The 144,179-nt window shown below is 39.6% G+C and overlaps 4 protein-coding genes and 1 pseudogene across 10 annotated transcripts; 2 read left to right on the forward strand and 3 right to left on the reverse strand.

Annotated features, from left to right (window-relative positions):
- The first annotated feature begins 1,292 nt into the window (after positions 1–1,292).
- Positions 1,293–62,826, forward strand: MAN1A2 (mannosidase alpha class 1A member 2). The gene is made up of 13 exons (XM_007420399.3): positions 1,293–2,160; positions 19,280–19,535; positions 22,300–22,396; positions 36,034–36,152; positions 36,760–36,840; positions 38,846–38,940; positions 39,200–39,323; positions 39,654–39,747; positions 42,245–42,360; positions 51,118–51,337; positions 53,335–53,507; positions 57,777–57,892; positions 58,600–62,826. Exons 1-13 carry the CDS (start codon positions 1,850–1,852, stop codon positions 58,730–58,732), a joined length of 1,935 nt encoding a protein of 644 aa, XP_007420461.1. The 5' UTR covers positions 1,293–1,849; the 3' UTR covers positions 58,733–62,826.
- On the reverse strand, positions 29,248–31,424 carry LOC148216228 (signal peptide peptidase-like 2B pseudogene; annotated as a pseudogene).
- A 4,119-nt stretch (positions 62,827–66,945) lies between the features above and the next one.
- Positions 66,946–82,701, forward strand: ZNF697 (zinc finger protein 697). 7 transcript variants are annotated; one of them, XM_088138602.1, is made up of 4 exons: positions 66,946–67,280; positions 78,834–78,893; positions 79,865–79,966; positions 81,082–82,701. In XM_088138602.1, exons 3-4 carry the CDS (start codon positions 79,891–79,893, stop codon positions 81,885–81,887), a joined length of 882 nt encoding a protein of 293 aa, XP_087994728.1. In that variant the 5' UTR covers positions 66,946–67,280; positions 78,834–78,893; positions 79,865–79,890; the 3' UTR covers positions 81,888–82,701. The 7 variants fall into 7 exon arrangements, with proteins under 7 accessions (XP_087994728.1, XP_087994724.1, XP_087994725.1 ...); XM_088138598.1 differs by having other exon boundaries at positions 66,947–67,280; positions 79,868–79,966; positions 81,082–82,700; XM_088138599.1 differs by lacking the exon at positions 66,946–67,280 and adding an exon at positions 67,335–67,420 and having other exon boundaries at positions 79,868–79,966; positions 81,082–82,700.
- Positions 82,702–82,927: 226 nt separating this feature from the next.
- On the reverse strand, positions 82,928–100,409 carry LOC103067418 (3 beta-hydroxysteroid dehydrogenase/Delta 5-->4-isomerase-like). Its single transcript, XM_007441522.3, has 3 exons — positions 91,274–100,409; positions 88,858–89,022; positions 82,928–86,863 (listed from the first exon to the last, which is right to left on the reverse strand). Exons 1-3 carry the CDS (start codon positions 91,575–91,577, stop codon positions 86,049–86,051), a joined length of 1,284 nt encoding a protein of 427 aa, XP_007441584.2. The 5' UTR covers positions 91,578–100,409; the 3' UTR covers positions 82,928–86,048.
- A 1,687-nt stretch (positions 100,410–102,096) lies between these two features.
- Positions 102,097–120,737, reverse strand: HAO2 (hydroxyacid oxidase 2). The gene is made up of 8 exons (XM_007441521.4): positions 120,522–120,737; positions 118,628–118,780; positions 116,677–116,828; positions 111,770–112,053; positions 108,658–108,873; positions 105,041–105,199; positions 103,124–103,193; positions 102,097–102,249 (listed from the first exon to the last, which is right to left on the reverse strand). The coding sequence occupies exons 2-8, from the start codon at positions 118,756–118,758 to the stop codon at positions 102,194–102,196; spliced, it is 1,068 nt and encodes a 355-aa protein (XP_007441583.1). The 5' UTR covers positions 118,759–118,780; positions 120,522–120,737; the 3' UTR covers positions 102,097–102,193.
- Positions 120,738–144,179: the final 23,442 nt, after the last annotated feature.

The following is a 144,179-nucleotide window of genomic DNA, read 5'->3' on the forward strand; positions in this document are numbered from 1 at the left end:
CTTTGAGATACAAACTTAGTTCCACATTGAAGGTGCTTATTTGGCTCAAGTGGGGATTAGGAACTTCTTAAATGTTCAATTTCATTTTAATGGAAAGGTCTTAATTCTGTCTTGAAGTCTGAATGAAACTAAAATACATACAGTGCCATCTACTTAGTAATTCTGATTTTGAATCACTCTGTAAAACATAGAAATAAGAAAAAAACCCCATACTTTTAATACACATCTGAGTTTATACTGGAGAACCTATTTTTAAAAGTCCCTCAAGTTGATGTGAAAATTGCCTTTTTAATAATGAACAGAGAATGTGCGTATATTTCTTTACCAGCAGTTGGATACTACTATGCATCCTGGAGCAAAATAGCCAGCATACTCCCCGTAAAAGTTCACTTTCACTAATTTTTCCCTGATGAGATCTTCACCTTTTTCTTTGTCTTGGATAAATTCCAAAATAAAAAATAGCCATGATTGCAAATTCAGTCATCAATGCCATCCATTAACTTCATTTTCCATAATCTGAGAGTTTAGTAGTTCCACAACACCCGGAAGTGCTGATATTGTAGGGTTGATTCTAAATTGAGAAAGGTGGGCTGAAACTGGTTTGGATTTTCAGCGAAACTTCCTTCATACAAACCACACCTCGAATTGCAATAAACATGTTACAAGCCAAAGCCAGAATGCAGCTGCCCACAGAATTTTTACACGCCTCTGATCTGCATGTAGTCACGTTGCATTAAAATAAGGGAATGGATTGCGCTGTTTGGGGATGGACAGGCTAATGTCTAAAAAAGCTACATTATAATCTTGGATTTATCAATTGCTTTCGATTATAAGCCCTCATTCTCTTCCAGGAAGAAAAGAAACAAAAAGAGGAAAAACGAGACACCCCCCCCAAAAAAACCGTTTTACAAAACAGCTGTTGGCGTTACATCGTCTTAGTACTGTATGTAACAACCTCGTTCATAGAGAACTGGCCATGTAGGCATCTCACAACCATAGACTTGAAACCTTGGAAATGGTAGACTTGCTTATGCAATTACGAATAAACTCCACACTCCTCACGGTGCAGCCTAGAACAAGATGAGGCGTTTTCGTTATTTTGTTGAACGAAAGCACATTGCAAAGGGCCCCGAGTCCCGCCCGATCTTTGGCGAAGCCGCTCTCCGCCGCTGGCGACGGCAGCTCCCACTTTCGCCTGAGGGAGAGCGCGCGAGCGAACCCGCCGCCGACTTCTACATTGTAACTTCGTGGGCGTGAACGAGAAGGCGTCTTCCGTTTTCCGGTCGCGCGCAGCCGCAAAGGCGGGTTGCCTCTCGCGCAGGATGCCAGAGCGAGTCGTCGCCCGGCCGGGGATTTAGCGGCGGGGCGGAAGAGCGTGTCTGTCGCCGCTGCCCGGCCGGAGGAAGGGAGGCTCCGGCGCCAGTGCCCCGTTCGCTCCCGCTCGTCCCCGCCGCGCTGCCGACCGACGCAAGGGGCCGCGTGGCGCCGGGTTGAAGGGAAAGAGACCGGAGCGACTCCCGGGCCAGGCATGCGGCGGCGGTGATTGAATGAGTCTCTCCTCTCCCACCGCCACCTCCGCGCCGCTCTGGGCCTCGTCGAAGCCCCGTTCCCAGCCGGCGTCTTCACCCGCTGCCCCCCGCGCTGCCCTTGCTGGCCCCGGATGAGCGCGGCCGGGCCGGATCGACCCCAGGCCGCCGGGATTTGGGGTCTGCCGGCCTGGCGGGAGCCGCTGTGATGCCGGCTTCCCCGCGTGGGGCCAGGCTGCCTTCCTGAGGACGGGGAGCCGCTCCCGGGCGTGAGCCAGCGCTGTCATCTCCGCGGCTGCTGTCCCTCCCGCCTTCCCGGCGCGATGACAACCCCGGCTCTGCTGCCTCTTTCTGGGCGCCGGATCCCGCCTCGCAACTTGGGTCCGTCCTCCTCCTTCCCTCACCACAGGGCTACCTTGAGACTGTCCGAGAAGTTCATCCTGCTGCTGATTCTCAGTGCCTTCATCACATTGTGTTTTGGGGCATTCTTCTTTTTGCCGGACTCCTCGAAACACAAACGGTTCGACCTGGGCTTGGAAGATGTCTTGATTCCTCACGTGGATACCAGCGACGGTGGGAAAAACGCAGGTGGCTTCTTGATCCATGGGCAGGGCCACGACCAGCACAGGCACAGGTAACTGTTGCCCTCAGTGTGAGATATGCAGTATATTTCTTTCTGGGGAAATAAATGTCTGTGTGTAGTGAAATGTAGTGTTTTCCTGAAGAATCATGGTGTGCTGCTGGGTTTCTGTCTTGGCCAGAAGGTTGCCTAGGGTTGTCCAGAAGGAGCAGCCCTTGGTTTGTTGTCATAGACTTGATGTTTGAAATACCGCAGTTTTATCCCATTTTCCCACCTCTAACAGTGACTCTTCTCTTTCAAGGTAAGTCACAATTTTGGCATTCTACAGACTGGACACTACTAATCAAGGGCTGCAATACAGGAAAAGCCCACAAAAGAGAAGACAGGTGTCTTCTTTTCTGGGACACGTCTGAAAGTTTGGGAGTGTAAAAGCTTTAGATAGTGGTACAGTAGTCTGTTGCCCTTGCTGATTTGACACGAGGACCCAAGTAGAAAATGATACAGTATCAGTGAACTCTTGCTATATCTGGAGTGTAATTGGGTTTTTGAACAAAGAGTTGAGTCAACCCTGAAATAAATAATACTTAAAGGCATCAACTTGTGTGGCCACAATTTATAAATATTTATCCTGCCTTTCATATAGATTCAAAGCCAGTTATTAGCAGGCTTGTAACATATTAAGAATCTTAGCAAATGGAATTAGGAAGTTTTAAAGCTTCTTTGCAGTGCTCAAAGTGGATGCAGCAGGATGAAAGACTAGCAAAACCAAAACAGCAATATTACCAATGTGATAATAAGATCTGAACTTAGTTTGATTGTTTATGTATACTTTTATCAGTTTCTCTTTTTAAAGATGTATGAAACAGTGGTAAGAATGAAAGATAATTAATTCAGCTTATTTCAGGAAAAAAGGTAAGAGAGCAGGCATAATTGGGAGATTGTGTTTATGTAGTTCAGTTACTTGTTTAATACAAATTAGAACAACATTTGAAAAGAATCATATTCAGTTTTATTCAACATTAAAAGAGCACCTTAATTTTACAAATCTAACTTTAGATAACAAAGAATATTATATGTAAAGCACCTGAACTCTCCAAAAATGAATACATTTTATTTATTTGCATCCTGCTTTTTTGTCTAAGAGTTCATGGAAGCATATGTAGTGTTCCCTCCTCAATTTTTCCAACAACAACAATAACCCTGTGAGGTAGTTTGGGCTGACAGAAAGTGACTTGGCCAAAGTGAACTCCCAAGACTGAGAATGGATTTGAATCTGGGTCTTTCTGGTCTCTGTCCAGCACCTTTACAATTGCATTACATTGGCTCCATTGGAACTCTTAATAGTAAAAGAGCTGGTTGAGACTCTTAGCAACAGAATGGGGAGAAAGATGATGGGCAGCGATTCTCTCTTTCTCTGCCTCCCTCCACCCATTCTGCTCTGAAGAGATGAGGAACAGTTTGGAAGTGGAGGGAAAATGACCATGAAACACCTCCTCCCAATTCCACTGTCAGAAGTCTGGAGGAACAGCAGTTGGATGCAACCTTAGTTTTCAAAGATTTGAATATATAGGCACACTACGTTATAATGTAATAGTTTTATGTTCATAGGAAAAAAAGTGTTGGAAAATGTTTTATCTCATGTTCATAGAGTGTTCTTGTTTACTTTCCTGTTTTCATTTAATTTAACAAAGCAAAATAATGTGGAAATTTTATATATATTTATTATATATATATATATATATTTATTATATATATATATATATTTATTATATATATATATATATATATATATATAATAAATATAATAATAAATTAAAATTCTTGAGTGGAAGTAAAGGCCAAGTGGTCCCAGTGGTGGTAGGAGCACTCAGAGCTGTGACTCCTAAGCTGGGAGAGTGGCTCCAGCAGATCCCAGGAACAACATCAGAGCTCTCTGTCCAGAAGAGTGCAGCGCTAGGAACAGCTAAGATACTGTGCAGAACCCTCAAACTTCCAGGCCTCTGGTAGAAGACTCGAGATTGAGGAAGACACATGCCACCCAAAGGGGTGAGAGGGGATTTTTTAAAAGAAAAATTATTAAGAATTTTGATTATAATAGTAAAATCTAATACAAACTAAACTTAGAATAGAGAGGAGTAAAAAGTGCAAGGAAAAAGAAAGAAAAAAGAAGAAAGAGAAAAGTAAGAATATAATAAAATATATATATAAAGAAGTGACTTCCAGCCTTCATCACAAGTATAAACAAATTTTATAACTCTTCACCCTCTCTAAAATTACAAACTTTTATCTCTTCAACCCATATCCCATCTCTTATCTATAAACAAATCCATAAAACATCACCTTTTCACTCCTGGTGTCAGCAGAAAGTCCACAAAGGGTAGCCAGAAGTAACAACATATTTTAACCTTGATCAAATAAACCAACTTTATATTCCTTCCTTATACTTCTAACAGTCTAAATCTTCAGTTCATTCAAATGTTGCAAGATTTAATTTCTCTTCATTTCTTCTTTGTCCCATCGCAGAGTTCTGCAAGGCTTTAACAAGCCTGTTTTGTAAATCCAGTAGGAAAAAATTATCCAGGTCACTCTCTTGGTTTGTCATTTGTATTTCCCTTTTAAATTTTAAAACCTCAGCCAGTTTCTTTTGTAGATCCAGTGAAACATCCTTTTCTAAGTAATTCTCTTGGCCTGTCAGTTATAAATCCACTTTCAATACCATCTCTATCTTGTCAGATAAAATTTGTTCTGCCTCTGACATTACTTCAATAACATCTTTTGGACATAAACTATCCATAGAAGCAGACATCATTACTGATATTGTTGATATTGGCTACTATTTTCTGATTTCATTCTTCAAAAGTCTCCTTCAGTATTTTTATTATCATAATGTTTTGCACCATCTTGCAGGCCTGTATATCTTTACCTAAAATCTTTAGTCCCCTCTAGTGTCCAGTTTTTGAAATCATGAAATTATTTGTCTATGTTATGTCTTGTAAAAACCAAAACAGGATCAATTTCCCATGAGAAGCTGTTTGTACTTTATAATTAATTCCAAAATCTTATTGTAAAAGTTTCAATATTCCAATTTTATCTGGACCCTTAATCTGTTTATAACTTTCTAAGATCAAAACCTTATTTAGCTTTTTGCTGTTTATTTCAGATTCTTTAAATTCTAAATCTTATAATTGAAATTTCCTTTCATTCAGGATTAAAGGCAGACTCATCTGGCATTTTCAAACCTGTCATTCCAAAGCTCTCTAATGGCTTAGAAGTAGTTAATGAGCAATTTCCGAAAGTGATTAGAAAGTAAGGTTTGCAAACTCAGTGTCCTTTAAAAGTCTCTGCCACGGTTGCGAGCAAGACGGCTAACTCTGTCATCTCCTGGTGCTCAAACCTGTGGAAAATTGCTGTCTTGCAGTCTCCTTGTGGGCAGCAACTATCCAGAGCACATGTGGGTGATCTCTTACCCTCTCTTTATCTGGAGGGGTTGCAAGGTACCTGCCTACTCACCACTTCATTGGTCTTTGTAGCAGTTGTCTGCTCCGCTTTCACAGAGCTGTCTTCAGTTCACCGTACCTCCCTCAGAAGTCCGAAAATCATGTGGGAGTTTGTTCAACATAACAGAGTTCAGTCTAATATTTTGGGCAAACATTGTGTATGCACTTTTCGGTCCTTACGCTGCTTCTTACTCCTTTCTTTATGTCTCTGATTACCTTCCGGGGGGATAATATTGACTGGAATTGGTTGTCAGATATTGGCTTATGTTAGCCATATTTTCTAAAGCAGAGGTAGACATTCTTTTTGTACTGCAGACTTCTCACTTTCAAAACCCTTTTCTTGGCCATTGAGTGGCACATGGGGGTTGGCAGTAATTCAGTAGACTTTGCTGGGGATTGCCCACCTCTTCTCTAAAACTGTATAATTTATATTTTATACAAAAGAAGTCTTTAAAAGGATTAACTGGAGGTCTATTCTGAATATTAATTTTTACATTACTGTTCTCTGATGTATTCATAAAATGTGAAATATATAATTTATTATTTTAATTTTTCTCTAAGAATTTTTTGATAAATGTATTTTAAACAGGAACTAATTTTTTTTCAAAAAGACACCTTTAAATATTGAATTTTGTGAGTTTTCATAAAATCATTTTTCAGTATGGATTATGAAACTTTTTCTCATAATGTCTAGAGACCTACACTGAAATTTTAAGTCAGATTTTACAGGGAGCCAAGATTAATTTAGGATCCTAAGAATGGGAATTTATGATAAATGATTTGAGAAATCCCAGCAGTTACCACTTTGCTCTTAATATGAGTAAAATTTCATACATTTAACAAAACAAACTAATAGAATTGTTAGTACATCCATAAACTGAAAAAAAAATAAGAAATTAGTATAGATCTTTATTCAAATGTCAGATGGAATCTACTTTACCTCAGTTGTAAATACTACCACTTTCAATTCTTCCTAGTTACCTACTTCTTAAGGCTACAACATACAGTCTGGGTATAATTTTATTAAATAATTTGCTGCTTACTCTTGAGTACAAATGGATACCAAACATTTTAAAAAAAGGCGCTTGGGTCATGTGAATCATAGCTATATATAGGAAGGGCAGCAATAGCCCAACTTACTTCACAGGGTTGTTCTTGTGGAGGAGGGAGCACTATATATAATTGAGCTCCTAAAGTGAAAAGTGAGGTATAAACCAAATAAATATTACAGTGATGATATGTCATCACTCAAATGCCATAATTTATATACTTGGATTGGATGGGATGCAAATATGTAATGGCAAGCTAGATGATGTTGTCACACACATGCTGTCATTTTGGCTTCGTTATGGTTTGCTACATATGCCACTTTCTCAAATATAATATTTAGTTTTAATTAAAATCACATGTAATTTTATAAAGTAGCTAAGACTGCTAATCTGAAGTAGAAACCTCTTCAACTGAAAAGGATAATTATCTAGCATATATAAGATTTCTCATTACACTTTTTGCTTTTATGTTTAAGCTGGTCATTTGGAGTACTGTAAAAGTACTTTTCTCTAGTAAAGCTGAATCAGTATCAAGCTCTCTCCTCCACTCTTACATTTAAGGATGCTCCAGTTAATGGCATAGATAAGATAAGCAGTACTGTATTAAAATTTAAAAGCCTCTCTGGGCTTAGGCAATATGTTTTTATTACTTGCCAGAGCAGAGCAAATCTGTTGCTTTAATTACCTTTGCAGTCTGATTTGTTGAAGCCTGAAACTGTGAAGTTGTTTTCTGATTCTATTTTTTCTTGAATCTGATAACCATATTCAGACATACTAGGAAATGATGGTTAATAAATCCAAAAAAATCTTTGATTACTAAACCTAAGCAAAAGATGCTGAGTCCAGAGTACATGGGCACAAGATGCATATATATTTCAGCTTAATAAATCAAGATACGTTATGTCTAAATTGATTCTTTTAGAACTTCTATAGTTACTTTCTGATGAATGAGTACTTTGTAATGAGTTCATGTGCTACCCACTGAAGATGGAAGAGTACGGACCTGCATTTTTAGTTAATGAAGATTGCATACTTCCACCCCAACTTGATTTGCCCTCTGAGGATGAAAGCAAGATTTGGCTTGCAGAAATGTGACATTCTTCCCTATTTGTAATATTAAATTGATATACCTAACTTCTAGAGGTTTGTATGATTTTAGTATAAAATTATATGAAGTAATATAAAGAGCAGTATACTATGTACTAAGGCTGTGCACACTTTGAAAATTATTGATACTTTGGATCTCATGCAAGTGCAAACACCATTCTGCTATTCATTAAAGCAGACTAATCTTTTTCATGCTTCTGTCTGAGTCTGAAAAGAAGGTACTGCTTTTTTAAGAGTAGCATTAAAGTATTACCATACTTTTTCAAGTTCGTTTGGAAGCCTGAAAAAAGTTGGGTTATTTTAATGTAGATAGATATTATAGTAATTGGCAAACCAATGTAAAAGCGCATAGAATAGATGGTAGAGCAATAAGGTAATACATACTCTGACATCAGCTGATTAACCTTTGCCAAATTTTACAAACTATAAAGTAAAATTTTGGAACATTGAGGGAAATGGATGTATTTCTGTTGGAGAATAAGTAATTCAAATAAAACAAATCTGAATGCCCTGAGAATTTTGTTGTTATAGGGGTTAGGTTTAGGGCAACACATGTACCAAAAGTGGAATGATACTATTTTAATGAATACCAGAGAAGCTCTGCTTGCACTCACTGAAAATTTAAAGCACTCCTGAATCATTTTTTAAATGAACACAACTCTACTGTACGTTACAGTACTCGATAGCTCCAAAGGTACTTTTATAAAAATAAATTTGAACTGGATTCTAGAGGTAAAAGAAAACGCATCCTTCCTCAACTTACAGCATTCTAGATACTCTCTCTTCGTTGTGCTTGGTCAACTGGTTTGTAATAAGATTGCTTTTGATGGTGCACTAACTGCTAGGAACACAGGCTTGTTCTACTTCATGTTCATAATTTTCATTCTTATGGAATGGATTTTGCAGTGGCATTTGTTTGAACCAGAAAGTGCAGTGGTTAAAGTACTGTTATCATTTTCAGAAAGGGGAAATAAACAGGATCCAAATCTACTGGCAGTTGGTACTAAGGATAGAACAACAGAAGTTGCCAAGGGTAAAGCTTAATCTAGTTTGGTGTTAACTGCCAATTTGTTGAAAAGAATTGTCTGCTACTAAGCTAGTCTTAAGATGGCTGTTCAAATTCTTTTGCTTTTAAGAACAATAGTTGTAATGAGGCATGAGAAAAAAGTCAAAATTCATAGCTCTATCTTTATGCATGATTCATATTCCAGCCACAAAAATGTGCAACCTATTGAATTATCCAGAATTCTTAATAAATTATAATAAATAGGAGGTTTTCTAAGTAAAGTAGAATGCAGTCAGCACATTTCCCTCAATCAGCACATAGCTATAACAATTTTATAGACAGCATAGCAGAAAAGATGACAATCTTTACCTGGCCTTAAAGATTTTTGTACAGCCTTTAAGCTTACATTTTAAGCTCTTGATTGCAAAAGTTCTGTTTCCTAAATTTATAAAATCCAATGAACATTTTAAATGGTTTGATTTTCATATACAACGCACGAATGGAAATATTATTCCTTGATTTTTTAAAAAAGTAAGATGTTTGAAGTTAGGAAAAACAATGCTCGCTAACATAGCAAACTTAATCAGTATTTCAAGAAAAGACATGATGCTGAGTCAAAGTCTTTTTCACTGACTTCATCTGCAGTGAAAGGAAAACCTGATTCTAATCTTCAAGAATAGGTATATACCCCGTTTTCTTTGAGTTGTACTACAGTTTTTAAAAGGAAGAAACTGTCGATAGTTACAAACTAATACACTTTCTGATTACTATTATGAACATGACATTTTCAACGATTTTGCGCATTCAGTTTTGGTTTTAATACTGGAAAGTCTTTCACTGCATTTTTTAACATTTATATGATAATACAAGGATTTATCATGACAGTTTCCTTGACATAGTTACCTCCTTGAATACTTTGCTCAGGTGCTGACCAGAAAGCATCATAAGCTATGTCCAGAGATACTACAAAGCCCTGGTTATCACAAAAACAATTATAAGTCCACGTGTAGTGATCAGTGTACACTGTAGTTTTAGTCTCTATTTATAAAAGACAAACATGAACTGTTTGTTCTTGCTGAAGGTAAATTTATGCTATTTGTTTTAGCCCTGACATTCATATATTATCCCATAAAATAATCTTAATTGAGTCTGACAGACATGGATAGGAAAAGCTTAAATCTCATAGGGCCTCATATTTTGTAAAATTACTTTCTCTGTGTGGCTTTGGAAAAAAAAATATGCCAGTTGAAGGTAGTGGCTTGTAGGGAAATGTTGGAAGCCCCTGTTTACATTGCTTCCAATCAGGCTTGCTTCCCTTTATGTTTACACCATAAGATTGTTTTTAAAAGCCCAGAAAGGCAGTTACATATTATGTATTGAACATATTCAATAATTTTAATGTTTGGCTTCGTAGCTTTATAGGGGACTATTGATCCTAACTTCAGCTTCTTCAGTATCTCTTAATTCAGACATAATAACAAACTACAGTGTGACCCATTCTTTTCATAATAGCTTTCAACTTTTTTTCTTTTACTTTATATGTTAGCCCCAGTTTGTGTTAGACTTGGTGTCAAACAATAAGAAAATAAATTAGTTTCATTGTGTGTCTGTCCTCAAACATAACTCCTGTATCATTTATCAACTGTAGGTTAATTCTGAAAAAAAACTGATTTATGTTCATGATTCCATGAATTTTGGTAACAATTTCTTTTTTTTTTATCTGCGCTCAGTCATTACTGACTCTGCAGTGACTGCTTGGACGAGTCCTTGCAGTTTTCAAGGCAAGTGTTTCGGAAGTGGTTTGCCAGAGCCTCCTTCCTAGAGCAGAGCCCAGCTGGCGAGCGCAGGAGGTGGGGTTTCCGTTGCTTTGCGCCCTTTTCGGGCGAGCGTGGTTTCGCGCTTACCGGCAACTGGTCCCGACTCCTTTTTGCAAGGCGCCACCAGCATTTTTCCTCCCACCGGAGTGAGAGTCCCCATTTATCTACTCACGTGAGTTTTCGACCTGTTGGGTTGACAGGAACTGGGGAGGAAACAGGAGCTCACCCTGTTTAATTGGCAATTGTGCTTCTGGCTGTGAAATGTACACAACAAGGGACTTACAGTATTTGATTGTATGCTTGTTTGTTGAATATATATCCCATATTACCTCCAGAAGCTGAAAGTAGCTTGCAAAGCTCTTTCTTCTTCAGTTTTTCTCATAAGAACAAGAATGTCAATAGATTAGTCTGAGGTGAACTTTTTTGGGGAAAGTGGAATATAAACCAAATGTAATAAATGTAAAATCCTGTCTCTGTCTTTAATTTTGTTGTTCTTAAGTATGAAATTATGAGCTCTGAGACGTCACCCTTTTGTTTCTCTAGTCTCTCTCATGGGCTTATCTACTTTGGAAGTTCCCTTAGCCCTCTAGAATAGCTTTTGGATATGGGTGGGAAGGGGGCAGAGGAAGACTTTTTCTATTGGTGGATGCCATTGTGCTAGTAAAATACAGCTGGATAGTTTCCTTTATGTACAACGCTCCTTGAGTGATATTGCTTGTTATAATGAAAGTTGAGAACTTGGTTGTGAAAATTGCTTTTCATTATCCTATTCTTTAAATTATGCACGTACCTCAAGAGATGAATACTTACTGATTTGGAGAATGTCTCAAACTAAGTTGATAGCAATAATAGCAATGATGTTGACTCCAAAATTCTTAGTAAATAAGCATGCTTTAAATAATTGTTGCTGTGTTGATTTTGTTTGTATTAGGATTGTTAGCAGAATTGACAGTCCCTTAGAGTTCTTGTGCACAAAGGAGGAATTGTGCTACAGCAATGAATTTTAAAGACACCAAATATCTTATGAATTAAGCACAGTTACATTTAAACTACAACAAATGCTTTCCAGTGCTAGAGCATTAAACAGTTTTAATGCACAGGATTCCAAACATTACTTTGCTTCTTTGCCAGTAGCAGTAACTCCTTTTTCTCTCCCACACATTTAACACAAAGATCCCTTTTCTGCTGGTGGTACCTCCAGCCTAAGAGAGAAAAATCATCCTTTGGACATTCTTCTGTGCATAGTCCAGGGAAGAAAAAGGAAGTAATTTCTGTTTCATGGTATGAAGCAAAAACGGAATGGTATGTCTGCCCTCTATTTGTTTCTTAATTTTAAGTGCCAAAAGAAGTGAATTTCTCCTGTAGTGTCTTCTCCTATAGTACAATTGTTACTATGTTGGTCTCAGCCTGAGCAGACTGTCTGCCTCTGAAGCAAAGTGAAGTCTCAGGAGGGAAAATACAGTATGCAACTTTAGCGGATCTTCCAGGTTGAGTGAATAACATTAATTATTTCACCCCAACCTTACTAGAATCCTAATCTCTTCCCATTTGCAAACTAGAAATACATGAAGAGAAGAAGCACACAAGCAATGGTAAAAAGTTGTTTTTTTCAGTTTGAATGTTTCCTTGGAGAGTGTGTGTATATAATATTATGAGTGTCAAAGCCACTGTCCTGGATGAAACCCAGAGTGTCCACAGTAAGATGGCACCCAAAGATGAGCTGCTGAGAGAATGCCTGAGGCAGCAGCAGACATGGGAGGAAGTTCAAACGGGAAGTGCCATGGCAAGACAAGATCCTGCATGGGATGTACCATTGGCAGATAGCTGAGGTGGCTGACCTTGGGAAATCCTACCAGTGGCTGGAAAGGGCTGGACTAAAAGACAGCACTGAGGCACTGATCATAGCAGCACAAGAACAGGCACTAAGCACCAGAAATATAGAAGCAGAGGTCTACCACACTAGACAGGACCCAAGATGCAGACTCTATAGAGAGGTCTCAGAGACAGTCCAACACATAGTGGCATGGTGTAAGATGCAGGCAGGAACAGCATACACTAAATAGCACAACCAAGTAGCTGGCACTGTGTACAGGAACATCTGCACAGTGTATGGGCTAGAACCTCCCATGTCCAGATGGGAGATTCAACAGAAAGTTGTGGAGAATAATAGGGCTAAGATCCTGTGGGGCTTCCAGATCCAGATGGACAGGCAGGTACTGGCTGATCAACCAGACATCGTGGTAGTAGACAATGACCAGAAGACAGCAGTGGTGATAGATGTAGCGATGCCAAGTGACACAACATCAGGAAGAAGGAGTATGAGAGGCTGGAGAAGTACCAGGACCTGAAGGAGGAACTAGAGAGGATGTGGAAAGTAAATTAAAATTCTTGAGTGGAAGTAAAGGCCAAGTGGTCCCAGTGGTGGTAGGAGCACTCAGGGCTGTGACTCCTAAGCTGGGAGAGTGGCTCCAACAGAACCCAGGAACAACATCAGAGCTCTCTGTCCAGAAGAGTTCAGTACTACGAATAGCTAAGATACTGCACAGAACCCTCAAACTCTTTGGTAGAGGACCCAAGATTGAGGAAGACACATACCACCCATAGGGGTGAGAGGGGATTTTTTTTGTTTGTTAAATATATGTACAGATGGTTATTAATGTTGCTGATAGCTGAACAAACATTTTTTTCTACTTTGACTTCAGATACAGCTTTTAAAAGAGGAATCCTGCAAACATTTTTGGTGATAATGTAAGAAATAAAAGTCTGTACGCTTCAAGTAAATGTGTATGTAAGCTTCACATTTATTTAACTGTCTTTAAGGTTCTCTTTGCATGATATACATTCCTGATCTCCCCCGTTCTCTTTTGTTGGCCATAAAAAAGGTAGTATTTATTTATGACAATGTTTATATTACTCCAACTCAGTGTGGTCTCTTGGCAGTTTATAGTGTTAGAAAACCATAAAACAGTTAAACCTTTGAAAATTCATCATCCTTCTCTGGGTATCCAAGAATCCCAGCAATATTACAAGCTAAAAGCTCTGCAAAATAACTCTGTTTTCACTGCACTCCTAAACACCATCAGAGAGGGCGCCATTCCAATCTCCTGGGTGTGGGCTGTTCACAAGAAATGGAATATTCTCTCTTGGCCTTCTCACCTCACTTGAGGTATGAGGGGAGGAGGACACTTACCATCTGAACTCAGGATGCATTTACTGGATAGATTGGTTCTACTTGAAGGATTATAGAACTTGTAATTGTTCACTCAGTTTTTCTTGTCTAAGCACAACTACTTTGGTCTTTAATTTTCACTTCTCTTCTTTACATCATACAATCTAACATTCATAGCAAAATCATTTGGGTTCTCAGTCAGTATCACCATATCATCTGCATATAAAACTACACATATGTTCATGTCCCAACCAACACATGACATCCCTTATGCATTTATACATATTAAACAACCAAAGGAACATCACAAATCTTTATATTACTTCCTGATCAATGTTGCACCATTTGCTAAGAGTTTCATTCTTATGCAAACTTTAGTTCCCTCATTTACCATACCACTGTTGCCTCCTTTGGCAGTAATCTGGGTAAATGGTGATGGAGTCACAAGGTGACAGTTTTAAAGTTGTCTTGGAGCCACTGAACTTTGTGGAACTTTAGAATAAATATGTAGGATTAGTTTACTCTTTGTTAAGTGCACTGAAAGAAAATGTTTGGGGAAAAAAACTTTATAGGAAAGTAATATATGTATTACTCTTTTAATAATAACAAACATATTATTGGATTATACTGTACATCAAGAAAAAGTAATTTGTCCAAATTATAATGAATTAGTAGACCAGGTCCTCAGCCTTTTTGCCTGAGGGAATGTTTTAAAAATGCCATGGATTAGTCATAAAATAGCTGCTATATGGTTTGGGGTAAATATAAAAACTTGTTATTTGTTAACCTCAAGAGAAAAGGAAATGAGGATGGAAGGAGAAGAAAAATAGGGGGACAAGGAACAAATCAGATTGAGAAGGGGAAGAAAAAAGTGTGCATGGCTTTCAGAAGGGAAGCCTTTATTCTTTCCATCCATCCATCGATCCATCCATCCCTTTCAAAAAGTAAAAACTTAGGAGCAATATATTTCCTTTTCATTTTATCTATTCATTAGGATCTTTATGAAACAGTGTCTTTTTAGAAATGGAAAGTTTTCCACAAAAAAATATAAAAGGAAAATGTTTATTCAGATTGAGTGAACTCCTGATGACTAAATGGATACATCCATGCAGTTTTCTTGGCAACATTATAAATGTGGTTTGCTATTGCCTTTTCCAATATAGTTTTTGATTTTTCAGTCTAATACACAGACCTGGAATCCTCTGGTGGTGTTAGCCTTATAAGACTAAGATTTTCTTGGTCTGGGCTCAAGTCTCGTTTTTCTGATCATTGCCTTGGGAATTAATCTTCCCTCTGTCCTACAAGGCCATCCTCTGTTTTTACTACTGGTGGTCTCTCATCCAAGAATTAACTACATGTGGCCCTTTTTAGCTTTTGAGCCCAGGACAAGTTGACCAGATATTGTTACCTGCTGTTACGCCTTTGGCAAACAAGTTTCTTACCACGTTGTCTATAATCACATTTATTGAAAGAGAGTAAAGATTAGGTTACAGAAATCTCAAGAACTGGATGCTTTTCTTTATCGCCCAGTATACCTGTAAGATCATTAGGGTGAGAAGTTTTTAATTCTCTTGGTAAAAATTACTTGATAAACAGGGGAGAAAATTAGCCAACAGTTTTCCTGATAAGTGAGGAATATACAGATGTACTAAGCTAGTAATGTTTTGTAAACAATTACTGTATCTACTTTTTTAGATTCTGTGAACCCCATAACACATGTAGTGAACTTTCCCCCCCTCATTGTTATGGTGGTAAATGCATAATTATTGTATTTTTCCACTCTTATTGTGTCAGTGGATTGCTGTCCAGTAGCCTTGTTTACAAGTTTGCCCAATCCCAGCTAGGGAAAGACGGGCAGGAAGAGTAACTACATATTTCCTGATTAGTTTCCTGATAGTAATTACATATGCTTGAGTCTTGACTCTTCCCATGTTTGAAGCAGTGCCTGGGTGACATCTTGCTGTGTTATTTAGGATTCCTTCTGGCCTGCAAACTTCAGTGAAGTGAAGAGAAAGCTCTCTGACATGACCTCTGTCATGGGTTAGATCTCTGACTTTCCTGTCTCCTTTGGGTGGCTGGAGTAAATGTGATGAACTTGGTCAGTGAGGTAGTGCCTCTTTGAGGAAGGGGATGATGCCAGTGTCTTGAAGGAGGTGGTGGTGTATTCCCCTCTTCAAGTTGAACAGCACTCACTTTGTGTTCACCTTCCTTTTCGGGGAAGGTTGTTGAGAACAGTGGAGTGCCAGTTACAAAGGGCCGAAAAGGAAGCAGATTATTTAAACCTCTTTCATTTGGAAGTCATGCATAGTTATGGGATGGAAACAGTACTGGTCACTCTGTTAGATGACCTTTGGTGTGACTCAAACAGGGAGGGGAGTATATCCTTTCTGGTCCTATTAGATCCCTCAACTGCATTTGTTGCTATCAACTATGGTGTCCTTTCTGGATAATCTGTGAGGATAGAAAATCACAGGCACAGTGTTAACAATTCCTGAACAGACCATAGAAGAGGAGAGGTTGACCTGGTGGTGCTTTCTTGGGGCATGCTGCAGAGTGTGATTTTCTCCCCTCTCTTTAGTATCTCCATTAAACCATTGGGGGAGATCATCCATTTTGGGGTGAGGCATCATCAGTATGCTGATGATATTCAGGTTTACATCTTTGCCCTGAGCTGATCTGGAGATGTAGTCAGGTCTTGATTTCATATTTGGAAGATGTTGGTGCCTGGATGGGACAAAACAGCAAGATGGAGCTGCTGTTCAGAAAGCTTCCCTGCTGGCTCTGGTTGTAACTCTGAATAGAATGACATTCCCCCAAAGGAACAGATCCATAACTTGGAGATCCTTTTGGACACATAGCTACTGCTGGTTGACAGGAAGAGGCTGTGGCTAGGATGGGCTTTCCCAATTTCAGTTGCAGCCTTATCTGGAACAGAAAGCCTTGGCAAAAACAGCTTATCCTTATTACTTCATGGCTGCAATACTACAGTGCAAAGTACATGGGGCTACCTTTGAAGACCACTCAGAAACTACAGTTGGTACAACATACTACAATCTGCAAGTGAGAGTTGATGTAGACATATGACCTCTGTGTTGCATATGTTACACTGGTTATCATTAAGTTTCAAGGGTAGTTCAAAATGCTGGGTTTAACCTATAAGCTTGGCTCATAGCTACTTTCAGAATTGCTGTCTTCATGTAGAATCAACCCATCTGGTACATGCTCCCCAACAAGACATATATACTGCTTTTATTGAGGTTAACTGCCAGGGGTCAGTGTAGATTGCAGTGGTATACTAAATACATAAATAAATGTTGGAATGTTGCAGTGAAAAATTTCCATCCTGTAATGAGAGATGTTAAAATATAGCTGTAACACTCAATATACCATTGGGATGTTTCAGAAAAATAATGTCAACAAAAGCCATTGCTTTGGACTAGTAAAAATGTTATATAAATAAATGTATTATTACTTCAAGATAAAAAACTGAAGCTGATCAAATATGGAAAATTCATCTTTATAAAAAAGCTGCTGTCTGATTAATAAGCCATTTTAACATTGTTTAGAACTATACTCCTTAACAAGAATGTCAAAATTTAAACATAGGTTCTGATATAAAAAATATGTTACCTTCACCAAGAAGACCAAGTTTTGTTTCTCAAATATTCAGAGTGAGATTTCATGTCAATACATTTGAAATATCTCTACTTTGTATAGTCACTATATCTCCCAGCCAGTTTGAAGGAGAAGTCACTAAATCAGTTTGGGTGAGAAAGCTGTTCTTATAATCTTGAAAGTTAAAAGGCTATCTCATAATAAACTACACATTTTATATTCAGTTGCTAAAGTCAGTTTCTAAATGATGCATGCTAAACAGCAGTTGATTAGCCTGCTGTGTATGGCACAATTAGAGTTCTGCTATCTCCTTACATACCCAATGCACACTCTGTATGTAGACATAATATGTAAGATTAAAGTGCAGATTTATTTATATTTGGGTTTCCAGTGATTGCTCAAAGGAGCTCACAATCACAATAAAACAATCAAATATTTCTCAATCCCAAGGTTGTGAATTTATATTGAGGACATCATGAGAGAGCTCTGGGTACATTTTGTTTAAGGTGGGGGATGCTAGTGTATAGTGCCTCAATATCCATGGTGACTGAAATGGTGGTGTTAGGGAGATTGCCCATGAAGTTTAGTCTTCTTAGGAAGTCTATGGTGTCTCTTATGTAGCTGGGAGTGCTGGTGGCATAGGGTCTAAGTACAGACCCCGTGAAATCTGATCATACGTGGAGATAATGTACCAATGACCCCCACAACATGGACTTCAAGCCATCAAAAACATAATCACTGGTACCATCATAGCATACCTTGCCACCAGACTATATGAATTTGTACTCACCCATAACTAATTCACCATTGGATTGCATGTATTTGCAAATCAGTGGTGCAGCCCTGGGCACATGCATGGCTCCACAATATGCCAAGGCCTTCATGGGTGATCTAGAACATTTTCTCAACTCTTTTTACTTGAAGCCCTTCCTTTACTTAATGAATCTTATTGATGACATTTTCATCATCTGGGCCCATGGAAATGAATATCTCATCAAATTCCATAATGATATAAACAACTTTCACCTCACCATCAGTCTCAGCCTTGACCTATCTACAGAACAAGTCCACTTCCTTGATGTCACAGTAAACCTACACAATGCACATATAAACACCACATTATATAGAAAACCTAAAGGTCACCATTAATTCCTACATACGTACAGCTTTCACCCAGAACACATTACCAAATCTATTTTCTATAGGCAGGTTCTACACTACAACTAAATTTGTTCTGACCCACTTGACAGAGATGAAATTAATCCAGATGTCAGGAGATTGAACTACCTACATAATGAGATTTATAGACAAATCAGCACAGCTGGTTGATTCCCAGGGAGGGCCTATTAAAAGACAGACCATGAAAACAGAACACCGCTGGTTGTCACTTTTGGCTCACAGCTCAAACTACTCAAATGCATTATTGCTATAGTCCACACTGGACTATGATACTGTACTTACTCAGGCACTGGGTAGCAGGCCCATATTGTATACAGACAATCACCCAACTGAAACAAATTCTCATAAGGAGCAAAAAACAACAGGACAATGATGCTAACATGGGAACCAGATCCTGCAACAAACTCAGATTTTTACTTTGCCTCCAAATGTATATCGCAGGCACCACGTACAAGACTACAGGTGCTTTCACATGTTCCTTCCTTAATGTTATAAATGCCATTATCAACTGTTTCTTACAATTTTTTGACACAATTTCCTTAAGTCCTCCAAAACTAGTAGAGTAATAGTTACCTAGCAAATCATCTTCAGTTATACTTGGGATACCTGGTAGATTCTTGGGTAATAGCAAACTAAGTTCAGAATCTAATAATGTGATTTTGTTCACATTTTTCAAAAACAGAATTTGAATTGCCTTTAAAAATTAGTCTTATCATTACTGTTTTTGTATTTAGGGAAGAAGAAGAACGTTTGAGAAATAAAATTCGTGCAGACCATGAAAAAGCACTAGAGGAAGCAAAAGAGAAACTGAAGAAGTCAAGAGATGAAATCCAAGCAGAAATTCAGACAGAGAAAAATAACATTGTAAAGAATTTGAAAAGCAAAAACAACAATCCTCTGCCACCAGTCCCTGTGCCAAATCTTGTAGGAATAAACAGTGGAGATCCAGTGGATCCAAGTATCCGAGAAAAAAGGGATAAAATTAAAGAGGTAATGGGTTATGCCAATGGTTGTTACCTCCTTATCTTTATTGATGTGAGAAGTATTTCTATAAAGCTCTTGGAAACCTTACTGTAAGCTTATCCCTCACCTGATCTCATCCGCTACTTCCAGCTCAGGTATGCTGCCTGTCAAATGAGAATGCTGTGGAGTTTGTTTTGCTTTTGTTTCTTGTAAAAATAAAAATTACACACTTTGTGTTAAGTCATGTTTGATTTTACCATGGCTTATTGAATGAACCAAAGTGGCTGGATTCGCTCAGTGTGTTGAACCACATCCAAATGAATCAGATAGCTTATCAAAATTAAGGCATAATGAAAATAATAAAGGAGAGGAAAATTGTCTGTTGGAGTTATCACCTCTTCTTCATGGCCACAATTGGTTTGTATCTGTAGACTCCATAGAAACCAGATGCTGGCAAGATCTAATGCTTTGCTTATAGCAAAAGGTGAGTTCTTCAGTTCAGGCTAAATGATGTGGCTTTAGAATCCTTCAATATTTTCTTTCCTCTTTACTTTTTGATACCAAATGTTATCAGTACTACAATTAAATGTATTTATTTAATTAATTTATATAGTCCCCTACCTAGTACATGACTCAGAGCAGTGAGCACGCAACTCAGGGTTTGAGTGATTTGAAATGAATATAGTTTTGTAGAGGCCTTTCTCTTTTTTTGGTGCCTTCAAGTCAGTCTTGACTCCTGGTAACTGCCTGAACAAGTTCCCTGCTTTGTTTTGGCAATACTTTCAGAATTAGTTTGCTTGTATAGATTATCTTCTATTATGTAAGTTAAATGTAATCAGACGTGTACTTAAGCTAAGGTTTAATAAGGTAGCTGCCAAAGTTTTCTTATAATTGTCACAAAGAATATTGCCTATTTTCTGAGTTCCAGTGAAATATTCTATTTTTCTTTAAATGTAGTAAATGATTTAGTATCTACTCATGTTTTGGATTTTAAATTTGCCACTGCTTTATGCAGCAAATTATGTAATCATTGATTTACTGTAGAATGAATGCTTATTGACTTTTCACCTGTCTAGTGATTAAGATGAAGTCATAATTTGGCCTTTTCCAACCTGGAGATCTGTAGAACTATTGGACACAACACCCACCATTCAATCCAGCAGCACAGTCATTGTGCTCTTTGGGGTGATGGGAATTGTAGTCCAAGGCTCCTGAAGAATATTCTAACTTGATGAAATCTGTGGAAGAGATCTTGGATACATTATTCCTCATTGGGCACCCTGATCCTTACTAATGAAAACATGCAAGACGGAAGGATGACCATGTGGGCTTTTCTCTCATCTTCATGCTATCCTTCTCAACTCAAGGGTGAACTTCTATATCAGGGAAGTCCTTCATGTCTTTGAGGAATCTCCCCATAATATAGAACTCTACAAAACTGGCTAAAGCTCTGACCAAAAGCACTGCTGTTGAGAATTGGTGATATGGTATAAGATTTTATTGCATTCGTCTCTCCAGTATCATGAATGGTCTAATACGTACATTTAAAAGTGAAATGAGCCATTCAGAAATAAGACTGGGTTCTCCATAGGCCGGAATAACCCATATTAGTTTATAAAATAAATTCAAAAGCTTTTAAAATGGCAAAACAACCCAGCAAAGAACTGTTCTCAGTGATACAGTGGTCTGCCCACTTTGTTACATTTTGATTTTTAACAGGAGAAAAGACAGTAATTACTTCAACTACGTTTAACTTTCTGATAAAGCTTTGCATATAATTATTAACCCCATACAATTTTTCCGTGATGCACTTTTTTCACTCATGAAGCATCCCTCTGGATCTGTTCTTTGAATCCTTTGCTTGAGGGTCAGGGTGCTGCTTTGATACCCTTAATGGTTACTTAATCTCTTGTTTGCTGGAGGAAGTATTATTAGAATAATGCTAACACTGGAATCATGCTAATTCTAATTGATCCCAGTTAAGATAGAAAATGTAAGTGAACAGATAAGGTAAATTATGTATATGTGTGTTCAGAAAATGATTATAAAAGTAGCTGTATCTATATTTAGGATATTTCAAGAGTGGTTGCAATCCTCACATTTTTCTGCTTTTGCAAATTGATTAAAGACTTGGCTTTATTAAATCAGTCTCTTCTTAGGTTAATTACTGCAACTCATATTTTTTTCTCCAGGAATTACTTTAACATTCCAATGAGTTGGATTCAGAATTTGCCTGGAAGCAGGCAATTTTTGCTTACCCCTCTTTGCAGCCACCAGCTCCTCAAAAATCTCCTTAAAGAGTAGAAAAATACTCCTGAACAGTGTGTGAGATAGCACTGGAAATAGCAGGAGGAAGGAAGGAATATTGCCATCCTCCTGTTCAGTAGGGATCATCTCCCTCTGTCAGTCAGGAGTCCTTCCATGCAAAGGATCTGGATTAGATCCAAACTATTAAAATTTGAAATACATCATACCCTTGTATTTGACATTCTTTCAGATTTTTAAGATCTATTTCAGGTTTATTTATTTTATTGAATCAATTTATTAGCTATCACAATCACCAAAGCAACTTTAGGTACCATACAAAGATAAGAATCAGTTTAAAACAGACATAAAGATAGCCAACAATAAGAAAATATAAAATGAGAGGAAAGTTGTAATCAGTTGATTTCCAGCATTAATAGAAAATCTGTGCATTTAAGATGAATGCATAAAGTAATATTTTTTTGTTAAAACTTTGGCAGATGATACATAGTGTTGCTATGCTAACATTTGTATTTGTTTTTCTTAGATGATGAAACATGCCTGGGATAATTATCGGCAATATGGATGGGGGCATAATGAATTGAAACCTATTGCTAGGAAAGGACATTCCACAAACATATTTGGTAGGTTATTCATGTTGAAAGTTCTACATTACCTTTTCTTGTTTATATCATTGTGTCATCAAAATTGATACATTTTTTATTATGTAAGTGACCACCAGAAATTAAAGTAAAATGGTAAAATCTATAGGAGGTTACAAAATGGAATAGAAATAATATCAATATTAAGATTTTATGCAAGATAATATGATTAAGTCATAGTTAATACATAAGAATGGCTATATGTTTGTTTGTTTATTTATTTATTTATTTATTCAATTTATATAGCAGTCCATCTCAGACCAGTGACTCTGGGATGTTGGATTAAGAGTAATAAAAGATATTAAAGCTTTGTCCTTTTATCATAACATTTATGATAATATAACAGAAAAACTAAATAGTTTATTGGTTTTCTATAAACAATGATATAAATGTATGCCTATGACTTTTTTCTGATCTAATTAATCAAATTTTATTTATGGCCACAGACCAAAACAAGATATGAAATAGCCATGTAACAATGATGATGATGTTAATACAGGATGAATTATAGTGAAGAAGTAAATCTTATCTAAACCTTAAACAGTCTATGGCTTGACTAATTTCTCATGAGTTGTGTATACTAATAATGCAAATTTAGCCACAGTGTTATTTTAGGATCTTTATCCAAGAAGTGATATTGAATATAAAATTCATCAGGAAGCCCTAGGAATGTCTTAAGTAGAAGTTTTAAGAGAGAGTTTTGTAAGTATATGTTTACTGTTACAACCACAGGTCATAACAAAATAGCATAATGTAAAATACGGTAAAATGATAATAGAATAATAAGAGTATAAAATAAAGTTATAAAAAAGAGTGTTAGAAGGTTAAAACAAGATAAAGCCAGAGCTACAACTGAGAACTTAAATATTTCTTTCTAAGATTAAATGATAGCTTAACAAAAGTAAGCAACCTGACTTATGTCCTCCATTTGACCCACACCACAAGGACAAAGATGTTGTTCAACAGGGTGGTTACAAAATCTCCCTTTGAAATATGCTGAGGGATGGTCTGCAGGCAAAGAGATGTAAAAGTCCTTCTCAGTGAGGCACTGGTTATATTAACCAGCTACTAGGAGAGGCTTCTGTCTGTTTTATAGTGATGCTACCAAGATGAAAATTTGGATGACTGTACTGCAATGGCATCTTTATTGGCATCCTTTTTCAAAGAGCCTATCTCTAATTTTTCCTCTGTTGCAGGAGCTAAGTTCCTGCAAAGGTGGTAGGACATACATTTGTAGCATGGATGACAAAAGTTTGTTCCATTGATTCCCAGCTGTGTAATGGAGAAAACAGAGTATGGCAAGGTGGGATTCTTGAAGGCTTTCTAGTTTCTTATAGTGCCCCAACAATGCAAGATGTTTATCCTTATCCTGATCTCTACCCCATAAAGAACCACAGTGCTCTGGAAAGAAGTAGAACTTATTAAAGTTCTACTTCTTTCCAGAGCACTGTGGTTCTTTATGGGGCTCAATTAAGCCTTGGTGCTCCTGAAACAGTTTCCTTAAAAAAAATAGATCGAACCCTCTCCAATTTAATGGGACTGGCACCAAAGTTTAATTGAGCCCCATAAAGAACCTTTGGATTCCAGTAGATTTAATGTTGCTGGAATATACCATGTTCCTCTGATGTGGAAGAAGTGAATTATGAGAAATTATTCATTGATTTTCAACTGCTAACCTGCAGTTTAACAAGTACTGGGGCATGCTTTATACACCCTGATCTAAATCAGGATTCTTTTTGTGGTTCTGTGTGGTCTCTCATATTCATGATGGGTCGTTCTAGAAAGGCCTGGAAGATTAGGAGAAGTGAAGCCATTTTTAAAACAGTAATAACAAAACTTTATTTTTCTATGATTTATAACAAAACGCCTGAAAAAAAAAGTTTCCCAAGCCACCTCGCTTGCCAGAGTAATACAAAGAGCAGAAACTTTATCCCCAGCAAGTTCTTTGACTCAGTTCTGATGCCACTCAGGGAGAAGTACACTTTGTAACATGGTTCCTGTGAACTATGTATCTTGGCATAGCCTTTGCTGGCAGAATCATCAGGCAACTCTCCATAGTCAGCCCTCCATAGTCAGCCCTCCATAGTCAGCCCTATGGATTTCAGGATTTGACCAAGGTGTTTAGATCAGGTTTCCACCCAAGTGGGAAAAAAATCTTGCAAGAATCGTTTTGGATTTTCTAGAGCTTCGGTGGCCGAGGTGAGAAGATGAGTGCCTGATATAACACTGAACTTCATTGGTGTGGCACATTTCTGAGCATATTGTGACAAGAGTGATAATATCTATTCCCCTGTTCAGCTCTGAGGGGCTTGGTAGTACCGCTAGGTCTAGCACCATGTTATCACTGGGAGGATCCTGCCAGGATTGGCAGGATATTAGATTGGTCCGTCCTTGGCGTCTGATGAACCCAGATGATTTTCAGAGGGAACTGGGGTTTGTACCTCCTGGTCTGCTGCATGGTCCATCTGAGGCCTTGGTTGCCACCTGGAACAGGAGGGCTGCTGAGGCCTTGGATCAGATCACGCCTATGCAAATTCTCCTCTCTTGTGGATCCCGCCATTCTCCATAGTTTACGGAGGAACTGAGGGAGGTGAAACAGTAGAAGAGACATCTAGAGTGTTGCTGGCATATGATGAGGAACATTCTCAACTGAAGATGGGTTAGAGCTGCTATTAAGGCCTACCTCATTGTGGTAAGGGCAGCAAAGCATCAATACTTTTCTGCCCTTATTGCATCTGCAGATAGTCATCCTGTGGCCCTGTTTCAGATGACATGCACTCTCTTAGGTAGAGGAGGTGTGGAGACCCCACTGCAGGGCCATGTGAAAGAATTTGCTCAGCATCTGTCAGATAAAATTGCTCAGATTTGTTCTCAGCTGGATGCTGGCCTTGTTGCAGGTCCCAAGGAGGTGCCTGGAGCACAGTCTTGCTCTGTTATCTGGGAACAGTTTGAACCTGTTGGGCCTGAGGAAGTGGACTGGGTCCTTATGATGGTGAGCTTGGCCACTTGCTGTTTAGATCCATGCCCCTCCTGGCTAATTAAAGCTGCCTGGGGGTGTTCATGTGAGTGAGTTCTGGCGGTGGTGATTTCTTCCTTGGGTGAGGGAGTTGTTCCTCCGCCTCTTAAGCAGGGGGAAGTTTGCCCTCTCCTCAAGAAACCATTGCTGGACCCCACTATACTGGACAATTTTCATTCAATATCTAGCCTCCCCTTTTTGGGGAAGGTGGTGGAAAAGGTGGTTACCCAGCAGTTTCAGAAGACCCTGGATGGAGCAGATTATCTGGATCCCTTTCAGTCAGGATTCAGGCCTGGGTATGGGATGGAAACAGCATTGGTTATGCTTTTGGATGATCTCTGGCAGGAGTGGGATGGGGGTTGTGCATCCATCCTTGCTCTGCTTGACCTCTCAGTGGCCTTCAATACCATCGACCGTGGTATCCTTCTGGACCAGCTCTGGGGATTGGGGGTGGGCGGCATGGTACTGTACTGGTTCTCTTCCGTTCTTCAGGGTCGATACCAGTCAGTGGTGATTTGGGGGGGGGGAGAGATCACACCTTCAGCCCTACTTTGTGGTGTGCCGCAGGATTCAGTGCTCTCTTGATAGGTGGATAAAAGTGCCAAATCCAGTCTAAACATCTGGCTGACTGTGTGACCAACAATGTTTTAATTTTAGAGTATTTTTGTAATTATTGTTTTTTTATATTTGTTTTTATGTTTTTATTTTATGCCAGCCAGGGTCACATTTCTGTGAGATGGGTGGCATAGAAATAAGATAGGCAGGCAGGCAGGCAGGCAACACAAATCTAACCAATCAAAATCTGGATTCCCAGATCATTGTGGTCTTTGTTCTTTCTGTACTTTGTGTAGTCCCATATTGTTTCCCATTTTTTTACATATGTAGCTGTGAAAGGATATTCTACCTTCCCATACTCCCCTGTCTTCTTTCAGTTGCTACCCATGTGATATATCTAACCACAGTTTCTCTCTTTCATCTTACTCTTTGTAATAGGGCTAGAGGATGAAGGAGGAAACTTAATGCCTAAAGTTCATGATTTGTTCTCAAAATGTTAAACCATGATTTAGTAGAATTTACAATCTGCAATCTTCCTCAAAAAGGGAATGATGGAGACAACTGATACATGGGATTAGGGTATTTGAAAGAAAACACATCCTTATAATACTATAAGCAACTGACAGCTCAAGCTAAAGTAGCTGCAGAGTGTCTTTTGACTGGTAATGCTATGTGGCATATATCTGGAAGCACCCTAGATTCCACCTGTATCTTGAGAGCAGGATGATGGTTAAAATACACAATTTGCTTTTGAGCTACATCTCCATCAGAACATGATGGTAGGAGTATGTTGGGCAACATTCTGTCAGATTCTTCAGGGGCTAATTTGTTCTGTGTTTTGTAATATCGATATGAAGCTACTGAAAGATATTCAAAACTCCAACTCATACTCCTAGTCTTGAACTGTTGTCTGGATGTAGTGATGGGTTGAATGTGAGCTAGAAATCTGAGGGTTGGTCCATAGAAAACGGAGGTTCTGTTGATCAGCAGACAGGCTAATCTGGGATAGGTGCATAGCTGGGTGGCACTCCTTCTAGAGGATCAGGTTCATCACTTGTATTTGGACTTCACAGTTGTATTTGGACTTCACATTCCTCCTGGAGGGTGAGATAGCAGCTTTGGTTAGGATCTGCACATAGTTATTTATGATCAACCATCAATTTAGATTATTGCAACTTGGTGTGGAGTCACTCTTGAAGAATATTTGGAAAGTGCTGCTAGTACTAAATGTGGCAGCTAGATTGAGTTTTGGTGCAGGACTTGTGAATTTTATAGATTTGTGAACTACTTTTGAATAAAAAAAAGTTGGCCTTCAGTTTGTTTGTAGGCTCAGTTCACGGTGTTTATATAAGCTAATTGGGTTTAAGGTCAGGATATCTGAAACTTGGTATTAACCTTGCTGTCTCTTAAAATCTGCTTCAGAAGCCTAACATCAAAAGGTTAAATTGATGGAGATACACATCAAGATTTTATTTAGACCAATATACTGGCTTTGGAATTCCCTTTCTAAAGAGATAAGTTTTGACCCATCTTTGCTATTTCTTAGATTGGCAGTAAAATCTGTTCTACATGTGTTGGATTTTGATGGGCTTTAAATTATTTTGTTCTGGTTGCTTTAAAGATTATTTGTTCTGTTTAATTTTGAATTGTTTCATGACTTTGTTCATTGCTTTGGGCTGTTTTGGGTGAAGAAATAATTCATAAATATTTTAATAAATAGTGGAACAAGCTGTCAAGCTGATTAATAATTAGGATGCTGAAGAAAAAAAAATTATTTTCTCGTATGGCTGGTGTAAAGACAGGAATTCTTTCAGCTTGTGGCCCGGAAGAGCTAGGGTATGCAGAAAGGATTATAGGATTGAAAAGAAGTTTTTGGGCTAAAGTCCAAATTATTGTAAAGTGACACCAAAGTTGTCAAGATAAAGGAGAACACAAGTCCTTCATTTATAAGTAGATATAAATAGGGTGGGATTTTGTAACATATTGGTACTGTATATAATTTTATAAGGAATTCTGAGTTAAACAAGGTAAATTTTTTGATAATGTTTTCAATTTTCAGTTTTCATTAAAAATACCCAAACAGTGTTCTGCGAAAGATTGACTGACAGAATTAAAGTTAGAATAAAGAGGACAAGCATGTATTGTAAGCAAACCCAGATATATACTCCAGAACAAGATGAGGGATCTTCATTGTGTTGAAAGCTGTTTTGTTTTTTTTTTTTAAACTAGGGAGGGTAGTTCTAGTTACAGAGGTACTGCATGTTACAACCAGCTTGCAGACTGGCGATTCCCCATCACTATTCTAACTTATAGCATGGTACAAAAATTTTTCTGTTTTATTTTTCATAGAAAAATTCTTATATTGATTTCCATTCTAATTCTACAAAATATATTCTTTCATGAAATAATTAATAGTGTATTGAATTACACTGTAGTTCAAATAGGGAGGTTTAAAAGTTGTAATTAATCTTTTCAGATGACTATGCAAATCTTTGAGTATGCTAAATTTAGCAATTTTCATGTCCTTTCCCCTCCATTGTTAACAGTAACTTAGCCCTGTCTCACTGTCTAATTGACAGGCACTCAGCCGCCTATGTTAAGAGATTGAATAAAGCTTGACAGAATGTATAGTATTATATGTGGAAATAGAGTTAACAGCAATATTTTAGCTGAAGATAAGATATAACTTGCACCTCTTTGTGTAATTTCTGTCCATGCAGACTAGAGAACACAATATCATGAATAGAGAACAGATTTTGCAATAGTATTCGATTGAAAGCTGAGGTGCTCATGCAACCTTGATGTGGCTTCCAGAGAGCTCTAAAAACAATTTACCAGATTGTAATTTTTGATATGAGGAGAAAATTATTAAATATATGCCTGGATAATATTATTAACTACACTTAATTTAAAATTTAAACATGTTAAATGTAATTTACATTTTGTCTTGGAGTTTGGCTCTGACATGTCACTCAGAAGCCAAGCATACTTGTTTCAGGAAAAATCATGCATCCCTAAGCATTATTTTGGTTCCTGGTAACCCCAGATAATAAAAATCAAGCCTGTTTGTTATCCAACTATCTATGTAGCTTTGCCTTTTAGCCATAGACTTATCCTAAGTTCTTTTTCTTGGTCATGTTAGTGACATTGGTAGGAAGTGGCTTCAATAGAAGTGTGATGATCCAAAATTACTGATTTTCACAATAAAAGTGACAATGTAGTTGTTTTCCCCCCAAAGGAAGTTTAATGGACTTGCGTTTAATCAATCTGAATCATCCAGATTGTTGCAAATTTTTATAGTTGTGAGGTGGCTTTTTCCAATCAAACATTGCTGCTCAGCATCTCCAACCTCCTCCTGGTAGTCCAGATGTTGACTGAGAAGTGCTGCATGACTTAAAGTACAGTTCATCTTCCCTGTGTGTTTCTTTTGGTCAGATAATTCCTTTGTGAGTATGCTGTCTCTGTTAAGCTCTTCCAGGTGGAATGTGATGGTGATAATATCTTTTTCCTCCTCTGGTCCATGGGGCTCTTCCTCTGACTTTTTCAGTGTAATTGAATGCTTGCTGACTTTTTGTGAAGAAGAGCGAGTAAGGTCATTTTCAGAGCCTATGCCTGTCCAAAAAATTACTGTTTCTTTGCGAAAAGCAGCAACAGTCAATGTAGTGATGAATATACAAGGCACCAAATATAGAAGAGTTGACTGACTTGCCTGTAGGAATGTTGCTACCACAAAAGTCACCAACAGACCATAGCTGTATGCCAGAATAGAAGCTAGAAAATAGATCCCTGGGGACTCAACTTGAACATCAAATCTGTGGCAGTAGGCTACCAAGAAACCAGGAAGTACAATATCCCCAAGGCCTATAGCAGTAAATGAACTATCATCCAGAAAGGATGTTGAGGGTAATATTGGTACTTTCAACAGAAAGGGGATCTCTTCTGAGTTAGATGACCCAAAAATTGTCATATCTGTAACACTTCTACCTGTTTTGGTTAGAAAAGGTGTGACTAACAGGTAAAGTATATCATAAAACAAATGAGTGAACAGAAACAAGCTGCAGTTCTTTAAAGTAGGCATGTGAACTGTTCTCAGGATGTAAATGCCAATTGAAATTCCTAAAACATCTTGCAAAACCCAGCTCCACCCATTTTCATTTCGGAAAATAATCCAGATTGCATTGACAGACAAACACAGCATTGCTAGAAGCAGTGTTCTGATTTCTAGACCTTTATGAAAATATGGAAAATGGATTAAATGTTCTCCAAATGGGAGTTTGCTCACAAATGGAGTCAAACACCAGTATAGGCTAAAAGATGCATAAATACAGAAAATGCCAATCATTGCATGCATCAAATAATCATAGAAGCAGTAGAGAGAAAGAAGCATGAAGGTGGCCATTACTGTACAGGTACACGTGAAGTAGATATTGGTATCAATTGTTATCTCATCAAAGTCTTCTGTTTGGCCCTGATTTTTGATATTATTTTGTTTTTTTTTCTCTGTGCTTCCTGCCCAGTAGCTTCCTACGGTGACTATGCCCATTGACATCAGGTAGATGATCCCAGTTTTGTATAGCAAATCTCTGATCAGATTTTTGAGTACTAAATAAAGGATGTCCACCTCACTGAGCATAAATCCTGGGAGAGTAATCTCTTCACAGCGGCCCCAGTTGTATCCAGATCTCCAGCTTCTTGTTGGATATGGAGCGTCTCCACCAAGAATCAGAAGCCCCTCTGTACTGTTAATCTGATGGAGTCTTGCATTCTGAAAGAGATTGCAATTGCCCTGTCTGATAGATGCAATTCTTGTACTAAATCCACCACCGTCATTGTCATCCTCCCCAAAGAATGAAGGCAAGCAACACATGGCTGAATAGGTGAAGTTCTGAGTAAATAACTCAAGGTCAAACCAGTGATTCTTGTTATCTTGATATGATTTTATCCAGTGTGAAGGGAAAAGGAAGCAGTAATCACCTCCTTTTTCTGGTCTGATGTGAATGACTCCAGGGTTCTGAGCTAGCACAGATGGAATAAAAGAAAGGAATAGTCTGATTAGCAGTAGCACCATTCTCCTTGGCATTCTATCATGTACCTTCATCTTTGCTACAAACAGTAACTGTGTGGCTTCATTCCCTTCTTCTAGAAGAGGTTGGTTTCTTTTTAGTCTTCAGTAGAAAGCCTAGGTCCCTATGCTTGCTACATGATAAGCTCTTTCCTCATAACCTTATCCCTTCACCATGGCTATAACCCCCAACCTTGTTTGTTACATAATAAGCCCAGTTTTCTTACCATGGAGACAATCTCTACCTTTGTCTGCTGCATTGCAGCCTTCATCTTTTTTCATAGATATTTGGCTCTGCCTTTCATACAAACAAGCTGCTTCTGCTTCTCAATGAGATTGTTACATATTGAATATGGAAGCAGAATTACAAATTGGCAGTGGGATTTTATTACTGCTTAATTTGGTTATTCCTTATGAAACAACTGTAATGTGAATCTTTCAGTTTAGAGAGCGTCCTCGAAGGCTATCTGGTGTGATGTCAAATATTTCTTGTATGATGTCTAAATATTGTTTAAAGAATTGTAAGAGATTATATTAGAGCATATGCCTTACATGGCTTTGGAGCCATGCAGTAGGTAATAAGATTGATGAGCTTTCAGGCTGAATTTTCTTCATAACTGGTAAAGTTATTTACCAGTTTGCTACTCAGATTACTGCTGGTGAGCAAGTCTTTTCTCCTGGCTACCAGTCAAGATTCCATTCTCCCATCATATCTGAACAAGTTGCATCTAAAAACTACCTTTAAGGTTATATTAGATCCAGGTAGCTTGCATGCAGTCTGGGTTGCCTTTTGATTCAGAAAAGGCCTCAAGGAGACTTACAATTAGAACTCAAGAATAGCGCTTACAGGAATACTTCCCCCTGCCCTTGTTCAGAAGTTTTTGCTTATCAGTGTCATAATGTTAGTTACATAGCTAAGATGTAAGTACTATATCACTGACAATAAATGTTACTATACATTTTGTTTATAGTAAAGTATCATGCAAACAGTTGCATGGGGACATGCAAGCAGTTATGGGGGGAAAAGACCGCCTTGTAGTCTTGCATATTTTTGACATTTGACATTGTAGTTGTTCCCCCTGCCGTGTGTGTGTGTGTGTGTAGAAGAGACATCTGGACTGATGTTCTACACCTTGAGTGCATGACACATGCGTGGAAAGACTTCCATATTTATATATGGAATATTTTCCTATTAGTATTTCTAAATCAGAGGTGCAGAACTGTATGAGCTCTACATTGCTTCCAGCATTCTGTTTGTGGCCTTCACAGTCCCAACCTTTTCCCCGAATTTGGATTAGTGTTCCCATTTTGAGTTGAAGCCCCCAAATCCACCAAAATGACTCAAACTTTTGACCTTACCTACTGCCAATAATATGATGTGATGACATCACTACAGTCTTCCAGCCTTCAGAGGCCAAAAATGCTTCATTGAAAAAGGACTGGCCAGCCATAAGAAAGTTGTCTCCTCCCCCAATCCTAAATGCACTATTCTGCTTTTCTTTCAGTAGAACATTCATTTGGATGTGCATTCTAACACAAGAACAGATTGATCTACAAATTGTTATTTAGTTGCAGGAGTGTGTAACTTTTTCCAGACTAGAGTTGTGTTCTATTTTGTTCGAGATGTAATAGGGATAATGCTTACTTAAAACACATGCTTTTACAACGTCCTATACTTACTAAGTTTTGGGAGAAAGTAGAATCTATGTGACTACGCAACAAAAGCTAAAATTTTCAGAGGATAATATTCTCTTGAATTGCATACATAGCACATGGAATTTCACAACTGAACAATGTAAATGGATTCTCTGCCCTTACTATGGCCAAAAGCCTGATATTGCAGCATTGGAAAGATAAATGTATGGGCCCATTTATTCAATGGATCAAAGACCTGATTACATTTGCCACCTATGAACGGATTGCCTATAGACATAGACCTTGTATGGGCAAGTATAATGAAATATGGGACAGTAGGTTAAAAAAAACAAGAGTTATATAAGTGTATTAGAAATAAATATATTTATACTTGCATATTTGAATTAGATAAGTATATATAGAATTGAAACTTACTGTTATAACAATATATTATACTTTGTTTCTTTTTCTTTTTTCTCTTTTTTTCTTTCACTTTTTTTTAAAAGCACTTGTTATATGGTTTTTTTTCTTTGACAACGTAAGTATTTCTATCATGATTATCTTTGCATTTTGTTCCTTTTTTTCTTTTTCTGTTATTCTAAAAGCAATAAAAAGATGAATGCTTGCAGGCTTGGGAAGGAACTGATAACATGTGTTAGCAAGCAGCTTGTTCATGAATAATAGGATTCCTTTGAAACCAGGCTTACATGAATGTGGCCAGTATTGATAATGGATTTATTCATAATAAACTAGAATGGTTGGAAATATAACAAAGTATAGTCCAAAAGGGCAACATTAAAGAATTGCATTAATTAACATTGGAATGGAAAATATGTACCTATATTCCATCAAGAAAGAAATCAAAATGAGAAGAAATGGAGTAATTCCTTAAATGAAACAGTGAAAAGTCCAAAATAATAATGTTCTAGAAGACAGTTTGATACATAATAAGCAAAAATAGAAAAAGCAAATAGAAACAACTAAAGGGATCAGGAAGGAAAATAGGAAAAAAAACCCAATAATTAATAAAGAAAAAAGACACAAATTTAAATTTTGAATATCTTAGTACAAATCAAATAAATGGAGGAAACATTTAAGGTGGGGGATTTTTTTGCAGCCTGAGGTCCAGGTTCAAATTTGGTAAATTCTCAGGATTATATTCCAGTGCTGGGTTGGAGCAGATGGATTATGTTCCAGTGCTGGGTTGGAGCAAACCCTGAATACGCTCAGAGATTATGCTATTTCTTTCTATGAGTTCTATATCACCTTTGATTCTCTCCCCAGGTTTCCCATTCCCTAGTTCTGATGCATCTTCTAGAATGTTGGCTGTATATACTTCCTCTCTGTTAGCTCTCCAAATTGTTTTCTGTTAATCTGGCCTAAAGATGGCTCTTGGTAAAACAAAGGTTTGAGAATTGCTTCAACTGCTAAGCAGTTGAAAGAGACATTTATTTTTGGAATTCTAAAAATTCTTCATGATTTATACGTAATCCTCATTCTAGCATTATACAAACCATAATACTCATCAGATGAATCTTTTTATTTAAACCCCTCTGTCAACGATATTGCTCAGATGATATCAGTTGCATTGTCAGCCTGCAGCAGAAAGAGCTGTGCACGTATTGAATGTGAGCTAAGACCCTGTACAGAAAGGACTTGAGTAATATGAACAGAAGAGCCAATTTGGTGTAGTGGTTGAGGCATCAGGCTGGAAGCCAGGAGACCCTGAATTCTAATCCCACCTTAGACACAAAACCAGCTGGGTGACCTCGGGCCAGTCACTCTCTCTCTCAAGCCCTAGGAAGTGGCAAACCACTTCTGAAAAGCCTTGCCAAGAAAACTGCAGGGACTAATCCAGGCAGTTATGAGGAGTCAAAACTGACTCAAAGGCACCAAATATGCATGCATGCATGCATACATACGTGCATACATACATACATACATACATACATATTCATGTATTTATTTTAACAGGGTGTGGGCCATAATCAGAGTATTCACCTTGTGAACTCTCTAGTTTCTCTAATGCCTGAATGGATTTTAGATTGCAGAACTCCAGCATTATCATAAAAGGGGCACAAGTTTCAGTAAACTCGCTTCTTCCAGAGTGATGTTGCTGAGAGTTTCTCAATTAGCCACTGATCACTAGCTGGAGAAGTGGTATTCCATGTAACTACTTGTTTTGTTGGCTTTTGGCCATAAACATTTGAATTGAATTCAAAGGCTCCCCAGGCATTTCTGATCAGCACTGGTCAACCTATCACATTTATTAACTTTTCTATCAGGAAAGGCTGTAAAAGTCATAGAAGGTACAAGTAGTCCTTGTTTAACGACCTTAATTGGGACTGGAATTTCCATCAATAAGTGAAGCGGTCATTAGGCGAAACATTATGTGATTGGACCGCTTAGCAATGGCAGTTCCGTTGCAGTCGTTAGGCCAGGACCGCGCCGTTGTTAGGCCAAGATTTCACATTTCTCCTGCCTGCTGCACTTGCCTCTGCTTCAGCTCCCCCCCCCCTCGTCTATCTCCCCCCCCATCTCTGCCCTTTTGGCTGCCCCTGTACTCTGCTACCCCCAGCTGACCTTTACCTTCTTCCTCCTGCTGCTGACAAGGCACAGCTGGTCTGGCCACATGAGCCTCATGAAGGGCTGGGCTGGGTGCACCTTGTCAGCAATGGGAAAAGAAGATGGCAAAGATTAGGTGGGGATGATGCAGGGCAGCAGGAATGGTGGAGGGCAGGGTGGCAGGGGCAGTGGAGTGCAGGGCAGTCAAAAGCGCAGAGATGGGGAGATAGATGGGTGGGGGGAGTTGAAGTGCACCCTGTGGTCATAAATGCAGGCAGGCTGCCAAGTGCCCAAATTTTGATCATGTGACCAAGGTTACTGCAGCAGCTGTAACTTCAAGGACCAGTCATAAATACCATTTGTTCAGCACCGTCATAACTTTGGTTGCTGAACAAATGGTTGTTAAGTGAGGACTACCTGTAGTAATTATTTGGTAACAGTAGTTTGGGTTACCATATCTGGCCTACAAAAAATCTGGACTCCACTGGATGGCAGCAGATAGTTATCCAAAACACCTCTTTGCCATGTAGTAGTCATCCAGATTTTTGCAATCCAGATTTGGTAGCCTTGAGACCAGCCCCAAATTGTAAATTCTGGTGAATGACTATTTCTATAAAAGTGGTCTTTTAATGATTTCTGTATTCTTATTCTGATCTTTATTTGATTTCTACAGAAAGACATTAAGTGTTTATGGAGTATAGTTTCAATTGATAAGTGGATAGTGGCACTGGAAAGGATGTCTGTAAATGATACATTTATCATAGAAATACTGGATTTTGGTTGTAGGCAATTCCCAGCTGGGAGCAACTATAGTAGATGCGTTGGATACCCTCTATATAATGGGCCTTCATGATGAATTCAGAGAAGGACAGGAATGGATTGACAATCACCTTGATTTTAGCGTGGTAAGAAAATGTATCTTAGAACATTATTTTCTGGAGAAACTTACATTTTTGTTCCTTCTACCAATGTTTAAAATGATTTGTGATGATGGACATGAAAGCCTTGTCAAACTTCAAGCACACTTTTTATTGCAGTCTTTTAAGAGTGAATTTGTGTTCCTGCTGAATTATAAGCACTTCTTAGTGCTGTGCTAGTACTTTTTTCTTTTGCACTCATTTTCATGAGACATGCTTTTGATATGCCCTGTGATATTTTGCATAATTTGGGTAGCACTGTTTCAATCATATCAAGTATTAAAAAATTAAAAGTTAGTTAGCTTGTACTAACTTTTTGTCTCAGTTACTTCCATGTTTTTCAGAAATCATATTTTTTTAAACCCAGAAATCACATAAGAGCTTTCTTAGTCTTCAGTCTTTGTATCTGAACCATTGTAAGAGTGGTACTAGAAGCTGTCACTTCCAGTTTTAGTTAACCACAGTTTAGCATTGCATCCAAACCACAAACTAGTTAATTTTCACTTTCTAGTTGTAAGGATGCACGTGAAATATAAATGCAGTATATCACTACTTAGTTTATACTTAAAGAATCTACCTTCTTATCTATTTCAAGAATTCAGAGGTATCTGTCTTTGAAGTCAACATTCGTTTCATTGGTGGCTTGCTTACAGCCTATTACCTCTCAGGACAGGAGGTAAGGGAGTTTCTGTAAAAGTTTGTAGCTTGTTACTAATTTTTTTAAGGAGGCAAATACTTGTTTTCTTCCCATTTCATAGGCTGTTTGGTAGGTAACCAGAACGGAAGGAGCCTGAGCCTCAATGTATGTCTAAATGAAGAAAAAACACAGCACTTGGTATTGGTCTCAAAAAATAGTATACCAAAAAAGTCTCTTAATTTTACAGAAATTTCCATAGCCAAAGGAAAGTCCTTTGGTTCCCTAATGAACTTACTGATCTTTCCTTTGCATACTAAGAAAAATAATTGTGAACTAGCTTATAGATTGCAATGGTTGCAGAATTTAGATTTTTTCCCCCCACCAAATTTGAGTTATATGTTTGAGGTGTGGAGGAAGTGGTCAGATTCAGGTATAGAAAGAGAATCACTACTGACTTGATGTAACCATATATAAATCCTGAAGATTCGTTTTACTCCTAATATGAGAGCTGATGGGGTGAAATGTTAATCAGGCAGTCAATTTTGTAACATTATTTGTTTTGTTTAAGTTCCCAAATTTCAATTTATTGTTATTATTTAATATATTGCACTTTAGCTTAAAATAACACTTAAAGCAGTTCTCAAACAGAAGTACAGGAAAGCCTTTGCCTCTTTATAACTTTTAGACTTTGAAGTATAATGGAAGGGGAAGGGAGGAGATAAAGAGCCATCTCAGCCATGATTTTTTAAAGTTATATGATTAGCTGATCACAAAATCGTTGGATAAAAAACCTGAAGATAGTTAAAAGAATGAGCTTTGAGTTGCTGGACGACTGATTAAGGCAAATAATCTTTTAGGGACTGGTGGCTGCTGTGTGAAAAAATGCTTTACCTAATGAATGCAGGACAGAGGACAATTACATCATAGTAAAATTGGAGGGGGGAGTTCACAGCATGCAGGGTTGAGTGGGTTAAGTTTTCCATTGTTACACATGCAACTATTCCTATTCATTTTTTGCTGAAAATTGGAAAGCATTGTATACCTTCTGGGGAGTTTTCAACCAGATTTTACCAATGAAATTTTGATGGTCTCTAAAAATAGTGGTTTGGAGACTAAAATGCAGCAGGTTGCCATTTTCTGCACTAGGGTACTTATGGGCAATCTAGTCATTACATAATGATTTCCAGATGCTTTTGTTTGTTTTTGGAAAAGCACTGTATGAGGCTATGCATTTATATGAAAGAGACAGCACCAGAGCCCACTTTTTATATCTCCTTCTCTGAGCTGCTTTTTCGTTAGCTGATCCAGCACTCCCTTCACTTCTTTTGAATGATCACCCAGTATTTATGAACATCCCAACTTTAATAGGCTTCCTTTTAAAGGTATGCCCCTCTTTTTCTAGGCAGCAGAGGATTGGAAAGTGTGTATCCCTCACTGGACAAAAAACAAATGAACAAACCAACCCCAAAGCCCAATTTACTTTGCCTTTTGTGCCTCAAAAAGGAGTACTTGTCCATCAAAATATATGATACTAGGCTGGCTCCAGTTCTGCATTAATAATAGTGTTAAATAATTACTTTAATAACATCTTACTGCTGAAGCCTGCAGTTGTATACAAAGGTTGTATAGCATTTACATGGAGAAACTAGAGAATCTCTTAGGATTTTTGTCTCTAGTTTATGCTAATGCAGATGTTGTTCAGTATAACTGTATGTGCTCAAGGAACTATCCAGAAGACCTCTGCCATTCATGAAATAGATGATCAAGTTGAAATAATTCCAGACAAGATGTAGAAACCACTGATATTGTTCCATAGCATTTTTCTTTCCACCACTATGCCAATAGGGAGGAATAGCGGTGGAAAGAAAAATGCTATGGAAGACTATCTCTGTGGATGTGTACCAGGTGGGATGCTTTGAGCTTAAACATACTTAGAGGAGGGAATCGTATGGAACTCAGTGAGGTTTCCTTCTGAGTGGACATGTTTGGGTTTGGACTGAAAGTAACAGAAGGTGTTGCAGCTGTCTTCCTTCATCTGTTGCAGGTATTCAAGGTGAAAGCTGTGCAACTAGCAGGAAGGCTCCTCCCTGCCTTCAATACACCCACAGGGATTCCTTGGGCAATGGTGAATTTGAAAAGGTATGAGTGTGGGCAGAGAAGCCTGGCACAGTGAAGAATAATGTAAAACCTCTGATTGGCTTCTCCTGCTGCTGCTGAAGACCTGCAAGTTTACACAGTGTGGTGTTTTCTCTTTTTTGACTGCTTTTAATTGTGCTTATGTTAAGCACATAACTTCAAGCTGTGCTAAACTTTTATTAGTTAACTGTCATTTTCTTTCATTGCTTGTTGTTTATTGTAAACGCATTTTCTTAGCCTTTTCCTATCATTTTCTAATTAGTGGTGTAGGTCGCAACTGGGGCTGGGCTTCTGCTGGCAGCAGCATCCTCTCAGAGTTCGGTACGCTCCATATGGAATTTGTACACCTCAGCTATCTGACTGGCAACCCTGTCTACTATGAAAAGGTTTGTTCTGTGCCTCTTTCTGATGCACTCATTCAGTTCAAGGCTTGTGAAACTGTAGATGACATGGAAAAATGCATGTGTTTCTGTGTGTATGTGCATACATACACCCACTTATGTGTACACATATGCATGCATATACACATATATCTTTCTTGTCCCAATATTTCTTTAAATGTAGTTTTAAGACAGGTTATTAGTTCAATTATAACATGTCTAATCCTTCAGAATACATTAAGAAACCTATTTGGTCTTGTAATTGATAAAAGAAAATCTGATTTTAAAAAGAGGAATGTTGAGAGGAAACTCTGGTAACTTTTTTTTCCCATTAAGGTCATGCATATTCGTAAATTGCTCCAGAAAATGGACCGCCCTAATGGGCTTTATCCAAACTACTTGAATCCAAGGACTGGGCGCTGGGGTCAGCGTAAGTATTTCTTTCACATAAATTGCAAACTAAATCTGGGTGTCCTGTATGAATGTTCATGTGTGTCTGTCCATAAATTCACTTCAGCCTTCTTCAGAAACTCAGTTTAATGTCATGATTTTAGTTAACGAATAGTCTTTGGTGGGTTGTAGGCTCCAAGATCAATACTCTGCATGCTCTAATTTTTTCCTTCATGGCTGATGATGTTTATGATTTGACATGGATATCTGAACTGGGCCTCCTGTGGATGCATTAAATCAAAATTTGCTTCTAAAAAAGAGTGGGAAACCTTGTTCCAGTTACGATTTCTAGGATTGTGTGGCTGCAGCAGAAGTTACTCCGCAAAAGCCAAGTGATCCTGAAAAAAGATTACTGCTGATTAGAGTTTAGCTAATTGCCAAGGTGTTGTTATGCCTATATGAGTCTGTGAATGTTCTCATTCATGTGACTTACGTAAGGTGGAGAAAGGTGCCAGTTTTTCAACCATGCTGTGTGTGTTCTGTACATGATATTAAAACAGGTTGTAGAGTTGTCCGTCCAGAATATCTTGACCAAAATAAAGATAGCTTTAAGGTGACTTCAGTATTCTTAGTTAACATATTACAGCAGAGCTCCTTCAGAGAATAAGGGCAAAAAATAATCAACTGAATGCAGCCAGGGGTACCCATAACCATTTTTCTGATGTACAGAGCTTGTCAGGTGATATTTAAAAGCTGTCACCCACTGCCTGGGGTGGGGTGGGAGTTCCTGCTCATGATGACTCATCACTTTGCCTCTTGATCAGGGGTTCTGGGGAAAAAAATTAACAGGTTCAACCTCCTGAAAAGGTTTGAAAATGCCTGTCTTAAAGGTCAAAATAACAATTCAAAATTACTTTGGCAGTCTTGACCATTAGGTCCAGTAAGAGAAGTGGCAAGTATAACATTGTCCATCTGGATAGGAGGAATCAAATGCACATATGCAGGATTGGGGAGACCTGCTTGGTGGTAGTGTGCACTAGAAGTACTAGTGGGTCACCAGCTGAACATGAGTAAACAGTATGGTGCAGCAGCTAAAAAGAGCAATGTGACCTTGGACAGCATTAATGGGAAGTAGTAATTCCTTTATACTTTGCAATGGTTAGACAAGTAGAAGCTGAAGCCTGTTCAAAAGAGAGTTGTCAGGATGATAAGCAGCCTGAAAATCAAGTTGTTTGAGGAATGTTTAAAGTTGCTGAGTATCTTCAGCTTGCAAAAGTGAGGACTGAGGGGAGATAAGATAATGGTCTACAAACATCTAAAGGGCTCTTACATGAAAGAGGGGAAAACATTTTTCTCTGTTGAAACTGAGAGCAAGAGAAGAATCTACAGGTTAAATTTAAAAGAAAGATTCAGGCTGAATATCAAGAGGAATTTCTTGCCAGTAAGAGCTGTAAAGCAGCGGGGTACTATCTCTAGAAAGATAGTGGATTTCTCACTGGATGTTTTCAAATGGGCTTTGAATAGCAACCTGTTTGGGGCAGTTTAGTGGATTTCTGCCCTGTACAGGGGATTGGACTAAATGACCTATGAGGTCACTTCCTTCTCAATTTTATAATTGTACGTGTTCTAACAAAACTCATCAAGCAAATCAATACATTTCGTAATTATTTTAGGAAATGATGGCGGAAACCGATGGTTGTGGAAATAGTGTACAATAATACAGTGGGAATGAGATAAGTATGTGCCTATTAGAACAGATGTTTTATGCACATGCACACATATTTTCTTGCAATCCTATGTCATATGTTTTAAGGATTTGAGACAGAAAACATTCTCTCTCTGAGAAATAAATATTATCCTGATATTGATAATTTAGAATATTTCAAACATTATTGAACTTTCAGTAAACTTACTTTCCATTATTTGATGTTCTGTAAATTGTTTTAATGAAATGTTGTATTTCATTTTCTGTTCAGATACCAATGGAGCAGCACCTTTTTACTAATGTAGAATTGTAACAACTTTCCATTTTCAACTGAGAGCCAGCATGGGGTAGTGGTTAAAATGTTGGAATAAGGTCAGGGGAAACTCAGATTCAAGTCCATGGAAACTTCCCGGGAGACTTTGGGCCTGTTGCTCTATCTCAGAGGGTGCTTGGGTATCCCCAAGGAAGGCATCTTTAACTTAAGATGCCTTGATGATTTGACTCAAAGGTTTTGCCCAGAATGGTGGGTTATAAAAAGTTATTCTCTGTGTGAGTTGCAGTTTATTCAATTACACAGTCCTGACTGTGACATTTCTGATCAGTTTATTAAAAATCTGGGAAATGCTTTAACGCTTATGCAAATAGGTTCCAAGGAAATTATAACAAGGAGAGCTTCATTCCTTACATTGCTAGATGAAATATGAAAATATTTCTACAACATTAGCTTTTTTCATCCAGGTTTGTGGATTTTGTATTTGCAAATCACAGCAATCTTGCATACGCTGTTTTATATTTATGCATACTCCCTGTCTCTGTCTCTTTCTCTTAACAGATCACACATCCATGGGTGGTTTGGGAGACAGTTTTTATGAATACTTGCTGAAAGCTTGGTTGATGTCAGATAAGATGGACGTGGAGGCAAGGAAAATGTATGATGATGCTATTGAGGTGATTATAGTGCATTGATTCCCCCTTTCCCCAAGCAATTATTGGTTGTTTTTTTTAAGAATAAGAATGAAAACAAAAATACATCCTTAGCTTAGCTCATTTTGTTCTATTACTTGAAAATGTTGTTTGGGGATTGAGTACACCATGAGCAAAAGAACTGGATATAAATGATGAAGTAGTCCTAAGCAATAGCATTTAAAAACTCCTATTGGGGTACTTACTATAACTCTGGAAAGATGAACAGTGTATCAAATTTCTGAAAAATGTTGTTTAAAAATGGGCACATATTTTTGAAGTATTTAATATTAATAAAACAGCAACAAAATAGTTTAGTCAACAGGTATGCTGATTACTTACTTAACTGTTACTGTAAGCAGTGAAATTTATTTGAAAACATGGGACTCACTTTGTATATTTTTACAATATAATGTAGAATTTCTGTTGATGGAAACAATTTGTGTTTCTTTTTAGGGATTCTTCTAGTTTTAATTTATTCAATTTGCTATGTTTATTCTTCCTTTCTGTATAGGGCAGCATCTGCAGCTTTCCATCCCATCTTTTTCTAACAAATCCCTTTGCTGTAAGTTACTGGAGAAAGTATGTGGCCCACGGTCATCTAGCTGAGTGTAGATTTGAGTTTCTCCTAGTCCATCGTCCAAGCTGCTGCTTGGTTATTTGGTTTGTTCCTGGCTGCTACAGGCAAACAAGTTCTCACTCTTACCTTGCTTTATTTTATTATAATAGCATAGAATCATAGAATGTAAGAGGGGAAATTGGAATCCATCTATTCAAATAACCTGCCCACTGCAGGAATCTACTGCTTCAGCCTCCCCGAGAGATGGCCATACAGCCTCTGTTTAAACATCTCCACTGAAGGAAAATCTACCACTTTGTGAGGCAGTCAGTTCCATTGTTAAACAGCTCTTAATGTTAGGATTTTTTTCCTATGTCCAACTAAAGTTTAATTCTCTGTAATTTAAACAGATTTAAATCCTGAAATAATTCTACATGGTAGCTCTTCAGGTATCAGTTATCTGGATATTCAGTTATCCTATCTCGCTGCAAACTTGCTCTTCAAATTAAAAATGTCCAGGGTCTCCAACTGTTTCTCAGAGGATTTTCCTTCTAGGCCCCTTGTCATTCCTAACCATCTCTTTACTTACCTGGGGTTGCCACTCCTGCTTGTATCAGTTGTTCTACTCAGATACATTTGAACATAGTTCCCTTTTGGAGAAAAGATTGTACAGTAGCATTTGAACTCTGCTCTTTCCCCATCACCAGCAGTGGGCCCACCCCCTTGTTTTTCTTCCTTTTACGACTGACATAACCAAAAAAGCCCTTTTAGTTGCTTTTAGCTTCTCTTGTCAATATAAGGTCCTTTTATGTGTTAACATTTCTGACCTTTTCCTGCAGTTGCTAGCTATTTGTTAGTATACCTTCTTTTTTCCCCCTCTGATACATTTTTTAATTAACTAAATACACAAAACAAAGAGAAAGAATATACAAAATTATAAAAGAAGAAAAAAAATAGAAAAAACCCAAAACATACAAAATATATATTTACAGACATACATATATCAATAACTTGAGGCCATGATTAATTTTAGTCATCCACAGTGGACCTATATTAATTCTGCAAACTGCTGAATAGTTGGAGCCATATGTTTGTGTTTCCAATGCAGAACAATAAGTCTTTTGATTGTATGTCCATTTTCTTTGTCCAGAAATCCATTGATATAAACATCTGAAAATATTAAATCTCAAGGTTGAGTTGATACATGTAGGCTTCTTACTGAGATGGAACAATATATTTAAATAAAACATTGATTTCACTGCATCTCCTACAACATAAGGGCAATTAGGTCATTTCTAAAACATTTCCTGTTGAAAAGGATGTAATCTAAAATATATTGACATGTTTATTTTTTTAAGCTCTCTTATTATTATTCTCTCTGAAGTGAAACATACAAAGAAAAAAGAGAAAATATATATACAGTTTACACACACACACACACACACACACACACTTACACTTAAAGGGTTTTGAGAAAAATTAGAAAAACGAAACAAAAGTTATAAACAAGCATTCTGGTAGCCCCCCTCTCTTTCTTTCTCCCTCTCCCCCCCCCCCCCCATTAATTGCTGCATGGATATTTTTATACTTTACTTTGAACATTATTACTCACTTCTGTTTGGATCATTTTAATTGTTGTTATTTTTATGATTAAAACAGTTTCTCTTTTTCTTCAAAAACCGTATTCTAAGTGTCTTAGCTTGCCTTGCTATTCAAGCATTCCTGCTTGAATTTGGTTAGATTTCTGCTGTGAATTTACAGTGGGGCAAAAAAGTATTTAGTCAGCCACCAATTGTGCAAGTTCTCCCACTTAAAAAGATGAGAGAGGCCTGTAATTTTCATGATAGGTATACCTCAACTATGAGAGACAAAATGAGAAAAAAAATCCAGAAAATCACATTGTCTGATTTTTAAAGAATTTATTTGCAAATCTTGGTGGAAAATAAGTATTTGGTCACCTACAAACAAGCAAGATGTCTGGCTCTCACAGACCTGTAACTACTTCTTTAAGAGGCTCCTCTGTCCTCCACTCGTTACCTGTAATAATGGCACCTGTTTGACCTTGTTATCAGTATAAATGACACCTGTCCACAACCTCAAACAGTCATACTCCAAACTCCACTATGGTCAAGACCAAAGAGTTGTTGAAGGACACCAGAAACAAAATTGTAGACCTGCACCAGGCTGGGAAGACTGAATCTGCAATAGGCAGGCAGCTTGGTGTGAAGAAATCAACTGTGGAAGCAATAATTAGAAAATGGAAGACATACAAGACCACTGATAATCTCCCTCAATCTGGGGCTCCATGCAAGATCTCACCCCGTGGGGTCAAAATGATCACAAGAATGGTGAGCAAAAATCCCAGAACCACACGGGGGGCCTAGTGAATGACCTGCAGAGAGCTGGGACCAAAGTAACAAAGGCTACCATCAGTAACACACTATGCTGCCAGGGACTCAAATCCTGCAGTGCCAGATGTGTTCCCCTGCTTAAGCCAGTACATGTCCGGGCCCATCTGAAGTTTGCTAGAGAGCATTTGGATGATCCAGAAAAGGACTGGGAGAATGTCATATGGTCAGATGAAACCAAAGTAGAATGTTTTGGTCTAAACTCAACTCGTCGTGTTTGGAGAAGAGAGAATGCCGAGTTGCACCCAAAGAACACCATACCTACTGTGAAGCATGGGGGTGGAAACATCATGCTTTGGGGCTGTTTTTCTGCAAAGGGACCAGGACGACTGATCCGTGTAAAGGAAAGAATGAATGGGGCCATGTATCATGAGATTTTGAGTGAACGCCTCCTTCCATCAGCAAGGGCATTGAAGATGAAACGTGGCTGGGTCTTTCAGCAGGACAATGATTCCAAACACACCACCCGGGCAACGAAGGAGTGGCTTCCTAAGAAGCATTTCAAGGTCCTGGAGTGGCCTAGCCAGTCTCCAGATCTCAACCCCATGGAAAACCTTTGGAGGGAGTTGAAAGTCCGTGTTGCCCAGCGACAGCCCCAAAACATCACTGCTCTAGAGGAGATCTGCATGGAGGAATGGGCCAAAATACCAGCAACAGTGTGTGAAAACCTTGTGAAGACTTACAGAAAACGTTTGACCTCTGTCATTGCCAACAAAGGATATATAACAAAGTATTGAGATGAACTTTTGATATTGACCAAATACTTATTTTCCACCATGATTTGCAAATAAATTCTTTAAAAATCAGACAATGTGATTTTCTGGATTTTTCCCCCCATTTTGTCTCTTATAGTTGAGGTATACCTATGATGAAAATTACAGGCCTCTCTCATCTTTTTAAGTGGGAGAACTTGCACAATTGGTGGCTGACTAAATACTTTTTTGCCCCACTGTATACCAACGCTTTTTCCATTGCTGCATATTTTTCAATTTTAGTTTCCCAATGCTGCAATGACAGCAAGGTTTCTCTTTTCCAGCGTTGTGCTAGATTGATTCTTGCTGCTGTCACCATGTCTCTTAATAAATCATTATGCTTTTCATTTATGTTCTCTGGAGTCATAGATAATAAAAATATTTGTGGCTTTAATTTGAGTTTTATTTTCAGAATTTTCTGCATGTTTTGGTGGTTTGGTATATTTCTTTCCAGTACTTTTCTTTTCTTTTCTTTTCTTTTTTACATAAGTACCACATATGATAAAACATTTTGTACCAATTTTTGCTTTTTATTGTTCCAGTTATTTGCAAATACATTAACCATGGTAGAGTTCTTCTTTCATTAAGAAATTCTTGTTGTGTCTGTAGTCTGTTTTTTGTGTCCAGATGTATCATACTGGCACATGCAATCAGATCTTTCTTACTATAATTACCTTTGAAATAGAAAGCATTTGATGGTGATGTTAGTGGTGAAATTGTTAGGCTTATCCTTGCTTTTTGGGAATTCCAAAATTTTTAACAGACTTTCTCTTATATGATCCTTCAGATTCTTGTCTTCTTTTGTTTCCTTATACCATAAATATCTGTGAAGCCCATTGGCTAAATCTGCTCCTTCTGTAGTTGATATTCTGTTATTTGGAAATATTGTCCATTCTGCTATCCATGATAGAAGCTTGCTCTGTAATGGAATCTGAGATTGGAAAAAGCTAATTCATCTTTCTTTTACGACTTGCAAAATTTTGAATTTTGCTCTTGTTTTTCCCATTCCGTATAAATCTATTAATTGTTCTTTGCCAATCCTGCAATGTTTTCTCTGAGATTTGAATTGCTGCCATTTGAAATAAGAAGTTTATCTTAGGTAATACATCCATTTTTTATTGGTGCCATAAGCCCCAGCTAGGAAAGTTTTGAACTTTTTCACCTTTCTGTGAAAAGTGTTTTATTTTTATCCATTGTTTATTGTATTTGTTTTGAAATATCTTAAAAAGTCTTTGAAAGTCTTAACTATTTACCTGAATCTTTTGTTATCTCATAGCCAGTTTCTTTTTTCACAAAATTTTCTTTCTCAGAAGTTAAGTGCCTTACTGTTCCTTTTCATTGATTTTGTATCTGGAAAAGTAATCAAAATCTTTGATTACTTGTATCGACTGCTATATGGAGTTTTGTGGTTACATGATTGTTAATACTACATCATCTGCACAACATTTCATCTTCTGTTTCTCTCCTTGAATTTTGATACCTATTATCTGTTTATTTTTTCAGATCTTGTTGGCCAAGACTTCCAGAGCAGTTACAAATAGTAAAGGGCAGAGTGGACACCCTTGCCTTGTGCCTTTGCTAATTGAAAAGCTTGCAGAGAATGTTCCATTCACTGTAATCTTTGCTGTTTGCCACTGACATTATTCTCTCCACCCAAGTTTTGAATTCTTCTCCAGGGTTCATTTTGTTATCATTCTAATAGAAAAAAAGTCCATTCCAAATTGTCAAAGGCTTTTTCCGCATTTAGAAATATTATTGCTGCCTTCTTTTACTTAATATTGATACATTCTAGTGCATTTATGATAAATCTGCTGTTATCTTTCATTTTCCATTTTGGAATGTGATCTGTATGTATCATTTCTCAAATGCGCTACCTCAGCTAGGATAGTAGTAAATATCAAATATGTAATTGACATTTAGTAAAAAAATTGGTCTATATTACTGAGGTTCTTCAGATTATTCCCTTTGTGTATTCATGTTAAATATGCCTCTTCCCACATCTTTAGAATTGTTTTTGTTATTTGAATTTCATTCATTGTCTTTAACAGTGGTTCTACTAGTTCTTCTACTTTTTTATAGTATAGAGCTTTACTAATTTTAATGTTCTTTATTGCTTCTTTAATCTCTTGGATTGTTATTAATTTGCTTAAAATTTCTCTGTTTTTTAGTAAATTTTTAAGCACTGAGTTTTCAATATATGCTTCTAAATTTCTTTTGTCCTTAAAAATTTTTGCAAGTTCTTCTGCTGTTTCTGATCTTGTATGTAATAGTTTATTATCTTTCTCTATCACTCTTATCATCCTTTTTTCTTTCTCTTTCCAAATTTTATATACCCGATGTTTCCCTGATTTACTTGCATTTTCAAAATAATTTTGTTTGGTGCATTTTGTCTTCTTTTGGAGTTTTGCTGTTTACAATAAATCTAATTGTTGTTTAAATGTATTTAATTCTTCCAATGTTTGTCGATTTGGTTTGGGTTTATGAATCTGTTCTGATTCCTTTATTTTCTCTTCCAATTGTGATTTCCACCTGCTGTGTTCTTTTTCTGGTGTGCTGCAAGCCTTATTGAGGTTCCTCTCATATAAGCTTTAGATTGACTTCCATATAGTTGTCTCTGTCATCCCTGTAGTATTTATTTTAAAAAAAAATTAAATTATTGTTTGCATTTTCGCAAGATACTTTCATGAAGTAACAACTTTTCCTTCATCTTCTATCTACTAAATATTTTTTCTCCCTGAAACCAAGGTATTAAAATTGGAGCATGTTCTGTATATATCACTGAGCAGATTTGCACTTCTTTGATAGATGGCGTGAAAGCCTTAGCTGGTATACTTTCTTGATGATTATCTATTTCCTGTACATGTTAGTTTTAACTCATAGTCAAAAACCTTTCTGTAGTATCTTGAACTCCAGGTTAATGTGATTACTTCTTCCCACAGTTCCCATTACATTTACCTGTTCAACCAGCTCTTCCTTCTTTGTTAAGATCAGTCCTAGAGAGCCATTATTTTGTCTTTTCTTTAATCTTCTGAAATATGCAACAGGCAGCAAGACCACTGAGGAATGTTTGGAACCTTACAGTCTTGGCTGTACATCCAACAGATGCCCAGGCAGTGGAAGCGTCCCATTATTACTATGCCTCTTATCCCTGAAAGTTCTGCAGTGTGGTCCAGGAAGGCATTATCCAGATCTTCTGCCTGGCTTCGCAGTCTGTAATTCACTCCCACAATAAAACCTTTATTGTTTTCCCTTCTTCATAGTTTTACCTGAACATTCTTACCTGGACTCTCATGCTAAAATTCCTAGAACTCAAATGCATATGTGCATATCCATCTCATATAATGCCACCCCTCCACTTCTTTCATCTGGCCTATTCCTTTAGAATAAGTTACAGGTAGTCCTCGCTTAATGACCTTAATTGGGACTGGCAACTCTGCCGCTAAGCAAGGTGGTCGCTAAGTGGGAAATCACATTACCTCAACTGGGCTTTCCAGCTGGAAAGAGCCAAAACTACTCAGTTTTACACCTTCAGCTTCTGTTTGCCTCTTAACCATTCTCCTGCTCTTTGGAATATTCAAGTGCCTGCTTGTGCACACTGAACGCAATGCAATCACACCGCAGCCTGGAGCTGGGAGTTGCAGGTGCACTACGCAAACAGCTTACTCTCTTGAAATCTCTTTGTCTCCAGTCTCTCCACTCTGCAGTGGGGGGGGGGGAGGCAGGGAGCAAGTGATTTCTGTAGATATTCTCTCCTTTGCCTGATCCTTTCCTGCTGCTGGCACAGTCGCATTGCTTTCAATGTGTAGAGAGCAAACGGCTTACTCTCTTGAAGTCTCTTCCTCTCCAATCTCTCTGCTCTGTGGGGGGGTGGGGAGAAGGGTCAGGCAAAGGAGAGATTATCTACCAAAATCACTTGCTCTCTGCCTGTCTTTTTTTAATCTTCTGAGAGGCGCTTTGGTGCTGTTCACTGTCCTCATACATCTGGGTCTATTCTAAGAATTCCACATCTTCCGTGATTAGGGACAATTGGTTTGTAGCTCCTTTACCTTCTCTTCCAAGAGGGCAATTAGTCTTCATTTGCAGCCATATATAATTCCTGTTATCTTCAGGGAGAAAACCAAACATGACATGTCCCCCTCCAGCTTACAAGAGCAGTTTTATCGTTTGTTCCCTTGTGTTGAAATCCATTGCAAAACTCCTGTTTGCTCTCCCTTCTCACTTGCTCAGAGAGCATAATATAAAAGCGTGTCACTTTTTTTTATGGGTTATTTGATCATAGCCAAGGAATAGCAGATAGTCTGACAGTAATTTGTGCAGTAATTATGTTTCATAACAGGGAAATGGTCAGAAACCCAGGAGGCTTGCTAAACTGTTGCAAAAACACACACCTTTGCAGAAATTTGAGGAAGAAATGGAAACAACTTCAGATTTCTTTCTGGCTGTTGGCTAAGTGCTATAATATAACTGAACTCTTAACTTCAAGCTCCACAACTCACTTTGATTGCATAAGTATCCATTATTGGTACAAAAGTCTGTGTCTTTCAGTAAAACAAAGATTCAGAGAAGTAGGCAAATTAGGCCAAGGTATGAATTGCCTGATCTAAATGGATCTGTTCAGTCTGTTGCCACCTGAAGAAAAGTTGTATCCAAAGTTATGCCAACTGGCCTTAGACACACAGGGCACATACATATGGTTCAAAAAAAAAAGTCATTATGAGAAAAAGTGGAGAAAGGAGTGGAGGAATAAAGTTAACACTTCCTAAATTGTGCTCACCACCCCTGTAATCTGGAAAGTATAAAAGGAACTCAGTACTTAACTCCACTCTCCTGTGAAAGTGTATTACGGTTCCTTTTTTTCCCCTATTTTTCTTTCAGTGGAGAGAGGGAAAATGGAGTAACTATATAGCTTTTGTCCTGTTCTGTAACTACATGACTTCTTGTGTCTTGGAGGAGTGAGATTAAAAAAGAATGAAAAGATGCTTTGACCAGTCATGGTAATTAAGCTTGTATATTTCCACTGCAGGCTATAGAGAAGCATCTTATCAGAAAGTCTAATGGGGGCCTAACTTTTATTGGGGAATGGAAGAATGGGCACCTCGAGAGAAAGATGGGCCATCTCACATGCTTTGCTGGGGGAATGTTTGCCCTTGGAGCTGATGGTTCCCGAGATGATAAGGCCGGACATTACCTACAGCTTGGAGCAGAAATTGCACATACATGCCATGAATCCTATGATAGGACAAGTAAGTATCCTTGCTTACTTTAAGTTTTGGATTGTTTTCCTGAGAGTTGCTTTTGCAGTTGTAGCAAGGTTGAATTGAAGCAGCTTGAATGTATAAGCAGAATTCTGTGAAGAGGAGGTTTCAACTCCTGAATCAGGTATTTTAGTTTAAATAAGAATATGCTGCTGGATGTATTGAATATAACTTTGTCCCCACCCCCACCCCAAAATACTTCACCATTTCTATTTGCACCTAACTGTGGGAAAGCTAACAGATGCTGTGATTATATTCAATAATAACTTCCTGTAATAGGAGAAACCAGAATAGTAGGAAGTTCTTCCTGTTAGTTTCAGATCATTTCTCTGGGCCATGCTACTTCTTCTTGCACCCACTGAACAACTGCTCTGCCTGTTTCCTACACTCTCCCACAGGAGGAAAGGCAGACTGTAAATCTTACTAATCTATAAGCTGCTACAACAGTCAAACATACATGGTTTTGCAATGAAATAACATTGTTAAACAATTTGGGAGCAAACTCATACTCTGGCCAAGCAGTCCCCTTAAACACTAGAGACCCCTCCCCTTTTTTTTTTTGGACTTCGCAAGGTATTTTTTAATAATATAATATAATATAATATAATATAATATAATATAATATAATATATAATATTTGGTGACAGTAGTTTTAATTGCAGTGGAATACACACTATATATTTTTATATATATAACTCATATATATTATTTTTCAAAAAATATTTTAATATATGCTTAATACATAAATTTATTTGCACAAAAATCTTACATAAATATTGGTAGATGTTCTTTAATTATTCCTTTCTCTTACATGAAAGACTTATAGAATTTTTCTGTTCCATCTGAGAATAGCGTGGATTTATCAAGTTAAGGAAGGAAATAACTTCATGGTAGTTGTATCGTACATCTTGCATACAAAAGGCATGATGGAGTTGCATTACTATTTCATGTAGGTATTCTGTCTCCTATAGAAGCTATTTGGGTAGGCGGAAAAGCCTATAGTGCAAAAGGAACAGGAAAGCTTCACTGCAGCTATCTGTCTGTGTCAGTTTATCTCTCTAGCATTAAAAAACAAGCCCCCAGCTAGTGCTGTTAGACCTACCACCCCACCAGGAGGAAAAGCCTGACTTTAGGACAAGGTAGGCAGTAGAAGTTGCTCCAACAGTATGACAGTAAGGATCTGGTTGGCTCTCCCCTCCATTTCCCCCCATCGCTCTTTCCAAGATGAAAAGAGCTGTCGCTAGCTTTGATACCATGGCATCTCCTCATGGGAGTTGAACTATGATAATTGCCAGGAAAACGTACTGATGAAGAGAGAGAGTGGAAGCTGTATTTCAGTTCCCAAGATTTCACACAGGAGAAGTTGGCAGCATCTCCTTTCACAGTTAAATTCTAGGCAGAGAAGGTGGGGAAAGTCCATGGTGGGTCTCTCCAACCCAGACAACTAAGGTAAGATTTTGCTTTTTGAAGGAGATAAAAGGGGGAAATTTAGGGCTCCACCCAGGGGCCCCAAATCCAAGTTACAGATTTCAGAGTTTGAAAGGAGTTGTATGGTGACCATTTTGGGATAAGCAGTCTCTGCTCCTTCCTCCATAAAAGTTCTGTAGATAGAAATTCACTTTTTGTTTCAATATTTTCATACACAGAGCCAAAATCCTTCAAGGTTAGAGCTAAAAAACAGAGAAAATATGGATATAAAACATCAATGAGTTCTCTGTTCACTTATTGTTCCCTAAGTATATGAATCTTAGAGTATGTTAAATGCTTCTTAATTATTCTACAACCATGCATACACTCAAAATGCTGAAGTGAATTTAGATTTCTGTCAAGCTGTAAAAGACCTGACCAGATCCACAAGAACTATCACAACTATTTCTGTGACCATTAAAAGCAAAATCTATTAACGTTTCCTTTAGAGTAGCACTGTTGAACTTAGAAGTTATATAAGAGTATGCTGGATTAATTTTCTTCGTTTTCCTTTGCAGCTTTAAAACTGGGCCCTGAAGCTTTCAAATTTGATGGTGGTGTGGAGGCAGTAGCAGTGCGGCAAAATGAAAAATACTACATATTGAGGCCGGAGGTGATTGAGACCTATTGGTATATGTGGCGATTCACACATGATCCTAAGTACAGACAGTGGGGCTGGGAGGCAGCACAGGTAACTATTAACTAATCTTCTAAAAGAAACCCACAAAGTTTACCTGCCAGCCTCATATTGCTCATAGTAAGAAATCTAAACCATGATGCATGTTGTTTTTTCTAGATAGTTTCCTGTGTTATCTTAAAGACCTAAGGAAAAATGGCTTAGGGACATCCGATGAGTGAGAATACTGGGACAAAAGACTTCCAGTGTCTCTTTCGTATTGCCCACAAAATGTTTTTTATCTTACATTAAGATTAAAAAAAGAATTCAAAATTTTCTTTAGAATAATCCATTGAATTATAAAATGAGCATTGCAATTAAAAATTAGGCCTTTTTTTGCCATGGAGGCTTGTTCCAGACGTAGCTTAGCAGCTGAGCAGCACAAGAGAAGAGTCTGTTTCAGGCTGCTTCCGAGAAGGGGAGCCAGGATTAGATTTCCCTCACAATAAGAAGAAGTAGTATGCCAAATAGAGGCTGCTTTGTAGAAAAAAGGTTTGCATGGGGTGCTGCAGGGTTTGGTACTCTCCACTCCTTTTTAACGTGTACATTGAAACCACTGGGTGAGATCATCTGCCACCGTGGGATGAGGTATGATCAATATACAGATGTTACCCAGTTATACATCTCCATCCCAGGTGATGTGAGTGATGCTGTGACCACTCTTTCATGGTGCCTGGAGGCTGTGGGGGTCTGGATGGGGTGCAACAGGCTTCAGCTGAACTCTGGTAAGACAGAGTGGCTCTGGATTGGAGGCCTCTCGGTAACTGGGGATTTACCATCTTTGGTTTTGGACAGGGTTGCACTGCCCCAGACAGACCCGGTGTGTAATCTGGGGGTCCTCCTGGACTTACAACTCCTGCTAATGGAGGAGGCAGTTGTGGCCAGGAGGGCCTTTGCCCAACGTGTGGGGTGCCAGTTACTCCCTTTTCTGTATCAGGAGGCTCTCTGGTCATCTCTCGGTTAGACTATTGCAATGCGCTGTACATGGGGCTACCCTTGAAAGTATCTGGAAGCTACATCTGGTTCAAAAGGTGACTGCACGGACAATCTTAGGTGCTTCGAGAATGGCACAATAAACACCTTTACTGCGGGGGCTGCATTGGGTGCCAGTTTGCTTCCGGGTCCAATTCAAGGTGTTGATTATTACCTTTAAAGCCCTACATGGCATGGGTCCAGGTTACCTGAGGGACCGTCTCACCCCCATTACATCAACCTGTCCCATCTGGTCAGGCAGAGAGGGCATGTTGCATACCCCGTCAGCGAGAGAATGTTGGCTGGTGGAGCCCAGGAAGAGAGCCTTCTCTGCCATTGCTCCCGCCCTTTGGAATATTCTCCCCCCCAGAGGTGCGGCAAGCCCCTACCTGGCTTTCCAGAAAGGATTAAAGACCTGGCTCTGCCATCTTGCGTGGGGTGACAAGAATCTTACCCAGTCCTGGGGGTGGCTGGTGCCTTGATGATGTTCCCTGAGCTACTGCCAGTTTAACATCTATTCTTGGATTATATTTATTTTCTACTTATTCAGGATCATTTTTATTGTATTTTTAATTGATTTTAACTGCTTTGTAAAGCTCCCAGAGTCATTTTTAATGAGATGGGCAGTGACAAATGTGATAAAAAAATACATACATACATACATGTACTTTTGAAACTTTTTAAAAAGGAATATTCAGATAACCTCAGTGCATTCTAATAGAGGGACCATGGACCTCTCCTTATTATTGAAGAAGCTCCTCTATTTCTAAAAGGGCTGTTTTGGATTCCAGTTAATCTTGAGTTCATCTGCGTCTAATAACTTTGGAAGGGAAATGCTTCAAGAAATTTTGAAATATGAAATAATCGAGTTAGGGAAAGCATGCAAGGCATAGCACCTGGCATTTTTTCCAGTTCCAACGCCTTTTAAAATAGCTCTGCTCTAGGCCACGCGGATGGAAAGAAAGAGGGAGGGGGCTTGGAATGGAACAGTAGGCAGCATTCCAGGCCATTATTTGTCTCCCAGGGGGATGCACTGGGGGACTTTTTCTTGGATTTTTTTCCTCTGCAGCTCATACATAGCTGGATTCAAACATTTTCAGACATGATCATCTTCTCCCTACGTATCAAATTTAATCTAATTCTGTTCTGTTTTCAGAGAGTTATTCTGCTGATGGACAAACTCTCAAGCCACTTTATTTCATTTCTTTCCAGCATTCTTAGTGTGTCTCATATAAAGAATCAAACATACAAATATGAGAAAACAGAAATATTAATGCTTACTGATCTGCTACGCTCATTTTATGAAGGAATAGTTATCTATTTTATCCTTCCAGCTATGGATCATTCTATTTCCATTTTTTTCTTAAACTATACTGCTCTCAATATTTCTTCTCATATCTTTGTTCTGGATGCTTATATTCTTTTTGAGCAAGAACAAGAGAGAAGGACAGCTGATGCAAAGTTACAAGACCACCTTACAGCTATTTTTCACACAATTCAATTGCAGAAATGTTAATTTTGTATGGCACAGTTGTTCATACTTTAAGAGTACTCTACAGGTAGTCCTTGCTTAATGAACATTCATTCAGTGACTGTTCAAAGTTACAGTAGCGCTGAAAAAAGGGACTTATGACTGGTCCCCAAAGTTACGGCTGTTGCAGCGCCCCCGCGATCACATGTTCAAAATTTGGGTGCTTGGCAGCCTGCCTGCACTTAAGACTACAGGGGTGCTTCAACTACCCCCACCAACCTGTCTTCCCCCATCTATGCTCTTTTGGCCTCCTGCATGCGGCCCCTGCTGCCCTAGCTGACCTTCACTGTCTTCTTGCTCCTGCTGGTAACCAACCATGCCCAGCCTGGCCCTTCATGAGACAGCTGCTTGCCGCACAAGGCTTTCTTCTTTGTGCACAGTGGTTTCCTTGTGAGAGCTGGGGAAGATGGCCTCACATGGCCAGCAGCTGCCTTGCAAAGGGCCAGGCCAGGCACGCCTTGTCAGCAGCAGGAGCAAGAAGACAGTGAAGGTCAGCTGGGGCGGTGGAGCACAGGGTGGCAGGGGCCGCAGAGTGCAGGGTGGCGAGGGTGACTGTGGCTGGGTTGGGCTGAGTCGGCTGAGACTTCCTGGGGTGGTTGCAGCTTTGCACCGCACTGCTGGGGGAGCTGGAGCTTCCCAGGGCGGTTGCAGCTTTGCACTGCACTGCTGAGGCAGTTGGGGCTTCCTGGGGCGGCTGCGGCTTGCACAATTCTGAGCCATGCAGTTCTGGGGCTGCTTGCCACCCTGCAAGGCAGGATGTAGGGCAGCCAAAAGGGCAGAGATGGAGGGGGGATAAGCAGTTGCAGGGAGTAGAAGGGGAGACAGTCCCTGACCTTGGAAGAACTGAGGCTCAGGGCTGGGAGGGACCAAGCCCAGAATGGCTTGGATTGGGGTGGGTCCTCGGCTAACGACCAGTGGAATTTGGTTAACAGTGGCAATGGGGAGTGTCAGGATTGCCTTCGCTAAGTGATGCAGTCATGTGACGTCACACTTTACGACTGCTTAGTGATGGAAATTCCGGTCCCAATTACCATCGTAACTCGAGGACTACCTGTATTTCTATATAGTCATAGCAGAGATTGTTAATTTTGTCTTTACTTTTGTCATTGCCATAATACATGGAGTCATGCCATTCTGCTGAAATTGAAATTTAGGATTGAGTTGAGAAGTACCACTTGTAGATTTCTCAGCTCTCCTGAGACAGCATAAACCAGGAATTCTGATATTCGCCATCTCCCCAAAGCCAAACTGGTTTGCCCTTGCATAAACCAGTCAAAGAGATTCATTGCTAAATGCCATTGGCTGTTAGATTTGCTATATAATGAATATTTTTATCTCAAACAGTGACATAAAGTAGATAGAGGAATATCATTTCCCTTTTAGACATACTTCATATAACAAACCTTTCAGCAGTATTGTGGAGGCAATCAAACGCAAATATAATTGAAATGCTGATAAAATGATTCTAAGAGCAAGAAGCCTTTCATGCCTTGAGGCAGACACTTAATGCATTGTTTCTGATCTCAGTACTGTATCTATTGCTTGAAAATACAAAAATAGCCCTGTACAAAACTTGAGAGTTGGGTTCCAAGGTCCTATTGCTTTGCAGATAGACTGTTGTTTTATCATGTAGTTAAAACTATCCAGTGTAAATTCTGCTCTGTTGCTTTCCTTTCATTTCTGGCTGTATCATATCTGTATTGTTTGAATATGCACCAGCTATATCCAATTTTGAACTGCTGGCTAATAAAGCATTCATTCTGTTTGTTCCACTTAAACAGGCCATTGACAAATACTGCCGAGTGAGTGGTGGATTTTCTGGAGTCAAGGATGTCTATTCCTCAGCTCCTACATATGATGATGTGCAGCAAAGCTTCTTTCTTGCTGAAACTCTAAAGTAAGTTGATTTTTCTCCATATTTGTTTCAGCAAGCTTGAAAATTCAAGTTCTTGGAAGAAATATCCAGCACTTATATTTTAATATAAGTATTATAGAAAATAGATTTTTATATTTATGAAATATATAATAAACATATATTTTATATGCATATTCAGGTGGTTTAACTATGGTAGTTAAGAATTGTGAATGGAAATGCTGAGCTATAGAGATATAGAGAATAAAAATAGTTGGATAGGAAAATTACTTCATAAAATGGCTGTAAACTGGTTGATATATCACTGCTGGACATTTTATCCCACCAGGCTACTAATGTATATGACTACAGTCTCCTTTTTATTTTTACTTTTCCCCCTTCCCAAATAAAAGGAATTATAATTTATTCTGCAACACCTACACAAGGAAAAGATGCCCTTTATCCTGTGTAATTTCTGCAAGAATGCCATCCGCTCTTATGGATAGTATTTTGGGGTAAGAATGGGGATGGTATGAAACATATTGGCTGTATCTCATAATATTACACATTGAAATCTTGCCTGGATGAATATAGTGAAAACCCAGATATTACAATTGTGCCAGAAGAGGTTGGAGTAGGAATTGTACAAGTGTACAGAATTTAGGATTTCTTGACACATTAGTCTGAATAGTCTCACTGGTATCTTGTGTGTATCATCTATAGTGACAGATCTTGTTTCTCTTACTTTGTAGGTATTTATATCTGCTCTTCTCCAACGATGATCTCTTACCTTTGGATCACTGGGTTTTTAACACAGAAGCTCACCCCCTGCCAGTTTTACATCTAGCCAATACCACACTTTCAGGAAATAATGCATATCGATAAAAACTATTCCAGGAAAAGGACAGAACAATCTATTTTAGCTGTGTTTTGTTTACATGGACCACTTCAGATTTCAGGCTTGAGAGAAGACTTACATGTGTTCAAATGATACCTTCTGAATGATGAGAAAGGATCAGTACTGCACTCTTAAGCATGTAGATAATTTAAAAATTCCATTTTATACGACCAAAACAATTTGTGCAGTGTATGTCAGAAAAAGACCTTGTATATTTGCAACCGAGAAGGTGGCGCATGATGTTTGAAGGATTCAAAGGCTGTGTTAATATCTCAGCGACAGGAGCAAGCTGCAACTATTGTGATGGAACTTTGTAGCAAACGTTCTTCTGCCCAGATGACATGGATTCCTGATAGATGGTCATTTGCTTTTTTTTCCCCTCGTGGTGGCATGAGCAAAACAACGCAAGGCAACAAAAGTGCACTAATAGCACCCAGATTTCAAGTTCTTTGACTGCTGTTTTGAAATTTCTAAACATCTTCATCAGTCTATTCAGACTGTCAACCATTCCCAGTGCCTCTGAGACCCTTGCCTCTTTTTATTACCAATAATGCTATGGATCAACCATGTGTTCTTGTTGTTCATGAGTAAATGGGTTAGGGAAAGGATCAGCACCTTTTTTCAATCTGTCACTTTAGGGTTTGGAAATCTTCATTCAGTGCAGAATTGTTTTTTGCACCATCATGACAAAATTGCCCAGTGATGTTTATCATTTGGCCAAGATTCCTTTCAGCTAAGTTGCAATAATTAACATTTGTCTGTGCATCCTGGAATTTCACAAGGATCTCACTCTTTTTATTTGTACGGTATTCCAAAAGTGTAGATCAACCCTGTAAAGAGACATTCTTTACCCATTTTAATTCCTTTGATTAAGACTTCACCTGGGTATAATGGTGCTTCTTTTGGGATCTTTTGTAAAAGCTGGAGTCTGCAGAGGAGTTTTTCAGCCTTCACACAGATAGTAGAAATCCTGTCATTTGATCTTCAAGTAGCTGGAAACAATAGCACCAATGGCAACAGAGAACAGATCAATATGAATTTGAAAGTAAAATTTATTTTGCAATACATTTTTGTCATTACTAGATGTCACAGACAACACTTTGGGATAGAAATAGCTTTTTCAAAACTTAAAAATGGATCTTTCAGTGAGCTCCCCACTTCTGTTAAAGAAAAATCTTGGGCATACTTTTTTTCTGGGCAGGATATATAAAATATTGTGTGAATATTGTTTATGTATATTGGAATCAAAATTCTTGATGAATACAGATAACACGCCTTTATTATTATTTTTGTTGGTATGCTTCCTTTTAAAAAAATGCTGAAATTTAAAAGGCTGGTTGGAATAGCCTGTGCTGATCAAGTTATCTTATTGGCACTTTGCCATATCTTAAGGACATTACAAATCTTCAGATCATTGAACCAATCCAATTACTGCAAAAGATAATTTAATGCATGTTGCATATTGCAGTCCCAGTGAGAAGATCAGTACTTTCAATGAGCACTGCATACAGCAAGTGTGGTGCGGGGGGGGGGGGGTGTCTGGGAATCTACCCAGCCAAAATTGTGTTGAATTCCACTGTGAAATCCAGTATATTCTACATGTTTCTGGCCCACATAGTTGCACAGATAAATCTAAAACAGTATTGGAATCTTTGTGGACCAATTATGGTGAAATAGTCCAAGTTGAATTCCAAATATCAGGGCATTGAAATTGGCTAACTCAGCCTATCCTGGGTCCTGGCATTCATTTTACTACTCTCCATAACCACTTTTCACATGTTCATATCCAGGCCTTTCTCCCCACTCCCCTCTCCTCCCCTCCCCTCCCTCCCCTTCACAAAATCAGTGTTCCACTGATACTACTTCTATTTATCCATATTAGACAATTGATAGTATTCTTAATGAAACCTGCAGCAAATTTATACATGATACCAAAAATATTTGTCTGCTGAAAAGTAATATACCATAAGTGACTAAAAGTTCACAACTCTGATAGAATGAAATTTGGCTTGAAATTAAATGAAAATGTTTCCAGCTACGTCCTCCATATGGAAACAGTGAACAAAACATACTATCATTGTGTTTGGAATATAAAATCATTGTATTTTTTTTTTCTTTAGATACAAACTAAACAATATTTTTCCATTTTAGATAGAACTGTATGTTGTAAGCAGTGCAATATTTTCTTAGGAATTGTTACATAGTTCTTAAACTTCTTTGCATAATAGCATCATTAGCAACCCCAGTATTGGGTTGATGATCAGTCATCTTTCTTTTCCTTTGCTTCCAAAGTTATTTTTACAGACCACTTTGCATCTAGTGTACCAGTTTTCATGTTTCTTTTCTCCTTCCCTGGCTGGTTACTACTCCGCAAGAGTGCAATGATGATAAAATGTGCGATTAAAAAGTGAATGTTATCCTTCTGGGCTACTTGCAGGAGAATGATAATCTTAGATTTGTATTATATTTCTACGTTCTGTGTTTAGTTTTTACACTTTCTTCTGAAGTCTCTTCAGTCTAAAAAAGTCTTAGAAATTAATAAATAAATCTGCAAGATGTCATGGCTCCTGATAACCAGAAATAATAACCACAACAGGTTCAAGAAGCAGACACTTACTTTCTCATTTTTTAAAGAAATTGCCTTAAGGAAAGACAGGAAGCCAAAAATGGATTATTGTTCACAGTATGCTTTCATCAGCAGGAAAGGTCACAAATTCCTAGTTCAACCTGCATCCTTGGAGATATGTTGTTCCTTAATTATAAGTAAATGGCCACTTTTCGCACTTTCTTTCCAACCCAAACAAATGCGGGACAGAAATTCTGTAAAGGGGCTTGGGCTTCCATCAACAGGATAACTCTCCAAAAACAGAATAGAACAATGACTCTAAACAGTGAATAGAATGGGAGCAAATTTGGTGTTGGGGGAGAATAGAAACTTTGGTCAAAAATGGGCCAAATCTGGCTGGCCAGGAGCTGTGAAGACAGAAATTCAAGAGGAAAAAAAGGCCTCCACTTTGGGAGAGGCAGTTGGGCAGTTGCTTGAAATGTGGTTAACTCCTCCATTCTAAGCTCCCCCCCCCCCACTGGGGCAGAGTTTAGAGGGTTGGAAAGAATTCTAGAAGCCACGCTTTCCCTACCTTGGTTAATTCTAGGAGCCTGGTATATCCATCCCTTGTGCAGTCAGGTTTGTTGATCTGATTTCAAGATATGTACAGTATAATTAAGTCATAGTCAGAAGGGAATCCTGGAAAGATAATTTGAACACTTCAGGGTGTCCTTTTGCTTAATTAATCATTGTATTCAGGTGCAAACACAGTATGCAAGGAAGGGAAAAAAGATCCACACTGAAAACTCTAGCTAAGCATTCATCCACATCTTCCAAAATTCAGTGTTCTTCAAGTTAAATCAGTTGTCAGCATCATATGGGACTCACCATCCCACAAAGCAAAACCAAAAAGACTTGGACATCTACTCAGGGTTGGCATTGTTGGCCATTTACCAAAACTCACAGATATTCAGGGGATCCTCTGTCAGTTTCCAGAACAAGGGGCTTTACTGCAGCCCCTTGTTTCTGCCAATTCTACTACCCTCTCCACCTGAAAGAGCGATGACAGAAGAAGAATGGACCATTGTGGATTGGGTCTAAAGGGGAGTGCAAGTGAACGAGGAGCAGCAGAAGTAATAAGTGTCTACTCCAAGGGCGGGGGGTTGGTGCCCAAGAGCTCACCAGGTAGATGCTACATTTGCTTATGCTTATGTTTACTCATGGTTTCCCCACCCCATGAATAGAGACAGGCAATGGGGAAAGAAAACAGCTTATGGCATGATGGAGCACTGTATAAGCAGAATGTGGGCTGGCTGCAAGAGAACAGTGCTACTTTCAGCAGCATTCCAACATCTGTTATATATTCCATCAGAAAATTATCTCCTGGGCTAAATAAAAATAAGCCTTTTGAGAGCTGGAGATGAAGAGTCTAACACCTATGAGGACTTTCCTATGGAAAAGGTGAATAATTCACTTGTTCATAAAAAGAAAAGGTCAAAATGATTAAGACTCATTAATACCCCTGAAGTGAATTGTAATTTGCATGGCTATTTGCTAAAAATCAGAAGTTGGATGAAATTATTACAATTTCTGAGTGTTATTAAAATACATTTAATTAGTATTTAATTTTAAGGAAATATTTTTGTTACATTGTGAAAAAAAATTAAAATGAATTTACTGTTTTTAACTATAATTGCTAGTAAGTTGAGCTTTGCTCTGGTTACTCTGCTACCATTTGTCATTTTTTTAATCAGGATTGTGGAGAAATATTACCACATTCTTGTTCCTCTTTTGCTGTGTTCAGAAGAATATGAAAGAACCTGGAGGAGAGAGAGATCACATGTCATAATTCTGCAAATATCTAAAAATAGATGTATTTGGAGAAAGGTTGAATGATTCAACCTCACTGATCTTTTCCTTTAATGTAATTTGAGTTACTACCCCAGTTAGGTATATTTCTTTAGGTAAGTGTAATGCACTGCCATGAAATGGTTTAACTCTATATCCTGGGCTATTTCAGAGTAAATATAATGCTATTTCTCTTTGGCCATGGAATATTGCAAATATTTGCGAATTCTGCAGTTTGCTATAGTACTTGACTAGCTATAATGCCATCCCTGCTCTAGCTATAGATGTATAGTAAAATGAAGATAACTCTCAGGATGTTTCTTAATAAAATGGTAAAATATCTGCTACATGATACTACTGTTAGATGTATACACAGTTGGCTGAATGGCTGCACCAAGGAGTGCTAACTGGCTCCATTTCAGCTTGGAAGGAAGTATCAAGTGGAGTGCCAGCAGGCTCTGTGCTGGACCTCATGCAGTTCAGCGTTTTGTTGAATAACATGGGTGAGGGAATGGAGGGGCTACTTCCTTGGCTTGCAGGTGGCACAAAACTGGGTGAGGTTGCTAATATTTTAGATGAAAGAGAAACTTCAAAAAGACCTAGACCATGGACTAAATGAATAGGATGGAATTGAATGAGGAGAAATACAAAGTTCTGCATCAGGATAGGAAAAATGTAGGGCACAAGTACAGGATGGAGGAAACCTGGGCGGGCAGTAGAACGTATGAAAGGAATCTGAGTGTCCTTGTTGATCACGAGTTAAATATGAGCCAGACGTGATACAGCTGCTAAAAAGGCAGATGCTATCTTGAGGTGCATTAACAGGAGTATAGAGTCCAGGTTACCAGCAGTAATTGTTCCTTTCTACTTGGCCCTGGTCAGGTCTCATTTAGAGAACTGTGCCCAATATAGAGATTCCATGTTTTTTACTAAATAGAGTTTGTATCCTTCATGGCTACAGCTTCTTTGATCCTGGCTTTGGTGGGCTCATTTCTCACACCGTTTCAGAAATTAGGAGAGGTGAAGAAATTGAATTAACACACTGATTGAAGTTGTACTTGCCCCTCAATAATGTAAAGATACAAAATTATTAGCAAAGATTGGATTTGAGGCCATATATAAAATGAGAATAATATACTTTTAATAGCTTACCATGTATTGATATGTTTGCTGCAGTCTAATTCCTGTAAGGATAGGCTACTGTTAAATTTTTGTTTTCAGAAAGAAAAAGTATGTGTTAGAGGAAACAATTAAGGCCCAGTGCCATGCCCTTAAATGTCTGAAAATTGATGGTTTTTTAAGTTGATCTACCATAAAATGTACCCAGAAAGCATAGCTTGTTCATGTAGGTCCCCTCTTTCTTCCTGCATGAAATTATTGTTGACTGGCAGCTGATTGTTTGACTTATTGGAAAGAATATTCTTTGGGGCCTCGGGTCTATGGCAGTCCTTCACAGCTGCAGTCCCCAAGGGTTGAATGTGCTAATGTGAATCAAATCTTAGAGGTCAATCCTATATGGATTTGCTTGGATTTGCTTTGCATTTAGGATTGGTGTCTTGTGTACCGTATCGGCACTGAGAACTGGTGGGCAGCCTTTTTTTCAGTAGTACCCCCAGATCACAGTGACGTTAATACTTTTTTAAATTGTGTATTTTAAGGTTTCAGTTTCTGAAAGGCTAAGAGCATCAAGTCAGTTCAGTCAAGCTTATTCCCAGGTAAGGGTGAGTAGGCTTGCAAGCTGTTAATAGTTCTCTTCATTGAAGTCAAATCCTTCTGTCCTTTTAAAATTGTTTTAAAAATAATTATGGTAACAAACAAAGTAAGAACATAGCCAGAGTGTTTCTTAAAAAAGAAACTTCACTCATCTCCTGAGAGTATAGGTGGTTACATATTTAACAGAAGCATGAGGCTCATTTTAATATATAGAGACGAGCAATTTCTACATGTTTACAAGTCATATGTTGGACACAATCCTTTTAAAGAGAACAAAGACCCAAGAAATCTACTGTTTTGAAATACTGCAGCTGGGCTCTTAATGTGTACTCAATATAAATACCCTTAGAATTTCTTGTCCGGTTATTTTTCATACCCCAAAACATGAGACAACCCAACAGTCAAAAGGCTCCCCTTTTCGGTAGTGTGAATATTTTAGTATTGTGTATTGGACATTCAACAGCATGCTACAAAACCAGGAAGCCTGGCTCGCTCTTGAGACTGAGGTATAAAGCAGCCGCGGAACTGTTGTTGACCAGTATCCTGTGCAATCCTCTAACTGTCTACTCCCTTGAGTTCGATGGAGCTTATGCCCTCCTGATAAATAGATTTAAAATTGTCACCTTCAGTGGTGGAATTCATAATGGAAGCTGGCTGGTTAGCCTGTCTATTTCTCTTTCCCAAAGTCCCTATTTTTCTTCTGAACTAGTAAAAGATATGAGAGTCAGCTTTGTCACCTGGGAAACCTTGGGCTGTTTCGAAGCTGGCGTTCTACATGTATAATGTGTAAGGATTTAAACAAAAGATGTACATTAAAATATTGGTTTTAGAAGAAAGTGTTTGATATGGCCTTATTTTGTTTGGCAGAAGAGATGGCATGGGAAATGTAGGGGATGGGCTTCATTTGATTAGTGAAAGAATCATCGGCCTCTTTTTCTACTAAGCCCGAATTCCTCAAAAAGAGGTATTATCAAGAAAGTCTCAAATTTCCTTCGACCTAAGTTTTCTCCTGGCTGCTTTTTGATAACCCTAAACTAGTCACTACTGTACCTCTTACCACAGAATAGTCAGTATTTCATTAATGAAATAGACGACCCTAATTTAATTTAGGCTTGAATGATCTGAAAAAAGAAACTCAGAAAAAAAAAATTCTCCGTCTAGTGCTTCCCCTCCCAATGCCTTTATTAAATTGGGGGTTTGTGTTTTTAAAAAAATTGAAAAGCACTGAAAAAACTCTAAAGTATTTTCTGTGACATGTTCTAAATAGTAAGACTTTTCTACTTTTCTAAAAAATGTGGATTGAATATTTTTAGGTAAACAGGCATTGGTAAAATGGTATTTCCTTCCCATACTGTGCATGTGTGGTGTAGAAAATTTAATGTTATAAAACTCTAAATATGCTACTAATCTCATATTGTGCATGCATTTTGTTTTGCTAATAAGTGACTTTAGTCAGCTTTTTACTTTTTTACCACTTTTCATGTGGCAACAGTTAATACAGAGGGCATGTTTGCATAGGAAGATCCAGTAGTTTGTACTACAAAGTCATTTGTAGTGTGACTTGGGTAAAAGGGAGACTATAATCTTATAAAAACTTGGGAAATAAAGCCAACTGAACACAACGGGTTTTATTTCTAGTCAGGAAAGATCGGATTTCACTGTTAACAGTGTAGCCAAGAGTGCTCAAGCATGACTCCTCTTTTCTGAATAAATTCTAAAATAATACCTTTTTTTATAATATCAGGCATTTTTTTAAAAAAAGTGGAAAATAGGCATCTTAGGCAAGGTGGGGTTTGTTTGCGGGGTGTGTGTGTGTGTGTGTTAAATTTAACGCTCAGCAAACTTCCCTCGGGTTCGCAGGCGCATTTTCCTCTACGGAAATTCTGTAGAGGGTTAAAAAAAAAAAGTTTTAATAAAGAGATGAAGTAAGGGAAACTATCCGTAGGTCTTAAGAAACAAGCAAGCTTGCGTCCCTTCTTCTCTTCCGCGCGCGCGGCCAGGACTGCGTCGATAGGGGTTAAACGGAGCGCTCAAAACTTCTGAGGACAGCAAGCGGGCTGGGGGGAGAAAAAGACGCCGAAAAGGGGGGAAGAGCGCGTCCGCTTCCCCGCCGATCTCCGACCCAATAAATCTCGTCCTTTTCTCCGTTGCAAGCCAACCCAGGAGCCCTCAGCTTCTCCGGAGCTGCTGCGGCTGAATCAGGCTTCGAAGCCGCTTGCCAGGGAGCCGTCGGTCGAAGACCGAAGAGCCGCCGGGCGCTCGGGCCAGGGCGCGCGGCTCGAGGGGCCCGCCCGCAGCTCCTCGGGTTTCCTCGGCGGGGGACCTCTGCTGCCGCGGAGGGCGAAGGGGGCGCGGGGCGTTGGGGGCGGGCCCCCTCTTTTGTCCCTCCCTGGGGCCTGCTGCGGCGGGGCGGAGCCGAGGAGCGAGAGGTAGGAGGAGGGTGGCGGGGCTCGCTCGCCGCCTGAGGCCTCTTTGGCCGTGCAGGAGACTCGAGGGGCTCCGCTTTGGGGCGCGGAAAAGCCGCAGCGCGACTGCCCCGGGCGGGCCCAGGCGGTGGGAGGGCTGGCAGGTGCGACCTGGCGGCCGCGAATTCCCTGCGCTGGCCGGAGGTGCGCAGAGCGAGGCTGGCGCGCGAGCGTCCGGAGTGGGGAGAGGGGCCTCTCCGCCGCTCGCCAGCAGTCCCGTCCAAGTGCCTCGTAAAGACTCCGCGTTTCTGGGGGCTCGCTCGCCTTGTCACTGTGGGCTGGGGAGTGGGCGACGTGCCGGAGAGAGGAGACACAGCCGGTGGGGCTGGGTGGGGGCACTATTGCTTCACTTGCGAGGTTCAGCTCCTCTCCTTCCGCCGGGCACCCCCTTTTTGCTTCCCCGCTTTGTCTTGGGGGCCTCAGATTCAGACAGCCCTGATGGTTTAGAGGCCTGACAATCCCCTTTCTTCCCTGACACGAATTCTGCAATGCCAGTTGGCATCTTTCCTGTTGGGAAAACTCTGCCTAGCTCAGGACAGTCTCTGATGATTAATCGCTTGTCTAATAAGCAAACCAGAGCTACAGCTTTCCGAATAGTTTGTATGGGCCTTTCCGCACCTGAAAGGGCAAGGCCAAGACATTGGTTTGCACAATTCTGCCAGTTCAGTTATGGACTGGCTCGTTTGTTACAGCCTAAGCTTTGTGAACCAGAATCCATTTAACCAGGGATGGGGGCTGTTATCCAACATTGGAAGGTGTACATGATGGTGTGCAGAAGAGCAAAATACAAACACTGCAGTCAGGAGAGTGTATTGCTTGTGATTGTAAATATATGTAAAATAAGCTCATGATCTTTCGTAGATGAGTGTCGATGTAACATCGGCATCTTGGCATGAAGACAAAAATATGAGTAAAGCTTCAAAGCCAATTAGTTGGATTCAGGTTGCATTCTGCCATACTTTTTCCTTATAAATTTACTGTATTCAGAATGGACAAATGACAGAATCAAAATGTATCAATAGGGGCTGAAAATGAATAGGTCATTTTCTTAACAGATTAACAAGTGGATGTTCACACTGGCATACTTTGTTTTTAAGATTCTGGAAGAAAGTTTATTTTTTATTTAAACATTTTTGAGAAAAACAAGAAAAGGAAAAATAGAAGAGGAAAAATAAAATACAAAGTATAAAAAAGTAATTTACAAGCATTGTAGTATTAAATAGAACCAAATTGGTTAGATTAAAATGTTCAGTATTTCATTTGTTAGTTTCACAAATAGAATATTTTATGGTGTTTTAAAAACTGCAGGTCATTGTTAAAATCCAAATAGTATACAAATATCAACAGCAATAAGAGTATAAATCATGATATACAATAAACAGTTACAGTAATTTCTCTCTGAACAGTGAAAGATTTATCCTTTTTTAAAGATAATTGAACATTAGAATATTAAGATGTTAAGAAAAACACATGTTTTTAAACACAACGTTATTTAGAGGATGTCATAGTAACAGAAGAAGATCACAACAAAGGATGATTCTAATTTCAATACAATAAGAGTTTGCATAACAGAAGCAGGAATTTGGGCACAAATATTAATACTGACTGCACTAACTTTAAAGTATCAAGAGTGTTAATTATAGAAGGCCTGACTGGCAGCTGTGCTTTGGGCCAATCACTCTCAGCCCAGCCCACCTGATAGGGTTGTGGTGGTGGAGAAAATAGGTAGTGTTATACTGTCTGGAATTGTACAAAAATAAAGCTGTGATATAAATCTAATAAAATAAATTGTAGTCTTTAAAACAGCTAGTGGATGCTTTCTGTCTTGCAGAACCATTGCTGAAGATTTCTATGTAATATCCAATTTAACTAACAATCTGGAATATTAAACTTTCTTTTTGTCCAAGTAAATCCCACAACATGATCCTGGTTGCCTTGGAATAAGCAAAAAAATGCCAGACTGGAGGAGAAAGACAAGGCAGTCTCTGAGAGCACACCCACTGTCAAATTCAGAGCAATAAAAAATCAGCTTGTAATAAAGCTTTTGAGCTGTATCTGGCATCATAGTACAATATTAAAACATTGGCATTTCATATTAAGGATGTGTAAGCGATTGTTTGAGGATCTTGTGAACAGAAGGAGCAGATGAAATCATACAGTATTATCCTTAGTCAGCTGGTTCATTGGAATCTGCCCTGTTCTTTAAGTGACTAACAGTATATACATAACAGCCCCGGGATATATAATTAAGCATGACTGACTGGCTGTGGGTTATAGAGCCACCTGGATCCTGAGAACTTCCATAGGTAATTCTGGACAAGATAATACTTCCCCAGACCAAGTTGGTGCACAATCGGGGGGTCCTCATAGACTTACAGCTCCTATTCAAAAGCAGGTGGCAGGCATGGCCAAGAGGGCCTTTGCACAAATTCATCTTGTGTGCCAATTGGGCTCATTCTTGGATCAGGAGGCTCTGCTCATGGTCACTCATGTCTCAGTCACTTCCACATTGGACTGTTGGACTCAACATGGAGCTGCCATTCAGGAGCATTTGGAAACACCAGCTGGTCCTGAATGGGGTGGCATGGGCAGTTTTGGGTGCTGCACAATTCAGCCATGTAATACAACTGCTGTGTGAGCTGCAGTGGCTCCCAGTAGGTTTCCTGGTGCAATTCAAGGTGCTGGTTATCATCTATAAAGCCCTGTATGGCATGGGGCCAAGATACTTGAGGGACTGCTGCCTCCCATGGTTTTTACCCAGTCCCACTGAATCTAGCATGATAACCTTGGCCTGGTCCCTTTTGTGAAGTGGTGTTGTGTTATGGTACTTCGGAGGCATGCCTTTTCCTTTGCGGTGCCTGCCTTGTGTAACAGGCTCCTCAGAGGGTCAGATGGCCCCAACACTCTTGGCCTTTCAGCTCTTCCCTCAGAATTGAGGGCCCGGGTGTTAGTGGAGCCCAGGTTGTGTTTTTGTCCTGTGCTGATTGAGAAATTAGTTGTATCTAGTGTCTTTTATTGCCTTTTCTATTGTTTTTATAGGCATGTTTCTACTAACCACCCAGAGTTCTTTGATTAAGATGTATTGCTATTTTTTCATATGGTGTTCTTAACTTTTCCAAAGAAAATTTATAAAGGATCAACAGAAATTTAAGATAGCAATAAAAATAAATCTTATATTGCCATTTGCAATACCAAACTATTCTTTACAGCTCTCTAATTTAAACACCTAGCTTTCCTCTTGGTCTCCGTGGAGTTCCCAAATCTCTCTCGCTGGTCAATGTCATTTCTTCTACTCTCCAGAATATTACTGAGTGTGACTCAGAATTTCTTGTGTGAGGCCAGTGTAAAGTTTTAAGACCTAGTCTAAAACTGTAGTCCTCCTTAGTTTGTCTCCTCTCCATTTTGTTTTCATTTCTCCCATTTTTATAATATTCTTAATCATCAAGTTGGAGAGAGGTGAGCACTTGTAAAAGATTCTTTGATGCTTTCAAAATATTTTTCCAAAATAAGCATTTTCATTGGCTATAAAATAGACCTTGGCCTTTACCTTACATTCAGTGGATGATAAGGAAGTTACCAGCTTAGTCACTGTTTTTGAGAACTGAAGATAATATTATTAAGTTTCTTTCATATGCAGCAGATTCTTAGATGGTCTCCATCTGGCATGAAATTGTCTTGAGAAATGGATTTAAACACCCTTCTTTACTAACATCCAGTGGCAGAGAAGCTGATGTTACCCATGACCTTCCATTCTCTCAGATCGGTAACGCAAATAAAATGCACCTGCTTGTTGTTTGCAAACTTGGCAAAATTGTATGTTATGAACGGTACAACTTTGCCAAAATGTTGTAGCGAAACTGTTGGCTTCATTCCTGTAGTATTTGTTTTTTGGAGACTAGTCCTATAAATATATTGCTACTATATCAAATCAAATTGGAAAATGGTATGGTTGGTGGTTCTTATTGTCAGTATTTTAAGAAGACGACATCAAATTATACACAAACATGCTTTTTATAGCTGTACACTTTGTGATGTGAGCATGCTAGAGGCTTCTTCAGTTGTTCCTTGACAAGGTAGACTGATCATATATGTAAAATGACTTTGCATGGGAAAATATATATACATGCACTGAATGTGGCCAAAAGTAATGAAATTTTTTTTTGCAGTCATTAAGTATCACGTGTGCAAATGGAAGATTTTTGTTACTTAGTTTACCTCTCTTCCAGCTAAAGTGTGTAGAATTGTTTTTTAGTGTATACTCCTCTTTGGTTTGATACGTCCTCTTTTGCATGTCTTTATAATCATGTATCAGTGTTGTTTCTTTAATGTTCTTGTTTTTTTTTCCTTTTGTTTAACATTATATTGTGTTCCTTTCTTTTACTGCAACTGAACGACAACAATATAGTTGAAAAAAGCCAATGCAAATTACACTCCTTTAGAGATTAGAATATTGAAGCAGAAAGTAAATATTATTGGAGGTTAGTACAGAATTATAACTTTATATAACCTTATCTAGACGTGGTAGTGGACACTTTCTGTGCCGCCGGATAAGCTGTGTACGCCACCAGATTCTTGTTTTTTAGTACTCATTCAATTAATTAAAATACTCTAAACTCTTTTAATTAATTTTTAAGACATGTAGATTAATATGCTGTGAAGCAAATCCCCATAGCCTGCCATAATCTTTATTGATAAGAAGAAAGAGCGAAGAGTGGTTTTTCTTGTTTCTTAGAAAATAAACATGGTGGAGGCCCCTGCTTTATCTGGGAATGTTGGCTTGAATCTTGACATGTTGACACAAGTCATTTCTCTCTCTAGAGTTAAAAGGTCAAGATTATTTATCTTAACTCATGTGTTACATTCCATGATAATTTAGATACATTTTCTTAAAGATGTGTTTATGAAAATTATTCCTAGGAAGGTACACCCTCTATACTTATCTTTGATATTCAGTCATTCAAAGAATATGTTTATTATCATAAATTCATTCATGCTTCAGAAAATCAGTGGCAAAAGCTGTCAAAATGAGCAACAGTAGAATGCTGAATATAAAGTGACAAAATATTAATATGGGGAAAGAGTAGATGATTATCACATAGGGAAATAAGTTCTAGACTAAATACATACCTTTATTTCAAACAACTAAGCTAATATAGTCATTGCCTTTAGACTATTGGAGATATTTCTCCATGATCTATCCACACCATGCTAATTGGAATTATTTATTAAGTATATGTTCCAACCCCTTCATGGATCACTGCCTTGTCGTGGCGAAGGGGCTTGCGTAACTCAGTGAAGCCATGAGCTATACCGTGCAGGGCCACCCAAGACGGACAGGTCATGACAGAGAGTTCTGACAAAATGTGGTCCACTGGAGAAGGAAATGGCAACCCACTCCAGTATCCTTGCCAAGAAAACCCCATGGACAATGTTAAAAGGCTAAAAGATATGATGCCGGAAGATGAGCCCCTCAGGTCGGAAGGTGTCCAATATGCTACTGGGGAAGAGCGGAGGGCATTTCCAAGTAGCTCCAGAAAGAGTGAAGCGGCTGGGCCAAAGCCGAAAGGACGTTCAGCTGTGGATGTATCTGGAAGCGAAAAGAAGGTCCGATGCTGTAAAGAACAATATTGTATAGGTACCTGGAATGTAAGATCTATGAACCAAGGCAAGCTGGATGTGGTCAAACATGAGATGACAAGATTGAACATCGACATCTTGGGAATCAGCGAACTGAAATGGACGGGAATGGGTGAATTTAATTCGGGTGACCATTATATCTACTACTGTGGGCAAGAAACCCTTAGAAGAAATGGAGTTGCACTCATAGTGAATAAGAGAGTGGGAAAGGCAGTAATGGGGTACAACCTCAAAAACGACAGAATGATCTCAGTGCGTATCCAAGGCAAACCATTCAATATCACAGTCATCCAAGTCTATGCCCCAACCACTGATGCTGAAGAAGCTGAAGTTGACCACTTCTATGAAGACCTACAACACCTTCTAGAACTGGCACCAAAAAAAGATGTCCTTTTCATCATAGGGGATTGGAATGCTAAAGTAGGAAGTCAAGGAGTAATCGGAATAACAGGCAAATTTGGCCTTGGAGTACAAAATGAAGCAGGGCAAAGGCTAATAGAGTTCTGTCAAGAGAACAAGCTATTCATAGCAAACACTATTTTCCAACAACACAAGAGACAACTCTACACATGGACATCACCAGATGGTCAATACCGAAACCAGATTGATTATATACTTTGCAGCCAAAGATGGAGAAGCTCTATACAGACAGCAAAAACAAGACCAGGAGCTGACTGTGGCTCAGATCATGAGCTTCTTACTGCAAAATTTAGGCTTAAATTGAAGAATGTAGGGAAAACCACTAGACCACTCAGGTATGACTTAGATCATATTCCTTGTGAGTACACAGTGAAGGTGATGAATAGATTTAGAGGATTAGATTTGGTAGACAGAGTGCCTGAAGAACTATGGACGGAGGTCCGTAACATTGTACAGGAGGCAGCAACTAAAACCATCCCAAAGAAAAAGAAATGCAAGAAAGCAAAATGGCTGTCTGATGAGGCTTTACAAATAGCTGTGGAAAGAAGGAATGCGAAAAGCAAGGGTGAAAGGGAAAGATATAAGCAACTGAATGCAGATTTCCAGAGAATAGCCAGGAGAGATAAGAAGGCCTTCTTAAATGAACAGTGCAAAGAAATTGAGGAAAACAATAGAATGGGGAAGACTAGAGATCTCTTCAAGAAAATTGGAGATATGAAAGGAACGTTTAGTGCAAAGATGGGCATGATAAAGGACAAAAAAGGCAGGGACCTAACAGAAGCAGAAGAGATTAAGAAGAGGTGGCAAGAATACACAGAAGAACTATACAAGAAAGATCTTAATGTCCCTGATGTCCACGCTGGTGTGATCACTGACCTTGAGCCAGACATCCTAGAGAGTGAAGTCAAGTGGGCCTTAGGAAGCATTGCTAACAACAAAGCTAGTGGAGATGACAGTATTCCAGCTGAGTTATTTAAAATACTAAAAGATGATGGTGTTAAAGTGCTGCACTCAATATGCCAGCAAGTTTGGAAAACGCAACAGTGGCCACGGGATTGGAAAAGGTCAGTTTACGTTCCAATTCCAAAGAAGGGCAACGCCAAAGAATGCTCAAACTATCGCACAATTGCACTCATTTCACATGCTAGCAAGGTTATGCTCAAAATCCTACAAGCTAGGCTTCAGCAATACATGAACCGAGAACTACCGGATGTACAAGCTGGGTTTCGAAGAGGCAGAGGAACTAGAGATCAAATCGCCAACATTCGCTGGATCATGGAGAAAGCACGAGAGTTCCAGAAAAATATCTACTTCTGCTTCATTGACTATGCAAAAGCCTTTGATTGTGTGGATCACAACAAACTGTGGCAAATTCTTAAAGAGATGGGAATACCAGACCACCTTACCTGTCTCCTGAGAAATCTGTATGCGGGCCAAGAAGCAATAGTTAGAACCGGTCATGGAACAACCGATTGGTTCAAAATAGGGAAAGGTGTACGACAAGGCTGTATACTGTCACCCTGCTTATTTAACCTATATGCAGAGTACATCATGAGAAATGCCAGGCTGGAAGAATCACAAGCCGGAATTAAGATTGCAGGGAGAATCATCAACAACCTCAGATATGCGGACGATACCACCCTAATGGCAGAAAGTGAAGAAGAACTAAAGAGCCTCTTGATGAGGGTGAAAGAGGAGAGTGCAAAAGCTGGCTTGAAACTCAACATTAAAAAAACTAAGATCATGGCATCTGGACCCATCAATTCCTGGCAAATAGAAGGGGTAGAAATGGAAGCAGTAACAGACTTCATTTATTTGGGCTCCAAGATCACCGCAGATGGAGACTGCAGCCATGAAATTAAAAGACGCTTGCTCCTTGGGAGGAAAGCTATGGCAAGCCTAGATAGCATATTAAAAAGCAGAGACGTCACCTTGCCGACAAAGATCCGCATAGTCAAAGCTATGGTTTTTCCAGTAGTAATGTATGGCTGTGAGAGCTGGACCATAAAAAAGGCTGAGCGCCGAAGAATTGATGCCTTTGAACTGTGGTGCTGGAGAAGACTCTTGAGAGTCCCCTGGACTGCTAGGAGGTCAAACCAGTCAATCTTAAAGGAAATCAACCCTGATTGCTCATTGGAAGGATCGATAATGAAGCTCAAGCTCAGATATTTTGGCCACCTAATGCGAAGAGAGATCTCTTTGGAGAAGACCCTGATGCTGGGAAAGATTGAAGGCAAAAGGAGAAGAGGACGGCAGAGGATGAGATGGTTAGATAGCATCACTGAAGCAATGAGCATGAAACTGAGCAAACTCAGGGAGGCAGTGAAGGACAGGAAGGCCTGGCGCAATATGGTTCATGGGGTCACGAAGAGTCGGACACGACTTAACGACTAAACAACAACAATATGTTCCAATCTGTCCAATAAGCTCAGATCTCTAGAACTAAGTATTTCAGCCAAAGAGAATTCAATGAGGATAACTTAGTTTAAACTTTAACCATTTTAACATTTGGAGGCCAGGCAGATCTTGTATTGGGTTCAATTGTTGTGTACAGTATGCTGACTTGCAGGAGGAGGTTGGTGCTAAGATAGAAAAATAAATTATGATTTTCCCAACTTTGCAGACAGATGCAGCCTAGCCATTTCTCTCATATCCTTAACATTAAAAATTATTTTCCTTGTAAAATGGTGTGTTCATTACTTTCTTATGCCATGCTCCTACTGCACTGTAAACTTCTGGGGAATACCAGTATTAAATTGTTGTTGTTACTGCTTCCCATGCAGCCTGGTCTAGGAATCCCAGAGTAGAGAGGTGGTGTAGTAGCAGGTCATCCTGATTATCACCTTGTTTGGTCTTCAGTGCACAATAAGTAAAGCGGTATATTAACAAATATTAATTACATGCTCAGCCAAGGAGCACAGAGCAATGTATAAAGGTTTGCCAACCTTCATTTTTACCCTCAGGTAAGTGTTATCTTAGATAATATAATTGGCCTGCATAGTGAGCCTAATGCATGAGTAGCAATGAACAGTCCAAGTCCTTCTGCTTGTCCTGCATAATGTAGTATGGCACTATAGTAGTTAGATCACAAACATGGCTGTATTTCTTAATGAGTAGCTTTTTCCTATCCGCTGTAGGAAAAACTAGCTGTAATTCAGCCGGTAACTCTTTGTCTTTGGGAAGGAATGAATATAACCTTACTCAAATAATAGGGTAAGGGAATACACACTTGGTTCAAAAATCCAAATTTCCATGCAGTTCAGGGGAAACAATTCTCTGTGCTGGTAGTAGAAGTTCAAATTCCTCTACCAAAACTTGTTTTCAGCTGATTGATTTGACTTTAAAAATACAGAGGTGTGAGAAGGAATAGGGGAGAAAAAAAACCTGGTCAGTGGTGTTTTATTTATGTGGGTGGGTTGCTCACCAGCTCAGTAATACCAGAGCTGCTGATTCCACCTGCTGGCTGGAAAATTAATTCTCTTTACTAACTTCACTACCTACCACCTATTCTAAGACGGAGTGATCAAATACCCTATTTCTAACATCATACATTATTCAGAGTGGTGTTTCATGCTCATTGCTTTTGAACTTGGCAATTGAATGGTAATGATATGGAAGGAGGAAACACAACACTTTAATTTGCTGGCCAAGAATGAAATGGATTGGTTAGCAACTTGGACAGAGAGGTTTCTGCTATTTTTTTTTTTTAATCTGCGCTCAGCCGTTACCAACTCTGCAGTGACTGCTTGGACGAGTCCTTGCAGTTTTCAAGGCAATTGTTTCGGAAGTGGTTTGCCAGAGCCTCCTTCCTAGAGCAGAGCCCAGCTGGCGAGCGCAGGAGGCGGGGTTTCCATTGCTTCGCGCCCTTTTTGGGCGTGCGGGGTTTTTCGCGCTTACCCGCAACTGCTCCTGACTCCTTTTTTGCAAGGCGCCGCCAGCATTTTTCCTCCCACCGGAGTGAGAGTCCCCATTTATCTACTCACGTGAGTTTTCGACCTGTTGGGTTGACAGGAACTGGGGAGGAAACAGGAGCTCACCCTGCTAACGCGAAGGCTGGACTCGAACCGCTGAAGCGTCGACCATTTCTGGCCGGCAACTTTCAGCGTCATTAAGCCGCTGTGCCACTGCGTCCCCCTTTCTGCTATTCAGTTGTATAATAACAGATTGAGAACAAGCATCAGAAATGATTTGATTTCCTCTGTATCAAAGTACATATATGAATCTCCCATTTTTTTTATATGTGCTTAAAGAGCAGGGAGTTCAATATCAAGAATTTAATTGACTTCCCATGCTGAAGTGATGCTTCCAAATAGCTCTAGTGACAGACAAAATGCCATGCTGGGCACAAGAAAAATTCCAAAGTCCACATTAACTCAAAAGCTACATTAGACCAACCATTATCACAACAGTGTGCAAGATGGTGAGATGTCAGCATCTCTTCATTAAGCAAAATACTATAGAAAGTAGATGGGCAGAGATTGGGGAGAAAGGTGACTGGATGCTAAAGTCTATGTAGCCAGAGTTTTAGATGGAACATGAGAAGAAAGTGCAGATTTTGAATAAGGTTCCTTGTGGACTGTCTGCCCATCAGACTGTGAGGATGAGAAAACAATAGATAATCCAACACAGCTATAGTAGAAGTCTCATTAGATTATTATGTTTTTATTTTATTAGATTTACTCCCTGTATTATTTTTCCCACAGCAACCCATAGGGTATGTTGAGCAGAGAGACATCAAGTCACCCAGAGAACTTCCAAGGCTGAAAGAGCATTTGAAGCTAGGCCTTCCTGCTCCTAGTCCTAAACCTTTACACCAGACTAGTGTTTCTCAATCTCTGCAACTTTAAGATGTGTCAGCTGGGGAATTCTGGGAGTTGAAGTCCACACATCTTAAAGTTGTTGAGTTGAGAAACTCTGCACTAGACCATACCTTCTGTTTACAGTACTTAAATTTAACTCCATCCATGAATGAAAACCACTGATTCTTTTACTGATTGAAAGTAGAAACAGAAATTGAAGAACTTTTTAAAATTAAAAGTGCAAATAATTTTTGTACAATGCAATTTACCTAGTTTTTCCTCTATTCATTTTATCCCGTTTTACTTTTATAATCCTATTTTGATGGAGGAAGGATGTCTAATGGCGTTAGGATGTAAGTTAGCACATTTTTTATTTGAAGGGTTAAAAAAAAAGTCATAACAATTAGCAAAGTTGAGGAAACTGCTTGGATTAAACTAGCAGAGCATTCTGGTTACGTTTTGATATGTTATTTAGGGTAACGATTGATACTTCAGTTAGATATAAATAAAATATGTATTTAATTTGAATGGCTCCATTTCTGCACCATTCTTTCCAAGTGATCAATGTGAAGATAAATATTTTAAAAGCATTGTCTTGTTCTGTGCCCATGTATTGTTCTATGCCTAGGAAAGGACTAAAATCTTGCTGCTCCTTTTGCAGATGGCAAAGCCTGATGGTACAATAAAGGAAAACATTATGGGAGCTCTTTGGTACTACTCGGTAAGCCGAACCTGCCCTAAAATCTATTTTTAGTTTCTGTCCTTTCACGTTATATGTTTGTAATTGATCAGTAAATACAGAAAGCAACTCCCTTTGGAGCTGAAACACTGCAAATGGCCTTGGCGTCATGTAGCAAACAAAGGGACCAGGATATTACATAGCGATCTAATGGGGATTGGACAATTGTATTGATGGACCTCAAAAATCATTTAGTCCGATCCTCTGCTGAAGCTGAAAATCCCCTGTTAGAGCTTTTTCCGGTAGCTATTACTTCTGGTTAAAACCTCTTAACAACTTCTATCCACTGTTAAAAAAAAAATGCTCATTCTCTCAGGTAGTTTTCCTTTTTCTTTTTTTTTTGGTAACATTGGTTTTGATCCTTTCCTCTGGATGAACTGAACATACATTAACTCCATTGTTGATGACACTGATAAATATCCTTTGTTGTTGTTGTTCAGTCGTTAAGTCGTGTCCGACTCTTCGTGACCCCATGAACCCTATTGCGCCAGGCCTTCCTGTCCTTCACTGCCTCCCTGAGTTGGCTCAGTTTCATGCTCATTGCTATCCTAAGAGAGCTTCTTACCATTTCTGGGCCCTTATCTTAACACATTATAAATTCTCTGTATGTTTTCAATTAAAGAGTAAAATTAAGGGAATGGGGAAAGTAAATTGTGATCTCCCAGATCCCAGTAATGGGAATCTAGTTCTCCAGAGGTTGTGGAATAATTATTTCTATGGATCATTAACAATGATCTATCAATACCTAATAGTGAAGGATGCTGGAAGTTGCACTTCAGGAACTCTGTAGGGCCAGAGGTTGCCCAACCTTGCATATATAGTTGCACAAACCATTATTTTAATATGGAAAGATTGTGTGTGTGTGTGTGTGTGTGTGCGTGTGCATGTTATTTGAAAGCTGTTTTAAGTTGTTGCAATAGCAATCTACATGACCACATCTGTCTTGCTATAAGTAGGATTGCTGAGCTGACATCTGTGGATGGAACCAGAAGAGGGGTTGTGCCCCTCTGCGCTCCCAGACTCTTCAGAGAGAGAAATCTCCTATGAGATCATAGGTGAGAGATTCATTTATCCATTTTTTTCAAAAAAGTGATTTCCACCTAATACAGTACTGCTGTTCCTACCTTATGTATGGTGGGGGGTCTGTTCATCCTTAAGGGCAAGTTTACTGACCACCCTACTGTAACCATTTTCTCTTACTTCCCCTTTCTATGCTTTTGGGAGTGGGTTGTCTGGCAACTGCAGTTTCCTTTGGAGAATATGGTAGGATGGTATGGTGGTAGATCTTAGTGAACCTTTGGTGGAGGCACCAGCAACACATCCTTCCCCCCTAGCTTTTCTGGTAGGAAAGGTAGGAGGGGTTGAATGGAAAGGAGTCCAATTTTTGCCTTGTTGTGAAAGCTGAGTAGAAATTATGACCCTTGTTGCAAGGACAACAAGAGCAAATGACATGCAAAAGATACAAGATCTCCTTTTCTCTTCCATCTTTCCTTCTCTGTCAATTAATTCGATATGTGGCATATTGGTGGGGGGTGGCGGGTGGGATAGAAGCTACTTAGGGAAGGAGTTAAAAGCAGAGGCAGGGAAAGGATAGGACCCCCCCTTCTATCCTTGGCTCTGTACTTTAAGATGAGCCCTGCCTTCCCCTCCTTAGTTTGCAAATATTTGGCAGAGACTTTATTGGTGAAAATAAATAATGTCTTTACACATAGGAGAAAACAGATAAGGTAGTGGCGCAGGATTATTTTTTTATACACCACTATTCATTAAGTCCCCCAATGTAGATTCCAGTCTGTTTTGAGCTGCAACAGTTCTTCATTTGGGGTCGTTTATTGTGCCTGGGAATTTCCCTTTATATGCTTCAAAAGGAGCAGTGTGCCTGCCTTTAGGGCAGTGGGTCCCTTTCTCATACAGCTATTTAATATATGCTCAACTTGAGGGTGCTGGAACAGTTGCTGGAACAGTTGTTTATCTGGAGTAAAATTCAAAGGAGGAGCTAAATTGACTTCATTCCTTCAAGCTTTTCTATCATTGTTTATACATTAATTGTGTACGTGTTTTCAAAGTAAAAGAAACGAATTGTAGTCAACTAAGAAAACATTTCTTTTGGACACTTGAAGGACATCATGTTATTTTCTTAACCTTCCTATCTGGTGTTTCTCTCTTCAAGGGAATTATGCAATCCCAAGTGACTATGAGCAGGATATTCTTGAAGGGGATGATTCAGAGAATGTGCAGGAAGAGATTTTATCCGGGCAAGCCTCTGAGAAACAGGACAGGCCAGGCTGTTGCTTTGATCAACCACAAGTTGAAACAGCTGACCCATCAGAAGGCTTTGAGATCCTCCAAGATCTCATCCCCACAACTGGAACTCCTTTGGGATTAGAACCATCGAATTACACTAAAAGTGGAGAGACCGCCCAAGAAAACACAACCCTTAGTACCCAAGCTGAGATCTCGTCTATAGGAGAGAAGCCTCATAAATGCACTGAATGTAGCAAGAGTTTTAGCTGGCATTCTGACCTAATAAAACATCAGCGAATTCACACAGGAGAGAAGCCCTATATCTGTAGCGAATGTGGGGAAAATTTCACTGTGAGCTCTCACCTTTTTATGCACAAGAGAATCCATTCAGGAGAGAAGCCATTCCTTTGTCCTGAGTGTGGGAAATGCTTCAGTCGAAACACTCATCTTGTCAGTCACCAGAGAACTCACATAGGAGAGAAGCCCTTTGAATGCAGAGAGTGTGGGAAAAGTTTCAGGGATTGTTCAACCTTGACACAGCACCAGAGAACCCACACCGGTGAGAAGCCTTATATATGCTTTGAGTGTGGGAAAGGCTTTGTACAGAGTTTGCACCTCATAAGGCACCGGAAAACCCATGTTGGGGAGAAACTCTATAAGTGTGCTGAGTGTGGGAAAGACTTCCATTACAAGACTCACCTTGTGCAACACCACAGGCTTCACGTAGCATAACAGGGCAAGGAGAGGACTGGCTTCTTGGTCATGGAAGTTGCTAGGCCAAATGGATACTTCTTCCCTGTAGTTAACAGGGACTAGCACTTAGGTGGTTGCATGTTTGTCAGTGCAAATAGCAAATCGGATTTTGGATGGTAGATCATTGTTTTCCAAAGCACATTTTAGCAGATGAATGATATAAACCCATGTACATGTGGTGGAGAACCTTGGTCTTTCTAATTCCTAGATGCACATACATGTTTTTTAAAACATACATGTAGATCAGTGTTGTCCAAACTTGGCCACTTTAAGATGAGTGGACTTCAACTCCCAGAATTCCCCATTCCACTCATCTTAAAGTGGCCAAGTTTGGACAGCACTGATGTAGACATTTGTAGGTGGTCCAAACAGGATGGACCTGCTGGTAGCAGGAGTTGTAGAAGTGAGGTACACACAGAAAGATATGGAGCTTCCCTGGGGAGCAAGGAAGCAGGGCTGGATGGTAGAGGTCTGATCATCTAAGAAAGGCAGGGTACAGGTTGCTAAGACCCATTGACTGAAGAGCAGACAGGGAAAGAAACATGTTTTGTATTCTTTTGTGGTAACAGAAACTCTGCAGTGTTACGTAGTTGATTTCAAATGGTGCTTTTGAAAACTCTCCCTTTTCATCTCCAGGTGGAAAAATTCCCCTTTCATATCCATACTGTATGCCAAAGTCAGTGGGTGGGTTGGAGGAGAGTGAGAAGCAGTTTTGGAGGGCTTTTTTTTGGCTTTTTTTTTTTTTAAACCCTCATTAAAATAACTTGTCATCCCAACTTTAATTTCTTTACTGTTTTCTTGGTTGAAATTCAGTGTGGATGTCTGGAATTTTTTTTCACAAGCCTTCAGCAGAAAATTAAAATTTGGCTATGTCCTAAATAATCAAGAGTAGAGTGATACAAGTAGCTAATTTACATACTAGGTGGTGTGATGCTTTTTGATCTGTCATGTTGGAAGCTCTTCATGTGAAAACCAAAATGTCCTAAGCGCTCACAGCAGTAAGGACTGACTTCTTTGCAGAGGTGGCTTCTCGTTTGTAGCGCTTCCCGTAGAACCATGTGGTTCTACAAAGCATTTCGAGTAAAAAGAAAGAAAAAGCCAAGAGCCGTGATTTCGTCATTCCTCTTAATTGTAAGCACAACCCATAAACGGTTGTACTTCTGCCCATAAAGAGTTGAGGGAATTTTTGCTGGGATAGTCGATTACATCTAAAAATCTTCACCTATTTTCAATGATCTACAACATATCTCAAGAACTTGGAAGGGGAACCCTCCTGTGCCTTATGCTGAATACAGTAATAGCATCTTGAATACCATTGTAATTGAAAGAATTGTATACTTAGCTTTATTAGAATCACTAGGAAGCTGTTGAGAAAGGGCTAATTGATTTCCATCAAATCAATATAAGATGTCTTGCTAAGAAATGCCAAGTGAAAAACAACGTGAAGCATATGCTGAAAGGTTTTTTTGAGGGAAGGGCCAATCTAAGAGTAATCTTATAAGAATTAAGATTGTGGCAATTCATAGGGCAATAATTAATATGGAACTCTGCTTTTCTTTTAGAAAGTTCCAAGTCAAGTTCTTTGCTAAAATATTAACTGAGTTACTAACCTTTGATCTGATTTTGTAGTAGGAATGTGCAGTTACTCAAAATTCTGCTTCATTATTCTATCCAGTTTGGCAGGACAGTTTTTGTACCCAGCACAGTTTTGTAAGTATTTTAAAATGAAAAATCTAAAAATATTCATCAGCCCCTCAGGCAAAAATTGAGTATGTGCCGCCAAGCTGGTGTCGACTCTTAGCAAGCACATTGATAGATTTTCTCCATGACAATCTCTCCCCAACTTTCAGGTCTTCAGGCAAAAATAGATCAGGCATATTTTTTAAAAGGTACAAAGTGTAGAGAGCTATTTCCCAGTTTACTTTCACTTTTAAAAAGGTTGGGCACTTATAGCAACTCTGGGCTGCCCTTCTTTCAGGGCTTCAGGGCTTTAGTGAAGAAGTCTCTCTCCGAGGGGTCCAGGGCTGCTCTGAGTATGCTTTAGTTCATTTACTGAAAACGTTCTGTCCAACTCAGCTCAGCAGCTTATAGGAAATTCAGCAGAACCTAACAACAATAACAAAAAATGTAAACCCCCCAAAACATAAACCAATAAATAATAAAATGGTGATCCAAACAGAAATGACACCATTGATAGGGGCTCCAACACATCATGACTCAAAGGCCTGGGGAAACAGCCAGGTCTTAACAGTCTTTCTAAAGGACAGCAGGATTGGGGCTGATTGTATGGCAAGTTGAAGATATCCCACAGAATAGGATCTCTTTTCCAAAAGAGCAGGGCATTTCCTCAAGCATGCCTCCTGCATCCTGTATCTCAAAGGAAACCTCTGCAGAAGGGCAATAGAAGTCCTGGGGATAACCTGAGCCCAAACAGAAAGATGTCAGGCCCAGCCCAGGAACAACAGGGAAGCAATCCAGCCAAGTTCAGTTCTTTATTGTTTACACCATATGGACAGAATCTTGTCAGACTAAATCTGTACTATGCTAACCTAATAGATATACCCTGGGAGAATCTAGGGAGTGGCTATCTTAAGTCTCTTCTTCCCACACTCCTGCTCTGGATTATGTTGCCTCTTGTCTCCCCCCTTTCCCTCCTAGAATGCGCCCCCTCCTTCCTGAGAACCTGGGTCTCTCCTGCATTCCATCACACCAGCTCCCCTTCGTAGACACATCCCATCCCAGAAGAGCAGGTCTCTGATGCCCCTGAGATCCTTGGAGCTGGGGACAGGCCTGCTGCATGGTGGCCAGAGGAAGGGAGAGGAGTTATCATAGTGGTCACCACAACTGGCCAGACTGGGTACTCCCCAAATTGCACTTGATCCTGATCCCCCAAGAAAGCAACTACTCCTCTTCTTTGCCTCCTGTCAGCTGCAGGAGATAGCTTGGCTCTGCTAGCTGGGCAGCTTACAAGAGGGAAAGGAGGTCTCTCATAGAGGGGGAGCACCAGGGACTACACCACCCCACCTCCTCCAAAGTGGGTATTGCCACAGGTGGGTGGGCATGTGGGTGCCCTATTACTTTTTCTTGCTTCAGCCTGAATTGCTGCTCAGACAGGCAATGGCTGCTCCCTTAGCAGCTGAGTCCAGAGGGACCCCCCGTACCCCCAACCCCCCAAAGCAGGCTCAGAATTGCAATGATTCCTGGGTGAGGAGCTGTCATTGGCAAGTAAGACTCTTCTCAGCATGGAGAAAGATGAAGGCACTTTCCTGCTCTACCTGTGTCCTTGTTCTCTTGCATAGCTCAAGAGAGCACTATAATAGTCCTATTTTTTAAAGAGAGGCCTAGTGGTGTTTCACAAGACAACAGTTTGGAAAATGCTGGTCAAATATTACACAGGCAGCTGCCTCTGAAGAAAGCAGGTATTCAATGTCTTCTACAACTATGAAAGAGACTGTGCAGTGACTGGACGAGAGGGAACATTCCCACAACCAGCTAAGTGGGGATTCAGAGCTGGGCTGACCCATGGCCAGCCACGTCATCACAAACATTGTACTAGATTGTGTCCCTGGCAAATATTGCCTCAGGAGAAGAGGAAAAACACTGCTTTAAAACTGGAAGAGATAAAAATGACTTCAAGCTGCCTCAGCCGTGGCCTGGGGATGAGATAAAGGCAACGTCATGTGGATGAGTCATATAAAAACAGTTACCGTAACATGTTCAGGCCAGGTTTAGAGGGATGTGAGCATAAGCCCTTGGACGGTTGTCCATGATGTCTGGTGTGTGTAGAACTAATTCAGCCTGAGTGCAAAACTCTATGGGCTTAAAGGTGCTCCACAAACTGGGCCTGTCAGCTCCTCTGTTCATTCCCATAGGAGAATGAATGTTCTCACAACTCACTACAGTTTGGGCACTCTGGAGTTGGGATTTTGAATGCTGACAGGAACTGAAAGTGGCCCATGAGAAATGGCGAACAGTCAGGAGGGAGGCTCATTTGATATTTTAATGGGGCAAATGTATATACAACACAGAGGAATTTTTCTCTTTCGTTTACTCAGGTACTTCAATGTTTTCCCATTTTAGTCATTTTGATACTCTGATGCCCCCCTCCCATTCCCTTTGTTTTAGCTCCTGTTCTGGCGTTTAGGTAGCCTTGCTTTTCAAGTGTGCTGCCCTCAGTGGGGTTATCTCAGCAATCCATTGGCATGTATGATGCTTGGCTTCCTCCCATGTGTAGCGGGGACTATAGTTAAAATCCCTTTGTGCTTTCCTGTAAGAAAAACTGAATGGGGTGTTGAGCAACAGTACAAGGGAACGAGTGATACTAGGAACATATCTGAAGAAAGGCTTGAGCAAGAAGCTCACGATCTCTAGGAACAGAGCATAGTAATAGAAAAGTGTGACGGGCATCACAGGTTTGGGTTCAACGCCAAACCCCAACTCCTTAGTCAGCTCATAATTGAAGTCTGAGTAGCTTGCATGGGGAGTATCATCTGAGATGTAGTAGAACCGCCCTCGGACCTGCTTTACTTTTGTTGGGTCTCTCATGGCTTTAGCCACTTGAATATGAGCCCAAGCAATATTTCCCACATAGACAGGATTTACAAGCGCCTCTTTCCTAGACAGCCTCAAAAATACATTGTTGTTTAAGATGCTTTCGTCAAGGTGACGCAGCAGGAAAGGACTGCCTTCTCCATAGATGTACATGGACCTCAGAGCACATGTCACAAAACTATTGCCCCCCTTGAGTGGCAAGCTGTCCAACTCCAATGCACATTTCTCTGCCTCTTTTTTAGTTTCAGCATAGGGTGGTCCTTGGGTCATCCAATATATGGTGTCCTCATCACCATCATAGATGGGATCTCCTCTGTTGTTTGGACCTGCCACCTCAAGGCTGCTGGTATAAATAAAATACTGGACATCATTGCGGAGGCAGGTCTCCAGCAGCAGCTGTGTACCTTCAGAAAAAGGAAAATGTTAGCAACATTACAAAGGGCTGAGGTGGTTGCTATTCCCTGCAGGAGAACATCATCTTATATGTTGATGCCACAAAGGCCTCTGAGCCTGTTGATTTTGCAAGTATAGCTAGAAAAGCCTTCATATTGTAGATTAATCTGAGCTGAGACTCACCAGAATAACTTTCACAGCCCCAGAACTACAGTGAAATATTTAAAGGAAGCTCTTATATTTTCCCTCTGTTTTCTTAGTGTCATCCTCCTTTCTAGTTCTGATGTCTGAAAGACCTCACTGAACAGCATCTTTCTCTCCCCCACCCCTACCTCCCAGTCAAACATACTTTGGAAGCTTTACAACCTAACAGGATCTTTTTAATGAAGACTGAAGTATATCCCAAGAACAGTGCTGTTTCAGATAGGAAAAACAGATTGCCTGTAACTTAATCTAGTCATTTTCCATTGTTATTTCCCTCTAACCTAGCAAGGATTACCATCTTTTTTTTAAATCTGCATTTATGATTTTGTTTCAGCTGAAATACTTAGTGTTTTTTACATTATTTTACTGCTCTGATTTTACTGATGTAACCACGTTGATGGCAACCTGCTTCAGAATAAACCAATGAAGAAAGAGAAGAAAGCTGATTTTCTTCTTCACTCATTACAAGCAGCTATGGATGTACACATTTCCAGGATGTGTCAATTGTGGCTTATCTCTGTGAGAAGAGGGGCCTTGGCATTTATAGCACATTATTCTGGACTGGGCACAGATACCAAGACTGGACCTCAACACTGTGGACCATCTCATATGCCCTTGCCTGCTTCCTAGGGCTGAGAGAGAGAGACTGGCCCAAGGTCACCCAGCTGGCTTTGTGCCTAAGGCAAAAGTATAACTCATGGTCTCCCAGTTTCTAGTCTGGTGATATAAGATAGCTGAGTTTTAAAAAGGAAATCACATGTAAAATATAGAAATATAAACATGTAGATAAAACTTTTCAGGGGGAAAATAATCAAGATTCTCACTAGTATTATTGGCAAGTGAATGAATTTCAGAAGAGAAGCTACTTAAAATGGAGAAAATGTTCTCTGGGTAAATATTCTTCAGCTATCAGAAAACAATCTCACATTAATGAGAAGTCTAAGAAATATTTGGGCCTCCCTTAAATCAAAGGTATTAATGTATAGTTATTAAAACAAATGTAAAATCTGAGCAAGATTCTCTTTTTCATTTGGTTTACAGGACTGGTAAATAGAAACATTGATTTCAGCATTAGTAGTTCAGAAGACCCAGGAGTTAAATGTATATCTAACTATATGGACTCTCACCATCATCATCATCATCATCATCATCATCATCATCATCATCATCAAAGCAATAGCAACCATTACTAAAGCTGGCGCCGCCTGCTTTATGAGGGTTATGTGGGATCTGTTTAAAATTGCTGGTTTTGTGTTCTCTCTAGAACAGGGTTCCTCAACCTTGGCAACTTTAAGGCGGGTGGACTTCTGGACTTGCTGACTAGGGAATTCTGGGAGTTGAAGTCACCCGTCTTAAAGTTGCCAAGGTTGAGGAACCCTGCTCTAGAATAAAGGATGTGCATGGGGTTATGTTGTCCCTGTCTTTTTGCCACATGAGACATTAAGAAGGACATTTTCCTCCCAGACATCTTTGTGGGGCTGGTGCAAGTGCGTATCCATATGTGCAAGTAATGTCTTGCAGAACTTCTCTTCTTAAACACACACTTACCCACACAGACATAGTGATCTCAGCTGGAGGGGGATCTTTGGAGCAGGGGAGGTTAAACCCTCTTCCCAGTCTGCCAACCCAGACATTCTCAAAGAGAGGCACCTCATGAGTAACTCTGAGTAACAAAGACAGGAACAGCCCTTTCATCACCTGCCAGTGAGTGGCTGACCTGTTTCTGCACTATCTGGAGAGAATTTAAAATCTCTTGGCAAGTGTGCCTCCCTGGCTTGGCCTCAAAACCATCCCATCTTACCCCTGACATTGACATCCCAGAGGGTCTGTTGATCTACGAGCCCTCGGGTGTCAATGATGGAAGCTGCATGGATGACAAGTGAGACCCCTTGGACTGCTGTTTGAAGAAGTGCCACATCCCGGATATCCCCTTGTATGACTGTCAAGAGAGTGTTCGTCTTCACTTCTGGAAGAAAAAAACACCAAATAAAGTAATGACTTGTATTGACCTTCCTTATGTTCATCATAAAGCAAGCAGTGCAGACCATCCTTAGAGTAGCGGAGAGATGTAAGCCCCTCTGGATGTTGCTGAGCTTTAATTCCCAACAGCCATCTAGTCAGATAACACAGAAGAATACAGGGCAGGGTGGCAATGGAGACCAGTTCAGCTGCCATGTCTCTGTCATTGTCCTGAAAAACAATTTTCTTCAATGCCATTGAAAGAGAAACCCTGACTCGGGTCAAGACTGCAGTGAACTGTGGCTCTCCATCTTATCTGAAGATAAGTTGGTGCATGAAGATATCTTTTGCTACATGCACAAGGACAGGCTCAGTCAGCAACAGATTGTCTTAAGGGCAGAGGAGGTATGTCCCCAAAGAAGGTGTCTCTTTACCTTAGCACATTGTACTGGAGATTGGACCAAGCCCTGGGGATCCTAGGAAGAGCATAGCCTCTTTCCTTGCTACCAAAGGTCAGAGGAAGAGAGCCTGGGCCCAGCTAAGACTTATGGAAACTCATTTATGGCAGTGCCTGAGGCTTTTGCACCAGAACTACCATGGCTGCACCCTGAGGGACAAAATCAGCTGGACTCAGTCAGCAAACAAGCTGAGGTTCCTTTCTTACAACTCAGGCAGTTGATCGTCTTGAATATCTTTACCAGCCCTCTGAGGAAACATGCATAAAACGGAGCTGTTCAGTTAATAGCATAATACATGCAATGCATATTCCATACCTTTAAAAACACTATTACATTTGTCACATTGCAATCTATTACATAAATGATTGTGCTGACAGTAATCATGCTTTGAACATACTGCATTAACATTTGCTGAAGTAATTTCTTAGAAATGAACAAGAATAAATAAGGAATGTGTCTTATTTGACAACATTTATAAAAGTCTTAAGTACTGTAAAGCCCCAATGGGTTTCACATTACATCTATATTTTCCCAGCGTCAATAATAGATTGGAGTAAATATATTCAGTATTCTGTTTAGGAAATACATTCCAAAAATATAAATATTCTTGCGTTTCACTTTAGACATGATTTTTGATGCCTGTATTTCTATTTCCTATCCTATGAAACAAACGTTGAAACTACCTGTCACTACTGATTTAGACAGCTGCTTGCCCCTGCAGTGACTTGTTTCTGAATGAGAGGAGGGGTGGAAGTTTGTCAAGATCCCTTCAGGTTCTGGCCCTGGAAAGTGGCAGTTTTCTACCAAACTATGGGCAGTTGCTGAAGAAGGTCCTCTTGCTTGGTCAGAAATGCTGATGAGACTCTTTTGAACGTTTGCTAATGAACTAATGGACAAGGGTGTTTTCCCCAGATCTCTTTCACCAAAAGGACAGGCCACTCTCTTCTGGCTTTGCGGTGAGAGGAAAAAAGGCAGGCAGTTGGAAAGCAAACCCATTTACAGCAGCTAGCAAGGAAGTCCCTTCAGGAACATGAAGGCTTGGCAGGAACTGTGCAAATCCATATAGCCAAATAAATTCCTATTTTCAGTTGTCACTTACTAGTTTAAGTGCATGCCTGCTAAAGCTTACTTTTAAGCTTTTCTCTATTAACAATCCAAACAATATCTGATTTTCATTTTTTGTTAATCTGGATTTGCACACAAGTTTACAGGCACCACTGCTTTGGACATTGTGGAGATGACGTCTGTTCTTTCTTTAAAGCTAATCTTCTAATCCAGTTTGCACATACACACGCGTACGATGTACACTTCCTTTCAGTTAAAATTAAAATGTCAAGAAACATATCATAGATATTGTGAGGATAGGCTTCCTGGCAGAAAAGTTATGAAGAAATATGAATAATAAATATGAATTATCTAATTCAAAAAAAGTTTAATTTGGCCCAGGCTGCAGGGGTGGCTGGGTGGGCTCAGCTAACACTTCTTCAGACTTGAGGCTGAGACTCCGCTGATGGAATGCTCCTCCATAGAAGAAACATTTCTTATCATAGGAAACTAACATGTTAAAGAAACCTAATCTGGTTTGTTGTTAGTTGTTCTAGGTATTAAAAACAAAAACAAAAACAAAAAAAAACTGGAGAGGAGGTTTCCATCATGTGAACCTTCATCTGGCTTGGTTGAGAGACTGATTTTCCACCTGAGCAAAATGGGATGTTCCAGATGAGAAGCTTCTACAATATGGATTTGGATATTTCTTCCTGAGCATCCAAATTACCCTCTCCTTTCAACAAACTTACTTACTTCTAAAATCCTGGAGTGCTTCAGCGCTGATTGTTTTGTCCAAGACTCTGACTTCAGTCAAACTCTCATCTTCTGCCAGCAGCTGGCAAACAATCCTTTGACCCAGGAATCCACCCGCACCAGTCACCAGACACCTAATTCCTCCCAAGGACATGGTGCTGAGCAAGGAAATGGTGCAAGGGCAGCTGTTCCTCCAGAAACAAAAGTGAAAAAGAGACAGAGAGGGAAAAGTGCAGCAGAAACTTATGAGGGATAAGGGGGAGTTTTCAACAGGCAGACCTTGGACAAGTGGGAGTGTCTTCATAATCAAGGCTGTCTGCCTCTCTCTCTTCTTTTCCTCCTGCCCACTTCTGCTGAGTTACTACAAGCTTTTGAGATGAAACACAGGAACATTCTAATCTTTAGGAGTTACTAAACTGTACGATCTTTGGCCTCTGGCTGTGATCTATGGCTTGAGATAACAGTTGAAAGCTCTTGGCATTTGCAGGTTGTCTTCTCCTCCTGACCACTTCTACCTTGTTTCCAGCGAAGCCGTTCCTTCCATAGATAGTCCTCTCTTCTCTGCCAATTTGGATCATGTATTTTAATGGGCAGGTTTCTGAAAACCTGTATATAAATAAATAGCATCTTTGTTGGGTCTAGTTTTCAAAGACCAAGACTTTAGTGCTTTATCTATGGATTATTGGGTCCATGGGAAAACAGCTGTATTCTTCTGAGGGATGTTGTGCCCTGAGAGGTTTATTCCAGATTTTGAGCTGAAGAGAAAAATAATGCTGTTTCTCTTTTAAATTAAGTCAGAACTATCCATATAACCCACTGAACATCTTCCTGTTGAATGAACAAACAACTCTGACTTTATTCCTTGACATTTTTTACTCTCTCTTTGAGAGTACTATCCTTAAATATGGACCTGTCTACTTTCTTGGCCATAGTTGCTGCTTGAAATGGTGCAGGACTGGAAAAACCTGTTATCCCTTGATCTTGCAGAATATCTAAACTGATCCAATACTAGTAATGTAAGGATTGTCATGAAGGGGAAAGCTGGAAAGTTTCCTGGACAGGACAAACTCTCCCACACAAACATTATAAATGAAACCCTGCAGGATCAAACCAGAGATTTGGAACAACCAGCATCTTATTTCTCACCTGGCCAGCTAGTGGACTCTGGAAAATTGGCATTTATTCTCTCCCCCGCTTTTTTGCTGCCCTTAGGAACTAGTAATCACTGCTGTGACAATATATAACTCCTGGCTTCAACAAAACAAAACTGACTGTGTAAACTAGGCCTTTAGCTAATTCCCTTTATAGCTATCTAACTGATTAGCTAACTACTGTATGCTATAGCTTTGTGGCAGTGATTTTTTTTTTACCTTCGAGTCAGTCTTGACTCTTAGTGACTGCCTGACCAGTCCCTGCAGTTTTCTTGGCAAGATTTCAGGAGTGGTTTGCCCTTGCCTCCTTCCTAGGGCTGAGAGAGAGGGACTGGCCCAAAGTCATCCAGCTGGTTTCATGCCTAAGGCAGGGCTAGAACTCACGGTCTCCCAATTTCTAGCCTGGTGCATTAACCACTAGACCAAACCGGCTCTCTTTAATCTCTCAGATAATCTTACCTTACTGTATATAAAACTTCTTATCTTCCTTGAATCTTTGGTTGATAATATCAGGAAAAGATGCTGAACTCTTTCTAGCATTATGAAAGAAGGGGGGAAAAAACTTTCTTCAATCTGCCTTCTCCAAGCCATTCATAAAAATTGGACAAATCTTTCTAATGGCTTCCTTAAAATGAATATTTTTCTAATTCAAAAATACTTGTGGGGATGCTACTCCTGCATAATCTTTTTCAGCACTGGAATATCCTTTCTTCCCTTCTTAGAAGTATTTTATACCACTTCTCATTACAAAGAATCCCAGAGTAGCTTACCATACTCCAGTACCCTAAAAACATATGATGAATTCCTTCCTTCAGTAAAGTCCATAAAGATTTAATATTGCTGATCATTCATCCAAAAGAACAAACAGGGGAAACAAGGAATTTGTGCACAGGATTCAGAGTTGAATGACATTACACGCATATGTGTGCATGGGTATGACACAGATAGTTCACCATAGATGTAATGTCACACACAAAGTAATGGGTTGAAACTGCTATCATATTTAATTCCCAAGTTAACATTTTTCTTATTTAAAGCATGTTGCTTTTTTTCACCCCAGTGAGAAAGCTATTTTGCTGCATTTAAATTTAAAAATGTATGGTGGTGAAAGGACTGAATGACGCTATACAGTATGTCCTTTTTCTTCAGCTAGCCAAAGTCTTATCCCAGCCTGCTTTGGGATGAAAAAGCAAAACAGAATGTAAGATTCTTTGTGTTTTGATCATTCTCATTATTGCTCATAGCTCACCAATCCCTTTTCCAAGAACTGGAAGAACTTTTCTCACTGCCCTTGACTTCTGACTAGCATTACAAGAATGGCAATAGTCTTCCAACCATGTACAACTTGGAAATCATAAATGGATCTCACAGTCTTGAGATTAGAATTCATTGGAAATGTGGATGTTTGGGAAAGTTTCCCAAGGCCAGCTGAGGAAACAAACTAGATTGGCCAGAATCTGAGCCATCATAAAATCAACCTGGAGAAAAGCTTACATCTCTCAGAAATTAGGAGTGAAATACTACCTGAGAGAAATTAATCAACTTTTTTACAACTACACCTCTGAATTAATGACATTATGACTCAAGTTATTGCCCAAGGCCAATATCTTGGAAATAACCCCACTCATACATGCTGCTTCTGTCAGCTGGCCTTATCCGGCTGCGATGAAAGGATCCCACTTCCTCAGAATTCACATTTCTTGGGCAACCATTACAAATGTTCACCAGCCATCAAAGGAAATGAACTTCATTTGAAATTAATTCCCAGAAAGGAATTCCAATGAAAGAAATATTACATTGGTGACTGAAATTCAAAGGGAGTTTCTGAAGTATGCCAGGTTCAATTCTAACCCTAGAGGAAAACAGAATTCAGTGAGACTTTACATGTATAAGAGACTCTCTCTTATACATGTAAAGAGGTATATCAGACACTGAGATGATGTATCTCTTTACATGTATAAGAGAGAAGGAAAGTCTCAAGTCCTATTATTATAAACTCCCCAAATTGAAATAAAAGATACTTGCCAGTCAGTCAAGTGAGGTAAGTGATGGAAGGAAAAGTCTATCAAAAAAGTGAGGCCTCTGAAGATTCTTGGTTGGGTTATTTCTCTTCACTCAAGCTGCAGCTTACTATTTCTGTTATTAAGTAAAGGAAAGCCCAGCCAGTAGGTAGTGGCGAGAGATGGCATGGAAGGCCTTGTCATCAAACCCTCCCAGCATCCTTGAATGGCAGGTACTGTCCTATTCTTATCTGTTTTCCAAGAAGTGTTCTGTATTATTTTTAACTGGACACAATCCAGCTAAAATTAAGTACTATAAATTAAGTTTGTGCAAATCTTCAAGGGCTGCTTTGCTTCAATGAAGTTTTGAGCAACACACTCCCTCAGAGCTGCCTTGGGAAGCAAGATGGCCACCTTGCATCTAAGAGCAAAGAGAACATATTGCTTTGCTCTGCGTCACCAAGATTTTAGAGAATCTTGTAGAGGGTAGGCTTCTTGCTCCCCGGACCACTTGCCAAAACCTGATTGTTTTTTTAGTTTTACCATTTTTCTATGGAATTGCTACATCCTCTCATCAGGGCCAATCCTGCATAAAGAATTGCTTTATTTCATTACTTCATTACTTTTATTCATTACTTCCAGAATTAGAAATCTGGAAGAAAAGATTGAGAAGTAAACACAGCTCTGCTGTCCCATTTATTCACAACCCAGGGAGGTGTGGTGTTAATGTGCTGAACTTTGGCTGGATGTGGGTTAATGTCTCTATTCAGCAGAGAAGCATCCAGTGTGGCCTCAAGGTTCAGCTCCCTCCAGGCACAAGAAACCCATGAATGGAAACAGCTTTTCACATCTGCTGCATATGCAGTGAGACATGTATAAGAATACCCAGCCAAGCATATACAGTAGAACTGACTAAAGTTGCCTACAACTGCCTGGATCAGATCTGACATTTGGAGGTATCGCGAGATCTCTTGAATTAGATGTCAAGGTGAGTGATCAGAATGAGAAAAAAAAGTTTTTCCCCCTGTTTTGCTCCATCCTTTACCACCACTCCTGAAATTAAATTGAAATAACTGACTAGCATTTTCCTCCCACCCTCCCAATATCCATTTATCTGTGTACATGTATTTAACTTACAGAAAGGCAGAGTCTACTAGGAAAAACTCCCTACCAGTCTGTGGCAGAGTAGTTCAGCTGTGAAACTGAATTAAGGGGGGTGATGAGTGCCCTTTGATGAATATGTTCAAGCAGAGGTGTGTGTGTGTGTGGGGGGGGCATTTGTCTTGAGTTCTTTCAATTAGCTCCATGCATTAAGCCGGGGATTGGCTCCGATGGCTTAAATGGCTGCTTTCAAGTACATATGTTATATGATTCTATCAGTTGTCTAAGTTTGTCCAGTGATTTGCAAAAAAACAAACCAAACAAAATAAGACAAAAAATAATCCAGAGAGGCTGCCATATGAGATAATGGTGTTGACAAGGGAAGAGAAATGGAAAAAGTACAGGTGGTCCTCATTTAGCAACTGCCTTGTTTAGTGACTGTTTGCAGTCACCATGCTGATGAAGAAGTAACTTTGTGTCCAATTCTTGCTTTTCAGACCTTCTCAGATCTGTAAAGCAAAAGAAAGCTGAAGTAAGATTGTAAGCACAGTTGTGGTTATACTTAGTGACCACTTTGCTTAACAACCAGGTTGCCAGACCCAATTGTGGTTGCTAAACGAGGACCATGCTTCTACGACGGGGGCGCAATCAGTCTTTCCAAATGCAGACCTACAGACAGAATCTATTCTGGGTGGCTGCAAGCATTGTAACTGCATTGCACTTTCTAAAGAAGACATACCAATAGTCCTCTGTTAATGATGATAATTGGGACCAGCAATTCCATCACTAAGTGATGCAGTTGTAAAATGCGACATCACATGACTGCACTGACTTACAACAGCAGTTCCGGCACTTCCAGTTGCCATTGTTAAGTGCATCCTGTGCAGTCGTTAAGTGCGATGTCTTGTGTAATGGTATGTGAGAATGACCTTGAGGGACGAGGGAAAGAGATGCTGCATGGGGAATGATCAGATAAACGGGGGAGGAGCCTACAGCTGAATAACAGGCAAAGAAAGAAACTTAAAAAGGATCTGCCCTAATGTATCTGGCTGTTAAAAGTGATGTATTTTCAGACTTGCAAGATTCTGTTAATGTAGCCTTACAATAAAGTAGAATTAGCTCATCTGGTTGTGTTTCCTGTCTGGCTTACCTGGGAGAGCTGATATCATGTGATCACCATTTGCAATCTCCTGCCAGCTTCCTCACTGACTTTGCTTGTCAGAAGCTGGCAGTGAAGGTTGCAAATGGTGATCATGTGACCGTGGGATGCTGCAACGGCCACAACTTCAAGGACCCATCGTAAGTCTCCTCATTCAGTGCTGTCATAACTTTGAATGGTTGCTGAACAAATGGTTGTTAACCAAGGACTACCTGCATTAAGTTCTTGGTGTCCTCTGAGCTTGGTTGTTTTCCTGTAGACATTTTGTTACCAGGCTAGGTAACATCATCAGTGCATGGGAGAGTGATGTGTTAATCTCTCAACACAGACAAACTGAACCAAACTTGGAAAACCATTGACACTTTAGATCAAGTCAGATCCAAAAATACTAGGGAATTCCTGGAAGCTTGGCATTCCAACAAACGAGCCATCAACAAGGTATACAGAGATAAACTTCATCTGCATACCAATTAAAAGATACAGCCAAAAGTCAATGAAGGAAACAAACAGCTCAGAGCACACGCTCCCCAGCAACCAACATCTCGGTAATCAGGAAATAGTACCAGATGAAAAATTAGGGAAGAAACACGACCCTGATCAAGGAACTATCAAGGAAGAAACATCACCCCAAGCAAGTCTGGCAGAGCAAGCTACTGTACATAAACAGCCAGCAGACCCTACTCTCCCTCGCACTGATGTTATCTAGCTTGGTAACAAAACATTTGCAGGAAAACAACCAAGCTCAGAGAACATCAAGAACCCAAGAGTTCAACCCTGAGCTACAGATATTGTCTACTATTGAAAGAAGACATACTCAAACACCAGAATGTATTCAAGAAGATGATACGGGGGTGGGGGGTTGGATAGTTGTTGATGCTGTCATGACTGTGGTTTCAGGACATTACAAAGCTGAACAGTGAACCTAGGAAACAAGGGTCATGGAGAAAATGGAATGCCCTCAGGGGCTGTGGAAAGACGGTTTGTTTCCCAAAAGAACAATGTTAAAAATATAGCATTTCACATAAAACCTAGGTTCCCGCTGTTTGGGAAAATGCAGGGGAGGGAGGAAGATACATTGGGTTGTATATGGAAAGGCTTCTGTGTTGTGATACTTATCAGCAAATACTGTATTCTTCTTATTGACTAAAAATGTCTGGAATGCCTTTTTTTTTTTTTAAAGAACTATATATTTCCTTCTCCGTTCGAGGCTTAAAATCCTGAGTTGCAGCAGCAAACTCAATAGGATGATAGATGAGGAATCGGAACAGTACAGGTAGTCCTTGTTTAGCAACCACAATTGGGACCAGCACCTCAGTCATGAAGCGAAGTGATTGTTAAGTTAAACCGCAACTGTGCTTATTATGATCTTACTTCAGCTTTCCTTTGCTTTACAGACTGGCAAAGGTCATAAATCTGTGGACTGGTCGCAAAGTTATTTTTTCATCACCATCGTAATTGCGAACAGTTGTTGTATGAAGCAGTTGCTAAACAAGGACTACCTGTAATACAAAGCACTTACTTTGCATTTTATTATTATTAAAATAATTTTTGTCATCTCAACAAACATAGCTTGAACAATACAAGGTACAGGACTATTATAAAAATGAGAATTATATATGTCTATATCAAAATTCTATGGATGTTTTCCCAGGAATAAGCTTCACTTAATACATTCAAGCTTACTTTGGAGTAAGCAAGGAGTGAATTGCATTATTTTTTCCCCAGGATTCAGTACTGTATCTGGCTACCTTGAGGTTCAAATGTCCTCTTCATTTCTGTTGCTTTTGACAATTGAGCACAATGCAGTTTGACATAAGAGTTATTTCATTCATTTGTAGATGTCATGAGCAAAAATAATTTGCAATAAATTCCTATGGGCATTTACTTTGAAATAGACCCCATCTTGCATATTGTGACTGAAAATCCAATGGCTGGATTCCCCCAACTTTCTTCACCACAAGCAATTCAATCCTTTTCACCTGATCTCTACTGTTTGTACAATCCAGTGTGATTATTACTGCAAAGCATGTGTTTAGAATTGATGTACTTTTCTGTTTTTTAAAAAAATCTTTGGACCAAGTATTAAGCTTAACCTGTCAGTCACTTATGTGGCAATTATGAGAGCCACTGAAAAAAAACTCTTTCCTTTTATTGCTCTGAGTGGCTGTGAATTTTTTCTTTGCTAGTTTGTCCCCATCTATATCCTATCACTTAAACACCGCTAGTCATTTTTGAAGAGGGAGAAGGGCTGGGGTGGGGGTACTCACACTTATTTTTGCTTAGCTGTAACAATAGACATAATTTGAACCCAGCACCCAGGTCCTTACTGCTGCCTTTATCATCGTCTACATTTAGTTCAGTCTGAAAAGTCAGGTATTTCTGTGGCTTTGTGTAATAGCCATAGACAATTAAAGCCAAGTCTCCATGTATTTGTCCTTCCTTTTCAAAGAGCTTAGCATGTTTCTCCATAACCCTCATAAATTCTTGGGGCTACAAGAGAAAGTTTTGTCATTGTCGGAGACCCTTGACATCTATCTGCTGGGCTGATAACAGTGTCATTTTTAGGTCTTATCTAAGGAGCTATGAGTTTGCTACAAGGTCGGGTATCATTGGAACATGCAGGCAGGCCCCAAGTGAAGGCCGGTGAAAAATTCAGCACAGACATGATTATCTCCAAGAGAATGTCAGATCTATACAAATTTTCCAGAGGTCACAGAATTGCAGTTTTCTGCAAACTTGCTGGCCGCCAATGGTCAAACCCTGTCTCAGACAGTGCCTCTCTCCTCAGGAACTCCTTTCTGTTCACACTTTCAACAGACCTCTGCCCTGAAAGCAGAGCAGAAAACTTGGCAGATCTCCCTCCCAGCCCCAATGCTTCTTCCAACCTTTGTGCAAACTCCTTGTCTTTCTATACCAGGGATGGCAAATCTATGACATGGGTGTCAAAGGTGACACGCCACAATGTTTTGGGTGACACTCCAGCGTTCACCAACACCCGACAACAACTATTCTCCTTGTTTGAGTTACCAAAGAAACTGAGTTTGTTTTATTCGTATTTCATTTTTGTATGTTTCTTTATATAATACATACTGTAGCACCACATATGATTGGACTGTATTTTTTAAAAATAAATGAATATGTAAAGAATTGTTTCTCTTTTGTTCAGGTGTGTGTGTGTGTGTGTGTGTGTGTGTGACATGCCAGCAGAGTCAAGTTAGGCGTTTTCCGAATTTTTGACACGCCGAGCCCAAAAGGTTCGCTATCGCTATGCTATACTGATCCCTATTTAGGAAAAGGGCTGCAGCTTAGGGCCACTCTGTTTTGTGTCATCCAATTCCCAGCATTCTTGGGGCTTAAGGAAGACTCGTATCACACAAGCCAACTTCTGGAAGGTGCAATTCTGAGGCAACATCTCAGAAACTTTAGCTGGCCCTCAGACTGGAAGGCTAGTTTACAGCCAGAATTAGGGAGGCTGAGGGACACAAGATGTCCTGATAACCAGTCAAAGAAGCTGACATTTTGAAGTTTGTGTTTCGGCCTTTATTCCAGAGAGTGATATAAACTTTGATGAATTTGTGATTACAAGCAAAAATTCAGCGTCTTATGACTTTGTGAAGCCATTTTTGTGAGCAGCCTCCTTTAATCCACATTAGTAAAAATAAGAGGCATCTTTTGTGGTAGGGCTCAGCAATCTCTTTGTGGTTGGGGATTGCATTTTTCTTATTTTGGAGTTTTTAGGCTGCAGGGTTTGTCATGTTATTTTTTCCCCTGAGATTGGAATGTCGCACCATAATGTAGTACTTTAAAATGGTTTCAAAAAATGCAAAATCACTCCATTGAAATTTGGTGGCTTTATTATCAAATTTTGGCAGGACATTCTGGGGATATTTACCCACAGTTTAGCCACTCATTTTATAGAGACAATGAAAAGGTCATGATGGACAAATCCTAGCTAAAGACTTAGGCTCAGTACTTGCATTTTAAAAATATGCACAAGATGTGCTGATTTAATTTGTATCACATGAATAATTATAAGTGATTGATTAGATGCTCATAAGATGCATGGGGCTGTAGCTGATTAGTATATAAATATGAGTGAACTGCACGATGGGGCTTTGAAAAAGACAAGCACAGTTTTAGATGACATAAACATAGTTCTGTACAGTATAATTTCCAAATCATAGGACTTGTTCTATTTTATTTGGGATTGATCAGAGACCACCTTAAGAATATCCACTTTTGGTGTCACACTTTAAGAATTCAGATGAATGAAAAGAGATTTGGGAATGGGCAACAACTTAGTTTCTACTCATGGGCCTGGAAACGAAGCCCTGTGAAGAACAATGATTGTTACTAAGCATGGTTAATTTTGAGAAGAGATTATTGAAAGGGAGATACCATATTAGAGTACTCTTCAAATATCTGAATAGGTGTCACATAGAAGAAGCCTAAATACCATTCTCTATCATCCCAGACAGATTTCAGACATTTGTGCAAATCCAACTAAAAGTGAGTATGAAGCCACTTGTAGGCAATTGTATGAAGCCACGACTAGATTTTTACCATCACACAGGTCTGGCTTCCTGCTGCAGCACTGGGGGGGGAGGGTTGTTGTGGCTGTTGTTAAATTGAGAGCTTCTTCCTTAATCAGCAAATGCCATTACAATGATGGAGGGGGAGGAACTTTTCCTTTCTAACTGACAGATGAGTATAGATTAGCTGATACATCTCCGGGATCATCTATTGATCAGGAATGACAAATTCTGATTGATGGATTGATTTCCTCAGGGAGCAGTCCAGACTTGCAAATAAGTAACCTTGTCCTCTCACATCATGGTTTGGTATACTAACCTCATCTGATTCATTAAATTCAGGGAGAGGAGCTGGGCCATCTGGAACTGCCCCAGAGTACAGAACCCCAAATAATATGTTCTGAAGACAGGTTCTGGTAAGGAAAAAGAAATCTAATAAAAAGGGCAGTTTGACAGAGGAACCCCTAATTTATGAAGTTGGTTGATTCCCTTTTGTTGAATGTGTCCAGATGGATGCTGGACAGAAATCTGCCAAGGATGCTTTAATTCAGATTTCATCATTGAGTTGTACTTGAACTCAGTGGCCTAATTGTGCCATTCCAAGTAAGTGATTCCATGATTTTCTGATTCTGTTATTCTAAGTGAAACACATAAATCACTGGATAATATGGCATTTCACACACTTAATCTAGGGAAGAGGATGTGGTAAAATGGAAAGTGTTTAAGGAATGTTTCCTAGCTGGGTATGATGAACACAGACATGCGAAGGGATGGGATCTCCCAGTTGTTCACAGTCAAGTGGAGGTCAGCTATAAGCTGCTGTGTCCCATTCATTTTAGGGGACTGCAAATTCTCATGAAATGAACTTTCTGACATGTGGTTGGTGACTGGGTTTTCTCCCTCATTTTTAATCACTCAGAGCTCTTTCTTTAGCTAGCATAGTGCTGCTGGTCTGATGAGTGCTGCAGAAAAGTTCTTTACAACTTGGAATACTGAACAAGATGCCGGCCAATTTCTGAGACGTTTTTACATCCTAAATGAAAAGAAAATATGCAAATAGTTAAAGCAACTTAGTACACCCAGAAAAAATTAAGGCACATCACGAAAAAAATTAAGGCACATCACGAAAAAAATTAAGGCACATCAAAAAATAAAATAAAATACATAAAATAAAGTAAAACATGTTTAAGTTCCTTGTTATGAGCAGATGAACTGAGGTAGATTTCTAACTCTTTTTTAAACATGGAAATCTAATTTTGCATTTTTTTCCTTTCCCTGTCTTTCAAATCCAAATGAATTTCTTGTCAGCTGAAAAATGCCTTCCTCTACAAATTTTCCTAATGAATTTTGAGACTGACTATATCAAAGTTATATTGAATTTGCTTAGCTGAGGTAAACTGCTCTGTGAGCTGCACTGGCTTCTATTACACTTCCAGGTGCAATTCAAGGTGCTGGTTACTACTTACAAAGCCCTTCAGGACATGGGGCCTGGTTATTTGAAGGACTGCCTATCTCCCCTGGGCAGAGTTGGTGCCCTTCAAGTCCCTTCAGTCAAAAAACGCTCTTTATTGGAATGCAGGAAGCGTGCCTTCTCACTCATGGCACCTGTCCTCTGGAGTGATGTCCCCCCGGAGACCCACGTAGCTTCAACCCTTACGATGTTCCAGGAGCCTTAAAAACATGGCTGTTCTCCCTGGCCTTGGGGCAGAGTGTTTGTGGAGCCTTGTCAGTGTTTATTTTGTGTATGGGATATGGTCGAACGGCTGCTTCAGATTCTCCCTTGTTTTTCCATTTTAAGCTGCTCAGAGTAGTTCTAGAGTCAGGTCCACATCTAATCAATGCATAGAGACATACCAATCAAAGAAATGAAAAATTAAAATACAACCATAAATTAAAAATGTATTTACCCGTGAGAGCCATGGACAAACAAAATTCATCTTTTAAAATCTTCAAAACTTCTTGAAGTCCTTCTTTACCCTGTTCCAAAAACAAATGGCATTGTAAATGATGTGGCTAACAGCTTGAAGATAGAGAATCCTGCTACGCTCTCAGTAATGGCGTTTTCTTTGATGTTGTCTATGTATTTATTGTTCTTTTGTTTCTAATCAGAACTGTCAGCTTTTAAAGCTATGTAAAACCCGTGGACCCCATCTGAGCAAGATGCTGGTGCCATGACTGTGGAAAGGCTGATTTTGTTCCACTTCCAGTTCTCAAAAAAATGTTACTTTTCTCTCAGCCATTCCCAAGAGTATATGGCAGTCTTTGATATCTCTAACAGCATTGCTAAGAGACCAAATAAATTAGCACAGCAGGGAAGTTTGAACTAGATATTAGATATGTATGAATCTGCATGAACCACTTCATTTACTATCTAGATTTCTTGGTACTATTTTGGGTTGCAAGTTTTTTTTCATGAATTAAAAAGAAAATCCATAAAATCTGTCTCTGTTTTCATTTACATATTTAACCTCCATTCAATCTTTTTGTATGTAAGTTCCACCAAAGTACGTAGGTGTTCATATAAATGCCTTGAGAAGATTTTTTTAAAGGTCCAAGATATATCTATTGATTTTTTAAAAAAATAATAAAGCTATCCTGTTTTGTACATAATTTTGAAAACCATTTGCTGTTTCTGAGATGTGTATCTCATCAATAAATGATGTGTGGATTCTTGAGATCAGAAAGTCATTAGTGAGCTACATTCAGTACAATTGCTTGTGCTTAGTGGAGTAAATTATAGTATCTTGAAAATCTGTTCCCAGGGAAATCTAAGGATCATGGGTTTTATATTCCCACTAATTATTATTATTCTACAGTATTTTATTTGCAACATAGCTCATTACCAGAAAGAAATTGAAACCAGGGAGGAAAACAAGGATCAATTCTGAATTAGGGGATACAATTCCCAGGTGGGCCCAGAACAAAGACCAGATTCTATCAATTGAAACAATCAATTCTATCAATTGAAACAGGGGCATTGGGGGGGGGGGAGTCAGAAAAGGCAAGATGGCAGCCCTAATTGTGTAATCGAAGTCCTGCCCTTTTTAATGTGTGTTGTGTAAAAACACATGTAAAAGGGGGCAAGGCTTTGATTGTGTGATCATGGCTACCTTCTTGACGTTTTTGACTCTCCTGCAGATGCCCTGCAAGGAGGTAGTCCAATTTTCTCCAGAACAGTTTGATTACAGCTCTCTCATTTTACTGCAGTTACCCTGATCCGACAGCATGCCACCACTCCCTTCTTTTCCACTTTCTCTAAATTTCCCATGCCTCTAGCTATCATAAAATTCAGGAAAGCTTGTTGTTGTTATCATTAGGTTTATCGTTATAGGAAAGGGTATCACGGTCTGTAAAAAGGCAGAGACGTGCTCAAGTACATGAGAGACCCAGGCTAAATTCTAGGACTCGATGGTAAAGATTGGGCTTCTACTTTCTGAATACCAGCCTTCCCTACGGTGCATGATCAACTAGGTTTAAAACTCCCATTCTGCAAGAGATCTTCCTCTGCTATCCTTGCCTGAATCATAACAGAATGAGCTTGTCTTGCTAAGAGGCTGCTGCATCAGAAGCTTGAAGTGAATCTAAAAATATGTGTGTGGGTGTAAATACATGCAGATGTATTGAAGCTCATTAAATAAATCAGGTTTGTACAGTCAACTTGATCATTAAACAGGCATGTAGTACAAAATCAAATGGGAAACATTATCTGAGGAGTGCAAACATAAAGAAAGTGGGGAAACTGGCTTCAGTTGTTTGCATAAAGAGACAGCTATTCATCTTCAAATTTTTATCATCATCACTCATACGCAGGGACATATGTTCACCTTGTAGGCCAGACCCCACATAGTAGGCCTTCCAATGAAGACACATTTTGCTCCAAGTGCCAGTGCTTTTAATACATCGTTTCCAGTTCGTATTCCACCATCCAAGTAAACTTCGATTTTGCCTTGCACGGCAGTAGTAACTTCAACCAGAGCAGCAATCTGGAAAGATGACCAATCAGATTAATTAATTTAAATTATCATAGTTGCATGGGATGGGGTGAGTGTGAGTTCTTAACTAAAACAACTACACCCATTTCCAGTTAGTTTCCAGTGATATAGTTTGACATGCTGAGAAAGTCCTGAATGATTGAGGACCAGAATGTCTGAAGGACATATGCCTTCTTCTGTACTAACCTGGTTGTCTATTGAGATTTTTTGCCAAGAACCTCTTGTATATCCAACAAGCCCTGATATCCATTTGGTTGGGAGGAGGAAATGAGTTTTCAGGGGCTGTGCTTAAGCTCATGAATTCCCTCCCAAGAGAGACCCCAGTTAACAAGTTTTGCAAAAGCTGATTAAAACCTTTTGCAAGACTTCCTTTTTATTTTTATTAATAGCTGCTGTAAAGGTTTAATGTCTGTGATGTACAGTAATGCTTTTATTGCTGTTTTGTTATATGTTATACTATGATGTTTATTCTGTTTTTAATTTTGTGAAAGCCTCCCAGAGTCACTTTTGAAGTTGGGGAGCCTAGCAATTGGATGGACGGATGGATGGATGGATGGCCAGGTGAATATTTGAGGGTTGGGCAGCCTAGAAACTGGATGGATAGATATAAAATAAACTTTTTCTTCTTCTTCTTCTTCTTCTTCTTCTTCTTCTTCTTCTTCTTCTTCTTCTTCTTCTTCTTCTTCTTCTTCTTCTTCTTCTTCTTCTTCTCCTCCTCCTCCTCCTCCTCCTCCTCCTCCTCCTCCTCCTCCTCCTTTCAGATTAGATTTTTAATCCCTCCTTTTCATATATAACTCAAGGCAGCAAACATGCCTACTACTAAAGGTATTATTTTAAAGTATTTCTGAGAGTTAAGACATCTGGATCACATCAGGCAGAATTATGTGATTCCTTCAGGGGTGCAGATATTTGGGAGGCGCAGCACCCTCACAACATCATTTGGTTCCCCTAAACTAGTATGGATGGTAGAGGATACTTCCCAGGGCAAGTTCATTCTGAGATTGCATTCATACCTGCTTTGCTTGTGTGTACATTGACATGAATGTCCATTTGATACTTCTAAAGATTAGGGAGATTCGTTAATTAGATTCCCTACCTTTCTTTGGAAAAAACACAGAGAGACACAACTAAGGAATTTCTTAAATGGGATTGGGCCGCTGATGCTACAGTTATACTGGTGTCAACCTTTCCTTTTCTCACACTCACCTAAATTATGCCTCGGGAGTTTATCTGGCAATGCTAACAAATGCATTGGTAGGTACCCTTGATATAAGCAGTGCCTCTTCTGAGTGATTTATATCCCCCTCAAATGTATTTAAAAATGAGAGCTTAAAGATTTGATGACTAAGGATACTGGAAGAAACCCCCAAATATAGCTTTCACATCAGAATGAGACTGTCTTACCCTATCCTTTGAAGCAGTGTTCCTCAACCTTGGGAACTTTAAGAGGTGTGGACTTCAACTCCCAGAATTCCCCAGCCAGCTGGGGAATTCTGGGAGTTGAAGTCCACACCTCTTAAAGTTCCCAAGGTTGCGGAACTGCTTTGAAGGTCAGCAATTTGAATGGAAAGGCAGACAGTTCCATTGGCTTTTTCTTATTCGGAAAATATTATGAGAAATCGGAAATACATAAAAACAGTACATGTTAATGAAGTAAGCCAATGTTTCATACATTACTAAAAACTAGACAAGTGTTCTTTTTTTACTTAAGAAAAGGGATCGGTGAGATAGCTTACAAATCTATATCCTTAAAAGGGTTTTTTAAATCACCACCAAATATCACCATATGTATTTCTAAATATTGACTAATAAGCTAAAAGGTTGCATGTACATGTTAAAATTACATATCCATGGGAAAATTAGCACTCAAGCATCAAAATATATCTTTTATTTTTATTTTACGACAGATAGGTCTTGATTAGTACAGTTAATGAATCCCATGAAATTATTTGAATTCACACTATTCAAAGTGATATTTCTATGGAAAATAAGGTAATTGGTTCCAGCTTGATGGAAATAGGCAATGAAAATTTTAAACATAAATTTTATATGTATATTAATGAAACAGTACAGTAAAGAATAAAAAGGATAAAAAGATAAAAGGATACACATTTAAATGTATGGTTAACAAAGTCACAGAGTAATTATAGAAAGCAAAATAAAAGCAAAAAAATATCTAAATGTCATTCCTAAAGGTAAGCTTACACTGACAAAAATGTCTTTATTGTCTCTCAGAATATTTTAGCAGCATATACTGAACAGTTTTCTCTTTCTTTAAATCTTCATGCATATGCTTCATACATACGCTGACACAGCGTGCTTTATCCACATCCTGGTGAATTTGCATGCTTTGATCAAGGTTAGGGTCAGCATCCATAATTTTTTGCTTCACGACTTCCACAGCTTGAAAGTTACCTTCAAATTCCTTGAGAGTGAACTCATTCACTCGCACGTTCCTGTTTTTCTCTGATGGAATCTTCTTGTTCTCCATTTTGTACACACGAAGATTAGCAGCATCTCGAACCCCAACCGCAACTGTGCATGCACTAGCCTCAATTGCACATGCATTAGCCTTGAATTAACTGAATTTTGGGTCACGTTACACAATTTACAATTTGCACTAAATCAAATATCGCATTATTCAAACTTGCACGAATCGCAACCTACCTGTAATTGCAACTGTTCTAGGGGTGTGTGTGTGTGTGTGTGTGTGTGAGAGAGAGAGAGAGAGAGAGAGAAAGCGACAATGTATTTTTCAGTTTCATAATCAAATTGGCAAAAGTTTTAACACCACAAATTCAATGTCCTCAGGTCTCTTATAAAACACAGAGATCCATATATCTGCTAACTCACTTTCCTCAGGTAAGGTAACTACTGGATGAAATACTGTTCCTTGTCTCCTTCTGCCCCTGTTTCTCCTGACACCGTATGTTTTCTTCAGCGCCAGAAACAGAGCTATTGGGAATGAGGATTTGCAGAAGAATAATTTTGTTTTGATTTGTGGAGGCAAATATATGATTTGACATTTGGGGTTCTACACTGCATTCAGTTTCTTCCCTGGGAAGCCATCTCTGAAATGGACATGGGTTCAAAAGAAAGGAGTTTTATCTTTTGAAACTAAGATTTTATCTCTTCTCTTTCCTTAGATTCTTGGAACTTGTCCTCTTTAGAATTAGGTAAATTATGAATGTCTACTCATATCATTGCAACCATTTTGGAATGGGCAAAGTCTTTTTCTGGCGCTAGAGTATCCATAACACATTCTTGTGGGGATTTCTAGCATAGAGCTGCCTACCTTTGTTAGCTCTGGAAAAACAGAATTCTGCAACTTATATTTTGAATGGGGTTATACTTTTTCAACTTTACTCGGGAAGGACCCTTACAATGAAATGCAACATTGTTTGCTATAGCCTGGTTGCAAATAGAATAAATAATGGCTCATGACTTACGGTTGAAAGGACCCCATCTAGCTGTCTTCCTCCATGGTTGGATACAATTATCCCTTGAACGCCGTGTCTCACTGCCAGCTCAGCATCTTCCTTTGTCAGAATCCCCTTGATGATGATTGGCAGGCGGGTCAGGCTCTGTAGCCAGGTGATGTCACTCCAGTTGACAGAAGGGTCTATGGAGCCAGGAGGCAGACCATATTCTGTCTGGTCTTCATCCTGAAGAAGAGAGGAGATGGAAACTTCTTTGCCATTGTGTGTTCTGTTAATACATAGGTCTAAGCAAATGCTGGCTTATTGGCCCTACAACAGCATTATAATGTCACACTTCTCCAGTAGTGTGGTTAGATTTGGATATACTGTAGTTTTTATTTCCTCTCATGGATGCATTTGTTAATGTCTACTGTTCTAGAAAAATCTATTTTTTCATGAGGAGCTTCCAAATGCCTTCCATACGTCCCATGGAACCCTTGAATACACCTAAGTACTCTACAACATGTTGTAACAGGCACCTTCTGTTTAGGTAACGAAAAGACCAGGGCACCAGACCTTAAAGCTGGGAAATTTCATGAACATCTCCAAAAATCTTCTGGTGCTTCATCTTTCAACTAATAGTATACAACCAGTCTTTTGGGAATATTTTGCCATTCCTTATTTTGCCACAAGGAAGCCTTGTAAGATTGCAAGAGTTGTGACAATGAGTGTTCAAATATCTTCTAAGCTGAGGGCGTCCACCCCTCAGATCAACCTCAGGGTGCGCAAGAGCTTGTCCCCTCTGGTTCAGTGCTCTCCTTACCTGAAAAGCCAGCAGTGGAAAGGAGAGGCCAAGCTCAGTGGTACAAGAGGGGCCATTTAAACAAGTGCCTTTGCTTCACAGGGAGTGAGGTGGAGCAGATGGAACCTGCTGAGCCACAAAGCTAACCCAAGAAGAACCACAGAACATGGGAAGAAAGGGCAATGTGAGCTTCCCTCCCTGGGGGAGAGAGACAGAGATCCAGGAAGAGGAAAGGCAAGATGTAATTTAGCAGTGAAGCAGTGCCAGATTCCCTTTCATAGTTAAAGGAGATTTCTTTTCTTTTTTTTCCTGGTCATTGCTTAGTACAGCCTGGTAGAGATGGATAAAGATGCAATTATCTAAAGAATTCATATACGGTAGCCAGGAAAGCTTCTTGCTGTTTTGGACTGCATTGCCTTTAGAAGAGAATATGTGTAGCTCAGGGTTGAACCGTGGAGTCCTTGGGGTTCTCTGAGCTTGGTTGTTTTCTTGCAAATGTTTCGTTACCCGGCTAATAGCATCTTCAGTGCTAGAATGGGATGGAGTTTGCTCTCTGTTTATATACTGTGGCTTGCCCTGCAAGTGTTGGTGGGGGTGGGGGTTTTGTTTCCCCCAACCCTCTGGTAGTTCCTTGATTAGGGTATTGTTTACTGCTTGATTGTATGTCTGGTGATAATCTTGGTGTTAATCTCTGCTCATTTGGGTGATGATTGCTGGTGAGGAGCTGTTCTGGTCTTTTGTTTCCTTTTTATTGTCTGGGGAACTGTCAGCATCTTAGACCAAGCTAAATCCAAAAATGTGAGAGAATTCCTGGAAGCTTGGTATTCAGACAAGGCAGCCATCAACAGGCACATAGAGATAAACAACATCTACACATTGTTCAAAAGAGACAAACCCACACCCCCACCAACACTGGCAGGACATGCCACTGTATATAAATAGAGAGCAAACCCCACTCCATTCTAACACTGAAGATGTTACCTAGCCGGGTAATGAAACGTTTGCAAGAAAACAACCAAGCTCAGAGAACCCCAAGGACTCCACTGCATTGCCTTTGCATGACTCTTTTCCCAGGGAAAGGAAGGCGGAACTAGGAAATCCACTTCCCCCCCTTCATGATCCATCACTGAAAGTTGGGCATTGCCATCTTAAAGAGCTGACAAAGGCTGTCCTCACCGGGGCCTTCAAACCTTGCAGAGTTTAAGAGTTGCCTGACTTTTCATAAAAATGAACGCTCTCTTTTTTCCACGTCCTGACCATTCCTACAGTTTGAGCCTAGAGAAAGCCTGTAAAAAACCCCTTCCAGAAGATGCACAATTCTGACTCTCAAGTACAAATATGTAAAGTACATACAGAAATCTAGATCAGGATTCCTCCCCCTCCCCAGCTATTCAATGATTTTTGAGCTTATTTAGAGGAATGCAATAGATTTAATTTTGGATTGCTCAGTGTTTTATTACACGTTATATATAATGGTGTTCATCATTTTCTGTGTGAATAACCAAGGTATGTGGAGCACAAAGAACTATATTGACACAATGGCTGTGCCGTGGAAGCTTAAGATGTGGTGTGAAGCACTCCAGATAAGTGCTTTCTCATTTAGCCAAAAAGGCCCTTTTGGTGGGGTTTCTGGCCTAAGGCCAAAAAGGCAAAGTAATGGCTGGGAAATGTTGAGTTTGGGAATTTCCACAGGGAAAATAAAAATGAAGTATCCTTGACAATACCACATGTACTCATATCAGTAGTAAATATTAGACATCCAATGCCATTTAAATGTCAAATATCAAGTGCTAGCAATGGAATATCAAATATAGATATTTGCTTAAGAACAATAGAATGCAAGGAGATTATCCATTTCTGTCAAATACAGAAATCCATTATTACAGCTTCCTCAACTGATGGCCATTCACCCATCTGCCCAGCCATCAGACATAACTGATCAGTAATTAACACTGGAATTTGTAAATGGTTTTCGGGGGAGGGATCTGTTAACATTATCGGTTATTAGTAATCCAGAAGATAATATCTCAGAAATGAATTCTGTACATGCTGACTTGCTGTGTTCAAACATCACATGAAATTACACTTTGGGAAGGTGACATAGTTTAGGGTGAGGTCCGCATTGTCACATCATTAATTCAGCCAGGGTTCTGCCTTAAAAACAGTTTATGCCTTAGTGATGGAAGCTACATAGATAGGGAATTCTAAACCCTAGTTTGCATGCTGCACATTTGGGAAACTCAACCAAGTTTCTAAAACGTGCAGCATGTTTGGATTCTAAGGTCCACCTTCCCCCCTCACATGCTTTCTTAAACTGATGGGTTTTAGGAGTTTACTAACCTCAAAAGCGCCTTTAAAGTTCTTCACCTGGATGGAATTCAAGAACTGGTAGTTGTTGCGAATGTCATTCCGCCTTTTGCCGGTGTACGGTACATCAACAGTGAGCACCAGGGCTTTGAATCCCAATGAATCCACCCGTCGCACCAGCTGCTCTGAGAATGTCCTCTTCCGGTGGAGGTAGAGTTGGAACCATCGTAAACCAGTTGGTGCGGCAGCAACTATTTCTTCCACAGAGCAAGTGGAATATGTGCTGGCTATGTAGCAGGTGTTCATAGCTTCTGCAGCTTTAGAAAATGCGGAGAGAAGGGGGAGAGTCAAAACTGACTTCTTTGGTTCTATAATTAAGGCCCGGCCTTAACGATGTGGTGCTTCCCATGCAGCCAATAAGTCCCAATTCTAGGACTGTGGTGTTCTCCTGGGGAGGGGTCAAAGCAGGCAAGATGGTGCTGGGAGCACCGTAATTGAAGCCCCACCCCTTTTGTATGTGCATCAACATTGTGTGCAGGTACAAAGGGTCAGGGCTAAAATTGCCCTACAGATGCTGCTGTTGTGGAGAGACCAATTGGGGAAGCTGGTTTTATTACATTCACCTGTTCAGAAAGTAGATTCCTCTTCTGACAAATGCCAACAAATACAGTATCCACATGTGGAATGTTTAAAAGTTTGGCTGTAGATGAGAATTAAGATTCTTGCTATTTTCAAACATGTCACCAAAGGCACGGAGACTGTAAATTAAGAGGCAGCTCTTCGGTGTAATGAATGCCATCACACTTTGCATATTTGGACTAGAAATGAGTTCCCCCACTTTGCTTTGATCTTGTTCGTTTCCAAATGATGAAGGTGCAGTGGTGCTGTTATTTTGCCTTTACGTAATTACGTGAACTCCGGGTGTGATTTTTTGAAAAATGAGACTCCGTACTAGAAGAAAAATAGGTTTAACCCTTGCCTTCCAAGCTGCAATTCCAACATGTCTCTCCTTGGGGCTTAATTCAGATTAGGTTAGATTCAACTTCCCTTTATGGGAGGGTTTTTTCCTGTAAACTTTCCTGCAGCCTTGGAAAGGAGATTATCTCTGTGGGGATGCAAGAGGGGAGAGTGGGGTTAACTATCCCCTTGCCCTGTGATCACAGAATTGTACTCCTTGTGTCTGCCATTAACTGCAATAGGGGAGGATATTTCCCTGGTCCCCCACATAGGTAGGGACTCATCCCGAGCAAGTCTTAGCATTTGAAATCATCATGGATGAATCCTTTTCATTCAAGGCAGTACAATTTACCATTTAGAATACCACCCAGAGAATCAGTTTAAGCATTTGGGATTTACCCATTGATTCCTGTTTCCTGGGCTAATGCTTTTCTGCACATTTAGTCAATATGTGACTCTTTGGGTTATTCCCTTCTCTAACGTGGCTGATCGTTTAGCAGTTGAACTGACTGCCCTTCCTCTACAAGGAAGGAAGAATTACTGGGTGGTTTTGGGGAGGATGGTGGGAAATAAAAATTTGCCACTTCCCAAAAGTTGTCTTCATCTGCCATTGTAGCCCACCAATGGCAGGAAGATAATGTCACGCTCTCTACACCACTCAATCTTTACCTAATCATTTGTGGTAAGGCAAAAATGTCAGACAGTGGAGGAAACTCACCATTGTCCTCCCAAGCAAGTTTGGTCTTAGCTAGGGGAATTGGAAATAATTGGAACTCATACCTGCCAAAAAGCCAGGTCTGGACAGATGTTGACCCCTGGTGATCACATTTCAATAATGCAGGATCCCAGGACATCTAGTGTATGAAGGCCCCTCTTAGAAGTCTTTGGATGAGTTGCATCCAGGCTTGGCTAAGCACCAGTGGTTTTTAGGATTTAAATGGCTGTGATGTCGATTGGTCATAGCCATTATCATGCAGGGAGCAACCTACACTTGGCAGGATAGATTAATATGCAGACTAACCAGCATCTGGTGCAGGTCAGTTTTTCTCATTGTATGATAAAGATGAACCTCCTGATGGAGTTTTGCCTGGTTAAGCACCTGCCAAATTATATTTTGAATATGGTGCTGACTCAAGAGCATGGAAGCAAGGCCTGGGTAACAAGGCACAGAGAGATAAAATGACAGGAGTGTTTGCTGGCTACCTTTGGCAATGGACTGACCTATTTCCTCCTTCCTTGCTCCACCTCCAGACAGGCTGGAGGCAAGGCTGTAGCTTTACTGGCCCACAGGATAAATGGAGGATATGTCCCTGGATTCAGTGGGCACAGCATACTCAGGCCCATTCTCTCCCCTCCCCAAATCCTTCCATTCCACTCAGCCCCATTCAGAGAGCAAAACAACCAGAGTTGGACTAAAAAAAGTTCATCCGTGGCATCCTACCCCATTTCAGCCTCAGTAGTTGTACAATTGTTATTTTTACTGTGATTGTAAATATTGCATGGTAGATGTTGATTGTATTGCTTTGGTGTAATTTTAACTGTTACTTTTTACTTGTGAATTCTGACTGTAATGGGGGAGTGCATAATAAAAAGAATTGTTTGTTTGTAAGCAACATATTTGTTGTTACTCTGGCCACATTATGGAATTCTTGCAGATGTAATCCTGTAGCTTTCAGTCCTCCATTTATCTAGTTATTCTAGAGATTTCATATCAGAAGAATTGGATGCTTGGCATATACATTGCTTTGAGAAATTTCCAAAAGCTTTGATATAGTCCATAAAACACTAGAGCTCTTCTTGATATTCTGTTGCTGTTTCCATCATCCACCTAATATTAGCAATATGACCTTATGTTCCCTTGTTCCTTCTGAAGCCTACCTGTTCACTTGCCACTTCTCTTTCCATATAGGGCTCTAATCTCTTGTGAAGGATTTTCAACAGTATCTAGCTGGCATGCGGTAGGTATTAGGGCTATTATCCTATAGTTATAGCATTCCTTTAAATCTCCCATTTTAGGAATTGCAACATTGATAGACTTTTTTCTGTGTGGTCCATGCTGCCTTTCCCCCCGTATTTGTTGATAGAGGGCTGTCTTGATCTATATTGTTTCCATCCTAGCCCCTTTTAAGAACTCTATGGAGATTTCACCCACTCTTGAGGCTTTCCTATTTGCCTATTAGTCCATCTGACTTGTTCCTGAAGCACCATTGGTTCATCCTCAAATTATTCCTTCTTGACCATGGTCTCACCTGAGTTGGTCTTCTTGTACAAGTTTTCCATGTATTTCTTCCCTTGTTTGTTCCTTACGTCACTGAGATGAGATGGGAAGGTTCCCATGATTCCTGAATAGATCCCTTGTTTTTCCTATATTGTTATTTTTGTTCTATTTATCTACATTCCAAGTTCAGATATACCTCTTTTTCTCTTCTTGCCTGCTGTTGGAAGTTTGTATTAAGTTCTTTAATTTTCCAAAAATCAGTGCCAGGTTTTTTTCCTTAGCTTTTTCTATGGCTTTGTTTGAAAACCACTGTGTCCTTCATTTCTTTCCACTTTTATATGCTTTCTGGCTTCCTCTTTTTTTACAACCATTTTAATTTCTTCCCACAATTCTTCAGGCACTCTATCCACAAGGTCCAGGCCTTTGAATCTGTTTCTAGCCTCATATTCTTCAGAAATGTATTCAAGGTTGTATTGCATTAGAGTTGGATCCTCTTTAGTCTCTTTCAGGCTGATGCCTATTTCTAGGATTAGTAGCTAATGGGCTGATTCACAGTCAGCCCTTGGCAATGTTTGCAAGTCAGCAGAGAACTTTTCCACTTGTTGCTACATAAGATGTAATCAATCTGATGATGGGATTGTCCATTTTGAGACATTGAGTTACAGAGCTGTCATTTCGATGGCCAAAAAAAATGTATTAGCAATGAACAGAATATTTTCTACACAGAAGACTATCAGTCATTATCCTACATCATTGTAGGTTCCTAGTCCATATTTTCCAAATATTGACTGCCTTAGAAGTCCAACCCCATTTCCCTGACTGTAAGCAGCAGTGCAGTCAACACTGGGATGGGGCCAAGTGAAATACCTCGGCTGGACTTATGACCAGGCAGTCACAGGCAAGGCGGCAGCCATTCTATTGGAGGAAGAGGGCAATGGATGGATGGATGGATGGATGGATGGATGGATGGATGGATGGATGGATGGACAGACGGATGGACGGACAGATGGACGGACAGATAGACAGACAGACAGACAGACAGATAGATAGATAGATAGATAGATAGATAGATAGATAGATAGATAGATAAATAGATGGATGATAGACAGATCACACACATACACACATTTACACACCAATATTAAAGTAGTAAGCCAGAATTCTACAGTCAATTAGGCCATATACGTTTGAGCTGTGTTAGGGGAATGAATAAAAAGCCAAAGCAGGGAGGGGCCAGACAGGTCATCGAACCAACTGAAGGCCAAACTCCCCTTTGGAGTGTTTGCCTCAGGAATCTTCATGGCAGACAGGGAAAGCAAAGCAAGAACCCACCTCCAAAAGTAGCTTTAGCAGCAGCAGATCACTCATCAGGCTCTTTTTTGTCCTCCCACGCCCACCACTGTCTAGGCGGGGGTCAAATTGGTTGCTTAAGGAACTCTTGTCCCCGAGAGTGGCATATATTTTGCGTGCAGCAGTTCAAGCCGAAAGAAACTGGGTGGACTCATGATGCAAATACACTGTGAGAAGCAGGTAGCGTGTTCCGTTCTCTCTCTATAAATTTACAGTTACAATTACCATATAGGTTTAGAAGATGATGATAGATAGATAGATAGATAGATAGATAGATAGAGATAGAGATTCATTGATTGATTTACAATAACTTGTTTTCTTTGAACCTGCCATAATCCCATACCAAATCCCAGTTGATTGCATGATAAATTATTCTTGACCTTTACCATTGCTAGGCAAAGATATTCTGGCATACCTCTAGCTGTGCTCTGCTCTCCATCCGGACAGGCCAAACCGTGGAAGCCGGTAGGAGCAATCCCCACTGGGAAGTCAATTGCAGAGCCAAGAACAGTGGTCCTTGGATCTATTGTAGACATATCCCGGAGCACACGTGGCCGTAAATAGATTCTGTGGGAAGGAGAGAGCAGAAGCAGCAGGTATCATAAGAGCTATGATATTTCCAAAGAAAGTCCAAAGAAATGAAACCTCCATATCTATCTGCTTATCCGTTTCTCTTCCTATCCATTATTCAATTTATCATAATAACCTCAAGCAATATCCTAGATTTTGAATTCTTGAATCTTGAATTCTGCAGTGGCTGAGAGCCACCAGATGTGCACTGCAAAAATGGTATGTGTGTCACTACTGCCATCTAGTTGCCCAGATTTTTTCTCCAGATCTGATAGCCCTACAATGGCACTGGACTTGCTCAGTTTGCAAGGCACATGGAAAAGGTATCTTATGAGTGCAGCCTTGTGAAGGCGAATGCTTTTGGTGTTGCTAGTCTTGATTCCTAGTGACTGCATGGAGATGTCCATGCTGTTTTTTTGACAACGTTTTCAGAAGTGGTTTGCTGGTGCCTTCCTCCTCTGCCTGAGAGACAGGGACTTGCCAAAAGTTGTCCAGTTGGCTTTGTGCCTAAGGGAAAACTAGAATCAGGTTTTCCCACTCCTGGTTCGGCATCTTTAACCACTACACCAAATGGCCTCTGAAGGAGAGATGCCACAGTCTATTAAAACAAAAGTTACCTTTGCATTTACTCAGTTCTATCCTTCAGTTAACTTTTACAGTGATGGACAATGAATGGTAATCTTTTTTGAACAGCGAGGAAGGGACTAGAACAGGGAAGAGAGAAAACAGCCATCTTTCTTACTTGGATACAAAAGTTGCATGCAGTCAGTCTTTTTATTATGTAACCTTAGCTTTCCCAACCTAGTGTCTCCACAAGTGCAGGGATCGTGCTGGCTAAGAAACAGGGATTTGTAAATGCCTTGTTAATAATCTAAATGGATGCCCTGCCTCCGTTGGGCAGATACTATGAGACTCCTTATGTTTTGAAAGGCTTGATTGTTTCCTGTAGCAAAAGTGGGACCAGGAACTATTTCAACAACTCTGAGGTAACTAGAAGCTCAGGTTTAACCATCCAGGCAGTGATTACTCTCTGCTGCTCACTGTTGTAACAGGCTACACTGTGTCACAGTGTGAGAAGTGACCAGAACACCCATCAAAATTAGGATGTTATGAGACATCATCTGTTAACATAATCACAGTCAATTTCTTTTCCTAAATCAAATTTCTAGTCTGGTGAATACCAGATCATTCGCATCTAGCTGAGTTTGTATCAGATAGTGGGTCAAGAGAATAATAATTCAGTTGGCTTGCTGCTAGATCTCAATGTGGACACATCTGATTCACTTATAAGTAGTTACTGTATTTATCGGTGTATAACACATACTTTTTTCCTTAAAATTTGGGGCTGAAATCCTAGATGCATGTTATATGCCAATATTCAAGCGGCAGGGCTGGGAGAATAGAGCCTTCATCTGAGCCAGGGCTGTAACCAGGGCAGCTCCGCAGAGCAGGAGGTGAGCGGCGGATGTGCGAGCCAGTGAAAACTGGCACTTCCCATTGCTCGCGTGAGCGAAAACTGTGTTTTCATTGCTCACGCTAGCGCGAGCTCGGGAAACATCACTTTTCTTCATTCAAAGAGGTGCTTTTTCCTTCATATTATGTATTTAGCTTATAAGTGGTATAAATATTAATAAACAAGAAGTTCAGAGCTCCCTTTATGTTGCTTCCAAGTCATTTATTTTAAATTTAAGATTTTTTACTCAAACTTCCTTCTTAAAATTAAGGTGCGTGTTATACGCCTGTGCGTGTTATATGCCGATAAATATGGTATTTTCTTTCCTTACTTTCTATCCTACCTTTTATATGCCATGAGATTGTCTTCTCGCGTATAACATTCATCAGCACCCGCTGCAAAATAATCCCAGACGGCCTTGGGAAGATGCTTTTTAGCATAAGCTTCAAAGTCTGACAAACAGACAAGGGCCATTTCAAAGCAAAGCGGGAGGAACCTGGTAGAAAGAGAGAGACTGAATAAATATGACAAGTATAGAATTCCAGGTGAAAACCCTGAAATAAACTTGAAAAAGAAATAGTGTTACAGTCAAGAACCTATTATCTAAGGGATGAGCAAGATCTCACAAAAGCATCTGGAGTTCATTTAGGTTATTTCAGAAAGGTAAGCCAAGCAAAATTTATTGTTGTAATCCCAAGTTATTGCTATATTATACATTTATATTCACCTTCACCCCAAAAAGGATTAAAATGTAAAGTTTACTTCCCTGCCTAGTTTATAGACCTGGTACTTCTTGGTCATCACCCATTCAGGCAGTAACCAGGCCCAACCCTTGATAGCTTTTTGATATCAGCCAGGGTTGGAAAAATAAAATAATTGCCACAAGATGCACGTATTAATGCCTTTTGGTAAGAAAAAATCTTCTACAAGAAAAGGACAGGTACATGTATTATTTTGCATTATTATATTCTTGAAGCTTATTTGTAGGACAGAAATAAGTGCCAAAGGATTCACTTTCCCCAACCCACCATGTGTGATCAGTCAAACTGTAAAATGCTCAGTAGACTCTAGAATAGGTAGGGAGGGAATCTGATCAATAAGTAGAAGTTGGAACTTCAACAAGTAAATTATTATAAAGAAAGCCATAATAAAGTCATAGAATGCAAGTGTGTTCTGTGCAGAACAATGCTTCATTGGCCTCCAATGAAGTGCCTGCATTGATAAATGTCAAAAGGTGGGCAGGAGTGGGCTAAATCCCCATTCAGAATTTGCAATAACCACCCTGCTGTAAATTTTAACACTGCTGGTCAAGTTCTCTTGATCTATCTTGCCTGGAAAGGCTACAGATTGGTCATGCTGAACAAAATAAACAGAATCTGCCAGTGATACAGTTAAGGCTGAACTTTCAGGCTGAGCTCTACAGCCCCACAATCTCAGGAGCCCCACAGTCTGAGCCTTTGAAATGTGTGGCAGATCATGGAAGGAGGAAGGAGTCATCGCCTAAGGGCCCCACAGTCTAAAATGCCCTAGGGCACAAAGCTGACTAAGTCACTTTAGCTGTCATTGGAAAGGTACAAGGAGAGGCATAGGTTTGTCTAGCTGGGAACAAATAAATGGAGATTCTCCAAAGAAAGGAAGTTCTCAAGGAGAGAAACCTAGTAAGGCCTTTTTAGGTGTGATGTCTCTCCCACGGTTCCTTGGACATTCTCTCTCTCTCTCTCTCTCTCTCTCTCTCATATCTGTCTGTCTGTGTGTCTCTCTATATCTATCTTATATAGCTATCTATCTCACAGTGATCCTAGGTGGGTCACAACAACTGCTTCACAATGATTTACAAAATAACTTATCAAAATAAGCATGTAAACTTTTCTGAAGATTAATATCACCATATGGAAGGAAACAATTATTGCTGGAAATGTCCTTGTTATCAGATAAAAGTCTGTCAGTAGCAGGAGCAGAACAAAGTTGTACAAATGTAAATGTAAATTCAAATTCAAATTCAAATTTATTTACAGTAATTATGGTTGATGACCAGCAAAGTGAAAAAGCTCAGAAGTAATGATCAAATGCAACACAGTTGTATGATATTTAAACTTAAAACTTAAAAAATGGAGACAAGAGAAAATTAAACAAAATACAGTATATGAAACAGAATTACACAAGCCAAATTACAGATTGTCCAGCTGCACGCCTTGCCCCATCATCCATTTTCCTCCCATACCCTTCTAAAAACTTACTTTTAGTACTGGAATGGCAGCAGATAAAAGACTTTGCTCCAGCAGGGTTTTTAAAAGAACGTGGAATGTGTACGAGCTCTTAGTAAGAACAGGAGTTCCTCAGTTTGTGAAGGATAGATGTTAGAGATTTAATAAACTGCTTCAAGAGATTAAATCTTAACTTCCGCAATAAACTTTGTACTGTTTGTCCTGTTCTGAAAACGCTCTGATCATGCAATGTTAGTTGCATATCCAAAGCCCTGGAAACTTTACAGAAGCAAGAATGATGAAATCATTATGCAGAAAGCAGCGTGGAAAAAAAAAACATGGGTAGAGCTCTTGTGTCTTACAATGTATATCCCAGGGAAGATCTGCATACTTTCAGGAGCATTTATAATTGGCAGATTTCTTCAGAATCTACGATTCAATCCTAGATACTCATATGTTTAGCAATTAGTTAGCACATATATTTATAACAATTAAATGTTTCCTTATGTAATTTGTTCTTCCCCATAGAAGCTTGCTTGTAAGGACAAAAGAGGGCTTTTTTACAGGTGGAACTGCTACAGGAGGAATTACAGGAGGAACTGCTACAGATACAAGAAATCATGGACCTTTCAAAGCAAGAACAGGCAAGTAAGCAGACAGTGCAATTCCTAAATTTCATTTTGACTCTTGTTAGTTCATTCATCTGCTATTAGTACATGCAGAGAAAATGGCACAAATTTCACCCCTTAGATTCTGCCCATATTCTCTGGATACTGAGCCCTTCCTCCCACCCCCAACCCCACCCTGGTTGTCTGAGAGCCATTATTTACATTGCAAGAACTCAATTTCCTACGAAGGCCAGGAGGTCCGTGTGCAACTGCAGGGGGCTTGACCATACTTTTCTTTCTTTCTTTAAAATTTCACCTTTTAACAATAGTAAGCCAGCTGTTAACCTTTGTACACTTTCTTTTTTAAAACCCAGTTCTATTATGCAAATGAATGAATCCACCTTTAGAAGTTTGGTGAGTTTTAGATGCAAAGTGTGATTCTTAAGGCGTTTTTATCCAATGAAGTAAACTCTTTGGCATACAGGGGTGAGACAAGACTGTATACTCTCCCCTTATTTATTCAACCAATATGTGAATATGTGTTGAGGGAAGCTGGATTGGAAGAAGATGAACATGGTTTTACAATTGGAGGAAGAAAGATCAATAACCTGGACTATGTTGAAGGCCTTACTCTGATAGCCAAAAAATGCAAAAGATCTGCAAGTTCTAGTAATGAAAGTCAAGGAACACAGTGAAAAATGGGACTAAGATTAAATGGAAAACAGTCCAAACTGCTGACAACAGGTACAGCAACCAGCCTTAGAATGGACAATGAAGTGGTGGATAGCTTCCGCCTTTTAAGACTGACTTTCAAGAGTTGAGGAACCAGAAGTCAGGAAATATGCCACAGATTAACGTTTGGTAGACGGCCTTGGAAAAGTTATTCAGTTGCTGGGGTATGTTTATACCTACAAAGATCAGAATTGTGCAGGCAATGGTTTTCCTTGTGCTAACTCTATGGAAGCAAAAGTTGGACTTTGAAGAAGCAGGATAGGAGGAGGACTGACACTTTGGCGAAGACTTGGACAGCCAAGAAAATTAAAAAGTGGATAACTGAACAAATTAGTCCAGAGTTCTCAAGCAAGGCACAAGTGGACATATTATGTGAAGACCTACACACACACACACACACTGCATCCTTTCCTGTGGGATGCTTACGGTTGTTTTATGTTTGTGCTTCTCATCTCCCCTGTGAATAAAAGGGCTTGTTGTAACTGAAGTGACTTGATTGTGGACTTTGGACCCAAAATCGAGCCATGGGATGGGGCAGCCATGGGGTGAGAGCAGAATGAACTCTAAATAGCCACACTTCCAGCCCCCAGTATCCTGGTCACAGCAAGAAATGCTGCAGAGGATTGCTCTAAATCACTTCAGGCCTTTCCATTGTATCTGATTGCTAGCAGGTCTGAGAAGAGAGAAGGAAGGCTGTGTGTGTGCGCGTGTGTGTTTGCTGGCAAAGAGGCCCAGGAGATTTGCAACACATATCACTTTCCACAGGAAACAGATAAGCCATAACTGCAAATACTAACAGAAACGTTTGCTGCATATTTTGTCCTTAGGGGAAACATTACTTTTGCCAGGCAGATGTTTTTTACAAGAACTCAAGGAGCAGAGAAGAGTGATGGCTGAATCTTATGTTACGGAGTTAAACAGATTCTCTCAAACATATACACTTGGGAAACTTTGTGAATCACTGATAAAAGACAGGGTGATGTGCTGCTTGCATTCAGCCATGCTGAAAGAGAGGCCACAGAAAGAGTGCAACTTGACCCTAGATAAAGTAGTAGACCTAACCAGAGCAAAGAAGCCTTGATGTCTCAAAAGCAAATTTTGGGTGCTTCTGGGACTGAGAGATTTGCTTTGACACTTTATGGGCAGCTGTCTAGATGGCAGAAATCCATAAATGTTCTGGCTAAGTCAAGAGCTCGTGAGTTTCCAGAAGGAGTGATGGGTTGTACGTTGATGTGGAAAAACTCACCCCCCCAAACTGTCCAGCATTTGTTATAAGTGCTCTGGTTAAAGGGTAGGCAACAAAGCAAGTCTTTCATCAGCAGACACAAAAGAGAGAAGCATGCTGTTTGGGGGCTGTTACGCTGAGAACACCAATGTTCTCAGGAAAGTAAATGGAAATAGTTTGTGGCAGTCTGTTACAGCTGTGGCTGGACTGCCAGTGCTACTTAAGCCACATATAGGAGTTGAGGTGAATGTTCTTTCACAGCTGGTAGCAAAATCACTATCGGGGTTGGTACAAAGGATGCATCCCTTGGTGAATTTGGTAGGGCATATATTCAACCGGAAAAGACCCTCATGCTGGGAAAGATTGAAGGCAAAAGGAGAAGAGGATGGCAGAGGATGAGATGGTTAGATAGCATCACTGCAGCAATGAGCATGAAACTGAGCAAACTCAGGGAGGCAGTGAAGGACAGGAAGGCCTGGCGCAATAGGGTTCATGGGGTCACGAAGAGTCGGACATGACTTAACGACTGAACAACAACAATATTCAACTGGAAAGTATGGTTCCCATGCACTGCACAGCAGACATGCCAGAAAATTATTTGGATTTTTATGTTATTAGAATGGGAGGTGTATGTTTGTTGGATTGTGAGCGTGCACAACCTTGGGGTAGGGTGGTTGGAGCCCCTGTTGGGTGTGTGTGGGGGTGGGGTGCTGTAGGTTGGACTTGCCATCTGCTCTTGTTTGTTTGTCCCTTTCTTACTCCTTTGTATTTTGTATTTTGTTTGGCTTTATTGTACACCACCCAAAGTCAGTTTGGAGTTGGGCGGTGCCTAAATTGAATAAGTTAAATGAAATTAAATCTTAGGTGAGATGGTATCACAGTGGAGATTCAGATTACAGGGATGATTGGATCTCCCCACATGAGCACAGAAGGCCTAGTGGGTTTAGGCCAAGACACACCACATGGAGAAAATTGACTTTGACTGCAGACAGCTTATCTTGTGCCTAGATAGACACAAAATGGAGGACTGGTGAAGCCACTGGAATGTTTCAAGATGATGAAATGAGTAGGGTAGTTATAAAGATTCTAACATAGTCGTTTAATTTTTAAAAAGGTAAATTAGTCCTATTGAACTACTTCCCAAAGGGGGAGAATGTAGCATAAAGGTACATTATTCAGTAGGCACAAAGGAATAGTTCAGCAATTATGGTGTCTGTCAGGACATTCTGGTGAAAGACCTACTCCAGGTCTGCCAGCCTACTATTTTCTTACATGTGGGACTACTGTATGGTTGACAGATCACAATAAAAGGAAAATAGGCTGCTTCTTCAGTCACTGAAATCATCTTCCAGTCCCGTAACTAGTACATCTCCATTGCATTCTTGTGGAGCTCATATTAGCTTTTCTTGATGTACTCTTTAAGGAAGTGGACAAATCTTAATACTTGAGCCTGCCAGAGGCATAAAGTTTGCCATCTCAAGGCAAATATCTAGAAGTCTCCAGTTTTGCTCTGCACAGGCACAGAACAACCCATTTGTGTAACTGTACCAATTATCACTCAAAGAACTACATGTTTGTCCTGTTTTGTGTTATTTTTCATTCTTGCTTTGGCTTAGAGCCACCCAAACGTTTGAATTTGTTGAATTTCCCATATTGCCAAAGAAGTTTAGGGAATAAATGAACCACTAGATGTCAGCATAACTCCACAGATCTTTGTTGGTAGCCCACTAACATGATGGTTGTTGGGACACAGAATAACCCATTTGTGTAAGTAGGCTAACAGGCCCTTCCTTACCTTTTCTGACCCCTTCGTTTTGAACTCCTCTGTTGCATTTGATTATATGTCCATTTTAAATTCCATCACAATGTTCCCTTTGCAGGTCATATTACTTTCTTTAGATGTTCTACAGTTTTCTTTTTCATGGAAGTTTACAATGATGCTGGTAATATTTCTGTTTTAGGATCTCTCTTGAACTGTTTCTCTTTCAGAATGTTTGGCAAATTCCCCATAAGTACAAAGATAAATGTCATAAGATCACAAATACTAAATGACAAAAAAGCCAAAAGTAATAAACAAAATGACAAGCCCAATATAATATATGAATATGTAATGTATAAATGAAAAGAAAAACTTCAAAAAATATATGATTATAGTGCGAAATGTTTGATAAAATTAGATCATTTGGAGTCTTTGTCTTGCTGTCTAAAACTGCTGCTTCAACAGTCTACTAAGAGCGTGTATCATTTCCTGCAAATCAGGATTTGTTATCAAATGCAGTATAACAATTCCCTTACTTGCATTTCATATTTGAATTAAACACTTGCTTGCAATTGCAATGAATATAAAATTAAAGTTTATGTTGTATTAACCTCATTTTAAGATTAAATGAAATATATTTTACTATTTTAAACTAACGTTCTCAGAATAAAAGGTTTCCAGCACATTCATTTCATGGATGCTATTTATTTCTTTTTGTTGGGTCTATTCCTTTTCAAGCAAGTTACACTATTCATTTCCCATATGCCAGTTATGGATTGTAAGCTACCACAACTCAGACTGTACCTTCCTGTATTAAGGTTTCAAGTACATATTGTGAATTTCCAACTGTCTGTGTAGGATATAGACTCTGGAACCTATGAATAATGGAACATCTCTGCTCTATTTACACTCTGTCCCAACTTACAATTCAAGCAGCACCATAATGTCCTGGCATGTCAGTCTTTCCTCTTGATCACACAGCTTTTGCCTCATTTGCTCCCCAGCCCATGATTTAAATTGTCATTTAGGGTAGAAGAATAAAAGTATCCTCCCTGGCCCCTTCCCCCACTCTCTTTAATTGGACATTATCTGACCATCATGTAAAGCAGTGTTTCTCAAACTTGGCAACTTTAAGATCCCTAGATTTCTGGGAGCTGAAGTCCACACATCTTAGAGTTGCCAAGTTTGAGAAACACGGATATAAAGTATATAATGCATTGTTATGCATCATCTTGTAGGCAAGGTCAAGTGACCTGTTGTGGACGTGACCAGAAATGTGTTTTCAGTATGTTGGGTGAAGGACACACCTCCTCTCATCATGAGCTAGTTTCACCCATAGCCTTTTCTCTCCCTGGGCCATCTCAATTACAGTGGTACCTCGGTTCACGAACTTAATTCGTTCCATGACTCTGGTCGCGAACCGAATTGGTCGTGAACCGAATCAAATTTTCCCATAAGGTTCAATGTAATTACGGTTAATCCGTTCTGAACCATATTTTTTTTTTTTAAACCGCAAAAATATGACACAAAGTACAGCACGAAGAGAGAGAATGCTAACCTTGCTCGACGCGACTTCTGGCATGGAGGACAAGAGGCCAGGTGGGGAGGCAGATATTGCTTGGAGGGAGAGTCCCCCTCCCTACAGGAAGCCGCGACCACGTGTCATGGGAGGGAAAATGGCCGCGGATCCTGTTCGTCACTGATCCGGCGTTTGCGAACGGAGGCAAAATTTTGCGAACGGAGCTGTTCGTGAACTGAATTGTTCGTGAACAGAAGCGTTTGTGAATCGAGGTACCACTGTACTTCCTTTCTCCATATGTGTCACTTTTCTTCCTGATGGTGAATAAGCCCTTTAAATTACCAAGTGGCCTTAGCTGCAATTACTGACCCACATCTCTTGTCTCCTCTTTGTCCTCCATGTTTCTGTCTCTAATATTTGGCTCAATAAAGTACTCTGGATTTGTTTTTCTCCAGCTTGGTGGAACTTCTGCCAAGCACATTCTTCTCAATCCCCATTAGGTCTTTCAAAATTGTTCATATGCTGCAATTAGGCTTTAGCACAGGCTCTACTGACATAACTGAATAATGCAATGGCAGTTACTGTCTTGAAGGATGATCTTGTCAAACAAAAATGCTTTCATAGCTTATGTATTCACTACAAATTTGGTGAATGAATAAAAAAGGAAAACTTGTAAAATTAGAAATATGTTAATTTATATTTTAACTTATTTTGCCCGAACTACTCAAAGACATTCCAGATCATCTTGCCAAATCTTGTTTCGTTTGTGCCAAAATGGGGCATAAAATTTAAGAGAGCTTTCTCAGAATCTTCATTCAGCGGAGAACTATGGTAGCAAAAGAATCAGAACATAGTCTAAAACTCAAATATCTGAATAAGAAAAAAATATTGCTAGGCATTACATTTGATCTATCCCTCTTTATGGCGTAACTAGAGAAGACATCAAATTCTCATATTAAAGAAATTAGTCTCTTCAACTGTACTTATAGAGGTGGCAGGTTCATGGGGGAGCAGGGAGTCTTTCAGATACTTTGGACTCAAACTGTTTAGGGCTTTAAAAGGTGAACCCAGCAAGAAAAAAAATGCACCCAGAAGTAAACATTGCAGTCAAAATGAAAGTGGTATTATATAATATAACCTTTTAAAACTAATCAAATCTAGCAATCATATTTTGCATCCATTGAAGCTTCAAGGAGCATGGTTATTTGAAAAAATAAACTCCATGGGCAGGTATGGAATTCTTAAATCCCGTGTTTGCATAAGAAAAGGGAATGTTTGAATCACCTGCTAATTTTTATTTTTCACTTGGTGTGAACAGATTCAATCTGTTCTTACTCATTTTTAATATTACTTCTGTACATAGTCACAGTTTAAATAGTATGCACAGTGAGGCAAACACTGTGTACAAAGAGGTTCTTGTATCTCATGATTGTAGAACTGGGAAATGCACAAAGAGCAAACAAAACAGTCAGAAGCTTGTGAATTTGTACAACTTGTTTGATGACGGAAAGGAGGGAGGGAGGCAGGGAAGAAACAGATGTGCAAATTACATGTGGAATAGGAAGAATTTCCCCCCCCCCCATTCTTAAAGTACTAGAATTGAGGTCATTCATTATAGCTGAATGATGGGGGTTTCAGAACAGATAGAAGGAATTATTTCTTTGCACAGTGCATCAATGAGTGATTTTGCTATCTTGGACATTTTTTTACCAATCTGGACGACTTCAAAAGGAGATTAGATGACTTAACCTTCTGGAGATTGAATCTATCACTTCTTATTAATGGCTGCTAGTGATGATGGCTATATACCATATTTTCTCAAAAGGAAGATGACTCTGAATTTAAGGTAACTTCTCACAAAAGGAAGATAAAGGAGGAAAAAACATAACCAGACACCAACAAATCCTGTACTCTCCCCAGTTTTCCTACCTTCAGCTACGGTGTCCAATTCCTACTGAAAACAATTCTGAAGATCTGGAAATATGTGTGTTGAATGTACTTATGTCTGTGTGTGTGTGTCTTTGTGCATATATAATACATAATACACTTGCCAAATGCCATACTCCCAAGACAGGCAGGGGCAGGACAAAAAAATTAATATTAATTGTGACAGGTTAAAAATAATTGCCTGTAAAATAAAGCATCTCCTGTAGAAGTAAGAAAATGTAATAGCACATTTCATTCCATTTTGAGATAAGTCTGTTTAGAGATGAACTTCAATAAACCTTAGGTGCTCTATAACAGCCTTTTGACCACATAAGTGCCCAGAATTGGTTCTAAAATGGTTTTGAGGAAGTACGTCTAATCTTGTGAAGGGTGGGCATGTCTTTGACATATACTGCTGAAATATGCATGCTCATATATGTTAATGTGATAATGCATACAGTAATTATCTAAACAGAAACTTCCAGGATGGGAACTTTGAGCCGAGCTACTGAAACTTTGGTGCCAACATTTTGTTGCAGCTGCCTCTTTCTCTCTCGCCTCACTGGGAAGTCAGCAGAATCTCCAACCCTCCCTTGAAGAAAAGGCAGTTGCTTCTCTCCTTTACCTGCTGCCATTTCAGCTCTTATTTGAACATTCCTCCTCTACCTCCTGCTAGAACAATCATCCATCCTGGGGACCAAGGCCCTCAAATCTTGGTCTACGCCCAGACCGGAAAAGAATCAGGATAATCACCAGAGTTGTTTCCAGGTGGCTCAAGCCATATTGTCCTTTCTCTTCCTCTTCCTCTTCCTCTTCCTCTTCCTCTTCCTCTTCCTCTTCCTCTTCCTCTTCCTCTTCCTCTTCTTCTTCCCCTTCCCCTTCCCCTTCCCCTCCCCCTTCCTCCTCCTCCTCCTCCTTTTTCAATTGTCATCTTCAGAGAGAGCAAGGGCTTTGGAAAGAAAGGAGCTTGTCCAGCAAAAGAATCAGAATATATCGTGACTTTGTGCCATTGGGTTTGGTTATTGGATGAGCAAGGGATAATCACTGCAAAACTGGACTTTTATTTTTAGTCCTCAGGCCTCTTGGAGCAGCCTGCCTCTCAGGAACTAGTCAAAAGAGAACATTATCAGGAGGGAGCTGGGCAAGACAGAGCTTTAGTAGGGCTCTTCTTATGAATGATTATGGGCTTAATGACAACTTCCTTATCCAGGTTGAGAGTCAGGCCAAAGGCTGCCTGTATAACCAGCCAGGAGACAGCCTGGTAACAACCAATACAGCACTGTCCCAGGAACCATGGCTAGCCAAGCAGCAGAACAGGTATCCGAGAAATGTGACTCTTGGTACAGTAACACGTACAGAGACAACGTCAGATTCATATATATTCTCTCTGAAAGCTGAGAGTTCGGCACTATAGTTTTGAAGCCAGTTGATTTTCCCAACAGATGCAGCTCTGGTAGTGGCTTGCATTGCAGAGTTTCTATATATTTAGGGCACAGAGGGAGGGGCAATGACTTGCTTGAGCTCAGAGGCAGGATGAGGCAAGAGTTTGGTGCACACTGCTTAGATAAGTAGGGAAAACAATCAAAGTGGGCTACTTTTAAAAACAAAGATTGGCTTCTAAGATTGCCTGTGAAATGTATTAGTGCGCTTTAGGTTCAGACACAGGAGGTGGGATGAAGCAGGCATTCCTGTGAATAGGAACCCATCCTGTTCCAAGCTCCGTGGAGCTCCAGTATTGCCCTTTTGAGCTGCACTGCCATTGAGATGGAGGAAAACCAGCTTGGGAAGCCCAAAGAGGACAACATTTGGGCAGGGATGCTCAGTGGATATAAATGCAGCAAGGGGGTGGAGCAGGGGGTGGGCAAGGAAGCTATAGCACAGGGCTGGCATGGTGGCTTCTTCCCCTTATGTGTGTACAGTTATAATTTCTGATCTTGCCAGATCAGATAGTAATATATGCTTGTATTTTAGAGTTTTCATTTATTTCATAATAAATGAATATCAGTTCCTATTTTGAATCAAGGGATAGGTCAGTCATTTCAGGGCTGTTCTCCACTGCTTTCCACACATTCTTGAACTGGCTGAAAACTATCCAGGCATGACATTTGCTGTCCCCACTGCCAACCTCTGCCCTGCCTCTACTGCTTCTGTTTCAGATCACTGCAACCTGACTGCCCTCCAAGATAATGAATGACAAACCCAACAGATTTTAAGCATGTCGAGGATGGTGTTGAAACAGGGAAGAAAGCACCAGTGCTAATACTGCTAAGGATAACATAAGGTGGTTTCATTCCTGAAGGCAACCATCATGAGGACACGCAAAAAAAGAGAAAATGTTGCCAGTGTTTGTTTTTATAATAGTTGAGTGGTGGTGGGGAGAGAAACAGAACTAATGTCCTTTATTTCACGAGATTTCTGCACTAGTAACGTGCAGCGTCTTCCAGTTATGGTGGGGCAATAGACCACTCATCCAGACAAGTATTATAGCCACCACTACTATAGTTGAACATGCTAAGCTGCTAGCCCTCCTTATGTTGGGAGCCTATCCGTCTGATCATTTTAATTTAATACGTTTCATAGAAGCCAGAAAGACTGTACAATGCCTGTTCATAGTCTGAACTGACTAAAAGCCATTGAAGATCAGATTACACATACTGTGTGAGATTCTGGAACAGAGAGTTAAATCTTTCAATATTTTGTTTATTCACATTTTACCATATTATAATGGCTGCTCAACAATATATGTTCATTATGTGGCTTACAGACCCAACAATAAAATGTAATTTTAATAGTACCCATGGCTTCTGAAATGGATTACAGGAGCTTTCCTGCAACTGTTTTCTCTTGTGGGTTCTGCTGAGGGAATGCAAAAGTCAGCAGAACATTCAACACTTCATATTCAGAATACAGAAGCTACCTATTCCTGTTCATTTATTGACTTTTCCTTTAGATTATTCCATACTTTTACAAATCTCCAGCCCATTTCTAATCCCTCTCCCCCCATCCCCCAATATCCAAGTCAAGTGAAATCATGGCCTTTAGCAGATCAACATTTTTAATTCACCTTAGAATGATTCTTGGTGGTCCATTACTCTGAAAGAGTACTGATCCTCACATCTCCCCACCCATGCAGATACCATAGGCATTACTAGGCTCAGTAGGACACCTTGCAAGCTGAAAACAAGGTTCCTATAAGAATAAGTGATGTTCACAGACACTATCTGTATTCTATTCAAACCCAAGAGGTGATGACTCTAGTTCTGTATGGAATAATAAGATGCAGCCAGGTGACAACATGCCAGAGTAAGTGTTCTGGCATACTGAAAATAGAGAGATTGAGCTGGTAAACTTCTGTAGATGATTTGGCCTCAGGACCTCCCTTCTAGCCTGATGAAGCCTTCTCTGAGGCCCTTCCATAAAACTTGGCTCTCATTTGGAGCCACGCTGAAATGGTAGGTCCAATATCTTTTCTTAGATTTCAGTGGCAGGAAAAGTGAAAGCTAAATGAATCAGGCTTCTGATTGGTCTGCCAGTGGGACAAATAAGACCTGAGAGATTTGAAGCCACCACTTCAACAGGTAGGTAGTGTTGGATAATGCAGCAATGAGGGGACTGCAGTGAGGGAAGGTATGACCTCTGTGATCTCCTCCCCACGCTGTCCAGTCTGTGTAAAAATGGTCAGAATGGGGTATGCGAATACATTTATATCTATCTGTGTCTGAATAGACTATATGAGTGAAACATCCAAATGTGTAAGGGTATGCCCAAGTTTAATTTTGTTTGAACATTGTCTCGATAATTTTACTAACCCCCCCCCCCTTTTAAATAAGTAAATAAATAATTTCCCCCAAAGTTTCTTCTTTTGGGATGTTTTTCTTCTTCCTTTCAGCAGAGAATATGTGCATGAAACCATTTTGCATCTGGGAAGAAAACATTTTGATTTTACATGGAAGCTATCTATCTATCATCACGTATCTATTCTATTATCTCTGTCTGTCTGTCTGTCTGTCTGTCTGTCTATCTAATCTATCATCATCTATCATGCCAGAATAAACTTTTCAATCAGTCTTCATTTATTTTCTTCTTGAATTTCAGAGAATTGTCCCGCAATCCAGTCCCCTCCCATTCCCTCTGGCTCCAATATGGTCTGAAAGAAATATGCAGGTAGTGTCCAGCCAAGTTTTCATCTGGTGCCTTGTGTATTAATGACATGCAGCCAGGGGTGGGGAGGAAGGTTAGAAACTCCCTCTGTTGCACCTCCAAATTAATCATGTTTACATCTGGCTTGAGACAACGTCAAGCAAAGATATGTTTCTTGTTAAAGCTTTAAGCTGTATCACAAAAGCGGAATGTCTATTTGCTAATAGCCAGTATCGTTTTTCATGCCTTTTAAAGCCATAAATATTTTAAATATCAAAGCATTTTTCTTTGGTGTGTGTTGGTATCTTTTTCTCCTAAGTGCCTTCCTGTAATGGCTTTTCTTTTTTCTTCTGCTTTACTCTGTTAAGCAATGTTGACGCATGATATAACTTGCCGATTAGCTTTTACCTAGGCAAAATTTTTACGCACCCTCCCCTGTCCTGCTGCCACAATGTGTTTGATTACTATGGCTCTTATTTCTAAACTGCAGGTTTTTAAAAGATTATACCTGCAGATTAAATAGTTGGTATCAACAAACTAAGTCTACATACTCTGGAAATAACTCCCACTGTATTTAATTAAGCTTATTTCTAGTTGAGTAATTGCATATGGATAGCAGCCCCAGTCTTCAAGAATTACAACATTTTTGTGACTGTTAAATGCTCCCCAAATGCTGTGATTTGTTTACTTGTTAAGGAGAGGCTTTCCTTTATCTTTCTACGAGGCTGTTCTGTTTCCTACAATCTGTTCCTTAAAACACATTACAGTTACCGACTAGTACAGCAGTGTAGCAGTAGTTGGGACTTTTGCCAAAAAAACCTCTTGATCCATCAGTGCAAAGTGTGAAGAATTAAAACAAGAAATGTTTATTCAAGTAATACATACAACCCTCTGCCATAAAAAAGAGGATTTTTTTTCTCTTTTGCCTTTTAGTTAAACTAATCATGGCCCTACTGCAAATAATGGCTTTTGGACAAGTTAAAACATGAAGATATTATATAATGTTGATATGCCAGAGTGAAGCCAACAGCAGAAAGTAGATCATGAATATGATGTTTTGTTTAAAAAATCATGGAAAACTTGAGACAAAATGATGAACACTAGTAGTTTTCAAGCAATTCCAAGTGTTTTCCATAAGGCCAAAGGACCATTCAAATTTAATTTTTACCAGGATGAAGGATGTGTATTGCTTCAGCCATAGATAGACATATAGAGACAAACCACATTCACACACCATTCAAGCAGAAAACAATACCATAATCAAGGAACTAACTACCAAGGAGAAAACCACAGCCCCATCAAAACTGGCAGAGCAAGCTACTGTATATAAACAGGGAGCAAACCCCACACTCACCAGTGCTGATGATGTTATCTAGTTGGGTAATAAAATGTCTGCAAGCAAACAACCAAGCTCAGAGAGCACCATGAACTCCACAGTATATTGCTTTGCCAATTTAGATATCAATAGAAGCAAATATGTGTAGCTCAGGGTTGAACTGTGGAGTCCTTGGGATTCTCTGAGCTTGGCTGTTTTCTTGCAAATGTTTCGTTACCCGGTTAGGTAACATCTTCAGTGCTAGAATGGGATGGGGTTTGCTCTCTGTTTATATACAGAGGCTTGAATCCTTCCCTCTACAGTATTCAATAAAGGGAGACTTAGCTGAAAAACTGAAAGTAGGAAGAACTTTGGGGAAAGTGATAATATAATGCTTAATTTCTTGATTTTAAGGAAAAACAGAAGGCAAGTACATTCGAGCCAATACCTTAGTCTTCATGCAAGTGGATTTCAATAAGCCCGGGGCGAGGATTTCTTGGCAGGACAATCAAATGAAAAATAGAACTCAACATTCAGTTGGAGTTCCAGAGCCTAACTGGAAACTATTCCAGCAATTGAGGAGGAAAAAAAAAAAATGAAAATATTAGAAGAAGCCAGTGGTAAAGATCTGAAAACCAAACAGGTCATTACTGGTTTGGTAAGAATTGCAATTGAAAGTGACATTGCTTGCATTTTGAACACTGATAAGTGGATAGCAGCGTTTGCAGGACCGAAAGTAAATAAAATAGCATTTCAAAAATGTAAGTAGTTATTCTTTCTCTGCTAAAATGCTGATGGAAGTTTTTCCTTTTTGGTAGAAAAAATCCACAATCCAACAACTCCTGGTATGGATTTGTAGAGGCAGAATCAGGAAAGGTAAAGAGAAATTAGCATTCCTGACATCCTCTCTATTAATTCATACTATCAAAAACAAAACAGTCTTCTTCAGATATGTTCACAACAAGCAAACAAACAAAGAAATAAAATAGTATGTCAGTTTGAAGACTGGAAAAGGCTAGCAACTAATAGAGAAAGTGCAGAACTTCTCAAACATTATTTCGTCTCACTCCTCTCCATATATTCTATCAGGACTGCAGACTGAGCTTGATAGAGGCATTGTCAGGGACTACCAACTGACCTTCAGTTAGGATCTCCAAGATTGGATGAAATACATCTTAGACAACTATAGAAAACTTTCTGATGATCTGGTTGAACCTCTGTCCATTATCTTTGAGAAATCCTAGGGTCAGTTCATTACAACAGCAGCATCTTTACTTTAGGCTCATGAATAAGCCTGGAAAAAGATACAGCTGCTTTATGAATGGCAGAGAGGCAATGCCCTTACACTCTTGTAAGGTCCACAGCACTTCTAAATCGTTTTTGAAGCACATTCAGCCAAATTAAATAGCACTAGAGACAATATTATAACTTGAGGTTAGATCACCAGGAGGCTAATCTTAATTCTCCTCATGCTTTTCTCTGGAGCCTTCGCTATAGCTGAAGTAGAACCACTCCATATCTGTGCCCTCGGTCTCTAACCCATGGAGCCAGTCCAGCAGTTTACAATGATCAGTGGCATTGAAAGCCGCTAAGAGATCTTAATAAGTATAACAGAATTACGTTCCATTTGTCCCTCTGCCAGTAAAAGTGATCCATCAGCAACCAAGGCTGATTTCAGCCATAACCAGGCTGAAATCTAGACTAAAACGGTTTCAGTTGGGTAAGCTGGTAAGGAGAAACAGAGAGGCATGGAGGACCAATGGTCAACAACATTTTGCTGTTCCACCACAAAATTAGAGACTCAACAGATTAGTAGCTACAGGATATTTAGTAGCTCTAGCTACAGGATATTTTCCACCGCATCCATTGAATTACTTAAGTCTGAGAGGACATAACTTTTTAATTGATCCCCCAACCCTATAGCAAATCATAGAAGTCATAACATTCTTGTTCCTTCCATTGTGGCAAACAGTACAACAGTAGTAAAGCCTATCTGTTTCCTTGACCCACACAATGTTACAAGGTGTAATAAACTGCTCCAGTGGGAAGAGATCCATGGAGAGATAGCTGGAATCTCTATGAATCACAATAGATCTCCTGTCCTGTCCAGGTCACTGTTAGTTTATAGGAACAAAAAAGTTAGAAAGAGTTTTTATTCAGAAATAGAAAACTGCAAGAACCCACAATGAAACATTCTCTAGACCTTGGTCAAAGTGAAAAAGATCTGACATTTTGGATCCTTGAAAATGTCACTGGACTTTTTCTGCAACAAAGTACTGCAAGAAAGAACTAAACATATATTATAGATAAAACAGAATAAAACAAAACATATTGATTATACATTAAATACATATGTATCCATTATAGGAGACATGCTAGAGTAACTCAGTTTTTAAAAAACAAATTAAACCATACCTATGCAGAATTTTATTGATCAATCTTCTCGTTAGAAAGTGTATATATTTAATTATTGTGAATGGTATTAAATGAGTGAACCATACCTAGTTTTGGAATGTAGAGTAGGCATAATTTTGCAATTGAGAATTGGAGGATTTGTCTGTTTGATTTTTTGGGTAATTTTTGTAAATAGTTGATTTTAATGGGTGCATGAGAATTCTTTCCTCAATTCATTTTTATATGAATATACCACACACACACACACACACACACACACACACACACACACAGAGCTTTTTGTTATTCAGGCCACTGATCAAGATGTAATCCAATAAAGAAAACCCCTCAAATATTTAAGAGTTTTATAATTTGTGCAAAGATAAAACTATATATGCAGTTTTAACTGTGTATGCATTACATCTCTGTGCAAGAGAGAAAATCAGAAAGAGAATAATTTTTTTTCTGGATCCATAGACATTGAGACAATAATTATTAAGCCAAATGAAAATTTCAAAGTAATTGTAAGAAACAGTCATGGTTATTTAAAACCCAGGAAAAAAAGCAGAGCACAGGGAAGAAGAGGAAAAAAATGGGGTTGGCATTTAAGTCATGTTTTTGACGGTCTAAAATATTTGTTGGAGTGATGCAGTAGTCTGAGGAAGGACATACCCGGCTGCCAACATTTCAGAATCTGAAGTAGAGACATGTTTTTTTCCACTGTGCCTTGCCTAGCACTGCCCATAACTCGCTTTGTTCCTCCTCTTAATGCATTCTTTTTCTCAAGCTTTGAAGGGCTCTGCCACAGTATCATCGATTCCATTTGTCAATCACTTATAATACATTTTCAATCCATCCTCTGACTTCCCCACTTGATTCTCATTATCTTCAGATATCAAAGGCATGTATCAGGGGTCTGGAACTCTCCTGGATGATTTTCAGCCAATCACTGAAGTTAGTCTGAGTTAGCCAGTAATGGAGCTCTGAGAATGCCAGTCAAACACTACTTATTCTCTTCCTTTCAACTAGCCAGTTGTTGAGTTTTCCCCTCCTGTCAAACTTTTCCCGTTCTCCATAAATTAACAAACAACCCCTTCTTCTTCCTTTCCGAAAAGATTAGCAAAAAAGCCTTCAGTTCACTGTGGCAAACATTGTGCAGTGTGTTATCCCAGTAAATCCTGAAAGCGTAACACAGTAACTATTGGACACCATGTTCCTGTGACTTTTGTAGCTTTATTTAACAAACAATTAAATTCAGTTATTAATGGTCTCTAGATGTTCATCAAATGATAAAGACTTTATTAAGCAGATGGAACACGAGATGGTAGATATTTTTTGTATTAACAGGGATTTGATTGCTTTATTGCCTTTGACATGGAACACTGTAAAAGTTGTATGATTACATATGTGAGCTATAAAAGTAAACAGCAATTACTTAAAGTTGAATCCCAAGCAGACAATGTTATAGAACTGTTAACACTTTATATATAACCCCCATCACCTAAACATGGACTAAATAAGTTATATCCTTCCAATTATTTAATTTTTAAAAATACAGTGTTTTAGACAGCAATACTACGAAAGGAAAGAGAAGACTAGTCGTGTGATGGGATGGTTTGATGAAAACTGCTCTCAGGGAGATAAGCATTTCCTTAGCCCCCAGCAGGAGCGTGGGAAGGTTAAGAAGATGAGACTGGCACCACCCTAAGGAATTCACGGTGTTTTGGCTGGCTGGCTTGGGAAGTGTAGATTCAGTCTGGAGAGATTTCTGTCTGAGAGGTTGAAGCTAATAAATGCAACAGAACTGTATCTGTACTGTCTCGTGGAGTTCTTTGGGCTGAACCTGACATCAATCTCTCCAGACTCCTACTACCATTGAGAGGGGGGAATTGGAATCATGGCAACGGATCCCCAGGGGGCAAATTTGACACCACAGTTGTTGGCGGCAGCCCTGATACAACATCAACAGCAAGTGGATGCACAGATTAATAATCTATAAGAAGCTATGGGGCAGTAAATACAACAGCTTGCACTGGGAGACCAGTAGCCACCTCCCTCACCGCTGGTATTGCTACGTTCACCTGGTAGCATGCCTGAGAAGTATAGAGGTGAGATGGAGCGGATGAGAATCTTCCTAGCTCAATGCGAGTTGTTCATGGAAGGCAAACTGGGAGAGATTGATGTCAGGTTCAGCCCAAAGAACTCCATGAGACAGTACAGATACAGTTATGTTGCATTTATTAGCTTCAACCTCTCAGACAGAAATCTCTCCAGACTGAATCTATACTTCCCAAGTCAGCCGGCCAAAACACCGTGAATTCCTTAGGGTGGTGCCAGTCTCATCTTAACCTTCCCACGCTCCTGCTGGGGGCTAAGGAAATGCTTATCTCTCTGAGCGTGGCCTTCATCAAACCATTCCATCACAAGTAGGCCACTGGTGTTTAGACTTAAATTATGTAAACCTGTTTCTTTGATTCCTGGTACTTTTGGGAAAGTGAATAACTGGTTCTAGAGCCATTAATCAACAAGTTTTTTTGTTTGTTGCCAATAAGTAGTTCTGGTTTCTCATTAACCCATGATGAGATATACATTTGTTGACAGCATGTCATAGATTACATATGACCAGCAACTAACATCACTTCATGTTTTTCTCTTCACAAACTTGAATTTACATTTATATTCAGGAACTTTATGAACTTGCCAGCTGATTTGTAGAAAAAGATTGGGTGTTTTATTTCCTAGTTTATTGGCAGTATATACAGAAGTTTCTTGAAATAGCCTCCTCCCTCTAGTTTTAATGAGGGTAATATTATAATGCTTCCTCAGCCTGCCAAGGACCCTACCGTATGTTCCAATTATGAATTTATTGCTTTCCTTCTAAGAACTTCCTTGGACATAGGTTACAGAATTTTGCTTCCAGTGATTGTACATGCAACATTTTTTCATGGTGAATTTTTAAGTGGCTGAAAGATTCTGCTATTAGATTCTTAACTGATGCAGTTGCTTTAACTTACAATAGACACTCGAGCAGCTACTACTCCTTGGGGCACTGAGCATGCTTTTGGCATGATTTCTTGGACATTTCTGAAGCGGGTTTTTATTCACTTTGGGTTCCGTCAAGTTTTTATACAGCATTGTTTAACTCTGTGCCTAAATCCAGCAGGTCCACATCCTCCTAGCCTTCTGGAAGGCCTTGAAATGCTGGCTTCTTCCTCAAGTCTTGGGTTAGGGGTTGGCTGGAGCCTAGCAACTGTAAATGTCAGTGTATAGAGAAGTGTCTTTTTGGGGCACCAAGAATTTTCTCTTTTTTGGATGGTGTTTTATTGTTCTTTTTTAATGGTTTTACTGCTGTTTTTGCCAGCCACCAGTGATTATTGTGCATAAAATGGGCAGCCATATAAACCCTTTAAATCAATCAATCAATCCTGAATAGTGAGATTTTTCCTTTATCAGACTTCAATGTGGAACATCTCAAGGGTAACTTCTGTTTTTTTTTTTTTTTAGTTTAGCTATAGAGCATCTTGTTAGCCCATTAGAAATTCTGAAAATATTAGAAGGATTGCAGTAGAGGAGACAGAGTATAAATATGCTCTGATTAATTTCTAATCTAATTTTATTGGTACCTTGTTTACTTACTCTATAAATTGGAGTAACTCAAATTTGTTGTCACTGGCACTCTGTAATACTTTTGATATGTTAAAGGAGTTGGGTTTTAGGTTGTGGCCTGATTCTTTTATTTGATATAAAGATTCCTGGGAAGCTTTCTCCACTAGCATGTCTGAATGTATGCCCTAATTTAATACAAATTTAAAAGATCTGGACAAATTGCCTATAGTTCATGTGAGTATCTAGTGTACAATGAATTTAATTTCAAGTCTGATTTATATTTTGACTGGTCTTTCTATTTATATTTCTTTATATTACATAGCAGTCTTCAAATAGCTGAAAGGTTGTCACACAGAAGATTAAGTCCTTTGTCAATCCAGAGCTGAAGGCATGTAGTAAGAGGAGGAAGTCAGGTCCTGGTTGAGTTTTAGGGGGAAAAATTTTCCTAGCATGAAGAACAGTTTGACAGTGGAACCAATTACCTAAACAAATTGTAGGCTCCCTTTCACAACATGTGTTGAGGCAGAAGCATGATGGTCATCTGTCAGAGAGACTTTAATTTGGATTCCTATAGGACATGTGAAGTGACGCAACAGCAGAAATGGCCCCTTCCAATCTGTGACTCTGCAATTGTATTATCTGGGAGAAGTATCCTTCAATATTTTCACTGCATGAATTACTATTACTTGTGCTAATGTCAGGCTTTTCATTATGTATTTATTTTAACCATGGTGCCTGATTGGAAAAAAGAATTTTAGAATTCTTCCTGGACTCAGCTTGAAAGTTATTATTTGGCACCACCAAAATCCTGGCAAGTATTGTGATGTTTATTTGTTTGCGGTTTAGTTCCCCCAATTGCATATAATGCAAGATAGACATGGAAAATCCTTTTACTCATGCAAAGGTCACATGATGGGGTAACCCCAGTTAAAATGAGCTGTGAAATCTGATTTGGTGTAAACTCGTACATAAGGTTATTATTTTGGACCAGTTTACCTATAATGAAATAGTTTTTAAAACTGTTGTAGAAATTATAACAGTTTTTTTTTTGACCTCAAGAGTTCTTCCTGGCTCTTTGTTCAGCAGTTGAAAGAATTGTATGAAATTGATACTAATAATTTCTGTCGCCTTCCAGGTTTGAATATCCTGTTCTTGTAAATTACTTGAAGGTTTCTTCTGCTTTGATTTTAAAATGACATTAACACAGAAAAAGTGATTTAGCCATCTCAGGGACTGTTTACTAAGGGTTGGCTACAATTCATTCATTGGATCATAAGTTCTCTTGGCTTGGGCTTGTCCTATAATTGCATATTTTAATCTGAAATCCACAGGATCTTACACCAATTACTGTGTCTCAAAGATGTATGTGTTCATTTTGGGTATGTCTCCAGTACATGGAATGGATCAAGGATTGTGGACTTTCTGAATATGGAACTGGACAGAAGAATTATTATGCAACACTAGAAGGATAAATCTACTGTAAATGTAATTTCCCCTTCATGGATCACTGCCTTGTCGTGGCGAAGGGGCTTGCGTAACTCAGTGAAGCCATGAGCTATACCGTGCAGGGCCACCCAAGACGGACAGGTCATGACAGAGAGTTCTGACAAAATGTGGTCCACTGGAGAAGGAAATGGTAACCCACTCCAGTATCCTTGCCAAGAAAACCCCATGGACAATGTTAAAAAGCTAAAAGATATGACGCCGGAAGATGAGCCCCTCAGGTCGGAAGGTGTCCAGTATGCTACTGGGGAAGAGCGGAGGGCAATTCCAAGTAGCTCCAGAAAGAGTGAAGCGGCTGGGCCAAAGCCGAAAGGACGTTCAGCTGTGGATGTATCTGGAAGCGAAAAGAAGGTCCGATGCTGTAAAGAACAATATTGTATAGGTACCTGGAATGTAAGATCTATGAACCAAGGCAAGCTGGATGTGGTCAAACATGAGATGACAAGATTGAACATCGACATCTTGGGAATCAGCGAACTGAAATGGACGGGAATGGGTGAATTTAATTTGGGTGACCATTATATCTACTACTGTGGGCAAGAAACCCTTAGAAGAAATGGAGTTGCACTCATAGTCAATAAGAGAGTGGGAAAGGCAGTAATGGGGTACAACCTCAAAAACGACAGAATGATCTCAGTGCGTATCCAAGGCAAACCATTCAATATCACAGTCATCCAAGTCTATGCCCCAACCACTGATGCCGAAGAAGCTGAAGTTGACCACTTCTATGAAGACCTACAACACCTTCTAGAACTGGCACCAAAAAAAGATGTCCTTTTCATCATAGGGGATTGGAATGCTAAAGTAGGAAGTCAAGGAGCAATCGGAATAACAGGCAAGTTTGGCCTTGGAGTACAAAATGAAGCAGGGCAAAGGCTAATAGAGTTCTGTCAAGAGAACAAGCTAGTCATAGCAAACACTCTTTTCCAACAACACAAGAGACGACTCTACACATGGACATCACCAGATGGTCAATACCGAAACCAAATTGATTATATACTTTGCAGCCAAAGATGGAGAAGCTCTATACAGACAGCAAAAACAAGACCAGGAGCTGACTGTGGCTCAGATCATGAGCTTCTTACTGCAAAATTTAGGCTTAAATTGAAGAATGTAGGGAAAACCACTAGACCACTCAGGTATGACTTAGATCATATTCCTTGTGAGTACACAGTGAAGGTGATGAATAGATTTAGAGGATTAGATTTGGTAGACAGAGTGCCTGAAGAACTATGGATGGAGGTCCGTAACATTGTACAGGAGGCAGCAACTAAAACCATCCCAAAGAAAAAGAAATGCAAGAAAGCAAAATGGCTGTCTGATGAGGCTTTACAAATAGCTGTGGAAAGAAGGAATGCGAAAAGCAAGGGTGAAAGGGAAAGATATAAGCAACTGAATGCAGATTTCCAGAGAATAGCAAGGAGAGATAAGAAGGCCTTCTTAAATGAACAGTGCAAAGAAATTGAGGAAAACAATAGAATGGGGAAGACTAGAGATCTCTACAAGAAAATTGGAGATATGAAAGGAATGTTTAGTGCAAAGATGGGCATGATAAAGGACAAAAAAGGCAGGGACCTAACAGAAGCAGAAGAGATTAAGAAGAGGTGGCAAGAATACACAGAAGAACTATACAAGAAAGATCTTAATGTCCCTGATGTCCACGCTGGTGTGATCACTGACCTTGAGCCAGACATCCTAGAGAATGAAGTCAAGTGGGCCTTAGGAAGCATTGCTAACAACAAAGCTAGTGGAAATGACAGTATTCCAGCTGAGTTATTTAAAATACTAAAAGATGATGGTGTTAAAGTGCTGCACTCAATATGCCAGCAAGTTTGGAAAACGCAACAGTGGCCACGGGATTGGAAAAGGTCAGTTTATGTTCCAATTCCAAAGAAGGGCAACGCCAAAGAATGCTCAAACTATCGCACAATTGCACTCATTTCACATGCTAGCAAGGTTATGCTCAAAATCCTACAAGCTAGGCTTCAGCAATACATGAACCGAGAACTACCGGATGTACAAGCTGGGTTTCGAAGAGGCAGAGGAACTAGAGATCAAATCGCCAACATTCGCTGGATCATGGAGAAAGCACGAGAGTTCCAGAAAAATATCTACTTCTGCTTCATTGACTATGCAAAAGCCTTTGATTGTGTCGATCACAACAAACTGTGGCAAATTCTTAAAGAGATGGGAGTACCAGACCATCTTACCTGTCTCCTGAGAAATCTGTATGCGGGCCAAGAAGCAACAGTTAGAACCGGTCATGGAACAACCGATTGGTTCAAAATAGGGAAAGGTGTACGACAAGGCTATATACTGTCACCCTGCTTATTTAACCTATATGCAGAGTACATCATGAGAAATGCCAGGCTGAAAGAATCACAAGCCAGAATTAAGATTGCAAGGAGAATCATCAACAACCTCAGATATGCGGACGATACCACCCTAATGGCAGAAAGTGAAGAAGAACTAAAGAGCCTCTTGATGAGGGTGAAAGAGGAGAGTGCAAATGCTGGCTTGAAACTCAACATTAAAAAAACTAAGATCATGGCATCTGGACCCATCAATTCCTGGCAAATAGAAGGGGTAGAAATGGAAGCAGTAACAGACTTCATTTATTTGGGCTCCAAGATCACCGCAGACGGAGACTGCAGCCATGAAATTAAAAGACGCTTGCTCCTTGGGAGGAAAGCTATGGCAAGCCTAGATAGCATATTAAAAAGCAGAGACGTCACCTTGCCGACAAAGATCTGCATAGTCAAAGCTATGGTTTTTCCAGTAGTAATGTATGGCTGTGAGAGCTGGACCATAAAAAAGGCCGAGCGCCGAAGAATTGATGCCTTTGAACTGTGGTGCTGGAGAAGACTCTTGAGAGTCCCCTGGACTGCTAGGAGGTCAAACCAGTCAATCTTAAAAGAAATCAACCCTGATTGCTCATTGGAAGGATTGATAATGAAGCTCAAG

This window comes from Python bivittatus, unplaced genomic scaffold, assembly GCF_059951505.1.
Source record: "Python bivittatus isolate LINGU-HERP-01145 unplaced genomic scaffold, Pbiv_v1 ctg000270_np1212, whole genome shotgun sequence".
In the NCBI taxonomy this organism is placed as follows: Eukaryota; Metazoa; Chordata; class Lepidosauria; order Squamata; family Pythonidae; genus Python; species Python bivittatus.

Bases quoted from the DNA above. Each gene is read 5' to 3' on its own strand.
- MAN1A2 (XM_007420399.3), top strand. From the start codon at position 1,850: ATGACAACCCCGGCTCTGCTGCCTCTTTCTGGGCGCCGGATCCCGCCT. The intron at 51,338-53,334 runs GTAAGTATCCTT...TTTCCTTTGCAG, and splicing joins TGAATCCTATGATAGGACAA to CTTTAAAACTGGGCCCTGAA. The intron at 57,893-58,599 runs GTAAGTTGATTT...CTTACTTTGTAG, and splicing joins TTTCTTGCTGAAACTCTAAA to GTATTTATATCTGCTCTTCT.
- ZNF697 (XM_088138602.1), top strand. From the start codon at position 79,891: ATGGAACCAGAAGAGGGGTTGTGCCCCTCTGCGCTCCCAGACTCTTCA. The intron at 79,967-81,081 runs GTGAGAGATTCA...TCTCTCTTCAAG, and splicing joins AATCTCCTATGAGATCATAG to GGAATTATGCAATCCCAAGT.
- LOC103067418 (XM_007441522.3), bottom strand. From the start codon at position 91,577: ATGAAGACACTCCCACTTGTCCAAGGTCTGCCTGTTGAAAACTCCCCC. The intron at 89,023-91,273 runs GTAAGTAAGTTT...TTTTTCTTCCAG, and splicing joins AGCACTCCAGGATTTTAGAA to AAGTGAAGACGAACACTCTC. The intron at 86,864-88,857 runs GTAAGATGGGAT...CTTTTTCTGAAG, and splicing joins CTGGGATGTCAATGTCAGGG to GTACACAGCTGCTGCTGGAG.
- HAO2 (XM_007441521.4), bottom strand. From the start codon at position 118,758: ATGGCCCTTGTCTGTTTGTCAGACTTTGAAGCTTATGCTAAAAAGCAT. The intron at 116,829-118,627 runs GTAGGATAGAAA...TCCTTCCCACAG, and splicing joins AATCTCATGGCATATAAAAG to AATCTATTTACGGCCACGTG. The intron at 105,200-108,657 runs GTAAGTCATGAG...TCATCTTTCCAG, and splicing joins TAGATGGGGTCCTTTCAACC to ATTGCTGCTCTGGTTGAAGT.